We start from the raw sequence: 142,458 nt of genomic DNA, 5'->3' as shown, positions 1-142,458 counted from the left end.
GGGAAGAAGGAGGCTCTGCAATGACATAGTAGTGTCCCCCATGGACTAATAATGGGAAAACATCAAAAGATTAAGATGCCTGATACTGATCTCACACCAACTTGCTTCCAATGACTTCCATGGAATTACTCATGATTTTCACCAGTGTAATTGAGAGAAGGATCAAACTCTTGGAGTTCAAGTCTAGTTTCCCTACACACCCAAATATTCAGATGCTTTACAGAAGCTCATGCAAACAACTTAAACCTGCAGAATTTGGCCACAAATCTGGTAAGAACAGATTTTCAGTCAAAGATACCAACTGCTGCTGTTATTCAACTATGCTGAGGTAAGGAATGTTTGAAAGTGCTCTGGCCCTGTCTCCTAAAGAAAGTCTCCGAATCAGCTACAGGAAGGTTCACAGTGAATAGGCCAGTATTTGGTTTTAAAGACTACTTTAAGCACTCACTAAAAGATGCGAACATTGCAATTGACATTTGGAAAAGGCTGGCAGCTAACTGAACCAACTAGACTCAGTACTGTAGTCAGGAAAGGAATAATCGTCTTCAGGGAGTTCAAAGCAGACCTAAGAACTTCACACTGAACAAGTTTCAGAGTAACAGCCGTGTTAGTCTGTATTCGCAAAAAGAAAAGGAATACTTGTGGCACCTTAGAGACTAACCAATTTATTTGAGCATAAGCTTTCGTGAGCTACAGCTCACTTCATCGGATGAACTGAACAAGGCTCATTATGACTCTGGACCAGCTAGGATCCTTTCCCCCTTTCCCTGGCTCAGTGCCTTGCTGGAATATCTATAAAAATAAGTGAGCTATTGGTTCCTAGTCCCCAGGATCCCTAACTCTCTAAAAAAGAAACGGAGTACTTGTGGCACCTTAGAGACTAACACATATTTGACCATAAGCTTTCATGAGCTACAGCTCACTTTATCAGATGCATTCAGTGGAAAATACAGTAGGGGGATTTTATATACACAGAGAACATGAAACAATGCGTGTTATCATACACACTGTAACAAGAGTGATCAGGTAAGGTGAGCTACTACCAGCAGGAGAGGGAAAAAAAAACCTTTTGTAGTGATAATCAAGGTGGGCCATTTCCAGCAGTTGACAAGAACGTGTGAGGAATAGTAAGGGGGAAAAGAAACATGGGGAAATAGTTTTACTTTGTGTAATGACACATCCACTCCCAGTCTTTATTCAAGCCTAATTTAATGGTGTCCAGTTTGCAAATTAATTCCAATTCAGCAGTCTCTCATTGGAGTCTGTTTTTGAAGTTTTTTTGTTGTAATATTGCCACTTTTAAGTCTGTAATTGAGTGACCAGAGAGATTGAAGAATTCTCCAACTGGTTTTTGAATGTTATAATTCTTGACGTCTAATTTGTGTCCATTTAAAAGTCCTAGTTTCTCTATCACTTACTCCCATTGCCAAGAGCTGTTGCATATAGAAAGTTAGCAACACTCAGGACTTTGTGAAAAATCTTCTATCTCATAGTTTTCTATAGCATACTTCACAGTATTATCTGAAATCTTCCCAGGTGAATTAGATCTGCATAACAAGAACCCTAGAAGACTTTATAGAGTCTTCTACTCTACTCCTGTTGCTGACTGCTGCAGCACTTAAATGCAAACATGACAGCAAATTACACTCCACATAATACAGTAGGATTTTTTTTAAAATATACATTAACTGAGCTTAAACACTTGAAATGTATTGTATGTTTTTAATGACTTTGTGTATTAAAGGCACAAGGACTAATGACAGAACGGGGAGATCAAAAGAGAGAGGGAGTTATTTCCTGGCACTCCAGATCTGAAGGACTCAAGTGTGAATAAGGACATTACGTAAGACAGATTTTCAGATGTCACTAAAATGCTTTACAATTAAGAATGAATATTAATAAATGACTTAAACTGAAAACCTCCAGCTATTAAAAGGATTAAGGCTTTGCACTGCTGTAGGGAATGTGCACAATGTCAGAGCCATCTGCAAGGCTGTGATCAAAGGCAAACGAGGTGCTGGGAAGTGATATCTTTGGCGGGGCAGAGGGGGAGAAATCTCAAGCATCAATGCAAAAACCCATGTAGAGGTCATGAGACAGAGCAACAAAAAAGAGGAGAAACTGGGAGAGGAGAAAAGGAGTACTTGTGGCACCTTAGAGACTAACCAATTTATTTGAGCATGAGCTTTCGTGAGCTACAGCTCACTTCATTGGATGCATACCGTGGAGACTGCAGAAGACATAAATGGACACAAATCAGATGTCAAGAATTATAACATTCATAAACCAGTCGGAGAACACTTCAATCTCTCTGGTCACGCAATCACAGACATGAAGGTCGCTATCTTAAAACAAAAAAACTTCAAATCCAGACTCCAGCGAGAAACTGCTGAATTGGAATTCATTTGCAAATTGGATACTATTAATTTAGGCTTAAATAGAGACTGGGAGTGGCTAAGTCATTATGCAAGGTAGCCTATTTCCTCTTGTTTTTTCCTCCCCCCCCCCCGATGTTCTGGTTTAACTTGGATTCAAACTTGGAGAGTGGTCAGTTTGGACGAGCTATTACCAGCAGGAGAGTGAGTCTGTGTGTGTATGGGGGTGGGTTTTTGGAGGGGGGTGAGGGAGTGAGAGAACCTGGATTTGTGCAGGAAATGGCCTAACTTGATTATCATGCACATTGTGTAAAGAGTTGTCACTTTGGATGGGCTATCACCAGCAGGAGAGTGAATTTGTGTGGGGGGGTGGAGGGTGAGAAAACCTGGATTTGTGCTGGAAATGGCCTAACCTGACGATTACTTTAGATAAGCTATTACCAGCAGGACAGTGGGGTGGGAGGAGGTATTGTTTCATATTCTCTGTGTATATATAAAGTCTGCTGCAGTTTCCACGGTATGTATCTGATGAAGTGAGCTGTAGCTCACGAAAGCTCATGCTCAAATAAATTGGTTAGTCTCTAAGGTGCCACAAGTACTCCTTTTCTTTTTGCGAATACAGACTAACATGGCTGTTACTCTGAAACCTGTCTATATACACACAGAGACCATGAAACAATACCTCCTCCCACCCCACTCTCCTGCTGGTAATAGCTTATCTAAAGTGATTATCAAGTTGGGCCATTTCCAGCACAAATCCAGGTTTTCTCACCCTCCGCTCCCCCCCCCCCCCAAACTCAATCTCCTGCTGGCAATAGCCCATCCAAAGTGACCACTCTCTTCACAATGTGTATGATAATCAAGGTGGGCCATTTCCTGCACAAATCCAGGTTCTCTCACTCCCTCACCCCCCTCCAAAAACCACACACACAAACTCACTCTCCTGCTGGTAATAGCTTATCCAAAGTGACCACTCTCCCTACAATGTGCATGATAATCAAGGTGGGCCATTTCCAGCACAAATCCAGGTTTTCTCACCCCCTCCACCCCCATACACACACAAACTCACTCTCCTGCTGGTAATAGCTTATCTAAAGTGATCATCAAGGTGGGCCATTTCCAGCACAAATCCAGGTTTTCTCACCCTCCGCCCCCCACAAACTCACTCTCCTGCTGGTAATAGCCCATCCAAAGTGACCACTCTCTTCACAATGTGTATGATAATCAAGGTGGGCCAGCAGGAGAGTGAGTTTGTGTGTGTGGTTTTTGGAGGGGGGTGAGGGAGTGAGAGAACCTGGATTTGTGCAGGAAATGGCCCACCTTGATTATCATACACATTGTGAAGAGAGTGGTCACTTTGGATGGGCTATTGCCAGCAGGAGAGTGAGTTTGTGGGGGGGGGGGGGTGGAGGGTGAGAAAACCTGGATTTGTGCTGGAAATGGCCCAACTTGATAATCACTTTAGATAAGCTATTACCAGCAGGACAGTGGGGTGGGAGGAGGTATTGTTTCATGGTCTCTGTGTGTATATAATGTCTTCTGCAGTTTCCACGGTATGCATCCGATGAAGTGAGCTGTAGCTCACGAAAGCTCATGCTCAAATAAATTGGTTAGTCTCTAAGGTGCCACAAGTACTCCTTTTCTTTTTGCGAATACAGACTAACACGGCTGTTACTCTGAAACCTGGGAGAGGAGAGGAGAGACTAGGACATCTTCCTTCTCTTAGGCATGTGCAGTCTGTGGTCATTTTATTTACTCTCTCTCTCTCTCTATATATATATATATAAAAAGAAAGAAAGAAAAAATCTTCCACAGAGTGTTCGAATGAGCAGACAATCATCTCCCCTAGAAACCAGGTCATCTCTCCTGCCACTGTCCAGGAAACAGCACCTCTGATGGCCTCAGCTTGTTGTTATTACCAGAGAAATGCCACTCTGTATCACGTTATAATTGGGCAAATAGTACTGATTTCATTTTGAAAATGTATTTTACTTACCCAACAGATGCCTTATAGAATCATAGAATATTAGGGTTGGAAGGGACCTCAGGAGGTCATCTAGTCCAACCCCCGGCTCAAAGCCGGACCAATCCCCAACTAAATCATCCCAACCAGGGCTTTGTCAAGCCTGACCTTAAAAACCTCTAAGGAAGGAGATTCCACCACCTCCTTAGGTAACCCATTCCAGTGCTTCATCACCTTCCTAGTGAAAGAGGTTTTTCTTAATATCCAACTTAAACCTCCCCACTGAACTTGAGACCATTACTCCTTGTTGTGTCATCTGGTACCACTGAGAACAGTCTAGATCCATCCTCTTTGGAACCCCCTTTCAGGTAGTTGAAACCAGTTATCAAATCCCCCCTCATTCTTCTCTTCTGCAGACTAAATAATCCCAGTTCCCTCAGCTTCTCCTCATAAGTCATGTGCTCCAGCCCCCTAATCATTTTTGTTGCCCTCTGCTGGGCTCTTTCCAATTTTTCCACATTCTTCTTGTAATGTGGGGCCCAAAACTGGACACAGTACTCCAGATGAGGCCTCACCAATGCTGAATAGAGGGGAATGATCACGTCCCTCGATCTGATGGCAATGCTCCTACTTATTCAGCCCAAAATGCCGTTAGCCTTCTTGGCAACAAGGGCACACTGTTGACTCATATCCATCTTCTCGTCCACTGAAACCCCTAGGTCCTTTTCTGCAGAACTACCGCCTAGCCTCTCGGTCACTAGTCTGTAGCAGTGCTTGGGATTCTTCTGTCCTAAGTGAAGGACTCTGCACTTGTCCTTGTTGAACCTCATCAGATTTCTTTTGGCCCAATCCTCTAATTTGTCTAGGTCCCTCTGTATTCTATCCCTACCCTCCAGCGTATCTACCATTCCTCCCAGTTTAGTGTCACCTTCTGGGAGACACTGGGACTGGAGGAGCTCTGAGCTTCTCCATAGCCTTTGTGGCTATACAATTCCTTAGAGAGCTTCCCACTGGGAAAGTCTGGGCCTGGAACAAGTTCTCTCACAGGCAGTGCCCCTTCATCGTTCCCTATAGTGACTTTTGTTGATGGGAGAACCTGGGACTGGAATAAATAACAATGCTTTCCCCTTCTATAGTCCCATGCATCTGAGGATCTCAAAACACTTTAGAAGCATGGATTAATTTTCACAACCACTGCTCCTGCTGTGAGACAGACATCATGATCCCTATTTTACAGTAAGAGAAACTTAGGCACAGGAGAGGACATGACCTGCCCACGGTCACATAGTGAGTCAATGGCAGAAATAGGAATAGAACTCAGCTAAGGTGATGCCATGTACCAGGCTGTAATTGCTAGTCTCATAACCAGTGCTACTTCCCTGTTCCCTGCAAAGAGTCCTGTTATGAGAGGCAAGGGCTGTGGAAGATGCACATGTCCACCCAGCCAACCACCACTCCAGTGCCATTCCTGGAGCACATCCTGATGGTTGTTTTATTTTTGTAGAAATTTGTACTAGAAATACTGGTGTGGAGTAGAGGAAAGGGACACTGATTTGCCCCTGAAATGGCAGCTCTTCTATGGGCACTGCTGTGATCTAAGAGCCAGAAAGACAACATGAGAGGGATCATCAGTAAGAAGATCCTAAATGAAGAAATGAACTGCATTTCCCTTGGAGAGGGGGCTTATTGGAATGTAACAAAAACAAGCCCCAGCCCTCCTCCCCTGCATACACACACACCCTAGAGGCTTTTGTAAAGCCACAGTAACAGAAATAATTTAGTTTGAATCCATCAAGCATTAAAATCCTTTCGCTGAGGGATTGAAGTGAAAAATGAGCCGTAGACGGGAATTAGAAGCTCTCCGCCCAGGCTGTCAAAAGGGATTTTCCCCAGATAGAAAACAAGCAATTGGAATTGCAGGAAGGTAAATCCTTCCTGAGCCTCTGACATGCGCACAATCTTGATCTCCCCTCCATGGCCCTGACAACTCTGGGATCATGGAGACTGACCAGGGGCAGCTCACACTTGGCACTTAGATCATGGCCTCTTGGGCTTGGAGGGGGTAGTTGTCAACTGCTGAGCTTTCCTGAAGAGTGTCATCAACCCTAAGTCAAAGAGAAGATGGTGAGATATGCAGGGAGTACTTGGTCTGAAACAGGTGAGGTAAGTGCCAGCTCATGTCCAGGGCAGAGAAGGGGAAATGGGCAAGACAGCTGCTGGAAAGGATAATCCTGCGACCATGGGCCAAGGACAGCTCCGGGTACCATCTCATGGCCTATGCAAGATGAGTCGAGAAATGAAATAGCTAATAGTGTTGACATTTAATTTATCATCACTAGTCATCTGAGTTAACACCTCACTGAAATGAATGGTGCAGTTCCCATCTATCAGAGATATTGTCCCAACCTCTCTGCAGGCTCATGTAAACACTTCTGCATCAGTTACTTATTTCACATTTTTTAGTTTCTCTCTGCAACCATCACAGACAGACACTGAGGCTTGGTCTACACTAGCAATTTATCTTGATATAACTACACCCCTGAGCAATGCTGTTATACCAACCTAACTCCTGGTGCAGATAGCACTTAGGCTAGGATTACACTACAGCCTATGTTGGCAAAATTTATGTCGCTCAGGGGTGTGATTATTCCACATAAGCAACATAAGTTACACCAACATAAGCGTTCATGTGCACAGCTCTATGTTGGCGAGAGACAAAGCTTTTGTTGCTTGCAGAGGTAGGTTTTTATGCTGAAGGGAGAGCTCTGTCCTGTTGGCAAAGAACATCTTCACTGAAGTGCTACAGTGGTGCAGCTCTGCTGCTGCAGCATTTTAAGTGTAGACAAAGCCCTGATTTTTTTAAAAAGTGAAAGCTGAGATTTGGAAGAAGATAGCAGCTTGAGAGATAGAATCATAGAATATCAGGGTTGGAAGGGACCTCAGGAGGTCATCTAGTCCAACCCCCTGCTCAAAGCAGGACTAATCCCCCATAGTTGCCCCAGATCCCTAAATGGCCCCCTCAAAGATTGAACTCACAACCCTGGGTTTAGCAGGCCAATGCTCAAACCACTGAGCTATCCCTCCCTGCCCCATATCTGCCAACAGTTCAGAGATTTCTGATGTATAAAGAAAAACTACAGCCACAGGACAATGGTAGGCCACTGTAGCATACCTGTTTGAATGAGCCACTCTGCCAGTAGATTTACAGTTTGTGCCACTGCAGTATAATTCTCTGACAGCAGTTGGATAACATTCTCTGGAGAGCCACCTGCCTGGAAATACCTTTTCAGATGTGCTGATCTGCCACACCACTGCTCATCAGCCCAATGCAAGCCCTGGTCAGCCACTGAAGAATACAAAGTCTTTTTACATTTACTGGTCTCCACCAGAAACTTCATAGTTGGACACTGGGAAAGGAATGATTTCTGCAGCATCACTGTTTGGCTATTTTATAAGCGTGTGCTATTCATATAGTTAACTGATAGGAAAACAGGGACAAGTCAGTTATTTATTTTATGGCTTCAGGGCCAAGACTATTAATGAAATGACACTACTAATAGAACCAATAAGCCCAGAAGATTGAGGGTGCAATGATTTAAGGCAGCCAGGTAAGGGAGCAGCAGTGAAGGGAGTTGGGCAGCTGGGGGAACTCTGAAGAGCAGATGGCCTGCTGGTATAGATTTAGCAGCTGTGGATGTGCCAGATGGCCTATGGAGGCACTGGCACTGTATAATGGCTATACACAATGAAGGAGCAGTGGTCTTGTTGGTGGGAATGGACATGAGAAACAAAGAGGTGAGAATGGGAAAAGAGAGGAGGCCCATGGTGAAGTGATTCTGCAGAGCCAGCTGAAAAGTGCAGAATCTGTGGGAAGGGGTTCCAGAATGATGCGAGCCATGCAGCTCTTTGATCTCTGCGTTGTTCCCAATATGTACGCTGGTTTAAGAGTATGGTAAGGGACACACTCAATATCAAGGCAAAAGGAGCTCATTGGGTTGTTGCAGACTTGACTTCAAAAGCATCTTAGAGAACAGACAAATCAAAACCATTTATTTTAACAAAAATTCAGAATCCTGAAACATGCTCAGAATCTCCATGATGCATGCCACAGAAGTATTTAGATCTAGACAGGTAGATGCTTATAGAAAATATTCCTCTTGAACGTGCTGTCCCCTGCTATTATGTGATGTGATTTCTTATTAGTCTGTGGCCCTTTCTCTGGTAAAACAACAACATGGGGGTGCTTTTCATCCATAGATCTCAATATGCTAAGCAAAGATGGGTATCATTGTCCCCATTTAACATATGGAGAAATTGAGTCTGTGGCAGGGTCAGGAAAATAACTCAGGAATCCCATAAATTACAGCATTAGCTCTTATACAAGGGACACTCTAGGGTTGCCAACAGTCCTTTATTACAAGGGACATCCCTTATTTTTTCATCTCTGTACAACAAGATTTGGAGTTGCTGAGTGCTGCAAAAAGCAGCAAGAAATACTTATGGTGAATGTAGGAGAGTGTTATGCTACACAAAACACACGGGATCTTTTATAAAAGAAAGAAGGCAAATACACCATATTTATTGAAAATACAACAGTTAGCATATGCTTTTCAGTCACACACACACACACACACACACATCATGCACACAGTCCTGCCAGTTGATGTTTTTATAGTTACTAGTCTGTTGTAGCTCAAGTCAATCTAATGGCCAGTTAGACTGAACAAGAGTGAGGAGCTGGGTTCCATCAGTCGGGATACAATGCTCTGAGGTTTTGCAGGACTGAACCCAGAGTTCCATGGCAAAACACCCTATCTTTATAGTTGTAAATTCCCATTTGAGTCCATGCATTTTGCAATGCCATCCTGTAATCGTTAGTCCTTAAGTGGTGTTAAGCTTGGGGGTTTCTGCTGTTATCATTTGATGGTTATTGTCAGGCTTCCCATCGTTATCTCCTATTTGTTGTCTTGCCTTCGGGGGTGCCTGCCTCACCTCAAAGCTGCTAACATGTTTATTCTCGGATACAATGGATATTTCTGATTGTCTCCTGGTGTTTCCAAGTCTCTCACTTTTTCCTTGACCATCTGGACACTTGTGATGGCTTTCACACCTTATCTTTTCCTGATGCATGCATTCCTCATTTACACAAAACAGTCTCTCACAGCAATCCTCTAAAGGTATGCAGAATACATTGCAAATTAAAGGAGTACTTGTGGCACCTTAGAGAGACTAACCAATTTATTTGAGCATAAGCTTTCGTGATGCATCCGATGAAGTGAGCTGTAGCTCACGAAAGCTTATGCTCAAATAAATTGGTTAGTCTCTCTAAGGTGCCACAAGTACTCCTTTAATTTTTGCGAATACAGACTAACATGGCCGTTACTCTAAAACATTGCAAATTAAGTCTTGCTAAATCTTTTCACTAAAACAATTCACATTGGGGCTTCAGGCCCTCAACATTTCTCTAATTTATTTATCATAGACATAATACAAAATCCTGTCTTATACTCACTAAACCTTAAAACAAAGAAATGTATATTTAACTAGAGTGCCTAATTTGTAATACATATAGGAAACCATAGTAGACATTATACTTATCCTAAAACAAAAGGGTGACTATAAATCAGTCATAAAAGGATTGTTCTGGTCTGTCCCTGCCTTAACATCAGTATAGACACTGGCAGTCTTTCAGATGAATTCCTACCAGTGTCCCAGAGGGTCATTCTTAAAATGAAATCAAGACATACATTAGTACCTCTATTCTTATAGTACAATTATAAAACCCTGCTCCTACAAGAACTGCTTATTATTAATTATTTTTAATAATAAATAATATCGGGATGAGGGGTGGGGCGAGTATGCGGAGAAAACAGTTCCTCTTTTTTTAAATACAATGTTGGCAACCCTACCTCAGAGGGTTTTAGATGGGGTTTCCTGTTGGTATGATGATTGTTTGAGACCATCCAGGGAAGAAACTTGCTTCAATGACAAGACAGAGTGAGGTGAGTTTGCTAGGATCACTGACAGGCAGAATGGGTGACAGCTAGACTAATGCCAAGAGTCTGTGTTTTGTGCACATGGGTTATGGGCAGAGCCCAAGGTGGGACAAAAACACATGCAGAGAGCTGGGCAAAGGGACTGGGATAGAGGAGTGGCTGAGGTCAGCTGCTCGCTGGGTGCCTCTGGAGGCACTGTAGTGTTTATATTTGTAACTGAAAAATCCCCCCCCCCCCCCCTTCCCTGTGTTGAAGATGCTGCTGCACTGAACCTGAAAGGGCTGGTTATAAATAGCTTCTCCCTGCAGCTCCTGAATGAGCCATTGAGGCAGAATGAGTCATCCCTGCCTGCTCTGTGGCTCCCACCAAACCAACTGTGTCAGGTTGAGTGTGGCTGCCAGGAGCAAAGAACACACTGTTCTCTCTCAAAGGGCAGTAGCCTGGGGACAGGGAGGCTAAACAAACAAGTCCCTACCCCTTACCCACATGCACCCAAAAAAGTCCATCTCTGTGTGAGCTAGAATAATGCATATTTCACAGAAACTCTCAAGAGGATGGAGAAACGGAGACACTGGTGCCCGGAGACACTGGTGCCCTGAGCCTCTTTTGTGCATACCATTTTCCTTGCCTGCTTGGCTTTCGATGTGAGCTTGTGGCCCATTAGTTGATGTGTGATGGAGATGACAGTGTCCCCTTATAGGGGCAAGTCCTTCAGTCTCCCTGCAGGAAATTTCTGCTATCCAAGCCCTGATAATGGGCAGGTCAGGAACCAGGAGACCTGCCATGTACCTTTTTTCCAAGCACTACCTCAACTTCCCGAGAGGAGAGACTGGAGACAGAAGCAGGGAATGACAATAGGAGACAAAGCCACCCTTGTGCTTTGCAGGTGCCAAACTGCTAGAATGGGGAAATCTGGCCATGAGTTGCCTCCTCTTTTGCTGAGGGGAAAAGATGGGGTTGACAGTGAGCTGACACCCCTTTCTCTGGTCCTGCTGCTGGAGAGGAAGATAAGGGATATCTCAGTTGAGTTCCAGAACTCTCATGGGATGTGGGGCCTTGTCATAAATATAAAGGGAAGGGTAACCACCTTTCTGTATACAGTGCTATAAAATCCCTCCTGGCTAGAGGCAAAACCCTTTCACCTGTAAAGGGTTAAGAAGCTAAGGTAACCTAGCTGGCACCTGACCCAAAATGACCAATGAGAGGACAAGATTCTTTCAAATCTGGAGGGTGGAGAAACAAAGGTTCAGTCTGTCTGTGTGATGCTTTTGCCGGGAACAGATCAGGAATGCAGACTTACAACTCCTGTTAAATTAGTAAGAAATTTAGCTAGAAATGCGTTAAATTTCCTTTTGTTTTTCCTCTCTGATAGCTGTTCTCAGCCTACAGAAAAATCCTTTTGTTATGCCTGCTGCTCTGTCCCCCAGGCAGAGAGACAGAATCTACAGCTGCAATCACCTTTTAAAATCCTGCTGTGCTTCTGGTTCAAAATGATCCCACCACTCTGCCACCATGTCAAGGTTTCTTCCCCACTCTGAACTCTAGGGTACAGATATGGGAACCTGCATGAAAGACCCCCTAAGCTTATTCTTACCAGCTTAGGTTAAAAACTTCCCCAAAATACAAACTTTGCCTTGTCCTTGAACCCTATGCTGCCACCACCAAGCGTTTTAAACAAAGAACAGGGAAGAGCCCACTTGGAGACGTATTTCCCCAAAATATCCCCCCCAAGTCCTACACCCCCTTTTCTGGGGAAGGTTTGATAAGAATCCTCACCAATTGGTACAGGTGAACACAGACGCAAACCCTTGGGTCTTAAGAACAATGAAAAAGCAATCAGGTTCATAACCAGAAGAATTTTAATTAAAGAAAAGGTAAAAGAATCACCTCTGTAAAATCAGGATGGTAAATACCTTACAGGGTAAACAGATTCAAAACATAGAGAATCCCTCTAGGAAAAACCTTAAGTTACAAAGAGACACAAAAACAGGAATATACATTCCCTCCAGCACAGGTTATTGTACCAGCAATTAAACAAAAGGAAATCTAACGCATTTCTAGCTCGCTTACTTACTAAGTCTGCATTCCTGATCTATTCCCGGCAAAAGCATCACACAGACAGACTTACCCTTTATTTCCCCCCCACCACCACTCCAGATTTGAAAGAATCTTGTCCTCTCATTGGTCATTTTGGGTCAGGTGCCAGCTAGGTTACCTTAGCTTCTTAACCCTTTACAGGTGAAAGGGTTTTGCCTCTGGCCAGGATGGATTTTATAGCACTGTATACAGAAAGGTGGTTACCCTTCCCTTTATATTTATGACAGGCCTCCAAAAGAGAGGTTCCAGAAGCAACTTGCTTTGCTTGTGTGGGCCTTGTTAGTGGACAAACGGACCCTCACTAAGGAAGGGCCTGCCCCAAACACAAGATAACAGGGGATAAGACCCTCTGAATTGCAGGAAAACAAGCATGTGAGAGCCTGAGAGCCCTTGCTTAGAGAAATGGGGCTGTGTGAATGGGGCAGCCGCAGCGTCTGCCCGAGACGTGATGAGCAATGGGGGAATTTCACAGCAGGGCCAGGAGTCAGGGGAAGAGTCAGGATTAAAGAGAAGAAAAGAACAACAGGGAGGGAGGAAGTAGGAATCTGATGCTGTAGGAGAGAGACAGGCAAGGTCTGGGAAGCAGGTCTCCGAAGCCGGTCTCCTTGGTGTGCAAGGAGCAGGACTATGGGGAAGAAAATGAGGGTATCATTTGATGCTGGACTCCTGAAATGGAGCGTTTAAAGAAACATGAACTACGGAAACTTGTTCTTTTGTTTCTCACAAATTACCCTGGATGACAGTGACAGATCTCATGAGTGACATCTGGGAAAGCGAGCTCTGTGTAACAGTGAGTGAGGCCAATGGGACAACCTGGCAGTTCCCTTCAGTAATATCTGGTGAGAGAACTGAAGCCATGACTTTGCTGGTGGTTCACAAGGGGAGCTGTACCTGTGAATAAAAGAGGGAAAACACTTGGGTGGCAATGGTTTGAAAAGAAAAGAAATAAAAGCCAGCAGGAATGATGAGATTCATGATGGAATCAGAATAGTCAAGAACTCAGTCACTCAATACTTTGGCTAAAATACAGCAGAGATCACCCACTCACTGCAAGTAGCTCCCTGATGCTATACAGTGCTATAGCAGAGGTGATGCAGTCATGTCTTGGTGATGAAGGCTCCTGGGTACTGTGCTGTGATACAGAAGAGGTGGTGGATGTTTTTCTAACAGAAAAAGTGATGTAGTCATGTCTCAGTGATGGAGAGTCCTGAGTAATGCAGTCATGACAGGGTGATACAATAATCCTGTTGGAATGTTTCCCACTCAGTTTTATATCAACTGCCTTTGCATTTATTCCTCCAGTTTTTAATTTACCACCAGAACAAGAAAGCGTCCTCTGTGAAATGTTAATGTCTTTGTTCTCATATAGTTTAAAACTTGACCTACTTCTGAGTTTTCCAAGTTCATCACGAGCAGCCTCATCATTCAACTGTTCTAAATTCATGTTGCCTAGTAGCATTTTGTCTTTGAAGAGATTTTTTTTCTCTAAACAGAAGAGAGGCTTTCCATAGAAGAAGCACCTTGAAAAGTCCCCTACCCTCGCTCTTTAGTGCCTTGAAAAGTTACCCCAGCTCTCCACCCATGTGCTTTGGAAAGCCAACTCTCCTTCCCATTCCCACTTCTGACTTCTCCTTCTCATTATCACTTCTTCTCCCCTCCCTTCCCAAGAATTGCAGTGGAGAGACTGCAGTCTCTCTTGCCTTGCTTCTATGTCAATGCCTGAAAACTAAAGACCCCATTCCCTCCCTTCCACAACCCCAACACCTACACAAGACAGATTCACTATCCCTTCCCTCCTCTATCAACCCAGCACTTGAAAAGGATCTATCTGCATTACCATGGTCCTTTATATTCCTTACAGAATTTATGGGATATCCAACCTGTGACAGGTTGGATCACAGAAACCCCCTGGGAGCTGCCACCTGATGTGCCAAGACTACTTCTGCCCCTGCTTTCCTGTCCTGGCAGCTTAGGACTTCAGTGCCCTGCCTGGTTTGAGCCAGGCCCATTAGCTTGCTGCAAACCCAGACCCAGGTCTGAACCAGGTCCCCTAACAGCTGTAGGCTTAACTGAAAGCAGCTTACAGAAATGTTCCTGTCCTTGACACTCAGGTGCCCAACTCCCAATGGGGTCCAAACCCTGAATAAATCCGTTTTATCCTGTATAAAGCTTATACAGGGTAAACTCATACATTGTTTGCCCTCTATAACACCGATAGAGAGATATGCACAGCTGTTTGCTGCCCCCCAAGTATTAATACATACTCTGAGTTAACTAATAAGTAAAAAGTGATTGTATTAAATATAGAAAGTAGGATTTAAGTGGTTCCAAGTAGTAACAGACAGAACAGTGAATTACCAAGCAAAATCAAATAAAACACGCAAGTCTATGTCTAATCAAACTGAATAGAGATAAAATCCTCACCAGTTCCAATAAGCTCTCTTTTACAGACTAGTCTATTTCTAGTCTGGGTCCAACAATCACTCATCCCCCCTGTAGTTACTGTCCTTTGTTCCAGTTTCTTTCAGGTATCCTTACCGGTGGAAAGACTACCCCCTTAGCTAGCTGAAGACAAAATGGAGGGGTCTCCCACAGGCTTAAATAGACTTTCTCTTGTGGGTGGAGACCCCCTCCTCTCTCCTATGCAAAGTCCAGCTCCAAGATGGAGTTCTGGAGTCACCTGGGCCAGTCACATGTCCACACACGACTCACAGTTTTTATAGGCAGAAGCCATTGCCCACGTGGTATCTGGACTGTCTCCGGGAAGACTTCTTATGTGGATTGGAGCCTTCCAAGATGCATTGTTCCTTAAGTGCTTCTTGATTGGGCACTTAACTTTGAGAATTCCTTTCTCCAGGAACTGACCAAATGCTCTACTAAGGTTATTTAGAAATCAAGCCAGTACAGGGCCAATATTCATAACTTTGAATACAAAAATGATACATGCATTCAAATAGGATTAATAGATTCAGTAGATTATCACCTTTACATAGATATGTTACATGGCATATGTAGCATAGAACAAATTCCAGTTATGTCATATATATTCATAAGCATATTTCCATAAAGCCTTATGGGGGGCACCGTCACACAACCCATTCCATTTTATTTCCTTTTTTCACTGACAAAAACCTTGGCTAATGCAGAGTTAAGGTTTTCCAGTGGTATTTTGTGGCCTTCCAGAATGTTGAATTTAGCAAAACTCAAACTTGTGAAAACTAGGAAATTAAGGTATTTCTAACTCACTTCTGAAATCCAGGAAAACCAGAGTTAACAACCTTAACTCTGCTCCGCTGAAGCTGTCAGTAACCAGTGGGAATTATCTGTATGCACTCCAGCTGCATTCACTGTGTTAAGTGTAGCGCAGAAGAGCTGTGATTGTGCTAGGAGGTGATTTGAGGGGCTGTGCCCCTCTGGGGTGTATGTGAGCCCCTCTCCCTGATCCCTGGCTGTGTGATCAAAGGAAAGAGATACAGGTGTGAGAGATCTAGTATGCCTCATTTCAGTGCTGCATTATGTAAGCTGTGTCAGCAGCAGGGAACAGGGGATTGACAGCAGTTAGGTAAAATTCAGCAGATGTGTTCTTTCAGTGGTGTAGGTTAAGTGCTGAATGTAAAACAGGTGTAAGTAGCTCCTATTCAGTACAGCACAAAGGCAGGGTGTGAGTATGTGTTATGGGTGAATTGGGGAATTGCTCAAAGTGGGCAGAGTCTGCTATAATAAAGGTTGTGTTGCAACTGGTTAGGTGCATCCCAGGAGTGTATTTCCTATGGCTGTTTGCAAGTCCCAATCCCTACTGAAATGCGGTATGATGGCTGAGCAAATGAATTTTGTGGGTCAATTCCACAGCACCTGTTCCAAGACCAGGCCTCTATTTAATAGTGGGAGAAGGGCAGATTAGGCAAATCCCTGGTACCTGATGAATTCCTTAGCAACATTTTCTCACATTTCTAATTAAGGGAATTTTATTTAAAATCTTGAAAAATATTCCCTCTCCTGCTTTATTTATAAAATGACAAATTTAGCACTTTGCTCCTTTGTTCTATTTGGAGGCTGGTGCAATTTATTTTAGATGTAGCTCAGCTGTAATCCTGTTACTTGCCGTTCAGACTGAGAGGCATGCTGCAAAAAAGGGAAAAATAAAGAGACATCGCCGAAGGGAGGGAATCGATGCAGTCCCGCTCGTAGTCTTTGTGAGGTCACTAAAGGACACAAGACTCACCACCGGGATCTCCAAAAGCTCCCTGACCTAAGTCAAACATGGGTCCTGTGAAGGCTCACAGCCCAACTTTCCAACCCCTTGGCTGGCTGCCCTTGCCACTTTGTGGTCTCTACTGCTTCATCTTCCATCATTTTTTCTTGTGACAGAGGTGACCTTAGCCAAAGAGTCTGGGACTGATTCTCAGCTCATGTAAATCAGTGTAGCTCCACTGATTTCAGTGAGGAGATACAGATTTACATCAGCTCACAATCTTGCTCTCTGTCTCCATGCAAATATTCTTTGCCATAAAGAGTGACTACAACAAAATGGAGAAAATACAGGGCACATAAAAATAAAACTCTGCACATCTCTAGTACCTGACGTACAGGGCTCTCAGAATGCTGAATTTAAGCATCACAACATCCTATGGGAAAGAAAACTATTATCCCCATTTTACAGATGGGGAAACTGAGATACAAAAAGGGGAAGTTTCAGAATAGCAGCCGTGTTAGTCTGTATCCGCAAAAAGAAAAGGAGTACTTGTGACACCTTAGAGACTAACAAATTTATTTGAGCATAAGCTTTCATGAGCTACGAAAGCTTATGCTCAAATAAATTTGTTAGTCTCTAAGATGCCACAAGTACTCCTTTTTTTAAAAAGGGGAAGTGACTTTCCATGTGGTCAGACAGCGAGTCAGAAGAGCTGGGGAAAAGCTAGGAGTCCTGATTGCCAATTCCCTGCAGTAGATAAACAGTAGATAAACCATCCCTCTAAAGGAGCTGGATACCCCAGCCTCTCACCTAATCTCTTCTACCCTATTCTCAGCTAATTCAACACTTACTGCAGTGCCACTGACCTGCCCCAATCAAGAAGAATGGGCTGGGTACAAGTAGAACCCTAAGTACTCACAGGTCTCTGAACATCACTGTGGCAGCACCACATGCTTTTCCGATAATGCAGCTGCCCGTTTTAATACAGCTGCCAGTTTGCAAAGAACTCCAGGGAAGTACAGCCCACAAAGGTGGCATGCTCTTAACTTCACACCGGGCAGCATGACAGAACACAAAGGACTGAATTCTTCTCTTGTTTACGATGGTGCAATTTCCCATGATTAGGGTGACCAGACAGCAAATGTGAAAAATCGGGACAGGGGGTAGGGTGTAATAGGAGCCTATGTAACAAAAAGACCCAAAAATCAGGACTGTCCCTATAAAATCGGGACATCTGGTCACCCTACCCATGATGCCAATAGGGTTGGGCCAACCTAAGGAAGAGGAGCATTTGGCATGAGAGGAGGAAGTGCTCAGGACAGAGTCCTCACTCTGACCACTGGGCAGCAGGCAGAGGCAGCTGGCAGTCAACAGTGGTGGGTGGGGCAGGAGGCACAGTAATCTCTCTTTTTAATTATCAAGATGGGCTGGCGGCAGGATCCTGATGGGCTATCAGGGAGGCACAAGACTCAGCATGGGGAGCTCTATGTTAGGGGAAAGGTGTAGATCGAAAAAAACGGTGCCTTAAACACATGTAAAGACCAGCTCTGAACAGACTGGTCTTTTGCAGTTTGGGCCTCTCTGACCACTGACAACTCAATCTCAAACCCCCAAGAGGCATGCTCATCTCTGTCCCGAGACTGCAAGGTTCCTACATCCTCCTGATACGCAGAACAACCTCAGAGATTAAAGACACTGGGTGAGCAAAATAGTCATTGCCAAGAGAGGAAATGTAGCCCTCAAGGAGCAGCTGGAGCAATGGGGCTGCTGCCATCAGAAAGGCCTGAGCTGTCAGGTCTCCAGGTGAGAAATCAGCAATGGAAGAGACCTATTGGCAGGACTGTTCTTTATGGGACTGACACTTGTGGGTCCCCTTCTAGCTCCCTCCCCACCTGTGGCAAGGCACTTCTCTCCCACCCCTTCCAGATATCCATGCCGTCTCCTCCTTGTGATGAACACTCAGGACATGGTGACCCCTCCCTTATCTACCCATAGGTCACCACAGTCTCTGGTGACTTCCCCTATGGCCAGAAAACCAAGAAGTGGAGGAATGAAATTAAAGAATTAATTCTCCAGGGTCAGAGTGGACTACAGTTGGACAATGGCACGCTGGCTTGCAGATCGGGGGTGGGGGGGCAGAGATGGCCTACTGTAGTCCCTGGAAGACCATGGCTCTACAAGGGCACAAAAACTGCCTGCCTTTAGACTACTTCGTCCATACACTGGGAGCCAGTGCAGCATTGTGTCCTTACACCAGATTTCTAGTGCTGTATACAACATTGTTTCAAATGCCCCAGTGTGGATTCCTGTAGAGGGCACGTCCACCCTTTCAGATCACATTTCTCACATTTCTCAGTTCTGCCTCAATGTGACTAAACCTGCTGTGATCTTTCCATGCACATGGTCTAGGAGTAGAAAGATAGCCAGACTTCCTTGGCAGGCTCTGTCATAGAATCATAGAAGATTAGGATTGGAAGAGACCTCAGGAGGTCATCTAGTCCAACCCCCCCTGCTCAAAGCAGGACCAACCCCAACTAAATCATCCCAGGCAGCGCTTTGTCAAGCCGGGCCTTAAAAACCTTTAAGGATGGAGATTCCACCACCTCCCTAGGTAACCCACTCCAGCGCTTCACCACCCTCCTAGTGAAATAGTGTTTCCTAATATCAAACCTAGACCTCCCCCACTGCAACTTGAGACCATCTGTCATCTGCCACCACTGAGAACAACTGAGCTCCATCCTCTTTGGAACCCCCCTTCAGGTAGTTGAAGGCTGCTATCAAATCCCCCCTTACTCTTCTCTTCTGCAGACTAAACAAGCCCAGTTCCCTCAGCCTCTCCTTGTAAGTCATGTGCCCCAGCCCCCTGATCATTTTTGTTGCCCTCCGCTGGACTCTCTCCAATTTGTCCACATCCCTTCTGTAGTGGGGGGACCAAAACGGGATGCAATACTCCAGATGTTGCCTCACCAATGCCTAATAGAGGGGAATAATCACTTCCCTCGATCTGCTGGCAATGCTCCTACTAATGCAGCCCAATATGCCGGCAACAAGGGCACACTGCTGACTCATATCCAGCTTCTCATCCATCCAGGTCCTTTTCTGAAGAACTGCTGCTTAGCTAGTTGGTCCCCAGCCTGTAGCAGTGCATAGGATTTTTCCGTCCTAAGTGCAGGAATCTGCACTTGTCCTTGTTGAACCTCATCAGATTTCTTTTGGCCCAATCCTCCAATTTGTCTAGGTCACTCTGGACCCTAATCCCTACCCTCCAGCGTATCTACCTCTCCCCCCAGTTCAGTGTCATCCGCAAACTTGCTGAGGGTGCAATCTATCCCATCATCCAGATCATTAATAAAGATGTTGAACAAAACTGGCCCCAGGACCGACCCCTGGGGCACGCCGCTCGATACTGGCTGCAAATTAGACATAGAGCTGTTGATCACTACCCACTGAGCCCAACAATCTAGACAGCTTTCTATCTATGTTATAGTCCATTCATCCAATCCATACTTTTTTAATTTGCTGGCAAGAATACTGTGGGGCACCGTATCAAAAGCTTTGCTAAAGTCAAGATATATCGCGACCACTGCTTTCCTCATATCCACAGAGCCAGTTATCTCATCACAGAAGGCAATCAGGTTGGTCAGGCATGACTTGCCCTTGGTGAACTCATGTTAACTGTTCCTGATCAACTTCCTCTCCTCTAAGTGCTTCAGAATGGTTTCCTTGAGGACCATTTTTTCCAGGGACTGAGGTGAGGCTGACTGGTCTGTAGTTCCAGTTGTGTTTGGCCTTCCTGATTACACCCCTGCATGTTTTTATACTCTTTTCTAGTCATCTGACCAAGTTTCCACTTCTTATAAGCTTCCTTTTTGTGTTTAAGCTCACTGTTAAGCCAAGCTGGTTGCCTGCCATATTTGCTATTCTTTCTGCACATCAGGATGGTTTGTTCCTGTGCCCTCAGTAAGACTTCTTTAAAATAGAGCCAGCTTTCCTGGACTCCTTTCCCCCTCATATTAGCCTCCCAGGGGATCCTGCCCGTCAGTTCCCTAAGGGAGTCAAAGTCTGCTTTTCTGAAGTCCAAGGTCTGTCTTTTGCTACTCTCCTTTCTTCCTTTTGTGAGGATCCTGAACTCAACCATCTCATGGTCACTTTGCAGCAGATACAGTCTCATCTCATAGAATGGTCATGAGAGGGGTTTTGGAACAAAATGATAAATTAAACTGTAATAAGTCACCATGACCAGTTGCTATTCCCCCAAGAGTTCTGAAGGAACTCAAATGTGAAACTGAAGAACTACTAAGTGTGGTATAAAGAAAAGGAGTACTTGTGGCACCTTAGAGACTAACCAATTTATTTGAGCATGAGCTTTCGTGAGCTACAGCTCACTTCATCGGATGCATACCGTGGAAACTGCAGCAGACTTTATATATACACAGAGAATATGAAACAATACCTGGTGGGAGGAGGTATTGTTTCATATTCTCTGTGTATATATAAAGTCTGCTGCAGTTTCCACGGTATGCATCTGATGAAGTGAGCTGTAGCTCACGAAAGCTCATGCTCAAATAAATTGGTTAGTCTCTAAGGTGCCACAAGTACTCCTTTTCTTTTTGCGAATACAGACTAACACGGCTGTTACTCTGATAAGTGTGGTATGTAACCTATCATTTAAATCAGCTTCTGTACCAGATGACTGAAGGATAGCTAATGTGACATCAATTTTTTTAAAAGGCTCCAGAGGCAATCCTGGTGGTTACAGGCTGATAAGCCTAACTTCAGTACCCAGAAAACTGGTTGACATTATAATAAAGAATAGAATTACTGGACACGTAAATGAACACGATTTGCTGGGGAAGAGTCAACATGGTTTTTGTAAAGGGAAATCATGCCTCACCTGTCTACTAGAATTCTTTGAGAGGGTCAATAAACATGTAGACAAGGGTGATCCAGTGGATATAGTGTACTTATATTTTCAGAAAGCCTTTGACAAGGTCCCTCACCAAAGGCTCTTAAGCAAAGTAAGCTGTCATGGGATAAGAGTCCTCTCATAAATCAGTAATTGGTTAAAAGGAAACATAGGATAGGAATAAATGGTCAGTTTTCAGAATGGAGAGAGGTAAATAATGGGGTCCCTCAGGGGTTTGTACCAGGACCCAATGCTGTTCAACATATTCATAAATGATCTGGAAAAAGGGGTAAACAGTGAGGTGGCAAAATTTGCAGATGATACAAGATTACTCAGGATAGTTAAGTCCAAAGCAGACTGTGAAGAGTTACAAAGTGATCTCAGAAAACTGAGTGACTGGGCAACAAAATGGCAGATTAAATTCAATGGTGATAAATGCAAAGTCATGCACATTGGAAAACATAATCCCAACTATACGTATAAAATGATGGGGTCTGTTACCACTCAAGAAAGAGATCTTGGAGTCATTGTGGATAGTTCTCTGAAAACATTCACTCAATGTGCAGTGGCAGTCAAAAAAGCAAACAGAATGTTGGGAATCATTAAGAAAAGAATAGATAATAATACAGAAAATATCATATTGTCTCTATATAAATCCATGGTACACCCACATCTTGAATACTGCGTGCAGATGTGATCGCCCCATCTCAAAAAAGATATATTGGAATTGGAAAAGGTTCAGAAAAGGGCAACAAAAATTATTAGGGGTATGGAAGAGCTTCCACATTGAGGAGAGATTAATAAGACTGGGACTTTTCAGCTTGGAAAAGAGACGACTAAGGAGGTATAAGATAGAGGTCTATAAAATCATGACTGGTGTGGAGAAAGTGAATAAGGAAGTGTTATTTACTCCTCATAATACAAGAACTAGGGGGTCACCAAATGAAATTAATAGGCAGTAGGTTTAAAACACACAAAAGGAAGTATTTCTTCACACAATGCACAGTCAACCTGGGGAACTCTTTGCCAGAGGATGTTGTGAAGGCCAAGCCTATAACAGGGTTCAAAAAAGAACTAGATAAATTCATGGAGGATAGGTCCATCAATCGCTATTAGCCAGTTCCTATATCAGCACCTGAAATGGTCACTTTAAAATGATGCTATACAGCTGATTATATTATAGGGTCTGTGAGGAAATGATTTGACTGTAAATTCTGTGGGGAGGGGGACCTGTATGGAAAGAACCAAGCCTAGCCATAACATTATGGAAATAACACAAAAATGGAGTTTGCTGGGCTCAGATGGTAAGCATGTAGGACTTACATTGCTTAGCTCACTCTCTCATTCGCTCCTCTTCCTGCATCCTTCACTCCCTTCCACACCTCCTCTTTCTAATCCCTGCTCTGTTCCCTCACCTCTCCCAGCTGCCCATTCTACTGTACAGAGCACTGATGCACAGATTGTGCAATGACATTTTTAAAAATCGCCCTGTGGTTTGTTTGGATCATATGCAAAGCAAGTACATTTGAACAAAAGATAAACCCTCCAGATGGAGCCAAGAAGTCAAATCCAGGTGGCCAGCAGCTGGTGCCCCAATGGCATTTCCAGTGGCTTGGACATGCTGTACAGGAGTAGCAATTACTGGGGAACAGGCATTCAGAGGGAGAGAGTGCAGTGGTGCTCTGTGCTCCCCACCTAATTCTGGGCTGATTTACAACAAACATAGGGGCCCAAACACTGGTACCTGCTGCTGTTGGTGCCTGACAGAAAAATTTTATTCCCTATATGCTGTCCAATGCCATTTTAACTTGTTTTAGGGCCTAGATCTATTTAGGAAGATTTGTGAGGAACTAGTTTTTCCCCTCTGCATGGTGAATCCCCGGGGCAGGGAACAGTGTGTGCAGTTGCTTAGTATTTTCATCCTCCTATTGCAGTCTCATACCAGTCAGTCACCATGATCAGCTCCAGTGGAGTAGAGATGTCTCAAATAAGCTGCAAAAAGGTAAAGCCATCTCAACTACACCTTGGACAGCACTGACCTGCTGCTCATCAGGCTCAGCCACCAAACTTAAGGTGATCACCTGCTCAACCAGTCCCTCCCTCCCTCTCTGTTGTAGAACCTCTGCACCCTTCTGATGTTGAAGAAAAGGAAAGCAGCCACCACAACAGTGAGAGAGCCAGCTCTCCTGAAGTTTGACTGCTCTGCAGGGTTCTTTTAACAGATCCTCTCAATTTCTGTTTTAATACTGCTCTGCCTTTCACTGATTTTTCTGCACGGCATGACAAATATATCTGGCCCTGCTGTTGAAGCTAGTCCACTTCAGCCAGGCCCCAGGGAGCCACTGAACCATGGACTGGAGTGAACAGCCACTGTGCCCCAGGAAGGAAGGGGTACTCAAACAGTATCTGGAAAAAAAATCCTTTCCTTTTTTTCCTTGGAAATCTCCTGCTTGTTTCTTTCTCTCAGTTGGGCATTTTCTTTCTGGGCAGTAGGGTGCTGTGGGATAGGGTGCTATTTTATATAAATCTAATGCTTTAAGTTGAAATCCGGCCCACAGCTGCATCTCCAAATCCTGAAGCCCTGGAAGAAAGCGAGCAGGAGATGAGAGCGTCCCTGAGGGAGCAAGATTTCCCCAGAGGAGTTGCTGCAGCAGCAAAGCTATTAATAAATGTTTGCAATCATTTAATCGCTCTGCTAAATTGCCATCATGCTCCTGCAACCTCATAGTGTCAGTGCAGCTGCCTCCCGCCACCCAACCTCCCCGTGTTCATGCATGTGAGTGAGGGGGCACATCAGGAAGATGCTAATCTCTGAGGGCTGCTGCAGAGTTAGAGGGAAACCAATTCTGCCAAGTGACTTTTAAAATCTCTCCTATTCAGAAATAATCAGCCTATTAGTTACATCCATTAACCATACTTTCTCCTGGCTCTCATTTACCAGTAGGTACTGCTTCTTCAAACCCAGTCACATTGCCTCTTCCAGGAGAAATATCTTCAAGACTCTCACATCTGATCTAAGTTACAATTTTGGAGCTGGATACCTGAGCAATAGCAGTGTAGCTGCAATCAGATGGAACACTCCAACTGGCAGTCACCCCAATTTAAATGTGGAAACATGAGGGAGTTCTCAACACTGGAACAATTTCCCCTGCTTTATCCAACAGAGTCCTGATTTGATGGCCTTCAGGCACATCATGAGGCCTATGTATTTTCTCAGGCTTCTTCTAATGGGGTGAGCTAATTGAGGTATAAATGGGCTAGAGAGGTATAAGTGGGTAATGTTATTTATGATGGTCAACATTGCTCCATCAGAACAAACAGAATTAATAATTTAATTATCTACTTCCCTCCTTACACATCAGGCTGCATCCCTGACAGGTATCACATACAGAGCAACCCACTCACATCATGGTGGGGTTCCACTTAAAGCTTCATCCACTCCCTTCCTCAGCCCAACGCTTCATCTTTTTCCTAATTATAAGAGCATTTGATATGATCATGCTTTTAAAAAAAGATGCTACCACTTACATAATGTTCTTATTGCTTATTAATGATTTCAACAAGGAGAGCGAGTTGCCTTGCATTGTGGGAATTATGCAAACTAAGGATGAGCCATAGATTGCTGGGCTCCACTGATTCCTTACATGGAAGCCTGATGCGTGAGGATTACCATGTAATAACAGATGTAAAGGCTTTTAGTGAATGACAGGTCTGCCTCACCTACTTGAGCAAGAAGACATGACAGGCATCACATTTTGTGGTGATTAGCCTCGGGCGCTTCTCACAGGCAGAGGACTTGAGGTGGAGCGACTTTAAACACCCAGCAAGAGTGATAATCCCCAGAACAGCACCGCCTGAAGAGTCTGATTGCTGTTAGGAAAGGAAGCTTATGAATAATAATAAAGGAAACATCAGGCTGGATATTAGAGACATGGTATCAAGCACTGACAGCCAGAAAGTGATCCCCATTTACATCCAGAGCCTTAACTCCATTGTTTAATCCAAAGTTACCTGTGCCCTAGCCTCTGAACACATTCACCTGTAGAAGAGCAGATTATGACAAGACAATCACTAAAAAATTGATTTTGAACTTTAAAATATCCTTTGACTGCAGGATATTTTACACATAGGACACTGTGGTACCTGTGTGGAAAGGTATAATATTCACTATCTGGAGAGTAATGTGATATTCAGTGTTGCCAGCTCTTATGATTTTATTGCTAGTCATGCAAAATTGGTTTTTCTTTTCCTTGAAGCCCCAGGTCCCGGCATAATGTGATTTCATGAGTTTCTTGACTTTCATTTAAAAGAAAAAGTAAGCCTTTAACCCTTATGTTTGTGGAGAAATGCTTGAAGTTGTGCCCTATATGCACCCTAAAGGTTCAGAAACCAGAAGACAAAGAGAACCCCAAATTTTAAAAATCTCATGATTTTTAAGCCAATCACATTCATTTTTATTCCCTAATTCATGAATTTTTAATGATTGGGGCTGGCAATACTGAGTATCTTTATATAATAAAGTATAGGTGCTCACCCAGGGATCAGGGTTTTATACAGAGTAATGTGATAGGTTTTTTCAAACAAGTTAAGGGAGTGTTGAGCTTGACAGTGTTTCAGTGGAGGCCAGCTAATGCTCAAAACCATCATATTATACTTTCCTACCAAAAATCCTACACTTTAAAAAAACATTAAAAATGGCACCCTAGTGTAGCTACTCCAACTTCTGCCATGAGCAACACACAATTGAGGGAGTTTTGTGTTGGGATGGGGAGTGAGTTGGAGGGAACAATCAATCTGCATCTGGAGGTAAGTCTCTAGTGTAGAAAAACTCAATGTCAGCATGTCTGGAAATAATCAGTTATTTGAGCCAACTAATTCCTCACTCCCATATAAATCTTCAACATTCATTACCACCCTGCCAAAATAGGGTTACCCCTATGTGTTCTAGAAGAGGTTGGCATTTGGTACTGGGAAGCTGAGGTATTAGAAACCACATAAGTAGACAGAATGAGATGGACAAGTCTTTTGCTAGCCCTGTTATTGCACCAGCAAGTGCCTAATGTATAATTCACCCTGCCAAATTCTCAAGAGACTGAGATAACAGTGTAAGAGGAGCCACACTGTGTGTAATGCCAGCTCCTGTGGCAGTGCTGGGTGGAAACTTTGCCACCTATGTGATTCACAGACAGAGAAAAACCTTCATTGGCTCTGGGTTAGATTCTTGACCCACCTGCGTATACTGGGTTTGAAATGAATCTGATCCACAAAATAGACTCTTGATTTGGATTTCCCATCTTAACTGTAGAGTCTGGGTTGTACTGTGAGCATGGAGTCCTTTGCAGAGGATGGTTCTCTTTGGTTGCTTGAATTTAGACACAGGCAGCCACTAGTGCTGATGTGCAAAAAACACATGCTGAAGTGTGGAAAAGTGAGCTCTTCCAGGACAGTTGGAAAGTAAAACCAGATGGCCCCTGTGGTATAAGAGAGAAGAAACTGGATCTGAGCTGTAAGATGACTTGATGGAAACTGGTTATGTCTGGAGATATTAGGGGCAAATTCATCTCTGGTGAAGGCATTGGATTTATATCAAGGCTGAATATGGCCCTTCAAGCAACACAAGTGTGGGGACAGGGTTGGAACTCCTCAGTCACATAGCACCAACTGTTGGGTTTCACAAGGTACTCCGGAGGCTCCAGCTTAGGTGGCATGGGATAGATGACTTGGATCTATCACCCCCAAATTACTTCTCTGTGGGAGAGGGCATCTAGCTCTCCAAGGAGGCTGCTGTGTCCATCACTGGAGACCCTGGTGTAGGACCAGCCAGCAGCAGCAGGAGTCATCCCAAGTGCCATTCAAACTTCATCCCCTTGGGGTGGTTGGTTGAGTCAGTCAAGCAAAGACAACAAGACTTTTTTTAGTTTGTTCCTATCCTTGTGAAGTGCAAAGCTAGAAAAGTGACAGCTATTTCCAACCCCTTTGACTCAAGTGTAAACACATCTTGAAAAAACTGATAATATTAAACACACAAAAAACCCAAAAGCCCTCAAAAATGGGTCAGATGTCTCTGGAGCTCTCTGTCTCCAAGCTAATTACAGAAGATGCCCTGAGAAAATTGTTTCCTCTGTGCTGGTCCCAATTGGGTTCTGGCATGGGTCCATGAGCTACCCAATCAGCTCAGCAGTAAGGAAAAATGTGTGCTGATGTCCTCTCTTGAAGCTTCATTCACATACTGCACCTCACTCTCCTTCCCAGCGGCTCTCATTTGTTGCGGTCAGTGGGATGTTGCAACCAGAATTTGATCAAAGCTGAAACAGACAGATGGGCAGATCTCTGTCGGAGAGGGTCAGCATGAAATTCAGATCTGTGCATCCCAACTAGTCAGTGAATGGCATACTCTTGGCACCAACCTGACACCAGCACAAGCTGAGACCCTCCAGCTGCCAATCAGAGTCCCATCCCTACACAGCCAATCCACTGCAGCTCCCCTCCTCCTTGTCAAAGGTTGTTGCTGCTGCTGCTGCCCTGCCAAATCCCATGTAGCAAGCACAGATTATATAAAGTCATCCCTGGATGCTTGTCCTTGTGCCATCACCCCCTGAGCTGCCTGAATGACGGATGCACAGGCAAATGGTTTTCATTGCCTTCCTCATTAGGGAAAGAAGCACTGTTGTGTGGAAGATATCACTGACTCTGGGTTGCAGAGGCTTGACAAAGAGCTGCTAAGAGAGGATTGCCCAGCTTTCAGTGATACCAGCGGAACCATTCTGCAATACGTTAGGACCCCTCACTAATACCCATATGGGAGTTTGTGGAGGGAAAGCAGGGGGCAAGAATCTGCTTCAGAAGACTGAGCTCCTTATCTCCAACCCAAACATGATGGGGAAGGGACAGGGCAATCTATCTATATATGTTAGGTACTTAATTATATGGGCCACATTAGCACAATACCCAAGCATCTCACAATCTGAGTATTTTTTATTTACCCTCACAACACCCTGTGAGGTATGGAAGTGCTATTATCCCCATTTTACATATGGGGAACTGAGGCAGAGACACTAAGGGCAACACCTAACTTCTAGGTACCCTGCCACCCAGTGGAATTCACAGACCTGAGTTAGGCAGCCAGGCTCCCCGTGCTTTGTATGGGAAGAGGTAGGAGCCTAAGAAAGGCAGTCTCAGAAGCCAACAAGCTGAGCAGGGAGCTACCTAAGCTAGCCTGGAGTGAAATGCAGAGGAAAGGGGTAGGACATAGAGCCCAGATCCACAAAGTATTTAGACACCTAACTCACCTTGGTCTGGGCCTTTGGTGCCTGACAGGCTGGAGGGAGCTGTCTATCTCCATTTGGAATTCTCTCCCACAAATCCTCTCCTGAAGCAGTGGTTCTCTGAATGTCAGTGCCATCGAAATATTGGATTTAGTTGCCTAAAGAGGCAGTTAGGCACCGAAGACCCTTTTTGAATCTAGCCTTAAGTGATTTGCCCAGGGTCACACATGAAGTCTGTGGTAGAGCAGGGAACTGAACCCCAGGATCCCAGGCTAGCACCCAACCAGCATCCTTCCTCTCTAGGTTGGGGTGCTCAGCCCTCCCGAAAATAATCGGTAACTTAAAATTTGCCCTTGATTCAAGCATCTCAACCTGTTACCATGGCTGATATCTTTGTTTTCTGTCCTGAACCAATGGATGATACATTGATACCAAGGAGTTCTACATCAGGGGACCTCGTACAAAAGCTGTCTTCCTGGACAGCCAGCCAGAGCGTCTTTGGAATTTATCCCCATGAGTTGTCCTTTGAAGTAAAGCCTGGAGGCTCCTTTGTTGGACACTTAATCAACTTTAGCAATTGCATCTGGACTGCCCTGGTATCCACTTGGCACTGACCAAGGTCTCAGGGTCCTGTCCCACCAGCAGGCATTGAGCCCAGTGCTATCTGAGGAGCTTGTTCTAGAAGGGAATTTCTAAGGACATTACAACATATTGGGTCTGTGGGAGTTCTCCCCGTAGCATCACTGAAGTGCTCTACTCCAGCCTTACAGATGGCAAAAGGTTAAAGGGCTGCCCATTGCTGATGGGGGCTGTGTGAAGAGGAACAATTTTGGAATTCCACATAATTAATTAATAACTTGCATTTAGCTTCAGAGCCATGAACAAAGATCAACTAACTAGCCCTTCTAACACCCCTCTGAGGCAGGTACTAAATATGTATTTTATACAGTGTATGTACATAGACTAAATTTAGACCAGATAAGTTGCAAAGTTCCCATACTGGGAACCGTGAACAATCTTACACTATGGCAACTAGTATCCTAGCCTTCTCCCTAAGTGAATTAACTAGTTTGGAATCAGCTATGCAGAAAAGCAGCTTGAGGGCTTCTAATGAGAAGTGTGCTGCCCCTCCATTCCTGCTTAAACCTTTCACTCTGAAACAACTTTTCTATGTTTAATAGAAGTTAAGGCTATCCAAGAGGGTGCTTTATACGGTTACCCCTTCAATATATACCAGTGAGTAAAGTATTACTATTATTCCTATTTTACACATGGACAAACATGGGGCTCAATAGTTTAGGCTCAAATCATCAAGGTGGTCTCTAATTTTAGATGTCTCAATTATTGAAAGCCTAGCTTTAAACACCTTGAAACTGATGTTCAGACATGCTGAACACACCTACCTCCCATTCACTTGAACTGGCATTTAGGATGCTCAGCCCTGTTAAAACATTTTTGCCAAAGTGACGAGCCCAAGACCACGTTTTCAGTCAGCAAAACAGAACCTAGGAGTCCTGACTCCCAGCCCCCTGCTCTAACCACTAGACCATGGCCTCTCAAACAAACCTTCCACATGGTAGGATAAAAGGGAAAGGCTTTGAAGATGCTCTGAGCAACATCTCTGGTAGTTCCAGCAGATAAGCCAACAAGTATAGGCCCTCAGCAGCCTAGGCAGATTCTCTCTCAGCTCTGCCACTATATAACAGAAAGGGGGCAAAGGAAAATGGGTGTTGTGCTCGTTTTAAAAAAAAATCATAAGACATCACATCCTCTTTCACCTGAAGAAGCTTCCTGTTAATTAGTGACTAGCTTGAAAGGCTAATGAGCAGCAGTGACATGTGAGCTGCTAAGCAGGATCTGCTTTTATTCCGAAGTGTAAAGGTCAGGACAGACTTGTTATTGATCTGACGGCCCTGAGCTCAAGGGGAAAGGGTGGGAGGGGAGAGATGGGGAATGAGGAATGAAAGAAAGGGACCAGAAGCTGAGAGTGGATTTCCGAGCCCTTAAAATGAAAGTCTGTGCAGAAGCCAATGTGCCTGAAGAATGTGCTCTTCTGTCTCAGTGACCTTGCAAAATGAGACACAGAACAAAAAGCTTCAGGCAACAGCAGACGGAGGCTTTAAAAGGCAGTTTTAATTTTAGATGGATTGTTTTGTATGTTCAATCATGGGGTTATTTTGGGATAAAATGTACTTACACTGGAACAAGATTAAGGAGTTATTTTTCAGCCCCCTAATATACCTGGGACTTAAAATAATAACAGGGCCTCTAAATCCAAACCAATTCTTCCCACCCTGGAAGCACACCCTCAGCCCACCGAGGTGACTATGGCATAAGAAAAAAATTCCATTCTCCACCTTCTGCTCTCTCAGTGTTAACACTACTAGTGCACTGCACTCAGAGCACACCCTTGATTCAAGGATCTCAAAGCCCTTGACAATCTTTAATTAAGTCTCACAACACCCCTATGAGGCGGACAAGTATTCTTAGCTCTGCATGGAAAATGGAGACACAAAGCTGTGTGTACCAGAAAGACAGTGGTAGAGTGAGGAGCAGAACTTAGATCGCCAGTTCCTAGTCCTGTGCTGTAACCACTACACTTGCTAGCAGTTTCCTTTTCAGCCCTAACCTGCAGTTATGAGGAAGACATTTGCATTATGTCATATCACACTGCAGTCCTTCTGGGATTCCTCTCGAGCTGCCAGCCCATCAGATCCTGATGAGTTCTCCCCCTGATCTTTTTGGGCTGGTCTGCTCAAAAGGATCCAGATATCAGCTGCCAAGGATACCACCCAGTTGTGGAATCTGGTATCTGATCCCCAAGCTGATCTTCCCACACACACACACAATGATCAGAAGTAATTGACAGGAGATAGAGAGGGATGGATGCACAGCAGGATGGGCAAACTGATTGGAAGGACAGATGGATTGGAAACACCAATCTAAAAATCCCAGACAGAGCCTTGTTGCTATTTTCAACAGCTGTCCTGGGCCAGTCGGTTACCTGACACTGGTCTGGTCTACACTATAGAGCAGGGATCAGCAACCTTTGGCATGTTTCAAAGTAGCAGCCGTGTTAGTCTGTATTCACAAAAAGAAAAGGAGTACCTTTGGCATGTGGCCCATCAGGGTAAGCCCCTGGCGGGCTGGGCCGGTTTGTTACTTGCCATGTCCGCAAGTTCAGCCAATCGTGGCTCCCACTGGCCGTGGTTCACCGTCGCAGGCCAATGGGGGCTGCGGGAAGGGCAGCCAGCACATCCCTCAGCCTGCGCTGCTTCCCACAGCCTCCATTGGCCTGGGACAGCAAACCACGGCCAGTAGGAGCCGCAATCAGCCGAATCTGTGGATGCGGCAGGTAAATAAATTGGCCCGGCCCGTCAGGGGCTTACCCTCATGGACCATGTGCCAAAGGTTGCCGATACCTGCTCTAGAGTCAGGCCTACACTAAAATGTCGCTCCCACTGATGTAACGTGCCCACTACACCCACTGAATAACTCCACCTCCACAAGAGGGGTATAGTCAATGTCGATATAGTTAGGTCAACACAGTGTCAGTAGGCACTGTGTTCCTTACATCGACTGTTGCTGCCTTTCAGAAGCCATCCCATAATGCCTCACACTGACAGTTAAATCTGTGTTCCTGGTGAGGACATGCACTGCCGACACAAGGAGTGTAGTGTGGACATGCAAAAGTGATTTAATTACTGCAGTGGCTGTATGTCGACGTAACTTAGGTCAACATAATTTTTACTGTAGGCATACCCTTACACTTTGTCTACACTAGAACTTCCTTCGGTATAACTTACATCGCTCAAGGGTATGAATAATCCAGAGAAGCTCTCCCACCAACATAGCTACCACCTCTTGTGGGAGGTGGAGTAATTAAGCCGATGGGAGATCTCTCTCCCGTCAGCTTGGAGCATATTCACCAGAAGTACTACAGAAACACAGCAGCGCTTCTGGTGTAGATGTAGCCTTAATCTAGAGCCAAACTGGCTATATCAGGAGATGATGTTTTAACATCATTAGATCTTACATTATGACCAAATAGTGTTATATGCATGTTATAGACTCATATTAAAAAACAAAGCTCTAATATGGCTTGGTGACATGGTTATTATCTGGTTTAATTGTAGCTATACAGGAAAGTTCAAACTGCATTATAACAAGGATAGAGCACTATTATATTACAACCTAACTCTTAAACCCATTACTTTAGCTGCATAGATGGGGGCCAGGAGGTATTATGAGGGATGCACAGAACAGATATTCCCATCATAAAGTTGCTCCAGTTCTGCCTTCTTCCTCTCACTAGGTCCCTATGCTATATTCCCAGCTCTGTCACTAACTCACTGAGAGCAACTCACTTAACCTCTTTGTGCCTTTGACTCTTTCTGGGACTTGAACAAGTCACTTAGTGTTTATGTACCTCAGTCTCTCCTTCTGTAAATGAGGATAAGAATAATAGAGATAAGCCAATAGTGAGGAAAACATTCACAAATATTCTTTCAAACTTGAAAGTTAATTTTGATTTAATCATATTCACATCCCTTTACATTCACTGCCCATGAATACTTAACTGCCACAAATCCTCATGAAAAATTAATTTTTAATAGTATATTCGCTTGTAAATATCACATTTTGCACTGGTTTGATTAGTTACATAAGTCATCCAGTCAGGGAACAGAAACAATACCACACGACTTACAGAAACAGACCACATAGCATAAATTGCAAATTTTGAATGGAAAGTATTTCACAATTCACAAACTACCCTCAGACCAGGAATTTTTCCAATGAAAACATTTGTCAGTAATTTCAAATAGCTAATACATTTGCTAATTCTGAGATATTGCAGATAGAGAACAAGTATAAATTCATTACGTAAATTGTTCATTGCAGTTTATTCACCCAGCTCTTCCTGATACAAATCCAATCCAACCCCTTACCTCCTAAACAAGGATGGCCTGAGGAGTAATTAGGTACTATCTATAAAGCCTCTTGAAGATGAAAAGTGATTTATATACCAGGGATCAGGTTCTAGGTCTTGAAGTCAGCTATGAAAGGTTAGACCATGAATGCAACTGGTAACACCACTCAGAACCAGTTGGGCTGTTTGGAGATGAGCTTTCCTTGAGACCCCCCCTGGAATGAAGTTGGTGAGATAAGAGAGACTTCAGCTTCCCCTATTCACTTTTCCAACATCCAGGCTAATGTCATAAAGACTCATTTTTAATCTCCTTAAATGCAGGCAGATATGGAATTGAGTCAGAGGAAGGTCAGAGCCAGTTTGCGTCGACCCATCCTCCTGAGGCCCTGAGCAGACACAGTGGAATGTGAAGCACATTATGTCAGCTCCTGCAGGCCTGGCTGAGGGCTTAGGCTGCTGAGCACCAGTGTTCTGGCCGGCTGTCTCTGAAGTGGAACTGCTTAAAGGTCAAGGATGACAGAGGATGCTAGAGCTCCACCTCACAAGCAGACTCCTACTCTGCCTGCTTCCATCCCCACTTTGCATTTTAGGAAGTTTCAGAATAAGGTATGTCTACAGTATGAAATTATTTCAAAATTATTCTATTCGAAATTTTGGAAGCTATTTTATGCATTCGGTCTTCTGTGTCCCCACTAAAGTGCGTGAATTCGGTGGAGCGCGTCCACAGTACCAAATCTAGCATCGAATGTCGGAGCTATCCCACAGTTCCCGCAGTCCCTGCCGCCCACTGGAATTCTGGGTTAAGCTCCGAGCACATGATGGGGCAAAAACATTCTCTCGGGTGTTTCTGGGTGCGTGTCATCAGTAGCTCCTCCCTTCATGAAAGCTACAGCGGACAATCGTTTCGCATCTTTTTGGCGTGCAGACGCCATTCTGCTTTCAGCAGACAGTGCATCGCTACTCTCCTGCTAGTATGAATCCACCTCTCATTTCCTCTCATCTTCCTATGTAATCTCTACTATCTACTCTTTCTCTTCCTCATCGAACGCTTCGGCTGCCAATTCTGCTCAGCCATCATAAACCGAGCAGCACAGCTTGACCATTGCATCCTGCCTGTTTTCATCGCGCACGTCCCTCCTCTCTTCGTATTCATGTAATGCTTTATGCGACTCCGCAATTGTTTGCCACCATGCATTCAACTGGGCCCTATCAGTGTGGGAGGTCTGCATGAGCTCGGCAAACATGTTGTCCCGAGTTTGTTTTTTCCGCCTTCTAACCTGGACCAGCCTCTGGGATGGAGTAGATAGGGGCCACGTTGAAACATTTGCACCGGCTGCGGGAGGAGAAAAAGGGAGGGTAGTATTTTAAAAGATACATTTTAGAGAACAAAGGGGACACTCTTTCTCAGTGAAACAGGCAATTCATAGTACACAGCACAGGTTCTTTCTGTACAAGGTCTCATTTTGCCTCTTATACCGAAGTGCCTGCCACTTTGGTGTGAGTAAGCCATCACATGCGGCCAGGCAACAGAATTCACCTTGCAGGCAGCCATGGTAAGCCCTAGGGGCACGTGGGGTCCTGCTTCTTTCGCATTCATTTCAGTGCTTTCAAACTGCCGGGCCCCCTTTCCCATAGCAAGCAATGCCTGGTGGGTTTGCCATATAAAAGGAGGGCCTGCGGGCTCTCTGGGATGATCGCTTCACACAACACCCCGCCCCCCCCCCCCCACACAAATACATACACCGTGTGGCTCCGATGATGCTCTGAGCAGGGATGAGTCCTTTAACCTAAACGCGAACAGCCCAGTGTGGCTGGGTTTCCCCCCACCCCCCGGATCCAATCAAGCTCTCACTCACCAGAAGTGCCCTCTCCAGGGTCATGGTCCAGGAGCATGCCTTGGGAGTGGGGGAAAGCTATTGGCTCCAGCGTTAAGAATTGTTCCTGGCTAGGGGGGAAAACAGATTCCGCACTTGCCGCCTGGGCGCTGTCCTCCTCCTCCTCCTCTTTGTCCTCTAAAAGCTCATCCTCCTCGGTCCGTGCTTCTCCCACCTTGCAGGTGTCCATGGACAGTGGTGGGGTAGTGATGGTGTCACCCCCCATAATTGCATGCAGCTCACGGTAGAAGCGGCATGAATGGGCTGTGACCCAGAGCGCCCGTTCACCTCCCTTGCTTTTTGGTACGCTGGCCTGAGCTCCTTGATTTTTATACGACACTGCTCTGTGTCCCTGGAGTAGCCTCTTTCCGTCATGGCCCTGGAGACTTTAGCGTACGTATTTGCGTTTCTTGTTTTGGAACGTAGTTCTGCCATAACAGATTCATCTCCACAACGGTACCTCCCGTTCGGACCATGCTGGAGCTCGTCTGCGAATCTGGGACTGCGTGGTCTCTTGTGATGGTGGACTCTGCATGGTCGCCTGTGATGGTGGACTGTGTTGATGGTCACCTGTGCTGATGGTGACCAAACAGGAAATTCAAAAGTTCCCGGGGCTTTTACTGCCTACCTGGCTAGTGCATCGGAGTTCAGAGTGTTGTCCAGAGCAGTCACAAGGGAGCATTCTGGGATAGCTCCTGGTGGCCAATATCGTCGAATTGCGTCCACAGTACCTGTAACCCGGAACTGCGATCACGATTTTAGAGTTACTCCACTTGCCGAGCCCTTTAAATCGAAAAAACTGGTTTGGTCATGTGGACAGAATCAGTTTTATTTCGAAGTAACTCGGCTAATTCCAAAATAACCGCATATTGTAGACCAGGCCTAAGAAAGGGAAGGCCAATGGGGTCAAGGATATGCTGAGATGTTTCCAACAGACTTAGACATTTTGGGGGAAGATCATTGGGTGTCAGCTAGAATATATCTAGCTGCAGTCCTGGTAGAAGCCCTGACACTCACTTATGGGTAACAGCTCTGGGACCTGCTATGGCAACTCTGAAACACAGTTTCTTCAACTCCCCAGAGCATGTGGATTTATATCAGTCACTTCTTGCACACTCTGTATTATTGATGAGATGGAATCAATATACAGATTACAACTGAAGACATGCAGCCTGGTGACCTTTCCCAATTAACCAGTTTATTCTCTAACAGTCCAAGATAAAGATTTATGTTTATAGACTGTCTTTAATCCAAAGTTCTCAGTGTTTTACAAACTATTTACAATGTGCTTAATACGCAGTACAGAGAGGGGACACTGTCACCCCCCACCCTCCTTAACACTGGGTGACTCCATTTTGAGGAGACACCCGAATCTAGAACAGCTTGTCTCCTATAGCATCTGTTAAGCTCTCCCGCAGTAAGGCAACCCCTATCCACTGACACAGCAACTCTCTCAATTTAGTCTTTATCCTGAATTGCTCTCCTGCTGAACTTCTCTATCTTTAACACACACACCCCCGCCCTTTCTCAGTAGACACCTCTCTCTCCTCATGGCTGTTTAGCCCATCCTTCATCTGTGTCCACACTAGTGCATGAATTCAGGCTTTAACAGTTAGTGAAGTGTGTTTGTTGAACTCAGCTTTGAAAAGCAAACAGTGGTGACCGACACTATCTTCAGGGTCAACATGCCCAGTTATACTGGGTCCTGGATCTGGAAGCCATACAGAAAACATAGCAATTGTAAATGTTCCTGAAAAGAAAGGGAGCAGATGTTGTCATAGCATAGACATACCAGGTCCAGGAGGATCCATCTTAGTCCTGTCAGCAGGTTCAGTGGAGGTTTGCAGCTCAGCAGAGATCAGATGCTTTGGGCATCTTCACACACACAGAGGAATCATCACATCAAGGCCTACAAGGAGCATTCTCTCATGGTTAGAAGTGAACTGGAAGTTAGGACTTCTTTCTTCTATTTCTGGCTATCTCACAGACTTGTATGCAAGTTATTTAGTTTTTCTCTGACTCAGTTTCTCTCCCTGCAAAATGGAGATCATACCTACCTCACAAAGATGTTAAGAGGCTTCCTAATTCATTACTTCTTGTAAAGTGCTTTGAGAGTCTCACATAAATGGCACTATAGGAGGACATTTCATTACCAGAAAAAGTTTGATACTCAAAGAATTTTTCTACTCAAAGCTGTAGGGTGAAAGAGTGTAAATTGGATTAATAAAGGAAGCCTGGTTGCAACCTAAACTATGAAGAGATTATCAGTCCCTCCATAATCATTACAAGGTGATGAAGAAATCACCAGAACAGAGCCCAGTGCAGCTAGGCCAGGGTTGTCCTGCCAGTTACTTTTTCTTGGATCATCGATGCTGTCACAATGTTATGTTGATGAGGGTACTGTGCAGTGAATATACTGAGTTCCTCTTTTCCAAGCAAGATAAGTGCCCTGTCGAGCCTGGCCAGAGTCAGGAAGCATGTTCTAACATGGGCATTAATTGCAGATGGAACAGGGATGGCTCAGGGCTGCTCTGTGCATCTCTACCACATCAGCAACAGTGAAGCACAAGTGACATTCTGCAGGAAATGAAGCAGGACAGGACTCTCTCTAAACACTGTTTCCCCTTTGCTTTCTGTGTCTCTCCTAATCAGACTCCTGGACTGAAAACAGAAGCCTCCACTGTGCACAGGGCCAAGCCCTGAGCATGCACAGTGCACATGTCCTATTGGATTACAGGGCAGAGCACACTCACGTGGCCCAGTTTGTCAGAGACTCAGCTGTGTCTCTGCAGAAAGTAAAAGGAATGAGGGGGGTATATGTGAAAGCAACCTGCGTCTGCACATTACAGTCAGAAGGCTGGAAACAGGATTCCACCTGGGGCTGTATAAGCAAGCAGATGTAAATTGAGACTTTCTGCATGGAGGAGGGGCACCTCAGGGTGATAACTCAGGACCCCAGCCTATAGGCAGGAAACTTGGTGTATCTAAAGCAGGAGACCTAAAAGTGGAGAGGACAGATCAATATTACCTGCAGGCTCACTGCATCTATAAGTGGGATGAGTTGCAGACATTGTGAATTTCCCTGAGAGCCCAGGGGATGGGAAGACGAGGTGAAATCATCTGGATACTGAAACACAAGGTAATGCAGTAGAGACCTGCTCAACACATTCCATCACATGGATGATTTAGTTGGTGTTGGTCCTACTTTGAGAGGGAATTGGACTAGATAACCTCCTAAGGTCTCTTCCAATCCTAATATTCTATGATTCTATTATTCATGAGGGAAGCAGGCTTGATCCATGATATTGTCAGGGCAAGATGATACCCTCTCATCATCAGTCCCATCACCTGTAGAGGGCAAAGGTGAAGGGCTCTCAACAAACCCATTTTGGACTCCATGCTCCCATCAAAGCTATTCACATCACAATCTGTAACTGCCATAAAAGCTTGGCAGAAAAACATGTGATCCCAGGTGGAGGGGAGAGGAGTGAAGAACGAAAAACCAGATCAAGAGAGTTGGCATCCATGTCAGAGGGCAGGAGTTTATCATCCAGGACAGTACTTCCATTGGGTTTATTGCTCTTCTCTCTGCCTAGAATTCAGGTCATGAGATGTTTCCACACGGAATTAACAATGAGCTCCCACTTTCCGCTAAATCCTTTCCTTATAGCATGCCAATAGTCCCACATGATTTCGTTCCAAGGACCACTCTGTGAGAGGGAGTCCATCCCATGAATCACATGCCAGACCAATCAGCTCCTCCCCCCCCGACAATGCTCTGCCCCCCCAATCTCTCATACCTAAATACTCTACCTGGTCTCCTATTTTACTCCTTCTCCTTCAGCCTCCCCAAAGGTGACCAGATGTTCCGATTTTACAGGGACAATCCCAATTTTTGGGTCTTTTTCTTCTATAGGCTCCTATTACCCCCCACCCCCGTCCCGATTTTTCACATTTGCTGTCTGGTCACCCTAGCCTCTCCACACCTCTCCCAATACCAAGGCTTCACAATCTCCCAAGCATAATTTTCTGCTTTCTGAGGTGGTTTATCAGGACCAGAGTCAGACTGAGAACCACTACATTAGTGCAGCAGGAAGGAGGAGCTCTGCCACTTGGATTTCTGCGGCTGTTTTTACCTGGTGGGACAAAGAGAGATACAAACCAGGATCCACAGTCCCAAAATTCACAGGCTTCTATGCCTTCTCTAAGGAGAATCTCCAATAGCTACTAGTAATATGTTTTTTATCCTGTGGGCTATCAGAGGAACCCACAGTCTAACATTCCAACCAGCAGGGGCAGTGCTGAGCACACACACCAGACAGTACAAGACTACAGGCAGGTTCTACAAGGCGTGTTGGAGACAACATTGATATTCTGTGTCACTGGCTCTGGGTCTCCCCACATCACAGCCAGCACTGGGCTGGAAGTGGAAAGATCCAACCATGGATGTAGTGGCAGGAAATCCCCTTCTAGTCATAACAAAATATTCTCCACAGCATCTGGCCCTGTGGAGGACTTTGTCAGGCAACGGTCTGTGACCGACAGAGGCAGGCCCTGTGAGAAAGTGTGACGTTACTGACATAACCTGTAACCACATAGATTGTTGTTGCAACCTCTGTTATATATTTGCAGAAAATATTTTATAAAGGTTGTCGTGTAAGGTGTCTGTGGAAAGGTTATGATTTGCTGATTATGATTATGCTACCTGTATATGTGTATCATTTTTGTAGTTGAAGTTATGAATATTGGCTATGTACTTGTATATCAATGTGTTTTGATTCTAAGCAGCCTCAGTGAAGCATTTGGTCAGCTTCTTGAGAAGGGACTATTCTCAGTAAGTGCCCAATCAAGAAACACTTAGCTGACAATCAATTTTGGGAAACGCCAATCCACATCTGAGCTTTTCTGGGAACGTTCAAACTAACATGTAAACAATGGCATTGGCCTGTAAAGTACTGAGTCATGCATGGACATGTGGCTTGCCCATGTAACTCCAGGCTCCATCTTGCTGCTGTGATTGTCCACAGGGCAGAGGATATAAAAGGCTGCTGCATCTCCTCCATTTTGTCTTCAATACTGCTTCTCGCTTCTGGAGGAATGTTGCTACAAACTGAAGCTCTGAACAAAGGACTGAATGACCCATCCCAGCTGTGCATGTACTCCAGAGACTTAATTTGAATCTGTACTTTATTGCATCACTGCTACAAGCCTGAACCAAGAACTTTGCCATTACTGTATGTAATTGATTTCAGAGTAACAGCCGTGTTAGTCTGTAAGCTCATGCTCAAATAAATTGGTTAGTCTCTAAGGTGCCACAAGTACTCCTTTTCTTTGTATGTAATTGATTCTATTTAACCAATTCTAGCTCTCATCTATATCTTTTCCATTTTATGAATAAATCTTTAGATTTTAGATTCTAAAGGATTGGTAACAGCGTGATTTGTGGGTAAGATCTAACTTATATATTGATCTGTGTCTGGGGCTTGGTCCTTTGGGATCAAGAGAACCTTTTTTCTTTTACTGGGGTATTGGTTTTCATAACCATTCGTCCCCATAATGAGTGGCACTGGTTGTGATACTGGGAAACTGGAGTGTCTAAGGAAATTGCTTGTGTGATTTATGGTTAGCCAGTGGAGTAAAACTGAAGTTTTCTCTGTTTGGCTGGTTTGGTTTGCCTTGGTATGCAAAGGAACTCCAGCCTTGGGCTGTAACTGCCGTGCTTTAAGCAATTTGTCCTGGATTGGTACTCTGAGCTGGGTCCCACCAAAGCCAGCATTGTTACAGAAGGCCAAAGTACATCAGCCCTACCAGAGTCTCCATGTGCGAGATGGATGACAACCTGGTAAGCAAAAGATGCTGATTATTGTTTTTATGATTGGTCTTCTCTTAAATTCTTTTGTTCTGAATAAATAGTACTTTCCTTCACGAGAGCTGGTTGGTCACTGAATAAACCCTGTTATTGTCCCTGAAAGAGCAAAACTGCAGGTGCTGAGCTGAAGTCAGATTGGCTGAGGTGATCACTGTGAATTACAGGAGTTTGAAGCCTAAGTCCCTGGTCTGGAGGAAGATGATTGCAGAATCCCACTTGGAGAAAGGTGACAGCTGGAGGCCTGAGACCTAAGTTCTGTGCCCTCAAGAAGGTCATGATGGGGTCAGAGGCAGAGTTAACATAAGAATTATGACACACTCCCATTAGCTTTAATAGGTGACAGGATAAAGCTTGCAGGATCCATCATTCACTGCCTTCAGTACCTGCTCAAACTAGTTATGTTTGTATTAATCATTAAGAGAGGAGTGTTTGATGGTAGCAGCAAAAGGACAGAGACCCAAAGGCTGCATACAGGGGAGGGCAAGACGAGGGCAATGGATACGGGTGACTCATGTGCAATGTCCTGTGGAGCCATCTCACTCCTCGGTCTTTTATGAAACTTCCAGGCTTTGTGCAGCCCAATCTGTACTTAGTGAAGATGGGGTGAATGGCAGAGAAGCATCTTTTTGTGTCTGCAGATCAGTAGCACAAGCACAGACAAGCAGATTTTGAAGTGTAAATGAGGTTCCCCACAGGCTCAGGCAGACAGGGAAATAGAAGCCACAGGACACTGCCTTCCTCCCACTCTACTTGCTCAGCCAATTGTCTCTCTCAGAAGGAAGCAGTAAACTTCTCTTGTATGAACCCAACAGGATGCACAGCAGGCAGCCTAGGGAGCAGAGGAAACAGGAGAGAAATGGGAATTATTTTGCTGTATTACCAGATGTGCTGCCACTGCTGCCATTGACTGTCAAACTGAAGACTGAAATCTAGGACTGAAAAGTCTTGTGTATCTGAGTTCCAAAGACTAGTCACAGAGTTTAAGGGGAGAAGGGACCACCAAATCATCAAGGCCAGTGGTTCTCAACCCAGCGTACGTGTACCCCTGGGGATATGCAGAGTTCTCCCAGGGGGTACATCAACTGCAGTTTCCACGGTATGCATCCGATGACGTGAGCTGTAGCTCACGAAAGCTCATGCTCAAATAAATTGGTTAGTCTCTAAGGTGCCACAAGTACTCCTTTTCTTCTATCAACTCATCTAGATATTTGCCTAGTTTTAATACAGGCTACATAAAAAGCTCTAGCAAAGTCAGTACAAACTAAAATTTCATATTGACAATTACTTGTTTATACTGCTCTATATACTATACACTGAAGTGTAAGTACAATATTTATATTTCAATTGATTTATTTTATAATTATATGGTAAAAATGAGAAAGCAAGAAATTAGTCAGTATAGTGTGCTGTGACTTTTGTATTTTTATGTCTGATTTTGTAAGCAAGTAGTTTTTAAGTCAGGTGAAACTTGGGGGTGCGGAAGACATATCAGATTCCTAAAAGGGGTACAGTAATCAGGAAAGGTTGAAAGCCACTGATCTAGGCCAACTGCCTGTATATACCACAGGCTACAAACACCACCCAGCCACACCCACACCAAGCCCAACAACCAGAATTAGACCAAAGTATTACAGCTCTCAGAAGACAAACTATTATGTGCCACAGGCAGAGAACACAAGGGACTAAGGTGTTGTCAGCAGTTGGAAATGGAATTGGTTGGAGATGGAACCTGAAAATGGAGTGGGGCTGGATGCAGTTTATGAATAAAGGACCCTATTGCTCACTGTGCTAACTTGAGAGCCTTGTTGTTACTGTATGTTCTTGTTCCCATTCCGTTAAATTCAAAGGGCAATTGGATTGTGGGAAGCGTAACAGGTAGGATCTTGAGTTAAAGCTTGGCAGCTCTACAGGCACAAACCAGTATAAGTTGAGGAGCTGGCTGGGATCCCTTCAAAGCCAAACCCTCCCCATCACCCCATCAGGAATTGCAACCAGATGGCACATCTCTGTTCAGTTCTTTATCAGTATAACCTCCAATGACAATGTCTCCTCCTCTGCACTAGCAAATTGGTGACAGTGCCAGAGCAATGCCTGGCTCCTAAAGTAAAAGCATGGTACCCCTCAATCTCCTTTGAATAATGAATCCTTTAGTGGGTTTAATACAAAACAGTGCAAAACAAAGGAAAGCCACAGAGAAGCCAAGCACACTTCACCCATCAATGGAACCATGGAATTCCCTGTCCAATACCATCCACATCTACCTACTGCTCAATGCCATGGATTATGCCATGCCTCAGTGATTACCACTTAGGACTGTAGAACACCCAACTCAGTGCCATTCACACTGCACCTTTCCTGGAGCCACAGGGCAACCTGTCCAATGCAATCCATGCCCAGTGCCCATCACTCAGGGTCACAGAGCTCCCTGCCCAACACCATTTATACCCAGTGCCTATTGCTTGGGGCCACTGACCTCCTTACCCTATACCACCCATACATGCCTGTGACTTGGAACTACCAAGCTCCCTGCCCAGTACCACCCATACTGCACTGGTTGCCCCAGTGCTCACTGCCTGGCCCCATCCACTTCACACATCACAGTGGAGCTGACACTTAGGCTCTTTCCCTGACAGTGGGTTCAGTTTCAATGCCTTGGACATGTCTTCATTTGAGACCCCTTTGGCTTTTCACTATCTTCATTCCAAACTGGTATCAGCACTATGGCTGAACGGGGGATGAGGTTCCCATCGTACAGCGACACAGCAGAAGCTTCTTCACCTCCTCAAATCCAAACTGCTCTACATCCCAGGCTTCTGGACAGGCTTCTACTCTTTCAGAAATCCTTTCACTAACCACCCACCACGCATTTGGAACTTTACTTACATAATGGACAAACTGGGATTAGGGAAACTTGATTTACATAAATCCCTGTAGTTTCCAAGAGTGAGGGCACAAAAGTCCTAAAGTTCCAAGGACCAATTCTTACTGGGAGACCATGTGTTTGTGACCCCCACTGGCTGCCCGAACTCCATTACCAAGAAAAGAGCTGAGGGCTGCCTTAACTTTCACCTTTATCAGAAAATAAGTGGATAGGGTGAGAAATCCATGCCAATCCAAGGGTGGGATCAGATCTAAGGACAGTGGGGGCCAAGCCTTCCCCATCCAAAACCAGAAACATTTTCAGCTTTTATTTTTTGCACTAGAACCAGACAAGCCACCATGAAATCACTTATCGAAAATGAAACTAACTTCTCTAGAGGAAAGAACTTACTTGCTAAGGGCTTGCTTATTCTTCCCTTCCTGCTTCTCAATTTTCCCTTCATTTATCCTGATGCTTTTCTTCGAGCTTTTCCAAGCCAAGTGTTTCCTCTACACTCACGCTTCTCTCCATTTTCATTTCTTTTTCTTCAGAGCATTTTTCCTTCCTGATTTGTCCTCTCTCCCTACCTTTTTCCCCCTTCAGTCTTCCCTTCTCCCCTCTCTGCCCCAGCCCCCCATCACCATCGTTCACACCCCTGTGCTCTTACTCCCCTTTGCTCCTCTCTACTTCATTTTTCAACCAAGGTCCTCTCGCCCCACCGGGCTGGGCGGGGGAGCGGGTGCACTCACCCCCTCACACACATGGGAATGGCAAGAGTCTTTCGGAAGGTGAATGGGTCACAGTGGCTGGGTAGGGTTCCATGGGCCAGCGGAGAGCGCTATATCCTTGGAGGGGACCTAGGGCAGATCTAAGCCTCTCACCGTGGAGGAGGGCCTGTGACGGGGGGGTGGGGCGGCAGAGCTCGGAGGACCCCGCACCGGCAAGGCAGGGGTCATTGCTTGGCAAAGCGCCTCCAGAAAGAAGATGGAAGAGAAACAGGGCCAGGGGCTGGGGGGCAGCTGAGGACAGAGGGGCCAAGGGCGGGGCCAGGGGTCTGACGGAACCTTAGTCAAGCCAGCCAGCCCGCCTTGCCCCGGCTCGCACTGGCCGGAGGAGGCGGGGCAGACGCGGGGACCCGGGAGGCGAGGGGCGCTGTGCGATGCTCTGCTGCCACCGCGTGGGGCTAACGCTGGGGCTGGGTCCTTGGGCGGGAGCGGGAAAGCAGGGGATGCGCCGCGAGGCGCTGCCCGGGCTGCCGCAGGGACCCCGCGGTGAAGGGGGGAGGGGCGGTTCTCCGCTGGCTAGTGCCCCTGAGCTACCAGCCAGCCGCCTGCCGACAGCGGGAAGCGCGCAACCGCCAGCGGTCTGGGGCCGCGCGCGCCGCTCAAAGCCTTGCGCACGAGGACGTAATGCGCGCGCGCGGGCGACGCTCCCTCGCGGTGTTTCCTGCCCCTCCGGCTCCGCCCCTGCTGAATGTCGATTGGCTGCAGCGCTTACAGACGACACTCCCATTGGCTGAGCTGAGTGTCTGTCTGGTTCGGCCTGTCGGAGAGGCTGGCGCGCGGCCGGAGGACAAGGAGATGGTGCGGTTCAAGCACAGGTGAGGCTGGGGTCTCTGCTCCGCTCGGCGCGGTCACTCTCCCCCCCGCCCCTAACGCGGTGCCTTGCGCTGTAGGTACCTGCTGTGTGAGATCGTCTCCGAAGACCCCCGCTGCCGGCAGTGCATCGACGAGCGGGCGGTGAGCGTTGCGGCGAAGGATGCGGTGGCCCGGACCCACGGGGACTACGGGCTGGCCTGCTGCTCCATCTCCTTCACAGGTCTCCGGCTGCCCCTGCTCGCGGACCCCCTTTCTCGGGGGACTGCGCGCACCCCAGAGACGGGGTCGGGGGTTGCCCATCGATCACTGGACGTAGAGCGCGGGGTGTTTGTTTCGGTGTCACAAGGGGTGGGTGAGTCTTGAAAAATCACCAACAAATGTGTGTCATTCCTGCGCTAAGCGGGGTCTCCGACGGATCCGGAATGGGCCTTTCGCCCCCACTTCCCAAAGCCCTGCCCGGGGCTGAAAGGAGATTGAAGTGCAGTCCCTTGGCGCGTGGCAATTTTTCTGTCTTAGCAGCCTTGATGAAAGTGCAGTGCGTTGTCGTACCCATCCTCCTGACTGGAGGCGAGAGGCTGCCAGGTAGTGAGGCTGGGGAAGAATCAGCATAGGCCCTTGCTGTGTCTAGTCTCCTACCGCCTTTTATGCTGTGGCTGCACAGCCAGCAAATATGTAGAGTTAGTTCTGGAAAACATTTAAGGCTTTGCGTCAGTATAAGCTACTTGGAACCTCAGGTTCTGTAAATAAACCAGAATTTCTGAAATAGGATATAATGTTCAAGTGAGCAATGAAAGATCAATTGTTCTAATCAGCTGTTTTGTGTGCCCAGTGAAATATCTCAATGCCTATACAGGCATAGTTCTCTTACGTTGCCGAAAGGACTTCTACAGGCTCCTGTGGTCAGCTCTTCCCTTTGTCACTTACTTAGAGAACAGGAACCAGCGTTATTCCTGTTTCTTCAACACACTACATGTTGGAGGTAAGATTTTCAATAAGATTTCTTTGGTGGCCTGTCTTACTTACTTACAGGAGAGTGGGTTTGTGTGTGGGGGGGGGTGTGTGTGAGAAAACCTGGATTTGTGCTGGAAATGGCCCAACTTGATTATCATACACATTGTAAGGAGAGTGATCACTTTAGATAAGCTATTACCAGCAGGAGAGTGGGGTGGGGGTAGGTATTTTTTCATGTTTTGTGTGTATAAAAAGATCTTCTACACTTTCCGCAGTATGCATCCGATGAAGTGAGCTGTAGCTCACGAAAGCTTATGCTCAAATAAATTGGTTAGGCTCTAAGGTGCCACAAGTACTCCTTTTCTTTTTGCGAATACAGACTAACACGGCTGTTACTCTGAAACCTCTAATTCTTCCTAGTGCAGCAAGATCTCAGAACTTTGAGATCTTGAGTTTCTTATTACTCTTGCAATGATTAGGAGGGAAAGAGCCCTCAGTTATTTAATGTTTTTCCAGTTATATGACAGATGAAGCCCATGTAATGCCTCACTGAGGCTAGCATAAACTCACTTTTAATAGGTCATCCAACAGCAAAGACATTCTTCATTCTGCTATGGACTCTAGAAGCTCTGCTGGTTTTTTCATTATGCTGAGTTATTCACTCATCTGTCCTCCATTATTCTGTTACTGCTTTAAAACAAAGGCCCTCCTACTTTGCAGATGTGACTTTATTCTCTCAACTTCACTACTTACAGCAAAGAGCTAGCCACCCTGATCACATTTTGGTAATCTGCCATCAGAGAGCTGTTTTGATCAAATCTCAAGTGGAGGAAAGTGGTAACTGAGTCCCTGTCAAGAAGTTTCAAACAGGGAAGGAAGGCTGGAGGGATAGTAAGAGTTCTTTCATTGTTTAGCACGATTTCTGTAGCTGATTAATATTATAGCCTGTGTTCTTGCTGTTTGATCCACTACAGTACTACTACCAGCATGAGCAGGGAGACTACATTCTAGCAGCGTTTAAATGGACTCTTGTGCTACTTTGTTGCATTTAATTTGCTTCAGCCCTCTGCTAACATACAGAACTTGTTCCCGTGTTTCTCCAACAGGGACAATAAGAACATGTCAGAAGTTCCTCATTCAGTACAATAGGAAACAGCTGCTGCTACTATTGCACAACTGCACCAGTGAAGGTAAGCAGCTGCTCCATTCATACATTCTAAAAGGGGCCTTGTTACACATGGACTTTATGTTGTATGATGCATTTGTTATTTTTCTCCTGTCAGTCTGGTTATTTGGTAGAGCTGGGCTCCTCAGCTGGTCATTGTAGCTATGTGAACTTCTTGTACTTCCCTCTTTGTGAAGGCATGTTGAATAGTGACACTTTTCATTGTGTACCTCACCCTCATTGTTGCAGAGGAAAGACAGTCCATCCAGAAGTCAGTGTTAAGCTGTTGCCTTAAGGAAGTGGAGGAGGAGCAGTCTCAAAGTGGGGATGAAGATGACTGTGCAGAGACAGACTGAACATAAACCTAAAACTAGTGCAGTGCCTTCTGTGAGACAATCGGATAACTTCCAGTTAAAAGATGTCCTGGGCTTTCTGCCCTATGCTGAGCAGATAAGGATTAAGACATCTCTTGCCCAACTTTTTTAAACATTTGATTTTTTGGAAATAAAGCAAAGGGTAAAATATGTTGCTTTCTTGTGAAATCACTGTGCAGCAGCCTTAAAACTCAACTACAGCACTCTTTAGGTTAAGCTATTTAAGCAAGAGTTTGAATCTCTTCAAGCCAAGAGGGGGAAATGGAGTGGTGGCTTTCACCAGGTTGTATAGCAGACGAAGGGTGGTAGGTTGGCTGTTTTTTTTAATGGCATGGGAGAATAAGCAAGCTATTCATTGGAATTATTTGAAGAATGGAGCAGTGTTTTGTTTTGTTTTTTAAAAAGTCCAAGGACTTCTAAGTTAACCAACTACACACATCTCTGGGAATCATCTTAGTACTGGATCAGGCTTGCTTTTTATAGTAGAGATTAAACTGACTTAGTATCCTATAGAGGATATTTCTTTGAGTATGGTTAAATATATTGCCTGCTTTTGTAGTCCATGGTTAACCTGTTTCTAACTGTCAAAGAACAAGTTTGAGCAACTGCTCTACTACCTTAAATAACACACTAAGAGCTACCTGGGGTTTTTGACTGAAGTGTGCTTATAGTGCATTAATTCACACTGCCGAGGATAGGTGAACCATTGCTACTAGGAGAATGTAAGGCCCCCCCCAAAAAATTTTTTCCAGTATCTATGGAATCTTAACCTTAGTAAGGTTTAGACTGCAAAACGCCTACTGTAGAGGGCATCACAAATCAAGGTTAAGATATTCATAGCACTCAGGGAAGAACAGGAGTTGGTGTAAAAGGAAAGTTCCCATCACTGAACTAATTCAGCTCACATAGAGGAGCTAGTACAGACAAGGCTTCAGTGAGCTGCCAGCACCTTCTCTAGACCAAAACTATTCCACGCAACTTGGCTGTTGAAGTTTCTCTTAAGTACAAGAGCAAGTAGTGGCATGTTTTCTGTGGAGTCCTAGTGTAAACAAAGCAGTTTACTGTAGCAGATGGAGAGACACCGAGTTAGTGTTAAATAAAATGGTTTGTAAAGGAATGGGTATATGTTGGACATTGGCTGAAAGGTTCTTAATAAGTTTACTTTTAGCCCCATCTCAAAAAACATTGGAATGGGTTCAGAAAAGGACAACAACAATTAGTAGGGGGGATGGAGCAGCTTCTATATGAGGAGAGATTAACATGGGGATTTTTCAGTTTAGGAAAGACAACTAAGGCAAGATATGACAGGCCTATAAAATGACTGTTGTGGAGAAAGTAATAAGTGTTATTTATGCTCTCTAGCTCAAGAGCTATGGGGCCACTAAATGAAAATAGGCAGCAGGTTAAAAAAAAACACAGCAAGTATTGCTGCACACAACACCTAGTCAACCTGTGGAACTCTGACAGAGAATGTTGTGAAGGCCAAGCCTATAAGAGGGTTTAAAAAAAAATTCAGGGAGGATGTCTATCAATGGCTGTTAGCAAGGATGGGCAGGGATGATAGCCCTAGCTTGTTCACCAGAAACTGGGAATGGGCAACAGGGGATGGATCACTTGATTACCTGTTCTGTTTGTTCCCTCTGAGGGCATGTGGCATTGGCTACTGTCAGAAGACAGAACAGTGGGCTAAATGGGCTTTTGCTCTGACCCTGTATGGCCATTCTTATGTTATTAGAAAAACAAGTCTAGCAGAGGGATAGTTGTGATACCAAGGAAGAACTAAAGGGGGACAAGGTGTAGTTCTTATTCAGACTGTTTGATAAAGGTGCCAGAACTTCTCTCTAGCATATTAAGAATCTAACATTTTCTCCTTTTCTTAAGGTGAGAAAGCTCACTGTATAGTAAGTCTGTCAACATATCCAAATGAAAGAAGGTAAGATGACTTGACATGTTATAGTTAAGGAACTTAAAGCTGCTGTTTTAGAAGCAAGGCCTGCAAGCTAAAGGGCACAACCACATTCTTCCCCTTTACCAACTGGTGGTGAAGGAAATCTTTCAGGTAGTGGCTGCTCAGCCTAACTTTATTTCCAACTCAAGTCTCAACAAAAGGGGTATAGTACTACAGAGGAAGGCCTCCTGCCCCCTGCAGCACTATAATTCTAAGTGTGCATATGATTTATTGCAACGGTTTGTCTTTGCTGGTACATTACACCTACTGTTCCTTTTATTTAATGAAAATCCACACCATTTAATGCATTAGCTTCAAATTAAACCACAGGCAGTGCAGAATGAGATTGCTCCAAGGGGAAAAAAAAAAGTGTGGGAAGAGAGAGGAAGGGAGAAAAAGGTTTATAGTAAGATGAGCCTAGTACAATCCAACTTACATCCCTGCACAAAGCACAATAAGGCCCCTGCCCCCACCCAGGACAAATAGCCTGGCTGCCTGCTGTAGGGTTAATAATTCTGCAGATTTTAGATATCACATTCCTCTGATTCAAATGCAGCTGATCTCAAAAAAAACCCCACCCAGCCTAGTTATCAAGAGACTCTAGGGTGGAATGTTTGCTCAAGATCATGGAGACAAAGAATTTCTTTGCAACCTGTCTTATCACATCCATGTTAACACACTAACATGCAACACTAAGTCATTCCCTGACATTCATTCTGAAACGCAGAGAGTCCAGTATGTATTGTAACTTGAACTTGGTAACAAGGATCTACTTTATTCCCACCCTAGATCTAATCCTTAGGCACCAGAAGGAGTTAGTAACTGCTATTCCTGTCATTTTAGAGACTAAGAACCCTCCTTCCTACTGTGATCTAGAAACAGGAACCTCTTCAATATTGCCCATTTCCAGTGGAAGGCAAACTGCACTTGCTAAGAAAAAGGATTCTGCTTTACAGCAAACTACACTTACTGCCAGATCTTGTGTACGGTTTCCTCTCTATACACACACCAATAGGGAGAGTAGAGGTTTTCTGCCTTTTGAGTGACACCATATTGCAACAAACTGGCAGTGCCACAGACAGCAGTAAAACACATTCAAACTGCTGATGGGCCAAAAGAGCTGACTTGGCACAGACTGGAAACCTTGGCTAAACGTTGCCAGGTTCAGTTTCTCTTAATACTTCGATTTTGTATAAACCAATTGAAAGTGCTAGAATAAAAAGTGGATATCTATGGTCCTCTCCTCTCTCCCCCTGCACCCAAGGCCTAGAAACATGGATTTAGTCTGTTCAAGCTTAAATACTTAAACTATAGCAGCAAAACAAAAAGCAAATGAAAACCAGGAGACAGAACTTTCTTGGACAGCAGCATCACTTTGTGTGGACAACTGAGGTGCTAAATAGCAGCTTCTGCTTCTGTTTCTTTCTTTTCTTGCCTCCCTTTTCCTCTGTAAAAGAAAAAGAAAGATTTATATTTTTTTGGCTTAGACGAAGCCATATTTCTTCCCAGCTACAGTGATCTTCCCATTTCATGGTTGATAGGTTGGGGAGGAGGGTTAGTTTCAATGTAGGTACCTAGGACCTTGTTGGCTATTGCTGTGGAATTTTTGCCACACAATGCTACAGCATTTTAGGACTGGTTTTAAAACTACATTACCAGCCCTTATGGTGGCTAGAGGAAGCTGTCCAAAGGTGAAACATGAAATCTGATGGGTTGTTTTCTGAGTCTCTAGAATATGAAATAGTCAAGCAGTATGAACTGTTCTTATTGCTGTCATTTTAGTAGCTCTGAACTAGCATGCTTATCCATCACACAGCTGGATGCAGGCAAATATTGAGTAGCAAGTGAGTAGCTCACCTCCAAAAAGGAGGTCATTTCAATCCCATTCATAAAGGTTAGAAATAAAAAAATGCATCTGCTTCCCACTGACAGAAACAGTTCTACCAAGTTATGGATCATAAATATTGAGCCTGCAATACACTGCAACTTTCATGGCAGCATGAAAGTGAGCAGAAGAACAAGGACTAGTGTATCAATTGATGCCCGATTCATTTAAGAGTCTAGATATGAATTAGTTTGAAACTTCTATATGGCTGCAGAATTCATCACTGGAGTGCCAGAGGCACAAAAAACTTTGGGGTGAGCTAGGCCCACCTTACCACAGAAAGCCAATCCTTGCACATAGGGAGAAGCCAGCAGAAGCTGGCACATGATGAATACCCAGGATACGTTTGTGTGCTGTGCTTCGGACGTCCTACTCAGGTGCAGTCCAGGGAGAGAGGTGGCAAAGGTGGTTATAAGCCATCTCTGTGCCGATACGATTCTGGGCTTGTTGCAGGCTGGTGCAACTCCTACTGTAACTTAGAGCAGCTCCCTCTTAAGGCTGCCTCTGAGCAGCTCCACAACCTGGAACTGTTTAGAATGGTTCTAGTATTGTACGTTACAGTTCCATCCCCAACATACCACCACTGCTACATCAGGACTTGGGCAGGACCCCATAAGCAGTGGTGAGCTGGAGCTGGTTCACATGAACTGGTGGTTAAATTTTGAAGCAGTTTTACAACCGGTTGTTAACCCGCTTCCCTGCAGGGGGCAGAGGCTTTGATGGGCTCTGGCCAAGTGATGCAATTCCTCCTCTGGCCACTGGGGGGCTGCGCTGCAGGAGCCATGTGGGCTGCCACATGGCCCTGGGCACAAGCCCTGGTGCTGCTGCTGCTGCTCCCCTGACCCTGGGGCTCCCACTGCTGCCTGGTGGGTCCCCGGCTGCTCTGCTGGGCCTGGGCTGCGTCCTACTGCTTGGGCTGCTCCGAACCGCTCTCCCTGTGAGTACCCACCACCCTGCCCGCAGCCAGCCCGTCTCCAGCCACCACCACACCCCCCAGCCACAGCCAGCCCCTGCTGCACGCACCCCCTGCCCTGCCTCCAGCCAGCCCCGCCGCCAGCCCCGCACGCACCCCCTGCCCTGCCTCCAGCCAGCGCTGCCACCAGCCCTGCACGCACCCCCTGCCCTGCCTCCAGCCAGCGCTGCCCCACGCCCTTGTCTGTAGCTGGCGCCCTGCAGTTCCCAGGGCAGTAACCCTAACACCTGCTTCAATGAGGGGGACAAGGAGCAGCTGGGACCCACACATGTGCACACCCTAGGGTGACCAGACAGCAAGTGTGAAAAATCAGGATGGGGTGGGGAGTAATAGAAGCCTATATAAGAAAAACGAACAACCCCAAAATCAGGACATCTGGTCACCCTAGCACACCCCCAGGGAGTGGTGGGGACCCACACATGTGAAATGGAGCTCATTTCTAGTTCAGGCCCATCTTTTTTAAAAAAAAAAAAAAAAACTTTAGGTAGGGTTAACGTACATCTGTATTTTCCCAGACAGGTCATACTTTTTGGTACTTAAAATCGCTGTCTGGGAGGAATTTTTAAAATTCCTCCTGGGAAAATATGGAGGAATGGTAACCCTACTGGTACAAAAAATACATTCTGTGGCACATCCCTTAAACCAGAACTTTTTATAGGGAACCAGTTAAGATTTTGGCATCTCATCACTGCCCATAAGCCTTATGCAGTGCCAGCACTGGGGGAAATTTGCCCAGCCAGCCAGTGATAGGGCTTTTATGGCCCCTGTACACTGGGAGGGAGGACTTCCAGTGTCAGGGAGCTGGGCATGTTAAACTGCTTTGTTCTTACCAGAGACGGGGTCAGATGTGGACGGCTTATCCAACTTCAGGAAGGCTGCCTCAATAGCTTGGCTAAAGGAATTCTGGAAGCTGGGCACAGGCATACGGTCAGAGTTGTCACTCTCTCCATCACTATCCACTGGAACAGGAGGTGCCAGGGTATTCTGATCTGGAAGAAAGGAGATTTCTAGAAAGGCCACAGATGATGGAAGAGTTGTGTTGCTGAGCTTGTACAAGAGTGCTTTTATTCAGTAGCCATTACACCTGTAATTATGCAAGATAATCACTGGAGGTAGGGTTTCCTTACCTCTTGTGTTTGAGGCAGCTTTGGGCCACATTTCTGGCTTTGCTTTTCCAACTCTCAACATCTACCAAGGGAGGGGGAAAAAAGTGTGCATAAGAAAGTAGACCAAGGCCTATCTGTCAGCATCCCTGCCCACGCCCCCGGGAAGTTTGTACAATACAACTTTCAAGCCAGAAAACAGGACTTTGCCTAGTATGGGTCTTTTGCCAAACATTAGCACTGATCAACTGAAGAGTGGAGGGACCATCCCATTTTAGCATCCACTAGGACTGTGCTTGGAGGTCTTAAAATTCAGACCAGTGAGGAAACAGCGAGGATAGTCAGCTGGGTGTTCTGTTGCATATGCAACTTTAAGGGAAGAGGATTTACCTGGGCAAAGGAGGGTAAGGGAGACTCTTCTTCCAGGCTCCCAATACAGAGTGATGGGCTAGCCAGGCTGGCAGCAGTTGACAATGGAGTTGAGACAGACTCTGCAGAGACAAGATTCAGTCAAACAGGAAAGCTAATTACATTAGCAAAATCCCACATTTGTGTAACGGAGGAGAAAGAAGCTGGTGCCAGCCAAGTCAAACAATGCATTATAGCCCAAAATTTCCAGCTTTCATCTCAAAGCATCTTGTCGATGTTTCAGTTTCCCCCCCTCTGCTATTTAGCCTCTTATACAGATTGTCTCAACATGTTTTTAATACAGGGACACTTACTAGAGAGCAAGTGACCAAGAACCATCTCAGAATGCTGGAAAGGAGACCCAAGGTGAGAGACACCTAAGGTGGTGGAGTCATTGAACTTGATCCTTCTCAGGACTAACCCAGGAAAACATATCCTATATTCAGTGCTAAGGGTAGCATGTGTCAGGTTACAATACACAAGAAAAATAAATGGTGGTTCACCCAAGGCAGAAATTGTAGAGAGTTACTTACAAACCTTCCCAGCTCCCCTTGGGAGTGGGGGTCCATTTCTTGGAAGTAGCTATTCCTTTTCCTACAACATGAGGCTTCTTGTAAGTGGTGGCTGCAGTGCAATGCTCAGATCCAGGATACAGACAAGACATAGTGGAAGGTAGGCAACACTTATGGAGATATACTTTAGTCCTCTATTTCTGGGTGCTGAACTTTTGGATTTCACCACCAATACAAAAGGGTTCTGTGGTCAGCAGTGAAAGTCTAGCTTGGTGTTCAGAGTCAGAAAGCCTGGGGGAGGGACTGCATCAATCCATCTGTGCATTCTTCCAGCTGCTCACCTGTGAGAGGCACAGAGCTTCTGCCAAGAAGGGACAAAGAGGAGCTCTGGTCATCACTGCTGATGAGTTCTCCTGAACAGGCGCTGAAGGCAGGAAACTGCTGCAGGTTCTCTAAAGCAATGTGGACCTCGGGATCTAGAGAAAGCCAGAAAAAAGTTTTTAATCAGAACATGGCTTAATACGGGGTAATGGGTCACTGGTGTGCAAGTGTCAAGTTGTTTCTGGGAGTGGTCTCTTCCTTGAAGGGAAAGTAGCAATACTGCTACTGTCTCCTTGAGAAAAAACCCAAATAGAAGATGTTTGTTCCTCCTTCACCTTTCCAGTTGAAGGGATTAATTTGGATTTAGAGACAGAATCCTGGGAGTTACATGAATGCAGTATATCCTTTCCGTGGCAGCCCCCCCACCGTGTTCTCCAGCTTCAGTGTGTTGGGCATGGTAAAGTAGTATGTTAGTTGTGCAGTTTCTGTTAAATGCTTCTTTGATCCAGGTAGCGCAACTCATGATCTCACCGTCTAAGGAAAGGGTGCTAGAGTTCTACAGCAAGCCCAATTTATGGCAAGTTTAATACGTATTCACTTGTGATCATGGCAGGCCCCCAACCTTATCCCCAATGTATTAACCCCTAATCCTCAAACCTTCCCAGCATTTGAAGAGAAGCAGAAACCCACCAGTTGTGGTTAAGTGAGACTTACACTTGCCCTGCTTCTTATTCTCCTCCATCTCAATTCTGCGTTCCCGACGCCGCTCATCACGAGCTTTCTTCTGCCGCAGGCGTTTCCTCTTTTCAATGTCATCTAAGTGTCACACAAATCATAGGAGGCCAGGTAAAAGCTAATACTTGGTAAAAAACTTTTCAGTTTTGGAGACACTATCACTAGTTGATCATTAATTTATGCATAAGCAAGTTAGTGCAGTGTCTATGTTCTACTGTAGATTGATCCTTCCCACCCTTGTCCATATTCTTCTCTCAAACATTTGTCTAATCTACACAAATAAAACACTCACCTGTTGCAGACAAATCAGAGGAGTTCCTTAACCTGAACAAGGCAATCCTTAATTCTAGCTAGGATCATCATGAACTAGTGTGACTGAGGAGCAAGCCAGCCTTTTACATTCCTGTTATCCATTTGTCCTCCCAGCCACAGAAACAGACATCCCTTCTTCCAAACTCTTTATGGTTACAGGGCATCATCCCTCCTGGGAAAAGGAACGAAAGCACTAACCAGAAAATGTCTCTAGGGTCTCCTTTGATATGACAGGTGGCTTCAGAGCCAGTTCACAGATGCTGAACTCGCAGGTGAGAGGCAAGTGACATAGGTAACGATGGCGCTGTCGCATATCCTGAAAGGAGAAAAGATCAGGTATCTCGTTGCATTAGAACCCATAGGCCTCCAAGTCTCTCCCTTCGCAACCATGTGTATCACCGGCTTTTTAGTGGGCGAGAGTAATGTCACCCCCAAACACCTGAAATTCTAGGAACCTGTCTTGGAAACAGTTATGCCAAGTACTCCCCATTAATCTATTCTCAGGAAGAGGAAACAGAAGGAACACCAACAAAGCCAGTCACTTCATGAGAATTTATTATAGGCATTGCTGCTTCCAAAGATGCCTTAAGCAGATCCCAACCCTACCCCCAGCCTGGAAAAAAGTGCTTCAGCGAGTATTGGAAAATGCTTGACAACCACTGTAAGTTAGCATTTCCTAGTAGTATCTTACCCACCATCAGCTCTCAACTGCCCTCCTTAAGAAAAAGGCCATGATTGGTAACACAAGAAAAAGCTACAGCAATTACCTCAGTCATAGAGTAGCCAGTTATCTCCACCACAGCTGCAGTGAGCTTCTCTGGACTGTTCTCCAGGCTGCCATACTCACGAACAAGACAGCGAACATTCACAGGGTGAAGGTACATACACTGTCCATCCTCCGCTACAAGGGAAGAAATTCACTTGTCACTTCTGTACTTCCCACCTCATCCTTAACTCCCCTGGAACTACTGATTTGTCAAAGCCATACCCCCTTCTCCCCTGGAGCGTCAAACATTAATGGCAAGAAATGTTAGACTTTCTTCTCTGAAGTTCTGTTTCATAGGGGTTAATTAACAAGCTCATGAATCCACTGAAGCTACAAATGTTTCCCCTGGGGCACTTTTTGGTGAGCATTTACCTCTCCCTCCACAAACAGACCCCATTCCACTAACCTTGATAGAAATAGTAAAAAGGAGAGTTGTTGCGCAAACGTTCATTGTTGGCTGTAACTTTAGATTCCTGGTAGTTACTTTCTGATGGACTAGTTTCTTTTGTAGCATTCACAGCTGGTACCTCCTCAGTGTCCACCTCAAGTACCTCCTCCTCTTCTGCTTCCAGGGGAAGAGGAAAGGAGCTTCCAGAATCAGAGTGGGCTTCCACCATCTCTTCATCAAATGCAGAAATATATTCCAGAACACACTGCTACAGAAAAAAAAATCAAAAAACAAAAACACAACTCACAAACACACAGTGTAGAGTCAGTATCCAACTCACATCATCCCATTCAGAAGAACTATAATCTCTGGTACACAAATGCTCTGAGAAGGGTAGATATCCTCAGTGCCTGCTCACCTTCCACTATAGTGAGGAGGTGGAGTTAGATCCTAACTGTGCTTGTCCTGGGGAAGAAAGGGAGACAAAAAACCCACCTTTTTCTCCTGGGAAGCTGCAGGCACCCTGGCCATAGAGGGCGCCATCAGGGCCAATTCTTCTACAGCTACTGTGGCTCCTGTGACATCGATGTCGCTACTCTGGTCCAATGAAGCTAGAGCCTTCTCTCGATACTACAGGCCACCCCAAAGAGAACACATTTCAGTTTCTTATTTATTCCAGGAGACTGACTCTATAAACGTCAGTATTCCCTCCCCTCGTGTCTCACACTGTCACAGATCAAGATTCTCCCTCACCCAGTGGCCACTTCTGTAATAGAGGGAGACACCAGCTTACTTAGAAATGACCTCTGCAGGCCATCTGCCACATACTGGCTTTGAAACAAGCAATAACCTACAGGTTTGGTTAAAGAGGTTTTATAGACAAAAGAATAGTTATCCCAAGAATTAGCTATTCCTAACACAAGGAGAGCCTGGCTTCACCAACAGCAAGCTTCCACAACTACCTCTGCAGTTAAGACACTATTCAGAGGCTGATGGCATTCCAGGTGGCAGAGTTCTGTCAGTGATAGGGGCGCATGTAGTTCTTATTCCCTTTCAGTGTTTATATTGCTGCTTTTGATCAGCAGGTGTCACCAAAAGCAAGCTACCTTGCCAGTATTCTGTGCCCCAAATGGAAGAATATTTGAGATTTTAACTATTTTCTTTTGTTACTACTGCAGATACTGAATCACACATTTCCAAAAATAATCTCTATATTGAGAGACTTATCTGGCCCCCCCAACCCCAAACCAAACCTGCTGTGGATACTTGGCCTCCATTAAAAACACAGTAAGCATCAAATACCATTAACTTCCACCACAACTGGGGATCCTCACCTTCAGTTCCTGGATAGCTGCCTCAATAAAGCAAGCCTCAGGGGTGTGCTTTTCCTCCTCGTACTGTCGTAGCAATGCTGTTTTCTCTTCCAAGATCACCCACTGCAACACCTGCTTCCTGGATGCCAGCAACAGCTTAGAGAATTGGCTGTGCTGCTCATCTGGAAAGAATATCAGTAAGATATCCAATGTGCAGCAAGGTCCAAATTCAACTTGGCCATTCCTATTAAAATCTCATCTACTCTCTGTGTGGGGAAGTCTACTAGGAAGACTAAATCTGTGCATAAGCAATGTTGTTGGCAAGAAGTTACTAAGATAGGAGATCAGTTTATTGTAAATCCCAATAGCAAGCTATTAAGTTACATCTCCATAAACATTCAGCAAGAATTTCTGCACTAGATATTTGTTTTAGTGACTTGGTCACATCAAACATTTGTAGGGTGGGATTCTGCACATTTAGAGAACCCATAAAGGCCTTCTTTTTTTCTTTTTTTAAAAAGGGATGGGCTTTGGTCTCTATGAAATTAGTGCCTGGAAGGTATTTCCTGCCTTAACCCCCCTAACAGCATCAGGAATGGCAAGTCTGGTCTTTCCTCATTTTGATGGAGGGCCTCAGAGGATGCTGGCTCTCACTCTGAGGGTGGGGAACTTGATCTCAATTTGGTATTAAACCCAAAGTTTAAACAGTGACAAAAATATTTTTTGCTCTCTGCCCGCAAATTAATAAAAGCAAATTTCAGCATTTGAAATCCCAGATTAGAAACAAATTTTTAAAAGGACATTAGATATCTTCATTCCTCCAAATCCAACCCTCAACCCAATTTCATAGTGTCACTACAGGACAAAAATTGAGAGGGGAGGAGGTTGAGAGAATCTTGTCTGTGCATTTTGCATCTCTTACCATATTTGGATTTCTTTTAAGTGCAAGCTTAATGCTGAAATTTTCTGGATTTGCAGTTATATGGACGCCAAGTCTTACAATATCCCTGTAGTGCTGTATGTTTTGTTTCTTAACCAAAGTTACTGATGTATACTCAATCTTAACTTTTAAATATCCAAGGCAAACCTCTGAAATTAGTTCTATGCTCCGGGATCCTATATTGGGAGACTGACCTTTAGAGCTAAGTTTAAACTATGTCCTCCCTCATAGGATTGGTTGAAAGACCACAGGTGAAAATAACCCATAAAGCAGCAGTGATAAAATGAAAAGGAGTACTTGTGGCACCTTAGAGACTAACCAATTTATTTGAGCATAAGCTTTCGTGAGCTATAGCTCACTTCATCGGATGCATCCGATGAAGTGAGCTGTAGCTCACGAAAGCTTATGCTCAAATAAATTGGTTAGTCTCTAAGGTGCCACAAGTACTCCTTTTCATTTTGCGAATACAGACTAACACGGCTGTTACTCTGAAACCAGTGATAAAATGAAGAATGTTGACATTATCTTATCCATTAGTGCTTTAAACATATGACACTGTATAAATAACTCTATGAAGCTCATGATCAAGCCCCAGATAGGTAATAGGTTCCCAAGAACCTGAAAGTTTTCCCATATTCCCCATTAGGAGATTCCACTGGTAGAATCATGCATATGCTGCTGCTACACACAGCATCTCTGAAATAATCTAGCATAAATTACAGAATAAGTCAAATCTAAAATAATTCACTCTGCGGCTGAGCCATGGTGGGGGGGGGGGGAGGAGAAAGAGGGGGGAACCCACATATGGGGAACAAAGAGAGACCAACAAAAGGAAGTGAGCTCTGCAGTGATGCATTAACAGTTATGAAATACTGAATGTTGGCTTGTTGTGTAAATTATTCTGGGATGGCAGGGCCTTGCAGCACAGAAACTAGAAAAGAATACAATGTATGATGCAAGCGTATGGAAGGGAGTTATGGGGTAGGAGACTGCAGGTCTGTCATTGAAGAGGTGGTAGTTAACTTGATCAGTATTTAAAAACAAAGTTTTGTAATCTGCCATATATAAATCCACGTAGAGTGAGAGAAGTGAGGTTTCCTGATAGCAACCAGCTTCCACATCCAAGTTTTAGTCATACATGCAGCCAACGTTCCAGGAGAGTATTCACAAGTACTCACCTCCAAGGTGAATGGGCTGCTCTACAGTCATCCACTTGGATTTGGGCAATGCTACCAAAACACTTTTCTCCCTTCTCATTAGCTGCATTGTAATGGTGTCACCAATTGCATACTGGCGTGTTTCCATAGCAACAACACTGCAATACAGGAACAGACTAAGTAACAAGAATTAACTGTACAGAAAGATGAAGGGATTTGAATTCCCTGCAAGTCTTACCTCTTGAGATCCTTCTTGTGAATAGACCCATAACAGATGGGACATTTGCTCCAGGTTTTCTCACTCAGGGAGAGATAGTGCAGAATGCATGCCCAGCAGAAGATATGCCCACAACGGGTGATCTTGGCTGCAGTAGGTGGATACAGGCATATTGGGCAGGAGGGCACTTCATGGCTACAAATTCGCTGGATGGCCATAAGAGAAGCATAATATAAAGAAATTATTAAAGCTAGAGATTATAAATTGAGATATCTGTTTGGGAATTTGTTGCAAAGTTGTCACATTCTCTAGAGGGTGGAAATATTTGGCCAAGACAGACCGAAACCTTTCCAAGAAAGCAGGGAGAGAATATTCCTTCAGTCACCAAGAAATTGATCATATGGTTTAGCAGGAACAATGTTTTTAAAATGCACATAGGGTAGTCTGTAGAGCCATCTACAGGGTATTGTTGTCAGACTCTTCAAATGTACAAGGAGGCTTGGTGTCCTAGTCAGATTAGTTTCCCTTTTCATGTGTTCACTGACCCCCATCTCCAGGATTACTAGATTAGTCATCTGAAAGCAACTAATCTTGCAGACAGCAGTGGACTTCTTGGTGTCACCTTGACTTCACAACATAATTACACAACGAAACTTCTCTGCATCTCCCTGATTAGAAATTTAGAACCCATTGATTTCTTTAAACATACATATTAGAAGATTAGACAGATGCTTCTTAAATAACGTATAAGTAATCTGTTTAAGACTACTGGGGGAAGTGTGCACATGCATGAGTTCCCAAAGAAGCATCAAGCTCAGGGTAACAGCAAACACACTCCATTTCAAATGCATGCTCTGCATCATAGATTAAGTATTGAGAGAGAGAGACACACAGACAGATGCTATTTTCTAGATCTGGTTGGAATCCTGGGGTGCTTCAAAGTAGCTACAGATTTTTGTTGTGAGGCAAAAGACGTTTGCCCATGCACAGAATAAGAGTCTGTAAAAGCATTCTACACAGCACACTTCCTTAAACTCCATCCCTGTGACCTTGTCAGAAGGCTGACAACACTTCTCCATAATACTATGGGGAAAAAAGTGCATCAGAAACACACTTAATATCCCTATAAAACTTCCATCTATAAAGCAAGGAGGAAGAGATCTTCTTCCTCAGAAGAGTGTTTGGCAGTCTTAAGCTCCTATCATGTACGGAGTCTTTCAAAAGTAATTCCCTATCAGATTCTCCTCTGTCATTCATGCAATACTAGGAGGAAAGAAACTTGATGGCAACTAAAGACACATTATGTCAAAAGCAACTAGAGCAACAGGTAGGCACTTTTTAAAAAAAATATTAGATAGGTAGAAGGAGAGAAATAAGTTTTAAACACCCATCCCATCACTACTGACCACTTGCTCCACAAAGTCCCAGTTGACCAAGGTATCTGGGTCAGCAAAGTTCACTGTGTAGTCCTGCTCCTCAGACACCACAAACTGGCAGCTGGACGGAAGACACAAAGGCATCATAGTTGATCAGTCACCTATTTCAGCTGTGTCCAGGTAACAGCAGAAGCGGCCTTTGGATTAAGATCCTCAAGAGACCAAGTCAGTCCTGTCCTTAAAGACAGTACCCAAGAATGCCTAGCACAGCCATATGCTGGGTACATGAAAAGACTTGGCATCTAGGCGGACCATGGCCAGCAGTTACCATCAGTGAACCTAACAGGGCTAAGTTCAGAGCCAGCACATCTTTGGACACGGTTCTTCTCCCTGCACTTTGGCTATCCTGCCTGAGTTCTTGTCTGAGTACAGACTAAACAAAAGGGAACTTATGCAGTGGAAACAGGTTTCCATAAAGGAAACTACTGAACTAGGTAGAAAACAAGGCAGGAAATCACATACTATTCAGACAAGTGCTATAGGAAGTCTCTATAGCAATAAAGTATATTCACATTTTACCGTAGTATACAAAAACGTAAATGACCACAATTTTAGCAGTACTTTTCATGGTCTTAAAAGTGGTGATCAGATACAGAAAATGTTCAACTTGCCCCATATTAGAGAGAAAGCCATTAGTATATTAGCTTAAAAAAAAAGAGTTCATCTGCTAAACTAACTACCTTGATTGATGCATTCAGTACATATTTCTAAGCATAAGTTAAAATTATTCAAGTCATCTTTAAAGATAAAGATGAGTAACTATTACAATATATCTGTTTAAAAACAAAGACCTCTGCACATGAGGACTTAAAAATTGAGACTTGCTTTGATCCCAAAAGAAGCACCTTTTAACATCTCATTGTACTAAAATGGATTGAGGTTTTTTGTTTACACCACATTACTTGAGTTAGAAAGGAAATGTGAACTACTTAAGTGGGAAAGAGACCACAGGCCTTCCTGGACCCAACAGGGTATATTAAATTTTACAGGTGGTACTTGAGTATTTGGGCAGAAGGGTGTTACCCTTTCCATCCTTCACACTCAGTCCCTTTAACTGCATTTCCTTTGTTTTCTCTCAGATACCAATATCTCCTTTTATAATCAGGAAAAGAACATATTTCACCCTTCTGCGTACACACAAGGTAACCCTTGCACCAATACTGTGGAGGAAGAACCAGTGGAGCAGAACTTCAGTAACCAATACAAAAAACAAAACAAAACAACAAACACCACACCACTCACTACAAACATTCAGTATAATTAAATACTGAATTCCCTGACTCAATCACCTACAGAGTGAATACATATTCCCTTAGAGCTCATTCATATGAATGTCTAGGAGCCCTGCTGATCTTCCACTCACTTGGCCTGTAGGAAGAGCTCTTTGTTGAAGGGTTTGTGTCCCCATTTGTTCCTTTTCCCCCAGTTGCCGTGGGCATTCCCATCAAAGTGACCTGCTTGGCCCCGGGGTTCAAAGGTGAAGTTCAATAAGTGGTTCAGACTAATCTTCTTTGGACCAGAGAACTGGGCAGGGCTGAACTCTGCCCGTTGAACCTCTGCTACCTAAGAAACAAAACAAAAAAAGATACAGTTCTGGTTAGAATTTACTGGAAGCTGGTACACTGCAACTTATCAACACAAGCACAGATCCATTCCCTTCAATGGTATACAGGGAAATGCACTACCCCTACCTACTCACCTTCTCCCACTCCAGGTCTGAAGATCAAATACTGCGGCATTAGAAATGCAAACGAACTTGAAAGTTAAGATTGGGTAATCTTTTTCTGTTGTATAAATGGAAGTGTAAAGCAACCTTTGTAGTGAAAAGTGAAAGCTTTTTTAATTTTTAAAACTAGTTTAGGATTAGAGACATGGGTAACAAAAGCTATTTTTAAAATGACAATATCCCTTTAAAAGAGCCAGTATTGCAAGCTTTAGGATCATTCCAGGGATCTCATGATTTTAGATTAGTTTCCATATAGTTGAAATGGACAGAATTAGGACTCAGAAAATATAGTAAGTGAATACGTGATACTTGTAAACTAAATTGCTAGTTTAAAAAAATGGGTGTAACATGGTTATATGCCAAGTGGGGGGAGGCAGACCACTGATAGTATACATCAGCATGAAAGGATTCCTGGTCTGCCTTTATTCCTCACTAGATCACATCAGGACTAGTCAGATTACTTCACTAAATATTCCATAATGTGGGATTCAGAATACACAAGTGGTTGGACATAAATGTGTCACAGATTTAGGAACTGAAAGCTGTATTACTAAGATCATTTTCATGAAGAACCTGTGTTTCACAATATGCATGTGGCCTGTCTATACACCCATTCCTCAGACTGTACTTCCGTTAGTTTCACTGGTCTTGTTATTGAAGAAATCTCAGACCAAAGAGCATCCTCTTCTCAGATGTTGCAAAGTTGTTCTGATCTCACTCAATCTGGCATCTCAGCGATGTTACCACCTCAGGGTTCTTGCCCTTCCTAGCCCAGGAAGGGTACATAGGAGACCTAACTAGCAGGTCAGAGTGATCCTCTCGTCCCACAAAAAGACGCCTTGCAGACATAGCATTACAATTCTCACCTCATCTCGTCTTCCACCATTACAAGAGCTAAAAAGTTTGCCACTGCCCCCAGTGCCCCCTCTCTGAGGGGGCATCTTGTTAAAAGCTTTGCTTTTCTGTGAATTGGAGCGACGGGACTGGCTGGAAAAGTTCTCATTTTTTGAATATGAAGTTTCTCTTTTACGATTGTAACGTTGTTTGGATCCACTTGCATTCTTACCATCTGGGGGGGAAAAAAAAAAAATCATCAGCCTCGAGCTCAGCAAGGTACTTCCACTGCTTTTCTAGTGGCAGTCAAGTAATTTATGCCTTTAAGACAGGACTGCATTTGGCTTGGATCATTTTTATACCTGTCTACAGCAAGACAATACTGACTCTTATCGAGAGCTCCAAGACTTCTCTAACTACACCACCAAACCCACAGCAAAGTACTTTTCAGGCACATTAGTATCCAGGAACCTATGCATCCAAAGACAGATGTCTTGCTGCCTTGAAATAAGATGCATCTAAGTTAGCTTCTATTGTCCAGGTTCTTCATACCATGGATAGTTTCTATGCAGAATCAGCTCCATAATCAGCATTTACTGAAACATACACCAAAATCCACCACTACTTAGAGCTTATACCAAGCAAAGGACTGGAGACATAAGGCAGATGTTTAGCTGAACTGAGGACAGTATTACACTACACTTGATTCATTTACAGAACTAGTTTCAGGCTAGAACCAGGAACAGCCACTAGCAGGGTATGTTTAATTAGAACAATTTGACACCAAATAATCAAGATTGAATTTTCTAGCTTCTGGTGTTTTTCCAAAACACTCAATAGCCATCAGTTAGTTTTTTATTCTGGGAACACATAGGCTTGGTCTATGCTACAGAGTTAGGTCAATGCAAGGCAGCTTACATCGACCTAAACATGTAAGTGTCTACAGTAAAATTTTGCTCCTGCCAATGTGACTGCTCCGCTATTCTGACTTAACTCCACCTTCATGAGAGGCATAGAGTCAATGTAATTAGATCGACGCAGCATCAGCTTAGACACTGATGCTTACATCAACTGTTACTGACTTTCAGAAGCCGTCTAACAATGCCCTGCACTGACAGTACAGTTAGTACAAGGGTTCCTGGTGAGGACTTGCACTGCCAACACAAGAAGCATAGTGTGGACACACAAAGCGATTTAATTACTGCAGCAGCTGTATGCTGACATAACTTCAGTTGACAATTTTGTATTGTAGACATGCCCTTAGTTGATTACATGAGTTTTCAGGTCTAGAATGTGTAAAGGTACCATCCTGCCTGCATTTGTCTGTTTCTAGATCTCCCACATTTCTCTATTATGTGGGCTTCTCTTTTTAATCACTATTCTGTTTACTTTTTTTCTTCTTTGTGCCTTCTTTCATCCTAGGCCCTATGCTTAAGGTAGTACAATGCATCAGGCTCTCTTCTTAAAAACCACACTTCTTCCACAATGCCCACAAAATGTCAGTCTGCCTCAACACACCACTACCACCTTTGGTCTCCCAGTGCAGTTATCTAATCTGTGTTTTAATGAGTAAATCCCCAAATCCTGGATGCAGGGATTGTTTGCCTGGTGAGAGTGCTGAGCACACTGCTGGTATTTTAACACAGAAAGCACTAGCAGCAAGCACAAAGTGGTGGCTTTAATTCGAAGGCTCACAAGAATGGAAGAGCAATCAGACATTAGTTGGGTATTCTAAATGCGTACAAGAGTTGCTAATGCTTCCTAGACTACTGCAGAGGATCTTTCAGTAAGATTAGAAAGCACTTCCCCCTAAAGTTCCAATAAGTTCTTAAACGTAAAGTCAGGTTGAGTCCAAACATGGTAATCCATTTCCCTGTGTATCTAGTGGCATTACCAGGTTAATACATTTGTTTCCTGAAACAGGAGAATAAAATTAGAGCTTAATTTTCAATGTCATCAGCCCACAGATATGCCAATACACCATTCCCTCCCAGAAATGTTAATTAACATTGCATCAGGTCCATTGTGACGTATCAAATCTAATGCCTCACAACAGCAGCACTAGAATATCAGTTGCATCTAGACCCACATATTGGGAAGTAGCAGGCTTCTGCCCCCTTTTCATTACCCAGGATTCTGCACAAGTCTTTTGCAGCTAACAGCTTCCCTCCTTCCCTATTTTAAGATCATATTAATTACTGTTCCACTAACCTTGGTAACTATCTTCCACTATTACTCCTGAGCTACAGGCATCAGTAGCAACCCAGCTGCACATTTATAGCAACCAAATGATCTCATTCATGTCTATTCTCCACACTTTTCACTGCAAAAGTTTAATTTCTCCCTCCTGACCCCCCCCCCCCACAAGTGTGTTTAGGGAGCAGTAAGGGCTGTGCATACCTCTACATGACTAAGCATCCAGATGCTTTTAAAATACAAACATTAAAAAAAGCAAATGTATCTTAAGACCAATTAAATCTTTCACCTCTTAGTAGAAAGGAAATGCACAGGGATGGAAAGATGTGGCCACCACACTTTAGAATTGTGGGAGAACACTAGTTTAAGAGGCCTACTGCACCAGTTTTCACAGTTCAGCTTCCAGTGACTCCACACAATTCTTAAAGCCCACGCAATTCAGAATTTTACTTGTCAGATGTGCCTGTGATTTCCAAAGAGTGATAATTTTGAAGATCTTCTACTGCAAGATTAAGACGAAAGCCAAACACCTTTCAGATTACATAGAGAAATACAAGGGCAGTAATTTATTAATCATTAGTTAAGAAGTGACAGGGAAGTTTTCAAGAGGCATTATGCAACCACTCTGCCACTATTTACTGACAAAACTAGTGAGGTACTTGGCCTAATGGCAGAGCCAAATTCAGAATTGAGAACTCAAACAGTTCCTGCTATTGTATCACAGCATGTGTCTTTGAGTTGTGCAGCAGTTACAGTGCACATGGGAGAGACTGCAAGTCAGCCTGACACCTTAGGTGCAGAATGTTATCTGGAGAAGCACACCAGTTGCAGCTAAATATTCAGGGTGTAACCAGGCCTGGACTATGGTGATTTGGACAGACTTTTCTGACTGTAGAGAAGAAGCTGTAATTTACACCACTGAGAGTCGGATATTGTCTCTGGTATAATTAAAATTCATTCCAAAAACAAGGAATGGCTATTGGATTAGGATTAGCTATTTTCATAAATTAACTTTAAGAATGTCTATATGGAATGCCAATTGAGCTGAAGTTCATCATTGAACAGCCTTCTTACATCTATAGTCACAGTGCATATTCTAGACAGGCCACAGCAACTTTGAACTTTTTCAATCCATGAGCAGAAGGGGACAGAAAAATGTATCTGCAAATAAGGGGTCAAGGTAACTTTATAGCCTCAGTCTCTTTAAATTGGGTCAGATTACTTCTTGTCAGGTGTAGCAGTCATCTTCCCCTGCAATTGACAGCAAGGAAATTTCCCACCTTAGTATAGCTAACACAAAATTACAGCCATTATGAACATTAAATTGTCAGTCAGCTCTTACCAGAGCATTCCTATCATATTACATCCCTTCAACCTGACTCCATGGCTTTTAGGAGTTTCCCTTTCATCATTATGACGACTTTACTACATCACACTTTATGGTCAAGGAATCCCTAGTCTGTGCCTTTTGATCAAGAATCCAGAGTGGTATAGACTCCAGACACCTTTTCTTCACAACTTTACTGGTTGAAGGCAGTTCCCCTCTTCAGGATGGTCTGCATGAAAATTCTCAAGAATTTTAAGAACCACCAGGGTTGTAGTAAAACAAGATTTAAATGAGAGAAGAGTCAGATGTAAAGCCAGAGAAACCATATGAATGTCTAGTCTTGCTGCAAAAGCTCATCTTAGATAGGATTGCCTATTTCCCTACAACTACAGGAAAAGGGCTTTTCTTCCTTTTGATTGTTTTGGCAGGCAGCATGTCAGAAAAAAGCTTCTACTATCCACTGTCATCTTTCTTCCCTGATATGCCTCAGTTATGGATTTCAGGTTACTATGAACTGCCTCCGGTGACCTCTCCTACCAAAGATACTTATCCAGCGGTCTTCTGTATTTAGCCCAAAATTAATTCAGAATTTTATTCCTTGGCCTAGGAAAAGCTTTCCGTTCCTGTCCCTACCTCCACTTCCCAAAAAATAATTTTAATGGACTTTGTATGTACATGCTTTTAAAAAACTATCATTTCCAAATAGACTTTCGCTACTGGTTGCCAAAACAAACAAACATTCTCACTTCGGCGGCCCTGCAGCTTGTTCCAATCTAATGATGAATACTTTTGAAAGCACTAATCATCTCTAGAAGTGTTAATCCAGAAACAACTCATTTTAATGAAGCAGGGCTCATTTCTAATAGTTATCTCATTTCAAATATATGAACCCTAGGTAGAACACATATTTCTTATCTTTAATTGTGAGAGGAGGGGGCCCCTCAGACATGGGAGCATTGTGTTTAAATTTTTAAAGTTTGAATTCACATTTAGAACATTGTAGTTCTATAAACTGTTTCAAGGCACACCCTGAAAGGAGAGCAAGGTGCCTTATCCACAAGTCAGAAGCTGTGATAAAGTACTCTATTTCACCAGTCTATTCCAGTTTCTCAACTGTTCACAGCAAGTGACATTCAGAAGTGCCTAGATGACTTAAGAGCTTAATTTCCACTGAAAGTCAATGGGATCTAAGCTTCTAAATCACTTCATTTTCAAATGCACCTACTCGGCATCCCTTCTTTTTCAGGGGGAACCTCAGAGCTATTTGCTGACTTATAACTATATACAAAATCGAGCAAGTTGATCATTACTCTATTGTATCAATACCTTCGAGGCACTAGAATAGTACCTGAGTGGATATATATTCAGAAGTTAGTATTTATTCATTCAAAATGTTAAGTCTTAAGTCAGGCATTAACACAATTTTTAAAACAATCCAATTAAAACAGCTCAGTTTATAGCTTTTTGCTATATAATTGACATTAGCTCTCCAATCTGAGTATTCCAGTCTACACCTGAATTACAAAAATAAAAAAGAAAGTTAATTTTAAGGAAGAATCTTTTCAGGCGATCTTTATACCTCAAAAAAAGTATTAAAAACCCCCAATTTTTCCACTATGCAGTTATTTAGGAAACAGCTTAGAAAGCTAAGTGTGAAACATAAAAACAGCCCTTGGTATATTCTCTTTGTATTAGTATAGGGCCTATATTTCATACTTTGATATGAAGTAGGAATCTTTGAGGCTCTGTTGCCTCCTTACTGCTTCTTGTAAAAGCTAGGCCTCTGACTTGTAATTCTTCACTCAGTCCTCTCCAGAGTCAAGATTTAACATATTATCTGCATTTCAGTTACATTAGTCTCCCTCTTCTGCAGCACTGCCAAGTTGGTGGATGTTCTGCTGGGGGATGGGAGGAACTTTCACTTCAGCTTCCCTGACCACTGCACCTTTCTCTAGGGTAAAGGGTATCAGAAAACCATGAGTTCCCACCCATGGCTGTTTATATTTCTCTGGATTGACATTGAGCAAAGCACCATATCCCTACCATAGGAAGCAGGCAAGCATCACCACTGTGCCCCATTTTACAAATAGAAAGGGTTTTTACAAGAGCATTTTTGGCAGAACTAGAATGGAATCTAGTTCTTCAATGACAGACCCACATTTAATCCATTCAGCCACAGTGCCTTTCAGAATAAATGTACCGAAATGTATGTACTGTACTTGGCTATTCTGTGTAATAAACCACCCTGTTCCCCTTCCATGGCTAGAATCCCAGAACTGTTCAGTATCCTCCTCTTCCTCCCTTCTAGTAGCTGGCCCACTGAGGATAACATTTATTCCTTTATCTCAAGTGGTAGAGATCTGTGTGGGGAGTCTAAAGGGCCCAGCTTCAAACCCAGCTATTGAGTCATGAAGGGGATCTTTGTAGAACTTAGTTTTTCAGTTTTTTTTTTGTTGTTTTTTGTTTTTATTAAAGAACCCACGTATTTGACTCACAATGACAAAACATCTTTAAAAACAGGTTTTAAGTTAAAATTAATATCAGTTATGGTGCATCCTAAAAAGATATTGGTGTTCCACATTCAAGTAATCTGGCACACACTCCAGTTGCTTAAAGATAAAGTATGTCATGTATGCCCTTCAATTTGACACATGCAGTGAAGTCTTAGGGAGAAGTTAACACCTTAAGAATTAGAGCCACATATTTCATTATTTCAACTGTCTATAGCTACTCTTTGAAACTTGCAAAAAGAAAAGGAGTACTTGTGGCACCTTAGAGACTAACCAATTTATTTGAGCATGAGCTTTCGTGAGTTACAGCTCACTTCATCGGATGCATACCGTGGAAACTGCAGCAGACTTTATATATACACAGAGAATATGAAACAGTACCTCCTCCCACCCCACTGTCCTGCTGGTAATAGCTTATCTAAAGTGATCATCAGGTTAGGCCATTTCCAGCACAAATCCAGGTTTTCTCACCCTCCACCCCCCCACACAAATTCACTCTCCTGCTGGTGATAGCCCATCCAAAGTGACAACTCTTTACACAATGTGCATGATAATCAAGTTAGGCCATTTCCTGCACAAATCCAGGTTCTCTCACTCCCTCACCCCCCTCCAAAAACCCATCCCCACACACACGAACTCATTCTCCTGCTGGTAATAGCTCATCCAAACTGACCACTCTCCAAGTTTAAATCCAAGTTAAACCAGAACATCTGGGGGGGAGGGGGGGTAGGAAAAAACAAGAGGAAATAGGCTACCTTGCATAATGACTTAGCCACTCCCAGTCTCTATTTAAGCCTAAATTAATAGTATCCAATTTGCAAATGAATTCCAATTCAGCAGTTTCTCGCTGGAGTCTGGATTTGAAGTTTTTTTGTTTTAAGATAGCGACCTTCATGTCTGTGATTGTGTGACCAGAGAGATTGAAGTGTTCTGAAGTGTTCTGAACACTTCAATCTCTCTGGTCACACAATCACAGACATGAAGGTCGCTATCTTAAAACAAAAAAACTTCAAATCCAGACTCCAGCGAGAAACTGCTGAATTGGAATTCATTTGCAAATTGGATACTATTAATTTAGGCTTAAATAGAGACTGGGAGTGGCTAAGTCATTATGCAAGGTAGCCTATTTCCTCTTGTTTTTTCCTACCCCCCCCTCCCCCCCAGATGTTCTGGTTTAACTTGGATTTAAACTTGGAGAGTGGTCAGTTTGGATGAGCTATTACCAGCAGGAGAATGAGTTCGTGTGTGTGGGGATGGGTTTTTGGAGGGGGGTGAGGGAGTGAGAGAACCTGGATTTGTGCAGGAAATGGCCTAACTTGATTATCATGCACATTGTGTAAAGAGTTGTCACTTTGGATGGGCTATCACCAGCAGGAGAGTGAATTTGTGTGGGGGGGTGGAGGGTGAGAAAACCTGGATTTGTGCTGGAAATGGCCTAACCTGATGATCACTTTAGATAAGCTATTACCAGCAGGACAGTGGGGTGGGAGGAGGTACTGTTTCATATTCTCTGTGTATATATAAAGTCTGCTGCAGTTTCCACGGTATGCATCCGATGAAGTGAGCTGTAACTCACGAAAGCTCATGCTCAAATAAATTGGTTAGTCTCTAAGGTGCCACAAGTACTCCTTTTCTTTTTGCGAATACAGACTAACACGGCTGTTACTCTGAAATCTTTGAAACTTATTTCATTTCACTGATAGACTCGCCAAGGTATACATTGTCATTATGCCAACACTTTTTTATAATACAATTGAGACATCAAAACACTCAAGAGGAAGGAAATGGAGTACAAGCCATCCCAGCACCATTCCAATTAGACTGTATTGTGAATAGTTGTGTCAAAGGGTCCAGCAATATCAAGTATTATTGCAAATTTCAATACTTAGAAACAGTTAGGATCAAACTGTCAAAAGTGTCAAGCTCCAAGAACTCCAACTGCCTCAGGATGGAACGGCTACTGCTCAGCACTTCTGACAATCAGACTCTTAGCTTAAAATAATGTAGTGCAACTGTACAAGTGATACACAAGATGGTTATAAACCATCAGAGAGAGGAGCTATGTGCAATAATAATCTAAACTGAAATGTTATATTTAACTACTATAGGTTCATACAAGATCCCTTTAATACTAGAGTGCAAGGGTGTCAAACATACAGCCTGCAAGATGGATCCAGCCTCTCTGATGTACCTTTATGGCCTGCATGACAAATTATGCAGAAAATATTCATGTTAAGAGTTTTTAGTACTCACAGTTGCAAAGCAAGCCTTCAAAATGTGATCCAAGTGTAAAACTAATATGGGTGGTCTTCCCAAAGTCTGCAGGCAGCCTGAAACAACAGCTCTAGAAGTATGGATGTTCCACCTCCTATCTCAAAGACAGTTAACTCTAAAGCTCAGTTACAAGGTTACTTCACTTGCTAAAAAGGTGAGCAGTAAAATGGGAAAAGGAGTGGAAATGTTCCCCTTGGAAGAGAGAACTAGGCATTGCTGCAGTTAAGGGAACCTGAGGGAAAGACAGAACACAAACAGGGATGAGGGAGGGAAAAAAGAATAATGGAGGAAAAACAAAAGGCTAGAAATAATGGTCCTAATGATAAGCATGTTCTTCCACTAAGTGGTACTGAATCAATAATAGTGATAACCAGATGTTCAATTGCCACTTCTAATTTTGATCCTAGTATAAGCCTCCTACCAAAAGTAAGTAGTCTGGTGTGGACTGAGTGATGTGTGTAAATCTAGATTTATAACCCGTCCTATTGAATATAGAGTGAAATTCAGCCCTCTCCACCAAGCAAGTTTAACACCACTTATCTTGTAATTAGACCAAGGGATGAGGATTTATTATTCCTGGATTTTGGAAGAGCTAGGAACAAAGCTTTCTAATATTTAACTTTGTGTAAGTCCCAGCCTTTCCATCTGTAGTTAAGATATTGGCCCTGCCTCAAGGCGGGTCAAGCTGTAATTTGTAAGTTGCTTAGACATCCTAGGCAGGAAGCCACCATTCAAAAGACAGAGTACTACTTCAGGTCACATCATCTTGGCATACACCACACTTCTATTAACACTAGAAAGGAACCTTACTCAGGAGGTAATATTGCTGCTGAAAGCTTAAGCTGGCCAGGATATAGGAAGGCCAGAAACCGATAGCATGTTTGTTTGTTTAACAACATCAGTAGTGATCTTAGTGCTTACAAGCAGCTCAAGTGACAGCATGGGCAAAGTGACTGACCATTCATGTACTGCACAAATGGACGTGAGCAAGAAAGTTTCTTTACACATCTTCCCCTCTCCCTCAAGTGTGTCTCAGCGCTGACCTAAAGAACACCTACAAGGGAGAGATGGTCAAGTTTCCAAGCTCCATTAAGTGATAATACGGTGGCAATGCATGCCAGGCATACAATTCTTGGCCTCTCCAAAACTACCAGACACGCCCAGTATGTTAAGGGCTGGAAACTTGCAAGTTCACCAACTCATTTCACAGAATCCCTGTATCCTGTCAGGGACTAACAACAGTGGATCAATACCACCTGGGCTGCGGACCAACCCGTTGGACCCTTAGTACCACTGCCCCATGCCCACCTCCTGGGGACGGATGTGGACATTTCCCAGAAGCATGGAGCCCTCCGACTGTTACACAGCCTGGCGGCCCATCCCACCCCTGCCCCGTCCCTGTTAGTGCAACACACCTGCCAGCACCTTGGCTGGAGGCTACGCTCCTACCCCAGCGCCCCTTACCCCGGGCCTGTCTCTTACCGCCTTTGGGCTTAGATTCCCCCGCGGCCGGCCCGGCCGAGGCGGAGCGGGTCTGCTGCCCTTTGCTGCCGGCCGAGGAGCCGGGGATCCCAGAGCCGCAGGGGCTGCTCTTGTCCATGTCGGAAGCTGAGGCGGGGGCCGCGCTGGGCGAGCTCTGCAGCATCAACGGGCGCCCCGACGGCGCTGGGGAGTGGAGAGCAGCGGCTCTGAGCTGGGGGGCAGGACGGGCACTGGGGGAGGCGACGGGGGCCCAGGCTCATGGCCCGCGAAGGGGACCGACAGGGGCGGCGCAGCGCTGACTCGGCCTCCTTCATGGCGACATCTTCTCGCTGCTCCGCTTAAACAGGGAGAGAGCCGGGAGGAGGCCGGGCCGGGCCTGCGGGGCTCCGGGGGGTGGCAACAGGACGGGGAGCCCCGCGGGGCCCGGCACTGGCTGCGGTGGGGGGGGGTCGGCGCCGCCCAGGCAGCGCGGGCTCCTTGGCGCCGCTCCTACAGCTACCGCGTACCGTAGCTGTTCCCCTGTAATGGCGACGAGTCGCCAACAGCAAGACAAGAACCCGGATGGAACTCACTATATAGGAGCCGGCTGTCCCAATGTATGCTGGGAGTTGTAGTTCTCTGATGAGTCTGGGTGGACTTGGTTTGCATTCGCTATCGTAAGGCATTAGGGGAGGTATAGTTCTTAGTGTTTCATGCTATTAGTTCTCTGCGTTGTTTTGTATTATCCGGAGCAGAGCATTGTGGGAGTTATCATTCTTTTCACATCTGAGTTAGTTTTGAGACTACTTCATAGAATCACCTAAATCTGCAACCCCAGAATATTGTAAAGCAATTTTATTGTCTTTCACGTATAGATGAACCAACCTGTGTTACGTGCATGTTACAGAATCATAACATCACAGAAAACTACTAGAGAGACAAGGTGGATGACTAAGGTAATATCTTTTATTGGACCAACTTTTGTTGGTGAAGGAGACAGGCTTTTCAGCTACACAGAGCTCTTATACCTTTTATTAGACTAACTTCTATTGTGAAGCAAGACAAGCTTTTGAGCTTACATAGAGCTCTTCCTCAGGTGGCCTGAGCTCTGTGTAAAAGCTTGTTTTCCTCACCAACAAAAGCTTGTTTTCCTCACCAACAGAAGTTAGTCTTTTATGATACCTTTATCCAGGCTTCTTGCTTTCTCTCAAAAGTAAACTATACCAATCTTTTCAATCTCTTGTCATAAAAGAGTTTTTCCATCCCCCAATCATACTCATAGCCTGTTTCTACACTCCCTCTAATTCTACAATATCTTTTTTGAGATGGAGTGAATATTGAGTACTGTGACCAGTACTGAACATTGTATTCCAGGTGTGGGTGAAACACTAGTTTATACAATGACATTATAATACTTTCTGTATCATTCTCCATCCCATTCCTTGTACATTCTAACATTTTGTTTGCATTTTTTACCACAGCTGTACATTGACCAGAGATCTTTGTTGAACTTCCCACACCAATACCCAGGTCCATTTCCTGATCTGATCCATTTAATTTAAACCCTTTTAAGGTGTATGGGTAGTTTCAATTTTTCCCTCCAACGTACATTATTTTATATTTATCAACATGAATTTCATCTGTCATCATGTTGCTCTTTCACTGAGCTCGTTTAGGTCTTTCTACCATTCCTCATAGTCCTCATTGGACACCATACAATAATTTTGTGTCATCTACAAATTTTGCCACCTCACTGTTCACCCTCTTTTCCAATGTATGTGCCTGTACTAGTATTTTAAAACTGGGTGGAAAATCAAGGTATAAAGCAAAATATCAATACAGGCTGTAGTTGTTTCCATCTTGCTAATGGGTTACATATGCAGAAGGATTGCAGGTCATGACAGAGACTCAATAAAATGCTGCCTCCCTTGAAGGATCCAATATCTCATAAATGTGAGGCAACATGCCCCATAATAACCCTGAGGGTTAGAGAACGTCAGCTACTGTCCCACATTTCTTGGAATCTATTAGAACTTCTGCTTCATTTTAGCATTTTCTGCCAAAAAGAAAGTATGAAAATGAGAATTTGTATGAGTCAACAAATTATCTAGATAGTCTGCTGACCAAGAGGTGGAAACCTAAATACTAAGGTGATGAATCCATCAAAAATGTACCACTAGCTATCTAGATGCTTAGAAAGATAAAACAAGCTTAGTACATTACCCTTATTTAGTATATTAATGTGTCTGGTCAAGGTAAAGGAGGTCCAGAGGAAGAAGTACCTTTGTACTTTAGTATCTCCTTATCTTCATATTTATGAAGATACCAGTTTTAACCTTCATATCTATTTATCTGCTTCTCCCTCAAGTCTCTTCACTTTCTTCCTCTTTCTTCATGTCCTATATACATGGAATGCCCTCCCCACGCTTGTCCAGTCCATCTAATCCAGTATCCTGTCTTTCAACAGTGGCCAATGCCAGCTGCCCCAGAGGGAATGAACAGAACAGGTAATCATCAACCATCAACCACAGGTTGACTGTGCGTTGTGTGAAAAAATACTTCCTTTTGTTTTAAACCTGCTGCCTATTAATTTCATGTGGTGGCCCCTAGTTCTTATGTTATGAGAAGACCCATTACTTCTGCAAAGCCATGTAAACTTAGCTAAATCATCAAGTTATTTATTTCATGAGTGAACTACTCATTTAAGAGAAGGGGTTGATAAGGAGTAAACTAATCAGTTGTGAACATGGCTCACTAGGGCCCTGAGCCTACAATTTTCTGCATGGGCAGAGGCACTTGCTCTCATGGAGCCCCAGTGAAGTTAAAGGGGCTCCAAAATCAAAAAGTCAAAGGGGAAGGGCTACGCAAAATTAATTGCAGGATTGGCGCTTAGTCTTATAAGCTGTATCCCTTTGTCTGTCTTTTTCAGTTGTGATCCTGCAAGTTGTTCTACATGAGTGGATCCCTGAGTCAAACAGTGTCTTTTTCTGGTTTGCGGAAGTGTGTAACACATTATTTTGGGTGCTACCACAATCTAAATAATAATGTACAAAGCTTTGGGTATTTGATATGTTCTGTTCTAAACTACACAAACTTAAGTACCTACAAAAAAGTCAATAAACAGATCAGACCACAATGGAATTATAACACACACAATCATGTACCTGACATTTGTAATAGCATATTTAAATTTTAAATGCAGGTATGTTTCTGCTTAGCCAGGGCGTTCAGTCACGTTCAAACATGTATTAAAAGCAGGTGTGGTTAAACTGGTTTATAAAGTTGTTTGACTTACATGTGAACATGACTATGGGCCAGATCCTCAAATGTATTTAGGTGCATAACTTCCATTGAAATCAATAGGAGTTAGGTTCCTAAATGCATTCATGGATCTGGGCCTTTATAACCATGCATATTATGGGTCTATACATTGATACAAATGCCCATATTTGAGAAAAAATCAGTCCTAAATGAGGACAACAAAACTTAACTAAAACTTGTAACCTGCTAGAGGTTCTTAGCTGAAGAGTGCTATGTGAGCTATTGGAAAGTAGTTCCCTAAATGCTGCTTTGCCTATATTTATTGTGCAGCTCTTACTCACGTGCTTGGTTCACTGATGTGGCAACTGAATGAGGGTTGTGGGCTTAGATGTTACATTAGAAACGAGCGCCTGAGAGAATGGCATTGATTTCAGTATTTCCTCAGAGCACAGGACCAGAGGTGTCGGGGTTGGAGGTCGCAGTGCAGGGTCCAGGTGAAGGGCGGTGGGATGGGGGTCATGGTGCATGCAGGGCCACTAGGGTGACCAGCTGTCCCAATTTTATAGGGACAGTCCCGATATTAAGGGCTTTCTCTTATATAAGGGCTTATTACCCCCCACCCCGTCCTGATTTTTCACACTTGCTACTGTGTGGTGACCCTAGGGGCCGCAGGGAGAGACACGAAGGCAGTGGGGGTTGGGGGTCGCGGGGCGGGATCCCGGGGCAGACGCGAGGGGCGGGCGGTCCGCGGTCGAGTTGCGGAGGGGGCGGGCGGGAGAGACGCGAGAGGCGGCGGCGGTGGTGGGGTCCCGGGGCAGACGCGAGGGGCCGTAGATCCGGGGTTGCGGTGCTGAGCCGAGGGGAGAGACACGAAAGGCAGTGAGAGTTGGGGGTCGCGGTGCGGGGTCCCGGGGCAGGCGCGAGGGGCGGTAGATCCGGGGTTGTGGCGCGGAGCTGTGGGGGGAATAGAGACGCGAGAGGCGGTGGGGGGGGGGGGGTCGCGGGGCGGGGTCCCGGGGCAGACGCTAGGGGTGGAAGATCCGGGGTTGTGGCGCGGAGCTGTGGGGGGAATAGAGACGCGAGAGGCGGTGGGGGGGGGGGTCGCGGGGCGGGGTCCCGGGGCAGACGCGAGGGGTGGAAGATCCGGGGTTGTGGCGCGGAGCTGTGGGGGGAATAGAGACGCGAGAGGCGGTGGGGGGGGGTCGCGGGGCGGGGTCCCGGGGCAGGCGCGAGGGCGGTCGGTCCGGGGTCGCGGTACAAAGCCCATTTCTTTGGGTGGGAGGCGAACGTTCCCCAGCACCAGAGATCCCAAGCCCCTGTTTCCTCGGGAACCGCTCGCCCCTCCCCTCAGCAGCACGTTCCGTGGGCCCAGCTTCGGGTTGGCTGTTACCTAGTAAAACCCGCCCTCCCTGCGGTATGGCCAGTGAGAATCACGCGCTTTATTTACTCCTCTCCAGGCGGGCTTTCAATTGGCTGGGACGGAAGTGTCACATGACTCGGAGCCCCGTTATGCGAGTGCAAAGTTCACGCTGCTACCAAAGATGGCGGCCTCTATTGGAGTGGTGGCCTGTCGGGCTATGCACAGCCGCTGCCATGGGAAGTTGCTGTCTGTAGGTCGGGGGCTCTTCAGTGGGGCGCGGTGCTTTGTCGCGGAGGGGGAGACGAATTTCGGATTCCAGACTGTGTCGGAGGCGGAGAAAGGGGAGAAAGGTGAGGGGAGCAAGGCGGGGCGACTGGGACGGGGATCTAGCGGGCGAAGTGGGAGACTCTGCGGAGGGAGGAGGACGAGATGGGAAGAGATTGCTGGGCCGTCCAATGCCCCAGTGACTGGTGTACTGTACGAGGCAGTGCGGTCCAGTTATTGTGAAACAAAATGGACCGAGGAGACCTGGGTTCTGTTTCTAGTTGTGTCGCTGATCCCCTGGTGAGGCCCCCCAGGCAAGTCACTTGCTCTCTCCATATATTCTTTCTTCTCCCTGTGTCTGGTCATTTTATAATGAGAGCTCTTTGTGCTAAGGAGTGTTTTTTGCTTTGTATCTGAACAGTGCCTTGCACAACAGATCTCTGATGTTGGTTGGAACTTGTTAGAGCTACCCTAATACGAATATTTAAACCTTTTCAACAGGTGCGTTGTGTACCTCAACGATTAGCTGTCTGAGGGATGAGAATGTCCTAGCAAGTTGATGGTTATTTGAATGCTTTCACTTAATCCAAATATAAATAACTTTTCAAACAAATTGCACTTTGTTCACATGGTGTTTTCTAGATTGGGACCGTGGTGAAATATAGGAATGTGTTGAAAGTAAATGCATGTAACAAAATATAAACTTTGTGAAGTATGATAATCTAACTAATGAGATTAAAAAAATAGGATTCTTGCCTGAGACTTTATGGGGTCATGTGTTAGTATAGACCTAGGAAGAGGACAGTGAATACATAGAAGTGAATTTAAGTGACATGCTTCGCCCTGCTACCTCAAAGTGATATATATTGCATTATAATGTAATTTTATTTCAGTTTACCGTGTATTTGAAAGTGTGGCCAAGAAGTATGATATAATGAATGATTCAATGAGTCTGGGGATTCATCGGCTCTGGAAGGATATCCTGCTGCATCAAATGAACCCTTACCCGGGAACTCAGCTGTTAGATGTTGCTGGAGGGACAGGTACATTCCATTTTATTTCTAGTACTTTTATTAAGGAATACTATTTGCTGGAGTAATGATTCCTTAATGGAGAGCAGAAATTAATCTACCTATATATGAAAATGGAAAATAAGTACAGTATAGACAATAGAAATCATAGTTGCACTTATTACAACATTTACATGACTTTATAGAGAACACTGTATAGTGCAGTAGTCCTCAAACTGTGGGGCCTGCCCCCTAGGGAGGCGTGGAGGAACATTCGGGGGGCCCTCAGGGAGGGAGTGCCACCCAGCCCTGCTCTGGCCCCAGTCCCAGCCTTGGCTTCAGTCCCTGGGCTCCCAAGGGCGTGACCAGATTACATTCCGGGTAAGTGGGGACACAACATAAAAAGTTTGGAGACAACTGGTCTGGTGGCTAAATGATGGGCCTGAAGTCAGGAATACTGGGTTGTATTATTTGCTCTGCTGCACACACACTATGACCTTAAGCAAGTAATTTACTGCTCTGTCCCTCAGTTTCTCTCTCTGGAGAATGAGGATAACTTCTGCCCTTCAGGGGGAAGGGTTGAGTCTTAGGCCTTGTCTACACTGCCACTTTACAGCGCTGAAACGTTTTTTGCTCAGGGGTGTGAAAAAACACCCCCCTGAGCAATGCAAGTTTCAGTGCTGTAAAGTGGTGGTGGTGACAGTACGCTAGCGCTGGGAGCAACTCCCCTCATGGGGGTGGTTTTTTTACAGCGCTGGGAGAGTTGTACCGACCTGTATCAAAGTTACCTGAAGTATTTGGGAGAAGCGCTCATTAATGCTAAGTGTCCCAGCATCTGCAAGAGCTTCCAGCCAAGAACTAAAAAGGAGCAGGACATAAGTGCTCCTCATGGGGTCGGCCCTCATGCCAGTCTCCGAGCCGCCGAGATCAGACTCTGCAGCGAGCGCAGCAGCATGGGTGCAATGTGTGCCACTGCAACTGGTCTCCCGGCTCCGGTCCCAATCCCCGGTACCTGCTAAGAAGCAGGGGAAGCACACCGGGAGAGGGCATTCCCCAACATCCTGGATGGGAAAGGGAAAGTCCAGAGAGGAGCAGGGCAGCAAGACTCCAGAGCCCGGCCAGGCACCTGCGTCGCCAGCTAAGCTATCTAGTCCTTCTAGGGATCCACCAGCCACCCCTTACACTCATAGAAACTCTGTTTCAACTAACAATAATGGGAGAAACAGACTTGTTAATGTTTCATCTAAAAAAATATAGCTACGGAGCATGTTATGTCCAGTTTACCTAAATATTAAAAGTCCTAACTTCCTGATGAATATTTAATTTTTATAATATCAGAAAATATTCCACATTTTGCATCTTCCTTTCAAAACTAATACAGGTGACATCGCCTTTCGGTTTATCAATTATGTTCGTTCCCAGTGGGAGCACCAGATCAGACAGAAACTGAAATCCCATCAGAATTTATCATGGCAGGAAATCTCTAAGAGTTACGAGGAAGAGGAACTTAAATTGCCAGGAGGGTCCCAAGTGGTGGTCTGTGACATTAACAAGGAAATGCTAAAAGTTGGAAAGCAGAAAGCACAACATCTTGGCTACTCTGAAGGTAAGTCCTGCATTATATCACTTCTGTAGTAGGTCTCTGAGTGATAGAAATTTAGATTTAAAAAATCCTTATGTAACAATAGTCCAAAATTCTACGTGCTTATTTGCCTGGAGCAGTAACTTTTCTGATGGGCAAATATCAGGTGCAGGATTTTTATCATCAACAGTATGGAAAGAGAGGGTAAGTAAGATGATGTACAAGAGCTGGCCAATTGTCATGATAATTCAGCAACTAGGAGTTATGCTCTCTATGGAAAAGGAGTACTGGTGGCACCTTAGAGACTAACCAATTTATTTGAGCATAAGCTTTCGTGAGCTATAGCTCACGTCTCTAAGGTGCTACAAGTACTCCTTTTCCTTTTGCGAATACAGACTAACACGGCTGTTACTCTGAAAGCTCTCTATGGAGGCACCGTGAGTCTCTTTAATACTTGTATCCCTTTGAAAATACAAGTCTGAGGATTAATCGGAAGCCCAGTGTTTGATTCTCCTTCAGAATCAGCCAATGAGCAAAACGCTGCTCTGTTACACCAGTGCAATTCCCCTGAATTTAGTCAAGCTGAGTAGGTATGAAACAGGATAGTTTGGCCCTAAGAATCTGACTACACCACAGATTTCAGAAGCTATACTTTAAAAATAAAGGCAGCAAATTAAAAATGTCATGAGTCCAAAAAAAAACCCACCAAGAAACAAGCCTATATAGAGATGATAATACCTGCCACAGAGAATGGGTTATAGTGCTTTTGGAATCTGAATTGTATTAAATATTTAGTTTGCAGGTCAATGGGGTAATCCATGTTGGTCCTTTCAATCAGGATTAATTTAAGAAGTAAGTAATAAATTGTGCTTAATACACAGTATTTGTAGAATAGTTGTTTGTCCTCTCCCACTTTAATTAGAGAAACATTTCTTAAATAAGATTTACTATATGTATTTAAATGTGGTATATTTTATGTAAGACTTTCAGTTTTAAATTGGTTTTTAAAACACTGTTTTTAATACCAGCCCTTGTTTCAAATTAAACTAAAGATTTATCAACAGTAACTGGAAGATACAGTCAATCTCAACGTTTGAAGTACCCCTGAAACGTTTAAAACTTGACTGAAAACATAAACAGAATTTCAACTCCCTCATTTCCTCTTGATGAACTTTTTGGGGAGCAGGTAATATTTTTAGTGTTACATACCCCCAAACCAATTACTACACCCTGCTCTCTCTGCATTCCTGATTATGTCATTGGTGCAAGTAGTGCATAGAGAAATAACTGTTGAGGAAACAGATCAATGTTTCCCAATCAGAGAGAAAATTAGTAAGGTAAAAATCTTTTTTTTCCCCCCAGGCTTAATCAAAAGAATTGCAAATATTGGTGAGCATCTAAAGATAATTAATTGTTTCTCCTTTTTTAAGGTGGAGAAGAAAATGTGCTATATGTAGGCCACATGACATAAAGGAATCCTGTAGAGGGCTCATTTTGTATTGTGGTGATGCAACACTGAATGACTTTAATAATGTCTGTGATTTTCTGCCCTCATCCCCGTCTTAGTAGTTGCTTAAGTAAGCTGATGATTTCTTGTAGAAGTAACTTGGTCATCTAGGCTGATGTGTGCAATAGAAATACTTGGAAACTAGATAAGATCATTTTGCTTTCAAATGCCTGTTCTCTCATATCAGTTCCAACTCCTTGATTTCTTCTCTGTTACCCCCTGACTTCATGCCTTCTTCCAGAAGGGGGAGCTCAAAGGTCAAACACTGGGTTGTCTGGCCTCTTGAATTGTAGCCCATCTCTGTTACTACAATAATCTTTTGTTGCTCTCCAGTGCTGATAAATAGAGAGACAATAACCAGTGTGTTCAAACAAAGAAATATTGTTTTGGGGCAACTTTTTATGAAATGTCTGCATTTCATAAAATCCATATAAAGCTCAGGAACTCCAATCTGTGGATGGAACAGGACATTTGTTCCTACCAGTATTCGTCTATTTTTAAAAAATGTATATGACTCCAAAATTATTTAATTTCACCCTATGATTCTTCCTTCTGTAGGTGTATAGGATTCATGACCACAGTTTACCTTCTGTCATGAAGGTCATTCTGACATCAGTACAGATGGGTACATTTTCACTGTTTTGTGGGCTTTGTACAACTCATTGCAAAAACTATCTCCAAGAGTGACTGTAATAGTGAGAACGTTGCAGAAGCGAATCCTTACATTAAAACACAAGGGCAGCCAAATAGCTGTTGCTCTCTTCTGCCATGCAAAAGATGTAGGTTCAGTCTTATTCCCCCAATCTGGAGTACAGTGGGTACAGCATACCTAGCTTCAGTGGGGAGGAGGAGGTCTTTGATTGATTTAGGAACAAGTTTGTTGGACTTCTTCCTTGTCTGATGAGGAATTGCCATGATGCAGGACCTTGAAGGGTAGCAGGTATAAACTTGAGGTGTCCTCCCCCACTAAAAAGAAGAATCACAGTATGATTTAAAAATTATATATTAGGGCTGCTGATTAATCGCAGTTAACTCATGTGATTAACTCAATATTAATCGCAGTTTTAATCGCACTGTTAAACAATAGAATACCAATTGAAATTAATTATATATTTTGGATGTTTTTCTGCATTTTCAAATATAGTGATTTCAGTTACAATGCAGAATACAAAGTATGCAGTGCTCACTTTATATTATTTTTATTACAAATACTTGCACTGTAAAAATGATAAAAGAAATAGTATTTTTCAATTCACCTTATACAAGTACCATAGTGCAATCTCTTTATCCTGAAAGTGCAACTTACAAATGTAGATTTCGTTTGTTTGTTACGTAATTGCACTCAAAACCAAAACAGTGTAAAACTTTAGAACCTAAGTTCACTAGGTTCTTCTACTTGTTCAGCCAATCGCTAAGAGAAACCAGTTGGTTTATGTTTACGGGAGATAATGCTGCCCGCTTCTTATTTACAGTGTCACCTGAAAGTGAGAACAGATATTCGCGTGGCACTTTTGTAGCTGGCATTGCAAGGAGCTAAACATTCGTATGTCCTTTCATGCTTTGGCCACCATTCCAGAGGACATGCTTCCATCCTGATGGTGCTCATTAAAAAAAATGTGTTAATTAAATTTGTGACTGAACTCCTTGGGGGAGAATTGTATGTCTCCTGCTCTGTTTTTACCTGCATTCTGCCGTATATTTTGTGTTATAGCAGTCTTGGATGATGACCCAGCATGTTGTTCGTTTTAAGAACACTTTCACTGCAGATTTGACAAAACGCATAAAAGGTACCAATGTGAGATTACTAAAGATAGCAACAGCACTCGACCCAAGATTTAAGAATCTGAAGTGCCTTCCACAATCTGATCCGGATGGGGTGTGGAGCATGCTTTCAGAAGTCTTAAAAGAGGAACACTCCAAAGCGGAAACTACAGAACCCAAACCACCAAAAACGAAAATCAACCTTCTGCTGGTGGCATCTGACTCATGATGATGAAAATGAACATGCATTGGTCTGCACTGCTATGGATCTTTATCAGGTAGAACCCATCATCAGCATGTCCCCTGGAATGGTGGTTGAAGCATGAAGGGACATATGAATCTTTAGCATGTCTGGCACATAAATATCTTGCAATGCTGGTTACAACAGTGCAGTGCAAACGCCTATTCTCACAGGTGACATTGAAACACAGCGGGGAGCATTATCTCCTGCAAATGTAAACAAACTTGTTTGTCTGAGCAATTGGCTGATCAAGAGGTAGGACTGAGTGGACTTGTTGGCGCTAAAGTTTTACATTATTTTTGAATGCAGTTTTTTTTTGTACATCACTCTACATTTTTAAGTTCAGCTTTCCTGATAGAAAGATTGCACTACAGTACTTGCATTAGGTGAACTGAAAAATGCTATTTTTTATTTTTTTTACAGTGCAAATACTAGTAATAAAAAATAAATATAAAGTGAGCAATCCACACTTTGTATTCTGTGTTGTAATTGAAATCAATATATTTGAAAATGTGGAAAAATCCAAAAATATTCATTTAAAATAGTATTCTATTAATGTTTAACAGTGCAATCAATTGCAATTAATTGTTTTAATCACTTGACAGCCCTATTATATATGTATTACCTTTGCCAAAACAGAGTGAAGAGCTAGTCTTTCTGCAAGTTTTCTGGGATGAGCAACACCTAGTATCTGTGTGTGTGTGTTTGTTTTTGGTTTTTTTTAAGGCTTGTCCTGGGTGGTTGGGAATGCTGAAGAGCTGCCCTTCAATGACAACAAGTTTGATGTTTACACAATTGCCTTTGGAATACGGAATGTAACTCATATTGACCAGGTAAGCAGGGGCAACATGTCCTGGGATATACAGTTCTCCTGGGTTTTCTGGGCGCCAAGAAAAGAAACACTCTTGTATGAGGAAACCTCTGTTTCAACTTCGCACATGTAAAAGAAAGTGGGATGTAGCTCTACAGTTTGCTTGAATGAAAAGAAATTGAGGTTAATAAATATCCTGCCCTCCTAGGAGCATCATAGGGTTCAGATTTTTATCATGGAGATAAGCATGGTATAAATACTTGCATACATTTTTCTGGAAAGCTCTGAGTAGTCCTTTCTTAAAAATTAGAAAATATTTGTAAACACTCTAGCAAGTAATGTCACCTGTTCTAATTGGGACCTGGTATTTTGAGATTGATTGGTTATAACTGTTCTGCCTGAAAGGATATTTTTGATCGCTTTTTTTTTTAGGGGGGAATCTCTTCACAAACTGGTAATCGCATGTAATGTTCCATGCTCTGAGATGTGCTTTGACTCCTTAAAATGTCATTACTTGTTTACACAACTGATGAAAGTCTTTCTGCATGTCAGCTTCTTTTTGCTTCTGGTTTTGTAGCGTTATCTCCCCATCTTCAGGAAGAAGATGGATGTAGCTTGAAATCTTATTATGAATCTTTGGATACTTGCTAATAGGCTGCAATACCTAATGTTTAATACCATCCTAAAGCAGGCCAATCACTTCCCGAAAGCAGATATAATTTAAAAATATAATAATGTGCAGCCCTATTGAACCTCTCCTGAGTGGGTTGAGTTTAGCCTGACAGAAAGAGACTTATGTGAAAATGTTACCTAATTTAAAGCATACTTACCATTTTAGGCCCACAATGGATAGGTGGGTGGTATTTATTGTCCAAGTCTAAATATTTTAAGTTCCCAGGACACTTGGGTGACTTTAACCAGAACAATCTTTCTTCTGCTTGGACTGTGCCCAACCAAAGAAGGTGGAGCATCCATGTTTCACATCCTCATGAGATGTTAATAGGGAGGGTGCTTTCCTACAGTGTGTTCATCCACTTTTGATCTCTCTCAGGCCCTTCAGGAGGCGTATCGTGTGCTGAAACCAGGAGGGAGATTTCTGTGTCTGGAATTTAGTCAAGTCAACAACCCCATTGTTTCCAGGTTGGAATATGACTGTTTTTTTCTTTTCTCTTTATTTTTATCCCACACATGAGGGTTTTTCTTGAGCTGGGACAAAAACACATGAAAGAGTCCTAATCCCTTGAAACACGATCACATACTTAAATCCAAACTCTGTAGAAGTCTACAGCAAAGGTGATATACAGAGACTAATTCCTCTTTAGGAAAAAGTTAGTCCTAGTAGGTTTTATTTTGGTGTCTGCATGTTAATTTGCACTTATCTCTTTGGGCAGGCTCTATGACTTGTACAGTTTCCAAGTTATCCCTGTTCTGGGTGAGATTATTGCTGGAGACTGGAAGTCCTACCAGTACCTTGTGGAAAGCATCCGACGCTTTCCAGCCCAGGTAACAAGGTTCTCTGCTTTGAATATTTAGTGTACAGATTGTCACCATGGGGGCAGCTGGGTTATGAGTAAGGAGACTAGGCCTTTAAGAAGGCATATGCTAGTTTACTTCTGCTAATTGCACAATTACCTCTCTCCACCCACGAGATGACTAAAGAGGATATGAGAAAGGTCTACAAAATCATGAATAGCGTAGAGAAAGTAAATGAAGTGTTTGCCCCTTCACATAACACAAGAACCAGAGGTCACTCAACAAAATTAATAAGCAGCAGGCTTAAAACAAATGTAAGAAAATACTTCACACAACACAGTCAACCTTTGGAACTCATTGCCATGGATGTTAAGACAAAAATTATAAGTGGGTTCAAAAAATAACTAAGTTTATGGAGGATATGTCCAGCAATGACTATTAGCTATGCTGTCAGTGTCCCTGCCAGAAGCTGGGACTGGATGTTCTATTCATTCCTTCCAAAGCACTTGGCCCAAGCCCCTGTCAGAGGACAAGATACTGAGCTAGATGGAGCATTGGTCTGACCTAGTATGGCTATTATGTTCTTTATTACTATATTTCAGGAGGTGTTCAAGGCAATGATTGAAGATGCAGGTTTTCTGAAGGTGGAATATCGGAATCTAACAGCAGGCATTGTAGCCATTCACTCAGGTTTCAAACTGTGACCCTCCTACTTTGCAAAGCTCTTGAAGAATAAAGGGTATTTCCCCTGAAGAAGCTAAAAAGCTATGCAACTCAAAAAACTTCACTGCCATGATAGTCTGAGGGGATGGGAAGATTTGGTCCCTCTGCAGAAACTAAAGCTTCAGATTTTGGGTTTCTGAAAAGTTGAAATTATATTCTTACAACCCTGTCAGGACAAAGAATCCCTCTAGCACTTAAGCATTTATGTAAGTATGGGCCAGGTGCTTCATAGCATGTGCTCACTCAACTGATTACCAGTTTCCTAAAACCTCACAGACTTTTATTGGACAATTTGTTTGGTACATATAATTCTCTTCTGAAGTACAGTGTGGATATTGCAAAAGGTTTCAGAGTAACAGCCATGTTACTCTGTATTCACAAAAAGAAAAGGAGTACTTGAGGCACCTGAGAGACTAACCAATTTATTTGAGCGTGAGCTACAGCTCACTTCAGCAGATGCATACTGTGGAAAGTTTAGAAGATATTATATACACACAAAGCATGAAAAAATACCTTCTCCCACCCCACTCTCCTGCTGGTAATAGCTTATCTAAAGTGATCACTTTCCTTACAATGTGTATGATAATCAAGGTGGACCATTTCCAGCACAAATCCAGGCTTTAACAAGAACGTCTGGGGGGGGTGGGTAGGAAAAAACAAGGGGAAATAGGCTACCTTGCATAATGACTAAGCCACTCCCAGTCTCTATTCAAGCTTAAGTTAATTGTATCCAATTTGCAAATGAATTCTAATTCAACATTTTCTCACTGGAGTCTGGATTTGAAGTTTTTTTGTTGTAAAATAGCAACTTTCATGTCTGTAAGCACGTGGCCAGAGAGATTGAAGTGTTCTCCGACTGGTTTATGAATGTTATAATTCTTGACATCTGATTTGTGTCTATTTACTCTTTCACATAGAGACTGTCCAGTGTGACCAATGTACATGGCAGAGGGGCATGGCTGGCACATGATGGCAGATATCACATTGGTAGATGTGCAAGTGAATGAGCCTCTGATAGTGTGGCTGATGTTATTAGGCCCTGTGATGGTGTCCACTGAATAGATATGTGGGCACAGTTGGCAACAGGCTTTGTTGCAAGGATAGGTTCCTGGGTTAGTGGTTCTGTTGTGGTATGTGGTTGGTGGTGAGTATTCGCTTCAGGTTGGGGGGCTGTCTGTAGGCAAGGACTGGCCTGTCTCCCAAGATTGTGAGAGTGTTGGGTCATCCTTCAGGAGAGGTTGTAGATCCTTAATAATGCGTTGGAGGGGTTTTAGTTGGGGGCTGAAGGTGACGGCTAGTGGCGTTCTGTTATTTTCTTTATTTCCCCAATAATGTCACGGCTAACCTGGTGGCTAAACTTTGACTTTGTCCTTACCCATAACTTTACATTTGGGGACAACGTATACCTTCAGATCAGCAGCACTGCTATGGGTACCCGCATGGCCCCACAGTATGCCAACATTTTTATAGCTAACTTAGAACAACGCTTCCTGAGCTCTCGTCCCCCAACGCCCCTGCTCTACTTGTGCTATATTGATGACATCATCATCTGGACCCATGGAAAAGAAGCCCTTGAGGAATTCCACCATGATTTCAACAATTTCCATCCCAGCATCAACCTCAGCCTGGTCCAGTCCACACAAGAGATCCACTTCCTGGACACTACAGTGCTAATAAACGATGGACACAAACACCACCCTATACCGGAAACCTACTGACCGCTATTCGTACCTACATGCCTCCAGCTTTCACCCTGACCACACCACACAATCCATCGTCTACAGCCAAGCTCTGCGATACAACTGCATTTGCTCCAACCCCTCAGACAGAGACAGACACCTACAAGATCTCTCTCAAGCATTCTTACTACAATACCCACCTGCGGAAGTGAAGTAACAGATTGATAGAGCCAGAAGAGTTCCCAGAAGTCACCTACTACAGGACAGGCCTAACCAAGAAAACAGAACACCACTAGCCGTCACCTTCAGCCCCCAACTAAAACCCCTCCAACGCATTAAGGATCTACAACCTATCCTGAAGGATGACCCAACACTCTCACAAATCTTGGGAGACAGGCCAGTCCTTGCCTACAGACAGCCCCCCAACCTGAAGCAAATACTCACCAGCAACCACATATCACACAAGAGAACCACTAACCCAGGAACCTATCCTTGCAACAAAGCCTGTTGCCAACTGTGCCCACATATCTATTCAGGGGACACCATCACAGGGCCTAATAACATCAGCCACACTATCAGAGGCTCGTTCACCTGCACATCCACCCATGTGATATGTCATCATGTGCTAGCAATGCCCCTCTGCCATGTACATTGGTCAAACTGGACAGTCTCTATGTAAGGGTAAATGGACACAAATCAGATGTCAAGAATTATAACACATTCATAAACCAGTTGGAGAACACTTCAATCTCTCTGGTCACATGATTAGACATGAAAGTCGCTATTTTACAACAAAAAAACTTCAAATCCAGACTCCAGCAAGAAACTACTGAATTGGAATTCATTTGCAAATTGGATACAATTAACTTAGGCTACCTTGCATAATGACTAAACCACTCCCAGTCCCTATTCAAGCCTATTTCCCCTTGTTTCTCTCTCCCCCCGTTCTTGTTAAACCCTGGATTTGTGCTGGAAATGGCCCAACTTGATTATCACACACATTGTAAGGAGAGTGATCACTTTAGATAAGCTATTACCAGCAGGAGAGTGGGGTGGGAGGAGATATTTTTTTCATGCTTTGTGTGTATATAATAACATCTTCTACACTTTCCACAGTATGCATCCGCTGAAGTGAGCTGTAGCTCACGAAAGCTTATGCTCAAATAAATTGGTTAGTCTCTAAGGTGCCACAAGTACTCCTTTTCTTTTTGATATTGCAAAAGTTACTTAGTCTTATCTAAGTAGGATAAGATGTACTCAAAACACCTGTAATAACAGAACTGGTTGAAGGTAGACATTGACCCACTAGCCTTCAAACAAGAGATCTCCCTATACTGTATTGAAGTAATGACTCAAGTTCAGTGTGGGTATGGGAATATAGGTAATACCTAAAATTACAAGTGTGACATGTAGTATTTGTGTATTTATTTTAAAGATATTAAATTTCATGTATCAGTTTCACTTTTGTGGTAAATGTCACTGATGTCTGACAACTTGTCAGCAGAAGTAGTAAGTTACTGTTAATGTATTTCCTCAGTGATGGGGATAAAGTTCTGAAAGCATCCTCATTTTAACTATATTGTGGTGAAACAATGCTATAATGGTGGCTCTGCATCAAAAAAGGTGAAATACCCTACCCATCACCTTATACCACATCTTTGAAGAAATCTTCCACTAGTTTACTTCTGTATCCCTTTAAGGATGACAAATTACTGCAGAAGTTTCCTTGGATCTGGGTAAGGAATGTGGAAAAATTAGAGATCATTAAAATCTTATCTTCTGTCTCTACTTACCCCTTATTTGAGCTGCATTGTGGTAGTATGTTTACTAAAGTTTAGAGTGGGTAGTTTAATTCAGTTCTTATCACTAAACCTCCAGATGGCTAGTCTGTAATTTGTGCTTCTATACCAGAATGAGAATGCAGGACTGAAGTGTGATAAGTACCTTAATAAGTTATTATAACCTGCTGATAGCTTGCTAAAACAGTATATAATCACTATAGTAGTATAAAATATCTATTAAAGGAGCTTGGCTGCACTGACTTCATATGCCCTTAGATAGATCACATTAATCAGCTCTTAGTGCATCATCTATTCTAGGACTACCACAATTCACTAGTTTAAGTGGTTCATGCTACAGCAGGATATTTAATCTAACCATTTGACAGACAATGTCCAGAGAAACTACCTCAACTGGACTCTAGATCAGAGCCACACATAACAAGTAGAGAGATATTTTACTCTTCCACCTCCAAAAAAGGTAAAGGCAAGGTTTTCAAACAAGTATTAAGTGATTCATTATTCTACAGTTATGAATATTGCTGAAGTGTTAAACAAGAAAGCATAAGGTAATTGAACATTGCTTCTATACTAATTCAGAACAGCATCAAAAAGCCACAGTTGTGCTACTATCCTCCACAGTACAGTTGTTGCAGTGCTACCTCAAATGGGGAGGTAGCAACTCCCTGCTGTATCAAGGCTTTTAAACCAAATCAGAGTTATTTGCTGCTGAAAGCACTACCTTGTCTCCCCTTTAGTTACTAAGGCAGGAAAAGGTAAGGTAATGAGGTTGGCATACCTTTTCCAAAAGCTGCTGTAACTTTCAAGTGTAGTAAGGAGTGTAGAGCAGCAGAGACATGATGTCTGAGGAGTCTTTGTACTGAAGCTGGTGAATGTCTAAGTTTTGCAAGCTGGGGTTTTACACTAGGCATTTGAAGGATATAGTTCCCAGCTCAGTTATTGCTAGCCATCATTAAACATCAAGAAACTACTTGTCCTCCTCACTAACATCTGTAGAACTGGTCCTACTTACTGGGACTATAGCAGCCTCTGCCAGCACAACCCTCAAGAATCTATGTAGTATCTAGCATAATGGAAGCTCTATCATAGTAACTTTTTGTACATGAAATAGAAATGGATTAATATGTTCTATGAAATAGAGAAGGAAAGTGTACAGCCACTCTCATCCTTGGACCAGAACTACATGGTGATATTATCTGTTTACAAAGGCTTTAGGTGAGAATAAGAAAAGCAACATACATCAGATGGATAAAAGTGTAGGCTAAACTCACAGGAATTACAGCTCCAACCTAACTTTAGTAATGGCAGTTGTACCTGTCTATGCCAGCAGTGAACTTTTCTACACTAACAGCTTTAGATAAAGTTTTGGGTTAGAGAAAATATGCTCACTTTCCATGGAAACAAGTGAGAAGGATTTCGTAAAGACCACAGTACAAGAATCAATATAGGGATAAGTGGGCTAGATGGCTATAAAACTATTAGAATAAACTCTTAAAGGTTGAGTATATCCAACAGTTTTATTAAAATGGAAAGCAGGTTTTTGGAAAGAAAATAAATACAAGAATGAATTTTTTGCTATTTTTTATAGCCACAATGAAAACAAACTAGTACAGAGGAGTCCCTGTCCATTACCACCACAACAAAAGGCTTGAAGAGCAAGGTGTGTTCCCTGGGGAAGGCTTAAGATTTCAGTCTCTATTTAGAGTTAGTGTGCAGTCCTGGAACTGGATGCAAGTTTGGATAGCACAGACTGTGCTCTAACCAGATTTGAAGAGGAGAATAGCAACTTGGCCTAGGTAGAAATAGATGAAGTGCTTAGTCTCATGAGTCACATAGCTGCCAAAGTTCCTTCCCACAATGCAGTGCCAAGTGGGGTTGTACTTCTTGTCAAACTCCTGGAAGAAAAAAACAAAATGCACATTACTACTACAGCAGAACTGCCTTTCTTAGATAAAAAAGTTGCAGATTTTTTTTAACTGCCATATTCTCACCTACATCTTTATATTAAGTGTAGAAACACTGGGAGGGGGGTGTGGTGGGGTAAGAACAGCATATCCTTTGCTCTGCATTAAGACCACAGCTTTGATAATAAGGGAGAGGTGGAATTGCTGACTTACCTTTATTGCCCAGTTGCTGGTTATTACATCATGAGACACCAGAAGTCATTTTCTTACTAAGTAGCTGCAGGAGTACAGGTAGGATTTTACTGCTGTGATAGTCTATATCTTTATATTCACCCCTTTCACAAGGCTGTTAAATTTTGTACAAAGCATACTATGTAAGGTATCATTTGAAAACTCATGATTTCCTGATGATTATTGTCCTGGTCAAAGGTGTGGCAAGACTGTAAAAGAAAACTCCACCATATGATATTGCCAAGGACATGTTCCAGCATGTTCTGGAACACAGTCACAAACAAGTTCCCCAGAGATAATAGGCTAGCCAATGCCTCAGCCAGGTGTCACCTAGCTCAAATGGACCACCCACCTGATTAAGTGGACACTCTTCAGGGAATGGGGGGAAAAACCTACATTTTGACAAAGTAGTAGTATAAGGTTTCTGGCCACATATCAGCTGGACATGAGAAAGGGCTGTAAGAAGACAGACATCCCAAATCCTGTCTCTTACTCGCTACCCACAGCATCAAGCCCTGAAGAACAAAGGAAGCAGCACTGGACTGGGGGCTTGAAATCCTGACAAAGCGGTTCAGCCAGGAAGACTGCTAGTACTTGTGGTGAGAGAGACCTTTGCTTTGTATTCACTTAGCTTGTTAAGTTCGGTGTAGTTGTGTTTTACCTTTTATTTCCTTATAAGTCAGGATTGGTTACACTTGTAGTCACTTAATCTATTTTTCTATAGTTAATAGATTTGTTGTTTTATCTAAACCAGTGTGTTTGGACTGAAGTATTTGGGAAACTCCATTTGGGATAACAAGACTTGTGCATATCATTTTCTATTAATAAATGACAGACTTGATACGAGTTTGTATTGTCCAGGAGGGTGCTGGGCAGTACAATGCACATTTCTGGGGGAAAGTCTCGGTCTGGGAGTTTGCTGGTGTTGTCCTGCAGTGTAATTCATGAGTGGCTGCCTATAGCACTCATATAGTATGGCTGGGAGTGATTTATATGCTGGAGGCTGAGAGCAAGCAGATCAGGAGTGGTTGCTCTCACAGCGAAACAGAGTTTATAAAAGACACCCCCAGGTTAGGGAATTGAGGGGACAGCTGTTCATCAGTCCAGATTGTACTCTGGTTAATGTCAACTGCCCACCTGCCAACTCTTGCATGACTCAAGCCAGTTTACTAGGTGTACGTATTCTCCCCTTCCATCCAAGAATCTAGCACATCCTCCTAGTAGATCCTTAGCACAATAGCTTTCAAGCTATGGATCTCAACCAGCAATAGGGCAACGCCCTTGCTAGTGATCTGCAAAAGAATTTTGGAAGTCAAGCAGTAGAGGAATTGGGTATGGAAGAGGGGTGACATAGGATCTCAAACAAGCGCACACAATGAAAGTGCAGAGTACTTAAGAGGCATTCCAGTGAGTCCATTATGCTAGTCTGTATTATCCTAGTTCATAAGAACATAAGTGAAAACAGTGAGTTGATCCACAGAGGGAAAGAGCATAACAAGCCCTAATACTCTATTCTTAAAAAAAGAAAAGTCCTCACTTCATTTAATAGACCAAATTTATTCACAAATTAGTACTGTTTTACAGTTAGACACTTTGGCTAGCAAAACTTGAGTCAGACTAATGTGACGACCAGAAAGTCAGACTGGTTAAGAAGTGCTTTATACAAATATCCATGCCCAACAGTCCTGAAATTTAGAGCTTTGGGCCAAGAAAGGTATACAGCTGTTTTGTATTTGATTATATTAAGCCTCTTGGCTAATTTCTATTTCCAATATTTCTGTCATCACATCCCCTCCCTGTCCACTGCCATTGGGAAGTTATACTGAAGTTTGACAAAGATATAGAATTGTTTTGTAGTAAATTAAACTGATGTTTCTGCTTCAGTTATTTTTAAGTGGTACATTCACCATAGGGAAGAAAATCTATACTTGTTTCTACATCTCAAGCAGGAGTGGGATTTTTTTAAATAAAAGTTTGCTATTCTCATTGGAAATTGCTAGCAATAAGTTGAACCAACTTAGAAGACAGTTTAAGGAGAGCACTTGACTGACATTAGGTTTTATATGTTGTCAATGATTGCTGCTTATATGTCTGTTCCACTCAGCATAGTCTCAATTCAATTCAACCTTCCCACTCTTATGGCAGGCCAGCATCTTCCATTAGCGCTGCCAATTCAGCAAACTGCAGAAGTATGAAAAATGGTAAACTATAGTTTCCTCTCCCAACTTTGCTCAGTGGGCAACATCTATGTGCAGCTTCTCCCAATAGCTCCCCTGCTGTCAGAACAAGCATATGGCTAAGATAAGAAAAAAAAATAACCAAAGGAAAGAAAAAACAGTTACCAAACCCAAGAACAGTTATATATGACACAGATCTTCACAAGAGTTGTATAACATAAGATTACTTTGCAAATGAAAGCCTTTGTATACAAATTCAGATGAGCTGAGCACCTAGTAAGGCTTCACCTTTTCCTCTAGAGTTCCCTTCTGGCAGCACTCCCCTCAGACTAGATCAGGGGTCTCAAACTCACAACCCACAGGCCATTTGCGGCCTGCGAGCCTCCTCAATGTGGCCCGCAGGGCTCCAGCAGTTTTGGGGCCAGGTCTCTCCCTTGGCCCCACCTGCTGCCCCCAGGCACTGCCCCCCACAGGGGCCCCGGCAGCACAGCAAAGCTGAGCAACATCTGCCTGCTCACTCCAGTGGCTGCTGGCCCCTCCCTGTGGCCACAGGGCAGGGCTGTGCCTCCACACGCTGCCCCTGCCCCAAACGCCCCTGCCGCCAATAAGAAGCTGCGGGGGCAGTGCCTGGGGGAGTAGCAGCATGCAGAGCCGCCCCCCCCACCTTGGAGCCCCAGGTAAGCACCACACCCCCATCTCAGAGCCTGCACCCCACCCCTTTCCCAAACACTCCCTCCTGCCCACAAACTCCCTCCCAGAGCCTGCACCCACACAAACCCCAGCCCCAAGCCTGCACCTAGCACCCAAACTCCAGCCCAGACCCTGCATCCCAGACCCTCTTCCCCACCCAAACTCCCCTCCAGAGCCTAACCTCTCATCCCTTCTGCACCCAAACTCCTTCTCAGAGCCTTAGGCAGGTGGGAGGCAGAGGTCTTTTGAGGGGGTGGGTTCTGGGCAGCATTAGTGACATCATTGGCCTGCTGGGAGGATTTGAGGACTGGCACTGGCCCTAAGGTAAATTGCATTTGAGACCCCTGTTCTAGATTCTAAAACATGCATATCCATCAATAGAGGGAAAAGGCTATTACAACAGGCATTTACCTTCTTTATATGAGCTGCAATATCCTTCTCAATGTTATACTTCTCCAGGGCCTGAGTGGCACACTCCACTGAATCCTGCTGCATCTCTTCAGACATATCCGCATTCTTGATCACAGCCTTTCGATCACACATGGTTACCTAGGGAGCACGCACACACAAAATAATCTGACAGCAGTAGGAGCATCCACCATCCAAAACTCCCACAGACAATCTGTTTAATAGGCTTGGTCTTGTACAATGCATGATTTATGGTCACTGTCTTCTAGCTTAAGAACATTGGCCCAGTCTTAATACAAAACACATCTCCTCAAAGCATGAGTAAGTCAGCTCTACAGCCAGTGACAGAAGTTATACAGACAGTGAAGTAAACGGAATGTAGTTTTTCAACTGTAGTATTTTCAGACCAGTTACTTCAGCTGAAACAGAGAGAGGGGAAAGCATAGCTGGGAGCATTTTCAGTTTCTCTAATCATGATCTCTTTCCCAAGAGAGAATCTGTAGAATTGCTTTTTGGCTTTTCAGCTAACCTAAAGCTTATCAGTCTGTATAGCCCAATGGTTCTCAAACTTTTATACTGGTGACCCCTTTCACATCGCACTCAGAGGTTTGCAACTACCCTTATAAATTAAAAGCACTTATATATTTAACACCATTTTAAATGCTGGAAGCAAAGCAGGGTTTGTGGTGGAGGCTGACAACTCGTGACCCCCCCACGTAATAACCTCACGACCCCCTGAGGGGTGCCGACCCCGTTTGAGAACCCCTGGTATAGCCAGTACCATGAAGGGATGGACTCTACCTAGTAGCCCTTCATCATAATTTGAGTGCAAATAGAGACCCTGAGTAGTTTAAAATACTATACATTTTCAGGACATGAAATTCAAAGCCGGAATATTTTTAGTGAAGATAGAGATGCTAGAAAATTCTGTGTAATTTCCCTGGCACAGATAAGCTACGGAGTAGCGGTCCCAGATATCCTGGCTCTTTGGGAGCGTCCACTGACAGTCCTGCCATGCGTCCTCAGTCTCATTTTGCCAGACAAATCTTCATGTTTGGGGTTTTTTTAGAAGCACCGAAAAAACCAAAATACTTCCATCGGCACCCTCCCCCCCTTGCCCAATGGGTGGTCTTCCCCTTCCCCACCCCGCCCAATCGGTGGCCTCCTCCCGCCCCGTCACCTTCCCCGCCCAATCGGTGGTTCCCCACCCCCCACCACCACCCCGGGGACCCTCGCCCAATCGGTGCTTCTACCCCTCACCCCCTTCTACCCACAGAATCACAGCACCCTCCCCCACGCCCAATGGCTCCCCACCCCCCCACGGCTCACAAGAGCCCACCCCGGGGCGCCCTCCTCTACTCCGCGCCTTCCCCCTCCACCGGCGGGATGACGAGAGGCCTCTGCCTTCTCCCTCCGTGCGGCCCCACCTCTCCCAGCGCCTTCGGCCAGGCTCTCGGGTCCTGCCCCGCTCGGGAACTCACCGTGTGCTGGGCGGCTCCGAGCGCGGAGGGAAGGGATGGGGCGGGCGGGCAGGCGGCTTCTCAACCAGCGCTCGTTCGGCCAGCTCTCCGATGTGACTGAAACCGCGCGGCGCCACCCCCGTAGACCTAATACTAGCAGCCACGCCCCCTCCGCCTAAGACACGCCCCGCGTGCACCAATCATTGGCCTCTGCAACAATCTCTGGCGCACGTCATTGGCCGACATCTACCTCTTACCGCAGCTTCTTACTGTTGCGTTTTGTTTCAGCCCGGCATGCATCGCGCTGGCGTCTGTTCCCATAGCGACAGGATGCATGCTGCTGGGGCCCAGCTCGAGGCCTGCGCCCGGGAGTGAGGAGCCTGCGGAGCTACGGGGGTTCAAGGATCCCTCCCGTAGCGTCTCATCCCATAACAGGAATGGGGGGATCCTACTGACGGGGCTTTGGAGACCGTGGCTGAGAACAGGATTTCCCCATCCCTCCCCGTTCTGAGAGGCATGGAGAGGGCTATGCTCAAATCCCCGCAGGGATACAAGGGCCCAGGAATACAGAGGCCTCCTGGAGACTGGCATATGGCGCTCCATCTCCCCAGGAACAGGCGTCCAGGGTTGTGGCCCCTTTCTTGGAAAAAAAGGTGCCCCTGATTATGCATGGTATTTATATTTAGGAGCACCTAGAGACCCTCTCTGAAATTGTGCACGTGCACAGAGAGAAAGAGTCCCTGGCCCAAAGAGCTTAGAATCTAAGTAGACAAGATAAACAAAGAGTGGGAATGGAAACAGATGCTGCAGGGACTCTGTGCCTTGGATCATCATCTGGTGCAACTGTGGTGGGAATCAGAGCTGTCTCTTTTGGACAGATCCAACAGTGTAACAGTGTTCAGGGACCAGTTCCCTTCCTTCAGACATCACGAGGGAATGAGAACTGAATTTGCAGCAGGGATAAAGCTCAATAGGTAGTAGACAGGAATAGACCATAGAATGCTTTTAAGCTTTACCTCATTCTCTGATCTGAAGGTGGTTAATGTCATCTGCTGAAATTGCTATGGGAGCTTAAAGAAGAAGATACCCAGAACCAAATGTGAGGAATTTCTGTAATATTGTTATGAAAAAAATATGTGACTCGTGTCTCAACACACTTTGTATTGTTACCCACTGGATATGAGGCGATTAATTTATTTCTTGGAACAGGAATCTTGGTAAGATTAATGTACAGTTGGCATGTCTGGGTTGGTATGAATTAATTAGCATACCACATATGTATTGAGTTGCCTTGGCGATACAATGGAAGACCAAGGACCAGATATTAATTTCTAATAACTGTCAGACAAGGTGACTCAGAACATATGAAAACAGCGTGACTACAGCTTGAAACAAATACAGGAGATAAGAACAGAAAGAGGCATTATGATAATTTAGTCTGACCTTGTCTCAGGCATAATATAGGCCAAAGAAACTCATCCAGTAAACTCTGCATGAAGACCATAACATCTGTTGAACTATAGCATATCTTTTTAGAAAGATATCCAGTCCTGATGTAAAGACTTCAAGCTATGGAGAATCCACCATATCCCTTGGTAAGTTGTTCCAGTGGTTAATTACCCCCCAGTGCTATCTATTTGCACCTTATTTCTAGTCTCAATTTTCAGTTTCCAACCATTGCATCTCATGCTTTTTTGTGATGAAGAGCCATCTACTATCAGAAATATTTTCCCCAAGTAGGTATTTGTAGCCTGTGACCAAGGCCTGGTCTACACTGTGGGGGGGTGCGGAATCGATCTAACATACGCAACTTCAGCTACGAGCATAGAGTAGCTGAAGTCAACATATCTTAGATCGACTTAGAATCACTTACTTTGCGTCCTCGCGGGGCGGGATTGACGGGTGCTGCTCCCCCGTCGACTCCGCTTCCGCCTCTCACCATGGTGGAGTTCCAGAGTCAACAGCAGAGCGATTGGGGATTGATTTATTGCATCTACACTAGACACAATAAATCGATCCCCAGTAGATTGATCACTACCCGCTGATCCGGCAGGTAGTGTAGACGTGGCCCAAGTCACCTCTCAACCTTCTCTTTGGTAAACAAAATAGATCAAGCTTAAGTCTATCACTATAAAGCATGTTTTCCAGACCTCAAATAATTGCAGCTCTTTTCTCTACCCTTCCAATTTTTCAACACATTTTTTTACATGTGGGCACCAGACTTGGACTCAGTATTCCAGTAATGGTCTCACTAAAGCTGTTGTACAAATATAATACTACTTTCCTAATCCTACTTGATCTTTTCTTGATTATACATCCAAAGGTACCATTCGCCCTCTGAGCCACAACGTCACACTGGGAGCTCATGTTCAATTGGTTATCTACCATGACTCCTAAATCCTTTCCATTGTCAGTGTATTCTAGGATACAGTTCTCCATTTTGCATTTATGACCTACATTTTTTGTTCCTAGATGTATGACCTTGTATTAGATTTTATTAAAATGCATGTTGTTCAAATGAACTCACCTTACCAAGAAATTTAAATCAACCTATATAAGTGACCTGTCTCTATCATTATTTGCCACTCCACCAATTTGTGTGTCATCCTCAAATTTCACCAGGAATGATTTTATGTATTCTTGTAGATTATTGATCAAGACATTGAATATCTTTGGGCAGAGAACAAATTACTGCAGGACCCCACTAGAAATACTCACACTGGATTACAATTCTTCATTTACAATTGCTTTTTGGCAATCTTCATATTAACCAATTTTAACCCTTTTAATATGGGCTACCTTGATTTTGTATAGTGCTATTTTTTTATTAGAATGTCATACAGGACTAAGTCAAAGGCCTTTCAGAAGTCTATTATGTGAACAGTTCTTTTTATCAACCAAATGTGTAATCTAAATTAAAATTATAACAAGTTGGTTTGACAAAGGACTATTTTTGATAAAAATGCTATGTCTTTTAATTCTTTACTGATTGGGTCCCAAATCATCCTTTCCATGATTTTGTCAGGCTAACCAGCCTATTACCTTGGTCAATGTGTTAGCCCCTTTTAAATACTGAGATTACTTTAGCTTTTTTTTCTAGTCCTCTGGAACTTCAGTGTCTCAAGATTTGTTAAAAATCAGAAACAGTGTTTCAGAATGCTCCTCAGTCAATTCTTTCAATACTCTTGAGTGCAAGTTATCTGGTCAAGCAGACAAAACAATATTTAACTGTAATAGTTGGTGTTTAACATCCTCCCTAGTTACTGATGGAATAGAAAGTATTTCATTATCATTGGAAATATTAATACATCATCTTGCTTTTTTCTAAATACAGAACAGAAATATTTATTGAATACTCATGTCTTTTCTACATCACAATTGACACTTTTACCATGCTTATCTAATATTGAATATATGCCGTTATTAGGATTTAATTTGTTCCTGATATATTTAAATAATTTCTTCTTATTGTCCTTAATCCTAGTGGCCATTGGGTTTTCATTTACACCTTTAGTCTGCCTTATTAATTGTCCACATTTCCTAACTGTTAATTTGTTGTCCTTACCATCAGCTTTCACATTTTTCCATTTTTTATATCTTGATTTTTTTAAATTATTGCTGCTTGTGACAATCAGGCTCCAGACACTCCCAGCAGAGAACAGTGGGTCTGAATCCCAAAGAATAAGCAATTGAATCAACTGGTTGTACACAATGTTATTGAGTAGAAATAGATGCCAAGTAAAGTCTTTTATGAAAGCTTGAATTGTTCTGAACTTGATGGTCATTAGGAGGAGATATGTATAGAGGTTATGGTTATGAATGGATGCATGCATATAAGTGTAGAACATTGTAATTGTAACTAGGATGCAACCGTGGCATCACCTCACAACAGGCTGTGAAATAATCAGTCAGGGAAGGTCACCTCCCAAGAGAATTGTTTATATAAAACTAACTGCAAGCTCCAGACATTGTACAACATAGGGAAAGACAATGGTGGACCATTAAATTTTACGGCATTGAAACTGAAAAGAAAACCAAGAAAAGAAAACTTAAAATGCTACAGTGGCACAGCTGCGCTGCTGCAATGTAGACACTACCCTACACTGACGGGAGGGGTTCTCCCATCGGCATAGGTAATCCACCTCTCCAAGAAGAGATAGCTAGGTCAACAGAATCTGCCAACCTAGTGCTGACTACACTGGGGATTAGGCTGGTTTAACTATGTTGCTCAGGGGGTGTGGATTTTTCACACCCTGGAGTCAAGTAATTAAGATGACTTAATTTTCTACTGTGGCCAGGCCCCAATCTTGGAAAACTAAGGCTTGATCTACGCTAGAACATTGTCAGCTTAACTGCATCACTCAGGGGTATGAAAAATCATACCCCCCAAGAGGCATAGTTAAGACGGCCTAACTCCTCAGTGTAGACAACACTAGGTTGATCGAAGAAGTCTTTCATTGACCTCACAATCCCCCTCTCAGGGAGGTGAATTAACTACAGCGACAGGAGAACCCCTCCCATCAGCACAGGTAATGTCTACACTGAAACACTATAGCAGCACAGAAGTGGGAGAAGGGGTTAATTTTTCAAAGTGCTTTTTATTCAGGTCATCCATTCAGCTGGTCAGCTGCAGATTAGAACATGGTTAATTCACACTAATGGCAAAGAAATTCACTGAAAATTACTGAATGTTGTGAATTTAGCAGGTAAGTACATAAACAAAATAAAGGATGATATATCACAAAATGTGCTTAGTTCATTTATTTTGACAATGGCAGTTTGGTTTTAATTATGTACATCATAATGCTCTAGTAAATGTTCTGTTGTGTTGTTTGTAAAATGAAATAAATCTTAGTAATGTGACAGCTCATGACATCCTCTGCATTTAAATCTTTCCTGAGAGGTGGAGAGATGGACAGTTTTTTTGGCAATTCAGCGAAGTGCAGATTAGTGAGATTCAACCATTGTTACATTTGTTATCTTTTGAATTGCCTGATACATGTGCATTTGGGAAAGAGCTACTGAACTGAACACAGGCAATGATTGTTGGTTGGAATGTTGTCAGTTTACAACAGACACATCACAAGATTTGACAATGTCTTTCCTCCTGGAATCAGAAGTGCTGGGAGTCAATGAGTTTTCCAGGCCATATTTGCAGTCTCAATGGTCCTGATTTGCCATTCACACTATTTGTAGCCTTCTACACACACTTTGCGCACATTGCGCCAGATCCACACCTGGAGTAGTATGGAGCTACAATACGTTTGGATTTGTCCTAGTGAGTGCAAAGTGGATATTAAAATGTTATCACTGGGATGAGTGGAGAATTCTGATTTGGTAGCATTTTACCCCTCTTTGCACACATGTAAATGACAATACGAGGTCCAAGGTAGTGTATAGTTAGGCACAAAAGGTTCATGTAGTCAATATAGAATATAGTTCCAGATAAGCCTCTGCACATTTGGAAACTTATCTGACACAGGCCTGAAGTTCACCTATTCATAATGGGAGTTCATGCAAAGCTGTATAGGGGCTTCTCCTTCCTGTCTGATCTCTTGGCACATGTCTAGTTCAATCTTTGCTGTTGCAACATGAAGGAAGTATCTCTGCCAGGCCCAAGACTTTCTGCTTTACCTTGTTCCACTCTCCCTGGGGCACTCTCTGCTTAAGCGCCCAACAACAGCTAGAGTTGCTGGTGAGAGTCCCATGGTTAGGAATCAATGTGTTCCCAGATCTGAGCCCTGCCCTACCCTGGGTCCCCTGGGTCTGACCAAAAATAGCAAATAGCATAGGGGGCAGCATGTGAGAGAGCTCTTTGAAAAATTGTTTGATGGGAAGTTCTCTGCAGAAATGAAAAGCTACATAAAGAGTTTCAAGAGTATTCATCCACCTCATTCTGAAATACAAATATTTTTTCATGCTAATAAAATCCAGATATAGGCTCAGTGTCACCCATAAGCAACACAACTGCTTACAACTCCATACTCTTGTGAAGGGTGAAGGTAACCTCGGCAAAGCATGGCTATTCTTATGACAGAAAAAGGAAAATTATTGCAGAGATTACTTTAGAGTCTCTCAAAAGCAACTTACAGCTTGATCTCCCTTCACTTCCACTAGCAGTTTGGGGCTCTGCAAATCATAAGGTCAACTAAGGAATCCTGCCTAACAAACAGTGTGATGTAATGCAACAGTTAAAGGGTCAAGAAAGACCTTGTGTTGCTTGTAACTTGAAAAAGCAAAATATGCTTCCCTGCCCCACAACAAAACCATTGAAACAGGAACTGGTTCTCTCTCTCTTCACTATTGCCCCATCCAGGAAGATAGTGCAACAGGGGAGGGTGGTATAGTCGATGAGGAATCTTGCCTGGGTCCTGTCTGCTCTGGATCAGTTTTGAACCATGGCATGAATTCCTCAATGTATCATCACAATTCTTGGGCTGCTGGAGATTGCTTTGGCTCCCAATGCCAGTTAGGGCAGCTCTGAGGTGCCATGACCCTATGGATATTGAAGCAGCGGGGAATTGCAAAGGCATAGGGGATGCCTGGCCACATCCTCTAGCTCTGGGCTCTCATGGCGAGCAGGGGTTCTGTACGTACCAGGAAGAACCTCCATTTGCTACGGATAGTCTTGAGGTGAGCACTGGATAGGTGTGGCATCTGCAGTGCAATCAGTGCCTCTTCCAACAGTAGACACAGTGCTGGAATTGTAGAAATAAACCATTCAGAATCCTGCAGTTTGATCAGCACATACTGCAATCTTTAGAAATGCCCATAAATAAGAGTTGACAGGGAGAGGTTGAGCTTGCTGGCTACAGCAAATTTCTAAGCATTCCTTAAACAATGGTGAGCTGGAAAAAAGGCTTTGATGATGACTGCAGGAAACACCAATGTATATGAGATACAATGGCTTTAAACAAAAACATGAAAGCATTGCTTGTTAATCAACAACATAAATATACACCTCACCCTCAGCAGAGAGCTGCAGGGAAAGGGAAAGGTGATAGCTAGAGTAAGGTAGATATCATAAAAGAAAATTGTGTAGTGAGATGTCAAGGGATTCAAACCATAAATGGAATTTATTTAGATTGTAAGAACTTTGGGACAAAGGCTGATTTTTGCTATATGTATGTACTGTGCCACGCACAATGGGTCCTCATCTGTGCTGGGTCCTTGAGGTGCTACTATTCATAGATTATAAGGCCAGAAGGGACCATGGTGATCTACTCCAGTGGTTCTCAACCTTTTTGGCCTCAGGGTCCATTTATAAATGTTTATGGCCTGTTGCAACCCATAAATAGTCTGTGGGTGGAGGCCCTGGACTAGTTTCAGTCAGATCCTGCCCCACTGGGGGATTGGGTCATGTCTGGCACTCACCCCACAGTAATGGCTCCTGCAGCTTCTATGCTGTGGGCCTGGCTGGGCTTGGCTCTGCACTCTGGGTGTTGCAGCCTCCCGGGTTGCATTGCCACCTGCCCCCGTGACTGGACCAAATTTGCATGAGTGGAGTTGTGACCTGGCTCATGGGGTTGCAGTGCCACTCACTCAAATTTGGCCTACCTTGGACTCCCATCATCATGACAGCTGGGCCAAACCTGAGTGGTTCTGGGACCCCAGAGTTTACAGTGCCTGAAGCAGGAAGGCAAGCCTAGCCAGCCCCATGGGACAGGAGCCTCAGGAGCTGCCAACAGCCACACAACCCTTTGAATCATTCTGGCAATCCAATTTTGGGTCCTGACTCCTGACCCATGTGTTGAGAAACCCTGATTTCGTCTGACCTCCTGTTTATCAAAGGCCATAGAACTTCTGCAGAGTAATTAATAGAACATATCTTTTAAAAAATCCAATTTTGACTTAAAAATTGTCAATGAGGGAGAATCCACCCCAAGCCTTAGTAAATTGTTCCAGTGATTAATTACTCTCACCATTAAAAATGTATGCCTTATTTCCAGTCTGAATTTGTCTAGCTTCAGATTCCAGCCATTGAATTGTCTTATATCATTCTCTGCTAGATTGAAGAGCGCATGGTTAAATAATTGTTTCCTATGTAGTTACTTATAGATTGTAATCAAGTCACCCGTTAGCTTTCTCTTTGTTCAACTAAATAAATTGAGCTCCTTGAGTCTGTCACTATAAGGCATGTTTTCTAATCATTTAATCATTCTCATGGCTCTTTTCTGAACCCTCTCCAATTTATCAATATGCTTCTTGAATTATTGACACCAGAACTAGACACAGTATTCCAGCAGTTATTAATATAATGTATTGTTACAATATACTAATGATTAATACTAATAGTAAAGAATTATTACATAGAATTTAATGATCCCTTTTGAGAATTTGTAGGAAATCCAGGACATACACATTACAACTTCTAGTAAAATTTTGTGAGCCTACAACTTTTCTGCACAATTTGGGGAGATTCTCTGCTTGTTTAAATCAGCATAGTTCCACTGACTTCTGTATAACTATGTCAATATATATCAGCTGAGAATATGACCCATAATCTTTAACTAACACGCCAACAAGCATATTTTGCTTTTTTGTTTTGAGTGCTCACTACTGAAGAAAAGACCTTGCTTACTGTAACCATGTTTTTCTTCTGCTTAGTCATTCCACCAGCAAACACTGTGTTTGCTCTGATGAGCTTAACAAGAGTAAAAAAGTAGTAAAAAAACATTTTTGTCACTAAAGTAAGTAGATATGACTCTGAACATACACAAGGTTGAGATCTGTGGAGAAAGACGGTACCATTTTACATAGTTTTTTTACAGAGTAGAACTTATCCATCTGTCTAAGTTTTTATACTGTGCTTATCACTAGTATCTGAACACTTTAAGAGTCAAGGAGGACTTGTGGCACCTTAGAGACTCACAAATTTATTTGAGCATAAGCTTTCGTGAGTGACAGCTCACTTCATCGGATGCACGAAAGCTGATGCTCCAAATAAATTTGTTAATCTCTAAGGTGCCACAAGTCCTCCTTTTCTTTTTGTGGATACAGACTAACATGGCTGCTACTCTAAAACCTGACTTTAAGAGTCAGATATTCAAGAGATTAGCCCCAACATTTCCCATTTAGACTTCTAGATGAAGTATCAAAATTTTAACAGGAGCTGCTGTGTGCTCCTGAGCACTTTTGAAAATGTTGCCACTTCAAACATGGGAACTGAGCTTTTATTAAGCTCTGGTCCCAGTTGTGGCTTCTGAGTATTTTTCCAAATCTGTTCTGGAGAATGAGAAGGTACCCTACCTCTACTACTCTTTTTGAACCAACCAGTTAGCCAAAAATTCAGGGTCTTGTGGGTTCTTCCAGTTAGGAGGAAAAATTGGTCATGGAGTCAGGTGTTCCTTTGAGGCAGGTATTTATTTATAAGGAATGTATGAAGTCCCTAAACACAGCAGGAATCAAGCAAGAGACAGCGTCTGCTCACAGTTCCAACCCCTTTTCCAGTCAGCAGTTAGTCTAAAAGCTCTCTTTCTTGGCTTTTCTCAGGGCTATGATCCCAGTCTTGGTCTGACTATGTGTACTTGGCTTTTTTGCCCCTGCTCTCTGGTGTTTTCTCCTGCTTCTCTCAAAAACACAGAAACACACAGCTCCATCAATCAGTGCCCAAGCTCCTCCTGTGTTTGCTATATCATTCTCTGAATCCCCAGAAAACCCTTCAGCCTACATGGCACAGATTCTGCTCAGCCGTGCCATGGAGGTCTGGGGCGGGGTGTTCTCTTTTTATTAAGATAATGTTGAAATAAAAAGAAAACGGTACAGAGTTCAAGCATAGAAGCTTCTGGTTATCAGGGAACAAGGTACGGATTATCATGGGGTGCGAAATTCGGTTTAGGAGCTGGTGGTGTAAGGAATACATAATCTTCAATCTCCCGGATTGGGGGTAAAAGTTTAACCGGTCAAAGTACAGACATTGAGATATGGGGATATGTTGTCCATATAACGGCTAAGTTCAGGTGTGGAGTATAATGAGCGGATACGATGATGGGGATGGATCTACCCTCATTGGGTGGGATTTAATGTTCAGTGAGTTTATGGTTCCAGTTCATATGGTCCAGCGGAAAAAGCCTCTCAGTCCCTTTCCCATAGTGGATGCATGATGTCGTACCGGCTAACACCTCCTGGTACTGTCGGTGGTCAGTGATGTGTTCGATGTAGATGTCCCTGGACCATCGGTTGGTGTCCGAGACCATGAGATGCCGCATGAGCCATGTGTTGCTTCGACCGATCCCGCAGGTCCGAAGCACACGCTCGTTGCAGGGGTCCCAAGCGCTCAGGGCTCCGACGATCAGGGCGTCCAGCTGCACCGCGTAGCCCTTCGCTCTCAGGGTGTCGGCCAGAGGGGCGTATTTTTCCAGCTTACAAGCCCGGGCTTCTCGGAAGGCCGGGGTCCTGTTCTCAAAGGAGACCTTGATGTCGACGAGGATGATCTTTTTCTGGGCCTTGTTTGTGACTACCACGTCAGGTCGCAACTGGCTGTCAGTACCGGGGATGGCAACATTCACGGCGAACTCCCCCAGGCGCGGTGCGATGGCTTTCACTAGGTGGTTCTGGATGGCATTGTGGCGCAGCTGCCAGGCTCTGGAGTGGGGCCTGCAGCTGCACAGGATGTGGGGCAGGGTCTCGCTGGAGTAGCCGCACTTCCTGCAACGCTTGTCTCAGTTCCCGTGGCGGACGGCTCTGTTGAGCGGGACGCAGTTGAGCCGGGCGCGGTGGATGAACCGCCAGTCGGCAAAGCGGGTGAAGCCGCCCCCGGCGAGGAAGTGGTTGCTGGCGTCCCAGTTGCTGGTCAGTTCGAAGGCTTTACCCTGGTCCGGTTTATGCTTCAGGGCTTCCATGTACAGTGAGTGGATGGCTGCCTTCAGGGTCCTCTCCAGCATTCCCCTGGCACTCGGGGTGACGATGGTGTTGCCCTCAGACCTGATCTGCGGCACCAGGACTCCCAGCTCCTGGTGCTCCTCGCACCACTCCCAGTGGCAGCCGATGCGCTTCCCCAGGCGACGCGAGGCATTGCGAGCGTGGGACCACAGTGAAGCGATGTCGCTCCCGTCCCATCTGAATTCGCCATCCAGGGAACCGCTCAGGAAGCTGGCGGTGTCTTGGTTGGAGGGGGCTCTGCCGATCCGCTTCTTTGTTGCATCATGGAGGGCATTTGCTGCGATGTTCCTTACCATGGTGTCGGGACACGTCAGCAGGCGGAAGGCGTGGGTGATCACCGCGATGTCACACAGGTCACCCATGGGGGGGACATTGGGACCGCCATGCCTGTGGGCAGTATAGACCAGCTCGTTGTTGGCTCTCTGGGGAAGGAACAGCCACTTCTTCACCAGCTGCCGGGTGATCTTGTCTGCCTTGTTGAGGGGTTCTTTTGCCACGGCAGATCCCCTTAGGACAAACGAGATGTGGGGGATCAGGAAGGTGTTCAGGGCGTTTATCTTCTGCCACGGTGCTAGCAAGGAGGTGTCAATCTTGGCGGCATCCTGCAAGATCTCCTGGATGGTGTCCTCTGGTATCTGCCGGACACGGAAACCCGTCAGTGTGCTGCAGTGCCGGTAGGCCTGCCCCTCTGCCAGGGGGATGACGGGCTCGCCCTGGATCTGGAATTCCGTCGCCTGCACCGTGTCCCTTTTGCTGCCATCTATGTGGAAGGATGCGCACTTCTTTGCATTGAAGCGGAGTCCCATCCAATCGGCAGCTCGACTGGTGGCATCTAGCATACGTTGGAGGTTCTCTGGGTCGTCCGCGGTCAGGGCCAGGTCATCCGCGTAAGCCAGGATGCTCACCCTCTCACCATGGAGATTGAAGCCATCTGCGCCATTGGAGATCGCTCGCAGCAACGGCTCCATGGTGAAGTTAAAGATGATGGGGCTGAGGGGACAGCCCTGCTTAACTCCGTTCCGGGTCCGGATCTCGGCGGTCTCCCCTTCGACCGAGCGAATGGTAGTGCTGCATCCCTCGTACACCTCTCGGATCACATGGAGGAAGTTCTCTGGCATCCCAAACTCCTGGAGCGTGGCAAAGATGTGGTGGTGGGACATGGACCCAAAGGCGTTAGCCAGGTCGAGCCATGCTACCGTGCACTGCCTCCGCGCCCTTCTGGCCATTTCGATGATGGTTTGGAGGACAAAGTTGTGTTCATAGCAGCCCTCGCAGGACATGAAGCCTTTCTGGGTGGAGCTGATAGCTCCACTGCTCACCGACCACTCTGTGATCCTCGACGGCAGGCAGCTGGCATAGAGCTTGTACATCGTGGAGCAGAGGGAGATGGGCCTCCAGTTGCTGGGGTCATCCCACTTACCCTTCTTGTACACCAGTACCGTCATGGCCTTCTTCCAGGAGCTGGGAGTCCGGCAGAATCACTTGCACCAGTTGAAGAGTGTGGCGAGGACCAGGCAGCCGGGATCTCGCTTTTTTTCACGAGGCTGTAGCGGATGCCGTCTTTCCCAGGAGCTGTGTTTTTTGTTTTTGAGAGTCTAGCCAACACTTCCTTGGGCGTAAAGTTAGTTTCCAGGACACCTGCTTCGTCGACATGGGGCAGGGAGCGGAGGCACTCTGGGTGCTGCGTGTCATTCTGGGCTGAGCGGTCGAGTACATCCTTGAAGCAGCTGTAGAGACGCTCAGATGGGATCGTGCAGTAGGGCGAGGGCCCGTCGAGGATCTCCCTCATGGCTTTGGAGCGGTTTGCCCGGTACAGCTTTTGGATCCTTGAAGCCGCTGCTGGATTGTAGTGGCAGCTGGCGTCTCTACTTCTGGGTCCCCTGGTGGTGGTTTTGAGGTTTGGAGCAGGCGTTCTGTGGGCAGGTGGGGCGTTCTCCTGGTTGGAACTTCTCCTGGGAGCGGTTTCCACAGACAGTTCTTGGGTGAGCCTGTCTACGAGGAGGTCGAAGTTGTCAAAGGAAGCTGTCGCTTGTAGCTCCTCGGTCCAGGCAGCCTGCTACGGAGTGGCAGCCCTCACCATTGGCTGCTGGCCCTCATGGTCCTTGGCCTCGTCTGGTGCAGGCTCAAAGCCTGCATGGTTGGCCTGCCGTCTATCTTGTGGGTCAGGATTCCCTTCGGTTGGGTGTTGGGGCGGGATCTCTGGCGGGATGCTGGAGTTGCTCGTGGTCGGAGAGACGCAGTCCGGCTTGGGGGTTGCTGGGACACCGCTGGTCCTTCTAGGAATGGCTGCTGCAACTGCTCCCTCATTTAGTCTGATAGGCGGGGCAGATTATGCTCACCAGTTTCAATGGGGGTTTAACCCAATCTATAACAATACAATGAAGTTGAGTAAATAGAGTGAAGATGGTATTGTATAGAAAGATGTATTTAGATCACAGAGCATATCATACAGTTAAAGTGGGAACTGTGGCTAAGCCAGGGCACTAGCTAGGGAATAAAGGAAACTTGGTTTCTGTTCCCAGCTCTGTCACTAACCGGCAGTGTGATGATGGGCAAGCTACTTCATCTGTCTGTTCCTTACTATAAAATGGAGGTAATTTTACCCTCCTTTGTAAAGTACTTTGAGACCTCTGGATAAAGAGATTTATATAAGTACTATGTATCATTACAAGGAGATGAGGTAACTAGAGTAGAAATTATGTCATGTAGAAGGGTAATATGGAGAGAGATTGAAAAGACTGGGACTGTTAGGGAGACAACTAAGAAGGGATATGACAGAGGTATACAAAATAATGAATAGTATAATGAAAGCAAATTGGATTCTCCTTTCTGCTCATGATCATAATATTAAAAACTAGTAAACTTCTTCATAATTCCTCCCTGTCAATCTGCCGCAACCGTGCCCTGGAGGGACTGCACATATGTGAGAGGTGAACTTGTAATGGTGATGTTGTAGAGAGCTGAAAGTTACAAGACAGTGATCTGAGAATTAATCCATTGCAGGGAAGCAGCCTGAGGAATTAGTTAATTAGGTATTGGGTGAAGGTAAACAAGAAAAAGAGGTTGTTTGTATATGTGGTTTCCTATAACAGGAAGGAAAACTGCAAATGATGAGCCCTGTAACAAAGACCTGTTAAGCTTTATTTCTCTAACTTGCAGTCTCTCTTTGTGTAATTCAGTCTCAGGCTATATCTACACTACCACTTATGTGGGTATAACATATGTAACTCAGGGGTGTGAATAAGCCACTCCCCTGAGCGACATAAGTCACACCGACTGAAGCACCATGTGGACAGTGCTGTCAGCTGGAGAGCTTCTCCTGCCGACATAGCTGCTGCTGCTCATTGAGAAGGGAACAGGCGGGCTCTCTCCTGTCAGGTTAGAGCAGCTCCATTAGAGAGCTTACAGCGGAGCAGCTGCATCAGTGTAGCTGCGCCACTGTAAGCTCTCTAGTGTAGCCGTAGCCTCAATGTCCAGTCAGTGCCAGGCCTCATCTGATACTGCAAACAACCCTATAGGATACTGTAGCTTTTTATTAGAAGGGAAATGGCCAACTGTAATAATGTTTTTTGTGTTGCTGCCATCTCTGAACTGTATAGTGGGCTGAAATCACCACCTTATTTAACATAAGGTCACTGACTAGCTGTCATGGGGCATGACATTAAGGCCATGTCTACACTACAAACTTATGTTGACTCAAGTTCCGTTGGCATACAGCCGCTGCAGTTAGTACATCGCTTGTGTTTATGCATACTTGGCTCCTTGTGTTGGCAGTGTATATACTCAGCAGGAGTGCTTGTATTGATGCAGAGTGCACCATGGTGAAGTAGCCCACTATGCAGCTCACCACCATCCAGAAAACTGTCTTTTGAAAGTTTTGGCAATGCATGGTAGTGCCAGAATGAGTTGCGCAGGAGTGACTGGGAGCATGGGGTCAATTTTCCAGTTTGCAACTGTCTTCATCCCATAATGACAGGTTTCAGAGTAACAGCCGTGTTAGTCTGTATTCGCAAAAAGAAAAGGAGGACTTGTGGCACCTTAGAGACTAACCAATTTATTTGAGCATGAGCTTTCGTGAGCTCACGAAAGCTCATGCTCAAATAAATTGGTTAGTCTCTAAGGTGCCACAAGTACTCCTTTTCTTTTCATCCCATAATGTTATCTGTAGCCCATAATTTTCATTCCTTTAAAAAACATCTCATAAACCCATGTGGCCTTCCTTGCTGTCCTCCCTCTCTGACAGAAGAGAGCCTGCACAGCTTAGCACTATTTTCATGAGCATTGGAAGCACAGGGCGCACAATCTTGAAGTATTTGCAGAGCCGCAAGAAGAACCAAATGAGTGGGGAACCATATGATGCCTTGGAGGACACATTATTGTGGGACATAGCAAAACCAATTCAAGGTTGTTGGTGGCGTTCACGGAACAGTTGCGGATGGTGGAATACTGCTTCTGGGCCCAAGAAATAAGCCTTGACTGGTGAGATTGCATCATAATGCAGGTTTGGGATGATGAGCAGTGGTTGCAGAACTTTCAGATGTACAAAGACACATTCTTCAATCTGTGCGGTGAGCTTACCCCAGCTGTCCAGTGCAGGGACACCAAAATGAGAGCTGCACTGACAGTAAAGAAGCGAGTGGCGATCACACTGTGGAAACTTGCAAAGCCAAATTGCTACCTGTCAGTCAGGAATCAATTTGGAGTCAGGAAACCCACTGTGGGGGCCATTAATTGCCTCGTGCTGCACAGGACTGTGACGCTCAGTAATGTGCAGGACATAGTGGATAGATTTGCAGCAATGGGATTTCCTGAACAGTGGTGGAGCAACAGATGACATGCATATCCCTATTTTGGCACCAGACCACGTTGCCACCGGGTACGCCAACAGAAAGGGCTACTTTTCTATGGTTATGCAAGCACTAGTGGATCACCGGGGATACCTCAACATCAGTGTGGGCTGGTCAGGGAAGGTGGATGACACATCTTTAAGAACACAGGACTGTTCAGAAAGCTAAAAGCAGGGACTTTCTTTCTCAACTGGTGGATTACCATTGGGAATGTTGAAATGCTAGTAGTGATCCTGGGGGACCAAGCCTACCCCTTCTTCCCCGGCTTATGAAGCTGTACATTGGCCACCTCAACAGCACCAAAGTATGATTCAACTCTTGTCTCAGCAGGTGCAGAATGATAGTTGAATATGCTTTTGGTAATTTGAAGGGGCGCTGGTGTTGTTTGCTCACAACATTGGACTTCCATGAGAAAAATATCCCAATGGTTATAGCTGCCTGCTGTGTCCTACATAATCTATGTGAAGCAAAGAGGAAAAGTTTCTGCCAGGTTGGAGGGAAGAGGTGGAGTGGCTGACTGCTAAATTTAGAGCTATTAGAAGAGTTCAGTGTGGAGCTAAATGGCTCAGGGAGGCTTTGAAAGACCATTTCTACAGTGAATCAGAGTAGTGTTTGTTGTTATATTGTGCTGTAGCTGGCCCTGCTCTTTTGTGGTCTGGTAAGTATTGTGCAGTGACACAGTTATACTGACCTAACTCCCAGTATAGACAGTGCTATGCTGATTGGAGGGCTTCTCCTGTCGACATAGCTACTGTCTTTCAGGGAGGTGAATTACCTATGCTGACTGAAGAAGCCCTCCCATGAGCATAAGTAGTGTCTTCACTCTGCTGCAGCCTTTCAAGTGTAGATAAACCCTGAGTATGCAGTAGAGCTGGGAGTTGGAATAGAATTCAGGAGCACAAACTAGACCAAGTTGCTTCTCACACTATGAATTATAATTTTTGCAAAACTAATAGTTTTAAAATAACTTTTCTGTCTGATATTTGTTAAAACTGAAAGGTAACATATTTTAAGCTGAAAAAGGGAAATATTTGTTTTTACATAATGCAGAAGACCTCAACATGAATAAAAAAAGAAAAAAGATAGGACATTTATATAGATAATGAGAATATCCAAAGTCACAATCATAGGATTTTATTCAAAAAATTTGGAATGGATGTAAACCCTAATTTTTTAGGACAAAAACCAGCCTCTATGTGATGGTATTAGGAAGAAACTTTCCTTGTGCAAAGGTTATTTAATAACTAACTATACTAAGGTTTCTTGCACCTTATGTCTCTAAAGCATATGGAACTGGCCACTGCTGGAGACAGGGTACTAGTCTAGATGGACCAATGATCTGATCCGCTATGGCACTTTCTGTGTTTGTAAGTAACACCAAGTATCAGTAAGGCCACAATCTCAATAGGATTTACATACACACAGTAGAACCTTAGAGTTACGAACACCTTGGGAATGGAGGTTGTTCATACCGCTGAAATATTCGTAACTCTGAACAGAACATTATGGTTGTTATTTCAAAAGTTTACAACTGAACATTGACTTAATACAGTTTTGAAACTTTACTATGCAGAAGAAAAATACTGCTTTCCCTTTATGTTTTTAGTAGTTTACATTTAACACAATACTATACTGTATTTGCTTTTTGCTCGCTCTCTCTCTCTCTGTGCTGCTGCCTGATTGCGTACTTCTGGTTCCAAATGAGGTGTGTGGTTGACTGGTTAGTTCATAACTCTGGTGATTCTGAGGTTCTACTGTAAAATGTTATAAGCACATAAATGCAGGATCAGGGCCTGGGGTTATGGGAAAAGTGTATTTCTGTTTTTGTTTGTCTGCTTCCTTCATTTGTTTGTCAGTATTTTGTGTTCAGTCAATTTCCCTGTAGTCTTTCCCTTTTGTGTCTTTCATAGAACAGCAGGGGAGAGAAAGTATTTTTACATGGTATTGGAAAAATCACAAACATTTAAATTGTTTCTGTCACTTTAAGCAAAAAGGGAAATGAAAGGAGAAGGTTGCATATGTGCACGAGGAACGCCTATAACAATCACAGCCCAGGGTGACCGAAACTTGCGTCTGCATCCCCAGGGCAAGTGGCTCTGCCCGCCAAGACTGGAAGCTTGCGCAATCGCAGTAAGATAGGCGTAAGAGCTACGCGCCGGGGCGAGCTGCGAGCATGCGCAATAGTGGGGCGCAGAGCACAACGCATGCGTAACGAAAGTTGTGTGCGGTTGCCGGTGCCTCCTCCCCTTTAAGCGGGTTGTTTAGTGTCCTCCGTCAGGAGGTGGCGACGCGGTTTTTGGGGCTGGGTGTGTGGCTCGGCTCGCTCCTACCGGGTGTGTGCGCGCGCGGCGTGGCGCGGCGCGGCGAGGATGTCTGGCTGGGAGCGGGAGATGGGCTTCGGGCCCGGGGGCTCGGGTCGGGGCGGTGCGGGGGACGGGCGGATCTACGTGGGGAACCTGCCGGCGGACGTGCGGGAGAAGGACCTGGAGGAGCTTTTCTACAAGTACGGCCGCATCCGAGACATCGAGCTCAAGAGCAAGCGCGGCCTGGTGCCCTTCGCCTTCGTGCGCTTCGAGGACCCGCGGTGAGCGGGACGGGGGAGAGGGCCCCCGGGAGAGCCAGCTCGGCCTGAGGCGGGGGGAATCCCTCCCCCGGGTCCCGGAGCCTGGAGACGTCCCGCCCGGGCAGTTACATCCGCTTCCCGCCCCAGCCCCTCGACAGGAAACTCCTCGGCACCAGAGCCCGGGCGCGCACCCCCGATCCCCCGGCCTGGCCGGACGCCCCTCCCCCGGAGAAGGAGCCTACCGGCCTGCTGTCTCCTAGCGGGCAAAGCCCTCCTCCCCCAAGTCCTCCGGCACCCTTCCTGCCCCATGCGTGGCTCCGGGCCGCTGTGCGCGCCCCACTCCCGGACATTCTCCATCTGTATCCAGGCAATCGCCCACTTCCCCCGCCCAGCAGTCTTCCCTAGGAATACATGACAGTGAGGCGCACAGCAAATCTGTGACTGGGGACCTGCTCTCCCCCCTCCGAGCTGACGGAACTCTGCCTGAGTGACACCGTTACATCATCTCTTAAAAGAACACCCAGAAACGGCCCTATAAGTCGTTTAGTTTCCCCTTTGTATTAATTAAAATTTGTAGATTTTCCACTTCTAATCCAAGATGCTACGGTCCAGTGTGTAATGTCACAATTTTATCTGCATGGAAGCAATTGTAATATTACAGACACCCAGGTTTGAGCTTGCGGGAGAAGTGAATTGATTCACTTTGGCCATGTAAATTATTGTGTGTGTGTGTGAGAGAGAGAGCACAGATGGATTGGGTTTGAAAACTTTAAACCCAGTATGGCTGTAGTCCTCAGCCAGGAATACTGCTTTGCACAACACAGTTAATAAGTAAATAATGGACAAGTGTGAGGGAGGAATACATACTCGTTATTGTCCTCTTTAATGAGTTAAGTTGATTGCAGCTGTCTAGATAAGGAGAATTCAGAGAACAGTTATCTTAACTTTTTCAGGTAGCATCAAAGGGGCTTTGGCAAGCCTGGGGAATGTTTTCACTGGGTTCCAGTACTAGCAGTTACAAACAATTTGTAATGTACCACCCAGTCCCAGACTCAGAATTTCTGTTCATCTGACTATACACATAAAGGTCTTATCATCTTCTTCGTCTCTTCCCTTTTAAAAAAAGAAGTCATTCTAGTTGATACTTAAGCACAACTCCGAAACTCAAACAGATGCTTTCCTGCAGCAATTATAACTATTCACCTCCACCACTATTTACCATGCAGGTATATGATTTTGTCTCTAATATGTGTATACTGTGGCTAAGCACAGTTATTACTGGTGAAATGCATCTGAATTTCCTAATACTGTGTTTAAAATATCACCATGACAGTGAATAACATGTCTGCATTCATTATTTTTGAATCAGGTTTTATGGATATATTGTAGATGCCTCCTCAGACATTAGAGACACTTATCTCTTGTAACCATTTTTGGCTTAGCAGAGACACTACCTCACAGATTGCCAGTGACAGGGAAAGCAACATCCCTTTGGCAGTTACACCACTTATTTTCAGGGAAAAGAAAACATTTAACTGAGAAAACAATGTGGTTTTTTTGGCTCTTTTTTAATGTAGATTAACAGTTTGGCGGGGAGGTGCATAAGAGTCGGAACTATGTGACCAGCCATTTCTCCATGGACCATGAGCCACTGTGTTATGGACCACTGGTGGATCAGACCCAGTTTGGGAACCACGCTTCTAAAATAAGCCCATGTAACACTCAGGCAATCTAAGAGGAAGGGGTGTTCTTTAACTAGGTTATTGGGTAGATTGTTTTGTTTATAGATATTTTGTTGATGGTTCACAGGAGTTTAAATCTGTAGTCCCTCCTGCCTTTTTTTTTTTTTTTTTAAACATATAAAAATAACCCTCTCTCCCATCCCCTGTGACAGTCTAAAGAGAAAGCCACACCTTGATAAGGGTGACCACAATGAGGTCCTGTTCCATGACTAGAGCTCATAGGCGCTATGGTAATACAAATAGCAACTAATAACAATAGATGCTAAACGTCTCAGGATTGGGATGCTCTGCTAATGCACTCTCTGTTCTCACTATCTTCCAGTGTTATTTTGACCTTACGCAGTACTTTTTGAAATTCATTTTAGAGAGGGTTTGCACACGTGTAAAGTTCAGCTTGCAGGGTCTGAATTTTGAAAAGATTTGTGTTTAAACAAACAGTTATTTTGTGATTGTATATAACTTTGCAACTAGTTTCAAGGTTTAGTTTTCAGTTCATGCCCTTCTGCACGCATTAGTGTAGACTTGCTGGGATGGAAAGTGAGATTAGGTCTAGTCTTTAATACAACATCAGAACTCTCTCAGGAGAACAAATATCCCTTGTATATAATTATGCAAGCCAAACCACCATAATGAGGCAGTTTCTAATAAGAGGCTTATTAGTGAAGGTAAAGTATTTGCCCTCACTGCCTGCCAGATTATGAAAGAGCTTTGTTCCATGTGGATCAGAGTTCAATCAGAATGCAGGCTTTCTGAGAAATTAAGTGGAAAATGGCCCCTGCTTCTAAGCATAGTGGATAGGCTGAACCTGTTGGTAGATGCAAGATAGATAATGTGACTCTCCTGTGTTCTTTCCAGTGAACATGGCTGTAACCTGAAATACATGGTGCACAGGAACATAAGAGCTTGGAAAAAGCTTTTAACAGTTTACAGATATAATAGTGGAGCCAGCCACTGTTGGCTGATGAACCCATTTGAAACTCCTTCAAAAAAATCATCAAATATTTTTGCAGCTACTTTAAAACTGCAATATTTCCTAACCCGCTTGATGGCCCACTGAGATGTTGGGAACCACTGACTGAGCATCATTAATCACTGATTCATGTTATTTGTTTGCAGAGATGCAGAAGATGCAGTTTATGGGAGAAATGGTTATGATTATGGTCAATGCCGACTGCGTGTTGAGTTCCCCAGATCCTCCCGAGGTCGGGGTGGAGGTTTTGGTGGGGGGCTGCGTGGTAGGAATGGCCCTCCGTCACGACGTTCTGAATTTCGAGTCCTTGTTTCAGGTATGTTACCTTCCACACTTCAATCTGGCTAGGACTCATCCTAATGCTGTGCCTCATTGTATTGTGTCCTTGTCTCGGGAAAAAGGAGCTTCTCATATCACTGGAATAGTTTAAGGTTTCTCCTGTATCATGAAACCTCTTCCTGTAAAGGAGTATCCCGGTGTAGTTCCCTTTCTGGTTTGACTTGAGCAGGAGTCTTGTTGCTTTTTGGAGCGCATCTTGGTGAATGGTGAGCAGAAATTTCTTCATAAGGGGCCAGATGTGAACTCAGTCTTGGATTCTGAAATGTACCAGCGTTGTGTGAGTGGACAGGTGGGTAGAAGGAGGGAGAACTTGGGCACCATTCTTGCATGATGAAAACAGTTGGTCTCTAGGTGGAATGGTACCTAACATTTCATCATAATTAGAAAGGATTTGTTAGAGATATCCTGTGATGTAATACGCTCTGATAGGTGTTGACATTTTGTTCATTAAAAAAATAAATAAAGTGTGGTCTGTACCTCAGCACCTCCACATGATCTACTCACTATGGGAAAGAATGACTAAGGCACTGTGGAAGGGAGCCCCCTCAATCAACCAAAGGATTCCTAAGGGACTTCATACAAAAAAACAAAGAAACAAACTGAAAAGGCCATTCAAGTAGTGAGTTGACATTAGGAAATGGGAGTGGAGGGGGCCCTTTGTGGGAGAGAAATGAAAGTATGTTTGGAAGTTCTGCAATGCATATGAAATCCCAGGAGGAAATTCAGTACTCCCTGACAGCGGATGCTTGGAATAGTCCATAAAAACCCATACCTATATGTCTCTCCCGAAAACATGCTTATCTCCATGCATCACCTTAAAATACCCACATCTCCATTTCTCTGCATGCTCCTGTGACTTTATGGCTAAAAAAATAAAATGTTCCCTGTAAGGAAGCCACTCTACTGTAGCAATAAAATATCTTCAGCATTGCAGCAGGATCTGAACGCTATCCATTGAAACCAGGAGTACATCTCCTCTTCAGGAGCCTGGGAGGGCTGGGGGAGAATAACTGAAAATCGTCCGATTTTTTGACATGAGAACGAAAACCTGCATTGGTAAAGGGTATTGTGAAGCCTTCTTGAAAATTGCCAGGACCAGCAGTACATTAGAGTCTCCGGCATGCTGCGGGGCAGGGAAACTCAACCCTTTGCCTTCCTTTAGGTAAATGTGCTGATAATTACAAGCTAAACGCATGTGGTTTTGCTCACTACCAGAGGATGGAACTGCTGGAATCTCAAATTAATACAACTGATATGAATGGGACAAGCCAATCTTGGATGGGGAGCTGAGCTTGAGGAACCTTAAGGAAAAAAAAAAAAAAAAAGTCCTACTTTGAGAGCAAAATCTTCATTACAGACGTACAGGGTTTGAGGGGTGGTTCTGGATTACTTTACAACAGCACAAATAGCAGATTCCTCTGAAATCTCAGCACTATGAATTCCAGAGAGACCCAGGGACTATCTTACTGACAGGAGGCCCAAATTTTGTACCTTCCACGGAGGGCTCCGCTGCTGGTTTTCTGGAATGGAACTTAGTGCTATTTTTTGGATCTCTCCGTTCTTATTGCAGTTCTGATTCTATGGAAAAGTCACAAAGCACATGGAAGTGATGGAGCCCTTGGCATGGCAGGGTCAGCATCCCTGGGACAGCCTGAGTAGATGGCCTTTTTGTTTATATGGTGTCTTATGTTTTGTGTTCTCCATGCTCAGGGCTTCCTCCGTCAGGCAGCTGGCAGGACCTGAAGGATCATATGCGTGAAGCTGGTGATGTTTGTTATGCAGATGTACAGAAAGATGGAATGGGTGTAGTTGAGTTTCTCCGCAAGGAAGATATGGAATATGCACTGCGTAAACTGGATGACACCAAATTCCGCTCTCATGAGGTGGGTTCGTGCCTTCAGGGGAAGAGCATATGTGTGTACAGTCATGGAGGAACATACACTTTTTTTTCCTTGTCATGCTGCTCTCAGGAGGCATAAGAACAGAACCTAGTGATAACATTGGAGTTGGTGGTTAATAGTGACCTGTTATAATATAAAGGGTCTTTCCTACCTTTTGTGGCACATACCCCACTGTGGCTTGGCATGTTAGGGTCTTGGCTCAGTGAGTGAAGTAACTAATATTGGATTTTTTAAAAATATAACATTTGGAAGGGGCAGGGCTCAGACAAGCCCGTTTATCATAGCTGAGAGCTATACTGTTGGCTGCACCCTTCATTACCTGGAAGCCAAGAATTTGGACTTCTTGCCTCTGACTTCTACAGGGCAAGCTAGCTTGCTGTGGCATTCTCCCTTTGGCCACAGTGGCTCACAGCCTTCTCCTTTCAACTAAGCCAACTCATGTTGCCTCTGCCAGCTGGGGGCTTTGTCAGCAAACTACAGCACTCCCCCAAAGAACAAGCTGAGTGAGCAGCTGTGTTGGTTGCTATAGCTGTTTTTCCCATGCCCCAGCATGGAGCCTCTTCTTCTGGTGGTCTCCTGGTGTCTGAGCCAGTAAACTACAGCTTTTTCATTCTTGGAGCTGTGCTACTTCATTGCAGCCACCTTCCCATGGCTGAGCTGTTCTGCTCCAACCATCCCCTCAGCTGAAGGCTGAGTATGCTTGCTGTGGAGATTTCCTTACAGAACTTGAGGTGCTGATACATGATCGTGACCTGAGAGTTCGGCCTCTCCTTCCTGTGCTGAAGGACCGTACTAGTATCTCTAGCTATTTCCCTCCAGCAGTTAAGGATGGAGTCAGACCATTGGGACCTTCACCCTCTGGTTGTACTGGTTGCCACAGCCTCTTCCTGTGTGGTGGATGTAGGAGGCATTTGTCCATGGTCCTCTTCTGGCTGCTGAGCCTCTGCCCTTGCAGATGATGATGATGGCTAGCAAGGTATTTCTCACTAGTACATGTACAATGTTGTTTTGTAACGTACCTCGTCAAGGCATCAAGTGCCAGCGCAGAGTTTGACCCAAGCAGCAGCAGATGGATTTATACTGCCCTCTTTGTGGAAACTCCAGTCTTTGGTTATTTATGCTTTGGTCTTAAGCTCCATTTGGTGTTGTTCATACTAGTGGAGGACTGTTAATCAGGATGCAATGTAAATGTTTGGGTTTTCTTCTTTGTTTAAATTTCAGGGTGAAACTTCCTATATCAGAGTCTGTCCCGAAAGAAGTACCAGCTATGGCTACTCGCGGTCCCGTTCTGGTTCAAGGGGTCGCGATTCTCCATACCAAAGCAGGGGATCACCACGCTACTCATCCCCCTTCAGGCCATACTGATTCCATCCAACAGGGACTTTTTAAAAATGTGAATTGAGCCTCTTTTTTGCTCGGAATTTACATTCCAAAACTGATGGATATAGTCTTTCGTAGGAGCTCTTTGTTTTTCCTTTTTATTCAATAAAAATCTTTTTTTTAATGACTTACAGTTTTTACTAGGGAAATGTTGGTAATGAAATATTTTGAACCTCTGGAGTTCAGTTTTGTTTTTGGTTTGGAAAATGTCAAGTGTACTTTTCCCCCTCCTAACTGAGGAAAAATAAGCTTGAGAATTAGTGCAGTAACTATTGGTGGCTTGTCTGCAGGATGGTGATAAAAAGCAATGGAGTGACTGTATGACTCAGCCTGTTGTGTAGAAATATATTTAAATGTTTTAGTAACTCACAAGCGGTGGTTGTCTTTTGTACAATTAGAGGAAGATCATTGTATTAAGAGGAGGTGGGAACAGGTGCAAGCCACTCTGAGGTTGTGGGCTGCTAGCTGCCTAAATATGTACTGAGAGAGTGATTCTCTCTTGCAGCATCAGAACAGTGCACTCTAGAATGGCAGGTGGAGGAGGGCTGAACTGCCTGAGGGCATTTTCACACAGGGGATGGTATTAATCTTAATGAGCTGGCTTTCTCCCCTTTACAATAACTTAGTGAGGGGAAAAAAAAGGAAAAATAAAATTGTGCTATAGCATCTTTTTCAGTTAGAAATCTCAAAGTGCTTTATGCATTTATCAAGCATCTCTACGCTTATGCAAAAGTACTACTTGTTTTAGGAGTAAAATGCCTAAAATTACAATGCAGCTAGAGTGATTTATATGAAGTTACGGAGTCAACGATAGGACAAATAATAAAGTCCAGGAGCCACGGCTCTTCTACTAAAATTTCTCTAAATAATAATAGAGCACTTTTCATCCATAGATCTGAAAGTGCTTTACATAGGAGGCTGGTATCATTATCACCATTTTACAGATAGCATATGTGAGGCACAGAGGTGAAGTGACTTGCCAAGGGTCATCCAGGAGGGTAGTAGTAGAGCGGGCAATAGAACCCAGATCTAATGAATGCCGGTCCATGGCTCTAACCATTAGCACAGTGCTTCTAGCCGAGGCTTCTCTTGGAGCTCGTGGCTCACAGTGTCTACCTAGACTACAGAAGCTTGATAGACTGCTTAATTTTCTAAAATCTGCTCTGATGTGTGATCAAAAACATTATTGTGCATCTTTATTTCACACCTGACTGCACATGTCTAGCTTCCATGTAGTGGAGTTATTAAAAATAAATGACAGTTCTGCTGCCTCAGCTAGAGAATTTCAGCAGTGCAAGCAATTGCAATGCTTAACACCTTCTGTATCCCATAGAAGTGCTTTTAGTGGTGGACAGACACTGGCAGTGTTACTGCAATTACAGTCGCTCTGAGCAAAACCCACAATGGTTGCATCATGCACCAGCTCACCACGCTATCAACGTGGACAGAAAGCAGTGGGACTTCATTTGTACCAGGGCAACTAGTCTTCGGAATACACTTTCATAATGGCCCTAGAATTTTTCCAGTTATCTGTCTGAGCAAGGATCTCCCCCCTAAAGCCATTATTTCACTTAGGAAACAAGCATGTTTCCTATATAACCTAAAAACAAATTTAGGTACCTAATTTACAAGCACCAAACTGGACGAAGCACTGGTTAGAGTGCAGTGTATATAGATGTGGAACAAGATAGCGTTGACATGGAGGTGCTTGGTAGAAGCAAAAAAGTTCTTCAAGATTGCAGCAGCTAATAAATAAAGTGCTTTCTTAGTCTGTAGAGAAAAGTGAGTTCTTGCCCTTACTATACCTAGTAGGGGCAAAAAGCAGTTTTATGTAGCATTCTCCGATGTGGGACTTTGAGTAAGTATCAGATCACTAAGTGACAAGATGGGAGAAGCTCCAAATGAATCTAAGTACTGCAACATTCTACTCACTCTGCTTATGTAATTTGACAGGAAAGTAAAATACCACCAGTTTCCCTCCCCCAATCAGCAGGGTTGATGTAGGCAGCTATTGGTTCTAGAGTGCTAACTGTGCATGATATTTTCAAGGTTGACATTCGGTAAGCTTCACCAAATACAGACTAATCAGAGGCACTGAGGCCAAACTTCTAGACTTGTAAATGGCCCATAGCCTTCCACCTTTGTGTATACTGGAAAAAGACACCAAACCTTTAATTTCAAAGTAATCTTACAGAAGAAAGGAAGGAAGAAAAATCAAATAATTATCTGAGGGTGTTGTTCTTGGGATTAGACATTTGCATCAAGATACTCCATAGCCATGGTTGCATATATGCCAATTCTCACAGATGACTTAAAAGCTGAAGCGGCATTCCAGACCTTGACTTTCACTCGGAGACTTGCAGAAAAGTGTCTCGCTCCTCTAGCTTTGGTAAAGGGATGTTACCTAATAGCAAACAAAACAAACAATGATAGCAGGAAACAAACTGCTCCTTATTTAGTCATTCGTACTACTCAACATACACTTGCCCATGCGGCTCACTTTAAAAGCTTACAACTGACTAGCTTTTCCCCTGCAAACAAACTCCACTTTAATTTACGGACAGTTAGAAAAAGTCAAATGTGTTCAGTAACATTAGGGTAGGATAAAACAGTTTACTTACTACACAACTACTGGCCAAGTAATAAAAAGCTAAACACCAGTGTTTCTCCATGGGTGGCCAAAGCTATCATTGCTGTATTTCAGTATCTTTCTGCTACAGGCCAGTGCATTCAACTGTGGCAGGTGACATCTCTCAAGCCATCTACCTGGGCTTTATCAAGTGAAATGAGTTATATATAAAAAGGTGGTACCTGGTGGGGCTATGAAATATTCCTCAACTGTTTCTCTGGCATTTCGCAGAAGCTCCTCAGTGCAAGTGCCTTCTGTGATGTTATCTTCTCTGAGATACAGACATCTGAGGAGCATAGGAGACTACTAGCAATTTCTGAGACTACCTTCTTTGCCAACTAAGTACAGGAGCATCTGGTACTGGATATAAAGTCATGCCCCTAGAGCCAGGGGGAGATTGCCTGGCTCTGAAACAATTAACATTTATCTTCTAACCTTGTTCCAGTTCAAAATGCTATTAGCATATCTTATAGTTCTTGTTTGGAGCCACTGGCAGGTAGGTGAGCAACCTCAACTTCCCTCCTGCCTGTCAGGCTCCACATACAACCATACAAATGATCTACTGTAAACTACAGTGAAACCTTGGGAAATTTCTCAATGTCCTCAAATCAGCAGGACCTTCAGCACTGAGCTGTACATGGACACAAGCACAGAAGTGCTGCATTGGACTTACTGCTCAAGATTGTTGGCACTACTTTGTAAAAAGCTGAGTGAGACAAACCCTATATGAAAGTGTACAGTCAAGATGACTTCTTGACCAACTAAAGCTGCAGCAGATGTGACAGCAATACACAGGCTGCCTACTTTATAACAAGAGCAGCAGGGATAAGCACATTCTGAAGTGACTGAGGATCTTTTTCCAGGGCATTTGGGGAACAGCATGTTGTGACATGAAGAATCCGTGCAAGATACATTAAGGAATTGAAGTACATCTTTGTCATGCTTCTGTGCCCAGTTCAGGGATGCTACACAGATGCTTTTCCTACATAGAACCACATTGACATAGAACACTAGATAAAGCTTTTTGTGGAAAAGGAACCAGTTTCATAGCTGGGATGATTAGTGAAAACAGTGTTTCTGTTGAGACTATGGATATAAACGTCTTGGTAAGTTAACAGATAAGCAGGTCACTAGCCATGATTTATTACCTATCCTCTAGTACTGAATCCATTGGTTCTACCCCTTCTGTGTTGACAGCATGAAGTTGATCAGCAAATTGGATTGCTTTCTCCAGCCGTTGTACACCCTCCCAGTCGCGGAAGTCAACTAGTGCCAGACGCTCCAGGTGATCAAGCACTTCCAAAGTTACTTTTTTCTGCAGAAAGAAGGAAACAAAGTCACAGATCTAGGTCCTAGAAGGAGGCTGCCACATACTGATGAGTTGGTGTGGGCAGAGATGAGTAAGTTATAAATATTGCTGCTAAAATTCTTTAGTGTAAAAGCATTTCTTGTTCAAGAAATATTATATTTAAGCATCTTGATTTCTTTTGCTGTATTTTATATTTCCTCATATTTTTAGTGAAACCAGATTGGAAGCTCCTGAAAAGCACACTGCCAAATGGATACAGCAATGTAGCATGAGTGCCCAGCTTTTTGTATGAACCAGCATTCCCGCTATCTTTCCCCTCCTCATTTGGTGTCTAGCAAAGGTAAGTCAAAAGAGCTGTTACTCTTATAACCAATACACAGAACTCCACAAGGTAGCTGGCTAGAGCCGTGGCTCTCAACCTTGCCAAACTACTGTACCCTTTCAGGAGTCTGATTTGTCTTGAGTACCCCCAAGATTCACCTCACTTTAAAAACTACTTGCCTACAAAATCAGACGTAAAAATACAAGTGTCACACCACACTATTAATGAAAAATTGCTTACTTTCTCATTTTTACCTTGATCATTATAAAATAAATCCATTGGAATATAAATATTATACTTACATTTTAGTGTATAGTATATAGAGCAGCATAAACAGGTCATTGTGTGAAATTTTAGTTTGTACTGACATTGGCAGTGCTTTTTACGTAGCCTGTTGTAAAACTAGGCAAATATCTAGATGAGTTGATGTACCCCCTGGAAGACCTCTACGTGCCCCTGGTTGAGAACCACTGAGCTAGAGGAGCCATTGATCTTCTCTCCATAGACCTAGCAATGTGGGGCAGATTCTCAACTTGGGTAAACTATCATTGTTCTGTTGACTTCAGTGGAGCCTGACAATTTATAGCAGCTGAGATCTGTCTAAGTTTGAGTGATCTGTGAACTATCATGCTATCACAAGAACACTTGATTTAAACAAATGCTGCCCCAGAACACCATCAGGTTAGTTTAATTATTTAGGTTGTCATTAATTTTCAAAGTAAACTGATTTTGTGTAGCTCTGTCTTCCAAGTTCCAATCTGCACTAACATGGCAGAACTGTTGGGTATAGAGTTTAGAGCAGGGGTCTCAAACTCAATTTACCTTAGGGCCAGTGCCAGTCCTCAAATCCTCCCAGCAGGCCAATAACATCACTGAAGATGGTGTTCAGAAAAGAAAACGTTTATATTGTATTTTTTATTTCAAATTTCTTAGAAATAATAAAATTGTCATAAAATTTTATACAATTCTTCGCCTGCTGGGGAGTTTAGTGTTTGTCAGACACCTGGTAACGCTTCAGTTCTGTCAGTTTGTTGATGTTTGGCCTCCGTGACTGAGCAGTTGAAAACTTCAGGATTGCAGCAAGGTGTGCATCAGATAGTTGTGTTCGCTATTTTGACTTGTTTATATTCATTGTGGGGGAAAAAAGTGACACTGCCTCCATGGCTGACTCTGCCTGGCAACTAATGATGCTGCCTCCATGGCTGACTCGGCCCGGCAACTAGTGATGGTATCTCTGTCCCTCTCCCCTAGCCATTGGGAGCTGTGGGGGACAGTGCCTGCAGCAGATGTTGCCAGCAGTATGTCCGCATGTGTCTCTCCTCCACGGGCCGTAGTGGGGAGGTTCTCGGGCTGCAGATGGCCCGCGGGCCGGGACTTTGAGACCCCTGGTTTAGAGAAACTGTCTTGAGTTTTGATTTGATTAATTTTACCATTATTTCCTCTCAAATTTGCAATTACTAGCTAACAGAAGAAAGTTACATTGGCCAGGTCTATGTTTAAATGTTTTGCTGAATTCACCATACCTGAGGGAGTGGTCTCTGTTCCACATGCTGCCATGTTGGGTTCTGGTAGACCTAAAGTGGAAGAGGTAGGCAGTGATAAATATGCAACAGTTGTTTAAATATTTAGTGTGAATAATCTCAGATTATAGACACATTGTCTTAAATACTTGTAAATGAATTCTGTTTTGTAGGGGAAATCAGGTCTAGAGAGAATGAAACTAAACCAAGAAATAAAGTTGAAAGATTAGCTGTAGTGATGAATCAGAAGATGCAAACCAAAATATAGTTTGCACTTTTGCAGCTCAGGGCATCTCAAAATGCTTTAAGGACAGGGAAGCCAACTGAAATTGTGACTTGCCAAAGGAACAAATAAGGTTGTGGTTCAGAACCCAGGAGTCTAACTCCCAGTCGTATGCTTTAAACATTAAACAATATTTGCTGTCTGAAACTTGCTAGCTGGTATAATACTCATGCTTATTAATTTGACGTAAAAAGTGGATTATATTTTGTAATCTATTGTTTTGCAGCTTTTAATTTGACTAATAAAAGTTTTGAAAATTAATTGCGTTAGAAATTCTGTCTTCTAGCTACAGTCTCCTTGCTGTATTTGTATGTGACAGTACCCTAAGTGTAGCCCCTTGAATAGATCCTGATCCCTCTACGCAGCTTTGGGATTTGCTCCGGTCCATAGAGTGGAGACTGACCTATCCAGTGTTATGTATTCTGCTGCCATAATGCTAGGCTCCCGCTTATAACGGTCACCCTTTCACCACCACTCCTACAAGGCGTCTCTATGCTACTGCCACCGCTTGTATGGAGGTTGGATGGGGGCAGTCGATTAAACATCCCCGCTTCTCCTTCCCTCCTGGGGCGGGCGGCTGATGTCCCCACATGTCTTGCTATAAGGCCCGCAATGTATGAAGACCACTCGGATATCATGGGCGCGGACCTAACCCCTCCTCTGTAGCTCCGGGGTCTCACCAGGCCTCTCTGCCGTGGGTCCCCCGCCGCTTCCTGCCGGCTGTCGCTCCGTCCCGAAGCAGCCTGCGTGAAGCGGCTTCCTAAGGAAAGGCCGGCCCAGTGCGAGCCTCCTGCTAGGGGAGCGCCCCTGATGTAGCGGCTGAACCGCACAGCCCACATTCCCCCCACCCCTCCGGACTTCCGCATCCGGGATCCATTCTTAGGCAGCTGAGCGGATGTGTGTCATCGCGCTGCGCTCACTAGCGTCCTAGGTGAACAGGAACTACGTCACTTGGGAACGCCGCACTTCTTAGCAGCAGGGGCGGCGGGAAGGGCGGCGTAAGGCCGTGTCGCTTCCCTGGGCCTGCGGCTCCGTCATGAACAGCGTGGGGGAGGCGTGCACGGAGCTGAAGCGCGAGTATGACCAGTGCTTCAACCGCTGGTTCGCCGAGAAGTTCCTCAAGGGGGAGAACGCGGGGGACCCCTGCGTGCAGCTCTTCAAGCGCTACCAGCTCTGCGTGCAGGTGGGGGAAGTGGGCCCGGCGCGGGGGAAGGGGAGCGAGTCGCCATTGGGCGGGGCGAGTGACCGTGGGGAAGGACCCTCGAAGGGAAGAGGGAGGGTGGGGGTGTCCCCTGGCTTCCTCTTCCGTCACGGGGGGAGGCCTCCCCCGCACAAACCCTGCCTAGCCAAGCGCTGCGTTGGGCAAGTTGGCGTCTCAGCTGGCGGCGCTCCGGCCCCGCCTGCCCTTGAGCAGGGCTGCGAAGGCGTGGTTACGTTTGGGTTCATTGGGGCAGAGTGACTGGGGAGTACCATAGATGGAAGAGGAAGGCTTGCTGTGTTACCCTGGTGAAATCACTTAGCAAAACCAGGGCTCAGAAAAGCCATCTGTGAAATGTTTCGGGGATAGCTGTGTTAGTCTGTATCAGCAAAAACAACGGGGAGTCCTTGTGGCTGATCATCTGATGAAGTGCGTTCTAGCCCACGAAAGTTTAAGCCTAAATAAATGTGTTAGTCTCTAAGGTGCTGCAAGGACTCCTTGTTGTGGGTTTTTGGGGTTTTTTTTTTTTAACTGTGAAGTGGGGATAAACTTATCCACTTCAGAAGGGTGGTGGTGTGAAGATTAAATTCCTTTGTATTTTGAGACCTGGGTATTACAGTAGGTCTCACTATTGTTAAGTATCATTTTGAAGATGAAGAAATCACTTGTGATGAGACATTTAAAATCGTATTAAAATGTTCATAGTTTGCAAGACTTCTTGGGACAGGAATCAGTCAGATTTGACTCATTTTCTTCAAACTTCTCTTCGTTTGAGACCCACATTAATCTGAGAGACTTGATGTTATAGAGACTATTCATGATTTCCATGGTGTGTGTAACCTGTTTTGTTACTGTCAGTACTGATAGAATATTTCACTCACTCATACATCATTAAATTCTCAAACATTAGTGATGACCTCTCTTTCCCCTCTCTTTAATTGCCTCTTATGCAGGGGGAATTTAACTTTCAGTCATAAGAACGGCCATACTGGGTCAGACCAAAGGTCCATCTAGCCCAGTATCCTGTCTTCTGACAATGGCCAATGCCAGGTGCAACAGAGGGAATGAACAGAACGGGTAATCATCAAGTGGTCTATCCTTTGTTGCCCATTCCCAGTTTCTGGCAAACAGAGGGTAGGGATGCTATCCTTGTCCATCCTGGCTAATAGCCATTGATGGATCTGTCCTCCATGAATTTATCTAGTTCTTTTTTTGAACCCTGTTACAGTCTTGGCCTTCACAACACCCTCTGGCAAGGAGTTGCACAGGTTGTGCGTTGTGTGAGGAAATACTTCCTTTTGTTTGTTTTTAAATCTGCTGCCTATTAATTTCATTTGGTGACCCCTACTACTTGTGTTATGAGAAGGAGTAAATAACACTTCCTTATTCACTTTCTCCACACCGTCCTGATTTTATAGACCTCTATCAAATCCCCCCTTAGTCATATTTTTTCCAAGCTGAAAAGTCGTCTTATTAATCGCTCCTCCTACAACAGCCGTTCCATACCCATAATAATTTTTGTGGCCCTTTTCTGAACCTTTTCCAATTCCAATGTATCTTTTTTGAGATGGGGCGACCACAACTGCATGCAGTATGCAAGACGTGGGCATACCATGGATTTATATAGAGGCAATATGATATTTTCTGTCTTATTAGCTATCCCTTTCTTAATGATTCCCAGCATTGTTTGCTTTTTTGACTGCTGCTGCACATTGAGTGGATGTTTTCAGAGAACTATCCTCGATGACTCCAAGATCTCTTTCTTGAGTGGTAACAGCTAATTTAGACCCCTCATTGTATATGTATAGTTGGGATTGTTTTCCAATGTGCATTACTTTGCATTTATCAACATTGAATTTCATCTGCCATTTTGTTGCCCAGTCACCCAGTTTTGAGAGATCCTTTTGTAGCTCTTCGCAGTCTGCCTAGGATTGAACTATTTTGAGTAGTTTTGTATCCTCCGCAAATTTTGTCACCTCACTGTTTACCCCTTTTTTTCCAGATCATTTATGAATATGTTGAATAGGAGTGGACCCAGTACAGACCCCTAGGGGATACCACTATTTACCTCTCCATTCTGAAAACTGACCATTTATTCCTATCCTTTATTTCCTATTTTTTTAACCAGTTACCAATCCATGAGAGGACCCTTCCCTCTTATCCCATGACCGCTTACTTTGCTTAATAGCCTTTGGTGAGGGACCTTGTCAAAGGCTTTCTGAAAATCTAAATACACTCTATCCTCTGGATCCCCCTTGTCCACATGCTTGTTGACCCCCGCAAAAAATTCTAGTAGATTGGTGAGGCATGGTTTCCCTTTACAAAAACCATGTTGACTCCTCTCCAACAAAATTGTGTTTACCTATGTTTAAGAATTTTGTTCTTTACTATAGTTTCAACCAGTTTGCCCGGTACTGAAGTCTGGCTTACCGGCCTGTAATTGCCAGGGTCACTTCTGGAGCCTTTTTAGAGGTCCCTTAGTATACCATATTCTGTAGTCTCTGCATCATTGATTTGTCTTTCTCTGTATGTTCTCCAGTGTTTTGTTTTTCATTAACAAGAAGAGGAAACATCCTCATTATATTGAGCTTTCTATAAAGAACAGCTCAGTGAAATGAAGATATCTTTATTGGAAGTGCAGTGATAGTGAAAAGCTGATACAATTTATGGGTGCCCTATGTAACTCAGTATAGTAGGTTATTTTGAGTGCTAGGTATGTCTAGGATTGTGGGGGGTTTTGAATGGCTGAAATTTCATAAAACAATGGACTTAGAACGGCTGTCCAAAGAGGCATTATTACTTTATTTTTTTTTACATTGCTAATCTCACTATTGGCTCATGTAAGGGCCCAGGTCCTACATGCTGCTGCAAGTGGGTGAATCCCTGTGTTATGAGCCTCATTAACTTCATTGGGACTCCATACAGGCATAGAGATCTGACCACATGATCAGGGCCTGATTTGTTGCCCCCTAGATCTTCTGCATTCTTGAAATTGAAGTCTAATTGGTTGATATATTTCTGGGTCTCCTTTGTTTAAAAATTGTGACAATATTTGGCTTTTTTGTTCAATTGCAAATTATTCCATCTGTATTCCAAATAATCAAAAATTACAACTGGTGGTACTTCCTTCTGTTCATTAAAAATCTTTGGATGCCCTCTTCAGGCCTTTTGTTTTGAGACATTTACTATTACCAAACCTATTGATTCCAGTTGAGATTTTGTTTTGCTGTCCTCCTCTTACATTTGCTCATAATATGCATTCTCTTCTTCCTTATGGTTAAACACTTTATTGGTTGCTTTATATTTAATATTCCTATTTTTCATCCTAACTCTTAATCATTCTTCAGATGTATGTGGACAAGTATCTTATGTTCTTCTACTCTCCTGGTTAGCATGATCTTATGCTCTTTTTTTGTTTAAAGTTATCTTCTTAAGGGGTGTACCTTAATTTGACTCATTCCTTTATTTTCTTTTCTAAACTCATTTAATTTGTGGTCCCTTGCCTTTGCTTTTACATCTGTTAGCCTTTGACTGTGTATTGAGAGGAAAGGATATCTCACCTTGTTGCATTCACAATGTTCTGAAATAAATGATCCTGAACAAAGTTGGCGGGGGGGGGGAACTCTTCTATTCTAAAATTGATTGTGTGTGTGTCACTAATAGGTATAGCACTTGAGTAGCTAAAATTGCTGACTGGCTACTTTCTTGATGCTCTTCTCATTAAGAAATGCTTTTTGTACTTTTATTGACTTACAGTATATATATTACACATACATGTGTTCTGAAGTCTAAAAAAAATGGGAGGCAGGCCACTTGAGAATCTGAGTAAAGAAAAAAGGTGTTTTTAAAAAAATGACATGGTAAGGGTCTACTGTAGACCTCCAAATCAGGAAGAGAAGGTGGATAAGATATTTATAAATGAAGCAGACATCTCCATATCCAAAAGACCTGGTAGTATCATGGGACTTTAACTACTTGGACATCTGTTGGAAAAGTAATATGGCAAAATACAAAACTTCCAATTAGTTACTGGAAAGTATTGGAGACAACTCTTTCCCCCCCCCCCCCCCAGAAAGTAGAGGAAGTAACTAGGAGGACTACCCTTTTAGATTTGATTTTGATTTAACAGTGAGGAATTGATAGTGCATCTGAAAGTGAAATGCAATTTGGATGAAAGTGATCATGAAATGATAGATTTCATGATTCTAAGGCAAGGAAGGAGTGAGAGCAGCAGAGTAAGGAAAAAGGACTTTAAAAAAGCAGACTTTTTAACAAAACTCAAAGAACCGGTAGGTAAGGTCCCATGGGAAGAAAATCTAAAGTGGTGGGGATGGGGGGAGTAGTTCAGGAGTGCTGGCAGTTTCTCCAGGAGACAAACTATCCCCATGTGATGGAAAGATAAGAACAGTAGGAGGCCAATATGGCTCTATCAGGAGCTCATTAATGACCTGAAAATCAAAAAGGAATCCTGCAAAAAGTGGAAACCTGGACAAATTGCTAAGGAAGAGTACAGAAGAAATGCACAAGCATGTAGGAACAGAATCAGAAAGGTTAAAGCAAAAAATGAGTTACACCTAGCAAGGGACATAGAAGGCAATAAGAAGTCCTTTTAAATACATTAGGAACTAGAGAAAGATGAAGGCAAGTATAGGACCTCTAGTTAGCAGGGGAAGAGAGCAAATAACTAGTGACCTCAAGAAAGCTCAGGTTTCTGACACTTATTTGGCTTCAGTCTTCACTAAAAAAGGTTAATGGTGACCAAATACTCAACACAATATTAACAACAAGGGGGAAGAAATGCAAGCCAACATAGGGAAAGATCAGGTCAAAGACTATCTAGATAAGTTAGGTGTATTCAAGTCAGCAGGGCCTGATGAAATTCATCCTAGAATACTTAAGGGACTAGCTGCAGCAAACACTGAACCGTTAGGTTTCAGAGTAACAGCCGTGTTAGTCTGTATTCGCAAAAAGAAAAGGAGTACTTGTGGTTAGTCTCTAAGGTGCCACAAGTACTCCTTTTCTTTTTACTGAACCGTTAGTAATTGTCTGAGAACTTCTGGAGGATGGGTGAGATCCCAGAAGACTGGAGAAGGGCCAACAATAGATATGGCCCTAGTGAAAAGCAGAACAAAGAGGACCCAGGGAATTATAGACCAGTCAGCCTTTTGATGCATTGAAAGATACTGGCACAAATGTTTAAAAATCAATTTATAAGCACATAGAGGTTAATAGAGCCATAAGGAATAGCCAGCATGGATTTGTCAAGAACAAATCTTGCCAAACCAACCTCATTTTCTTCTTTGACAGGGTTACTGGCCTAGTGGATAGGGGTAAAGCAGTAGATATGATATATCTTGATTTTCTGGGTTTTTGACGCATATGACATTCTCATAAGAAAACTATGGAAATATGGTCTAAATTAAATGACAGTAAGTTGAGTGCACAACTGGTTGAAAGAATGTACTCTTTATCAATGCTTCACTGTTAAACTGGGGGGGCATCTCAAGTGGGGTCCCGCAGGGATCAGTCCTGAGTCCCCTACTAGTAAATGTTCTCATTTATGACTTGGCTAATGGAGTGGAGAGTGCTTATAAAATGTGCAGATGACACCAGGCTGGGACGGGTTGCAAGCACTCTGGAGGACAAGATTAGAATTGAAAAGGACTGTGACAAATTAGAGAATTGATCTGAATTAAACAAGATGAAGTACTTTGCACTTCTTTATTGAATTTCATTTAGGAAGGCAAAAATGCACAACTACAAAATAGTGTATAACTGACTAGGAGGTAGTACTGCTGAGAAGGATCTGGGGCTTATAATAGATCACAAATTTAATACATGTCAACAATGTGATTTAAATTCATAATTGCAAAAACAGCTAATATCATTCTGGGGTGTATTAACAGGAGTGTCGTATATAAAGACATGGGAGGTAATTGTCCTACTCTTCTTGGCACTGGTGGGACCTCAGCTGGAGTACTGTGTCCAGTTGTGGGTGCCACACTTCAGGAAAGATGTGGACAAACTGGAGAAAGTCCAGAGGAGTGTAACAAAAATGATAAAATATTGAGAAAATCTGACCTATGAAGAAACTTTTTTTTTTTTAAACCTAAGTGTTACCTTGAGAGAAGGCTGAGGGGGGAGGGGTGGCCTGATAAAACTTTCAGATATGTTAAGGGCTCTTATAAAAAGGATGGTGATGAATTGTTCTCTGTGTCCACTGAAGATAGGGCACAGTGTGGACTTCATGACATCTCAAAGTTCCTTCCAGTCCTACATTTCTATGATATAAAACTTAAATTTGTACCTTCCTTAATCTCTCCTATAAAGCTTAATTGCAGTCACCTTTACTTATGTTTTTACTCGCTATATACACATTTTTAACATGTATTAGTTCTTTCCTCCCTTTCTTCTATGACCCTCCTACACAAAGCTTTACAGACTATTATTGACATTCCAGTTGAAAGAAGGGGCAGTCAGTGCTTTTGTAACAGTCATCCTGTCAATTTCTTTCATGATACATTACTCCATGAAGATTTCATCTGTTGCCTTGGTTCTTCTGCTCACAGCACTGAGACCTCATCTTCAGGTCCCTCTAGCTTCTTTCACTCACCGCACCAGGTGTAATTCCTCTCAACATATGGATGAGAAGTGTTGGTCTAGGGCTTGGATAAATTTATCTGATGGAGTCTTGGCTACAATTCATACTATATTCACGGTAGCTCTTTGAGCGTGTCTGATGGTATGGTTTGATGGAAACCTTAATAGCAACCTTGATTGGTCTTAAATTATACCAGGCAGGGAACATGTCTTTATGTAGAACCACAAAACATTATTAAAACAAATTTGCTTTTTTCCCCCCCTTCCTAGAAAGCTATTAAGGAGAAAGACATACCCATCGAAGGGCTGGAATTCATGGGTCCCAGGAAAGGAAAAGCTGAAAACTCCTCCTGATCTTGTTTGGACATCTTGTGCCATTACAATGACCTTTTTGGACTTGGAAAAAGAACGTCACAAAGACTAGATGATTGCCTTGGATTAGCTGTTATTTCTGCCTGGCTTTTTAAGAAGCAAGAAGTCTTTTCTGCAGTTCCTTTCAGCTAGGTTGTGTGGCAATTACTGTTTCATCCTAAATGAATGTTGTTGGTGGTCTGGCATCATGCGGTGTGTGAATAGCCTTTTTATCAATTTATAATCATAAGTGAATGTACTCTGAACAGGGGAATATTTATTGAAATGGGTTTAGATATTAGCTGATCTATGATCAGTTGCTTTTTTATTTATATAACATTAAGACAATTTTAAATACTGAAATTAATGTGAAAGGGGTTAATTTACGTATTGGAGTGTGCTGCTCGATTTTTATTGGGGATAGGGTTGGTTTCAGTTTCCTGAAAACTGATGTGCTACAGCTTTGCTTCATATTGTGCAACTGTAATGCTGCCATGAAAGGCCCACTGCTGGAGTTGCAATGATTTTTGTTTGAATGCACAAGGTGTTGTTTTAATATAGAATACACATCAGTCAACTAAAGTTATGCTTGACTAAATGAGACAACTGTCCGGTTAAACCTGCCTGTGCCCTTTAAGATGGGAAGGGGCCAGCCTGTCACAGAAGTGAATAGGAGCAACTGCTTTCAGAAGGTATTTTCAGCAGCCTTGGGCAGTTCATGCACAGAGCTGAAAAGGCACTGACACTACCTTGAACTTAACTCTATACTACTGAATGGCTGTTGCCCCATAAATAAAGTTTCAACAGTGATTCAATTACACTTCACTTGTTCTTCTCTAACAGGCACCCCCACCCCACATGCACAGAAACACTCCACAGATTAGCCTCAAAATCATGAAGTTAGATGTCTGCTTAAGTTAAATATTTGAATTAGACAAGGGATTCCTGCTTTATGACACTCTAAAACAGTACCCAACTGTCAGTTGGAAATTTGTCTTCCTGCTTTGTAATAAGAAATCTGAAAGGAGAGGGAGAAATGCAACTTTACGATATACCCCTGCATGAAAACTGATGTCCTAAACCAAAATGTAGCTGGCTGAAGTCTGTTTTCAAGAGTTATTTAAATTTGATTTAGTAACATCAGGAAATGTTGAGTGGTGAGCTTAGTGTAGCATGTAAAGGATTAATCAAGAACCAAGCTTGTTTTCCAAATTTCTTTAGAGACTTCTGTTTAGCTCCCTTCCTTATACCAATGCACCTTGCCCTTTAGCCTTCCTACTGAAAAAGACTTTTTCCCATAAGGAGGCTCCTAATGGTGTTTAACTCAAGTCAACCTGAAGTCTATGAAAAACAAAGCTTCCCCCTTCTGCCCCCAGCCTTTCCTCCCTAAATCCCTCTGGAGGTCTTCAAGAATGGATCCTTTTTTCTGCAGACAATGTAGCTGGAGAAAGCAAGAGGTGTAGGTGACTCAGAACAGCAGTTAGTTTCCCCCTTCTCTGAACCTAAGGTTTGCAAAAGGAGAAAATCCCTCCTGAGCCTTATGAAGGAGTTGGGGGAGGAAGTTTCCTCCCCAAGAACCCATCATGAGCACAGGGAGAAGCTGAAGGAGTGAGAGGAGGAGTCTCCTCTATTGATGTTGCTTCTCCTCTCCACCAGACAAGTTAACTGTTTCCATTCTTTTGGATCATAGGACGGTTTCAGTCCTTTGGAAATGAGTGAGTTAATAGGACAGGAGCTCTGTTCCTAGGCACCTTGTAGGATCTAAACAAGGGGACAAACCTTTATCTTAATGAGACTTTTTGTAAAAATTGGAACTTCTTTATTACAGGCCAGAGGAGAACTGCAGCTACCGTGCTCTGGCACAGAGAATGATGCGTGAGCCTTTTGACCAACAGATGAAAACAGACTTCTCCTAGACTTTTTAGTGCAGGGGTGGGCAAACTTTTTGGCCTGAGGGCTGCATCGGGATTCTGAAATTGTATGTTGGGGCTGGTTAGAGGAGGCTGTGCCTCCCCAAACAGCCAGACATGGCCTGGCTGCTGCCCCTTATCTGACCCCCCCTGGGATTCCTGCCCCATCCTACACCTTCTGCCGCTGCTGTCCCATCCAACCCCCCGTCTCCTTCCTGACTGCCCCCCCTGTGACTCCTGCCCCATCCAACCCCCCCCTTCTCCCAGACTGCCCCCAGACCTCTTGCCCCTGACTACCCCCCAGGATCCCTGCCTCATCCATCCTCCCTGGCCCCTGACTGCCCCTTCCAACCCCTCCTCTCCTTCCTGACTGCCCCCCTGGAACCCCTGTTCACACCCCCACCACCCCCTGAATTCCCCTGCCCTCTATCCAACTCCTCCCTGCCCTATTACCGCGCTGCTTGGAGCACCGGTGGCTGGCAGCACGGCTGCACCAGGACAGGCAGCCGCACAGCACAGAGCACCGGGTCAGTCCGGGCTCTGCAGTCCTGCTGCCCAGAGTATTGTGCTGTGTGGCGGCGGGGGGACACCAGGGAAGGGGTTGGGGGCTAGACTCTCAGGCCAGGAGCTCAGGGGACGGGCAGGATGGGCTATAGTTTGCCCACCTCTGTTCTAGAGGCTGCAGTGTGCCTACTATTGTAGGTTACTAGAGTTTGCAGGAATTGAGTTTGTCTCCTAGTCCTCATAACAATTTAAAAAAACTCATTAAAGAAATGTCCATAACTTCAGTAAGATGAAAATTAATATTTCAGCTGTTTAATTGCTGTAAGTACATGCTACCATTAAAAAACCTCCAGAAAATACAGTTAAGGTTGCAGTTCTCAAACAAAGTCCCTGATCTACCTTAACTGTCCCTAGTGATGCTCTGAGAATAGCAAACTCCTGTGATATTATATATTCAGAAGATTCATTAGCCCAGTGACTAGAACACTTTAGAATGTCTTAAGGGGTTGTGTGGCTGTTAGGCCATACACAGCACCCCAAAAAAATAATCATAGTGTATGGGAGCCAATCCTCCCCCCCCTCCCCCCATCTTCAGTATGGGCCTGATCCTGCCAGCTACTGAGGGCATTCAGCTTCCTACAGCAAAAACTTAGATAGAATCAGTTTGATCTTGTAAGGTGCTAGCACCTTGTTCTCCAAACAGCACTAGCTGTATTATTAAAAACAGCACTAGCTTATATTTCAGCCTCATACACTCATGAGAGCTAACATGAAAAAAAATAGTATGATAAAAGTCACCAATAAATACCAGGCATTTATGTATGAAACAAGTTATAAAGCCAGTTTTCTTTGGAGCACTCCATACAGAGAAAGGGAGATGGTAGGATGGCATCTTTGGAGCCAGAGTTAATGTTCATTGGGAATGCTGTTTGAGATATAACTTAACATTCTTTAAGGATAGTGTGCACTCTAGCCCTGTCTGCAACTTGCACTTCACCTCAATGAAGTGTTTTGGGTGGGAGGAAAGAGGCAGATATGCTAACGTTAGAGTATTATTATCCCAACTCTGGAAAAACTGTTTCATCAGCTAATACGATTAAGCCAGAAAGTGCCTTATACTGAGCTTTAACATAGGAGGAAACTTGCTTTAGCAACCACATGTATTCTGCTAAGATGCTGTGTGGGCTGTAATAATGGGGATGAAATAAATATTGTGAAATGGGGGTAAATAGTGTCTTGTAATGTTCACTTTAGAATTTTTCTTTTGGCTTATTTGTCATTCTCCCTCCAGCTAGAAGATAGGTAGAAATAGAATAGCTGAAGTTCTTTAGAGAAGGGTAGTACTGATCCCTGAACAGTATAAATTAGCTTTTCCCCTTACTGTATTGGAGGAATTTATGCTTACTTTTAACTTTATTTTTACAATAGTGTATAGCTTGCTCATGGTGAGGACAAAGCCTTCAGTCCCTGCAGCATTTAAGAGTTTCTGGCCCATATTATGTTTTATATGTAGTCATACAGTTGTTTTTCAAAGTCTGCAGCTAGAGTACTTGTGACCTGTGCTTTAGCTTTTAATGTTATAAAGGAGCAGTAGTGAAATAAGACTCTGGTAAAGTGACCGGTAAGTACAGGAACATAGTAGAAAACAAGCTGTTGCTCCATTGCATCATCTATATGGTACCACCCTTCATTTGTGAATTAAGCTTGTTTT

General features: G+C 44.0%; 7 protein-coding genes and 1 long non-coding RNA gene across 10 annotated transcripts; 5 read left to right on the top strand and 3 right to left on the bottom strand.

Annotated features, from left to right (window-relative positions):
• Positions 1 to 45,797: 45,797 nt before the first annotated feature.
• On the top strand, positions 45,798 to 48,565 carry POP5 (POP5 ribonuclease P/MRP subunit). 2 transcript variants are annotated; one of them, XM_077834664.1, is made up of 5 exons: positions 45,798 to 45,927; positions 46,003 to 46,145; positions 46,755 to 46,904; positions 47,983 to 48,066; positions 48,291 to 48,565. In XM_077834664.1, exons 1-5 carry the CDS (start codon positions 45,908 to 45,910, stop codon positions 48,395 to 48,397), a joined length of 504 nt encoding a protein of 167 aa, XP_077690790.1. In that variant the 5' UTR covers positions 45,798 to 45,907; the 3' UTR covers positions 48,398 to 48,565. The 2 variants fall into 2 exon arrangements, with proteins under 2 accessions (XP_077690790.1, XP_077690789.1); XM_077834663.1 differs by having other exon boundaries at positions 46,003 to 46,277.
• Positions 48,566 to 50,603: 2,038 nt separating this feature from the next.
• RNF10 (ring finger protein 10) lies at positions 50,604 to 75,729 on the bottom strand. 2 transcript variants are annotated; one of them, XM_077834659.1, is made up of 17 exons: positions 75,179 to 75,729; positions 65,422 to 65,624; positions 64,193 to 64,392; positions 62,800 to 62,890; positions 61,415 to 61,599; positions 61,198 to 61,334; positions 59,101 to 59,261; positions 58,262 to 58,396; positions 57,785 to 58,034; positions 57,380 to 57,513; positions 56,811 to 56,928; positions 56,280 to 56,381; positions 55,586 to 55,720; positions 54,715 to 54,815; positions 54,349 to 54,409; positions 54,052 to 54,210; positions 50,604 to 51,810 (listed from the first exon to the last, which is right to left on the bottom strand). In XM_077834659.1, exons 1-17 carry the CDS (start codon positions 75,339 to 75,341, stop codon positions 51,734 to 51,736), a joined length of 2,412 nt encoding a protein of 803 aa, XP_077690785.1. In that variant the 5' UTR covers positions 75,342 to 75,729; the 3' UTR covers positions 50,604 to 51,733. The 2 variants fall into 2 exon arrangements, with proteins under 2 accessions (XP_077690785.1, XP_077690786.1); XM_077834660.1 differs by having other exon boundaries at positions 57,785 to 58,031.
• Positions 75,730 to 75,734: 5 nt separating this feature from the next.
• Positions 75,735 to 78,178, top strand: LOC144275452 (uncharacterized). The gene is made up of 3 exons (XR_013348032.1): positions 75,735 to 76,113; positions 77,625 to 77,664; positions 78,087 to 78,178. It is a non-coding gene; the product is annotated as an uncharacterized LOC144275452 (long non-coding RNA).
• Positions 78,179 to 79,253: 1,075 nt separating this feature from the next.
• COQ5 (coenzyme Q5, methyltransferase) lies at positions 79,254 to 89,613 on the top strand. The gene is made up of 8 exons (XM_077834662.1): positions 79,254 to 79,297; positions 79,876 to 80,128; positions 80,936 to 81,085; positions 82,434 to 82,658; positions 86,870 to 86,976; positions 88,006 to 88,094; positions 88,346 to 88,457; positions 89,030 to 89,613. Exons 2-8 carry the CDS (start codon positions 79,960 to 79,962, stop codon positions 89,129 to 89,131), a joined length of 954 nt encoding a protein of 317 aa, XP_077690788.1. The 5' UTR covers positions 79,254 to 79,297; positions 79,876 to 79,959; the 3' UTR covers positions 89,132 to 89,613.
• Positions 89,614 to 94,192: 4,579 nt separating this feature from the next.
• On the bottom strand, positions 94,193 to 99,638 carry DYNLL1 (dynein light chain LC8-type 1). Its single transcript, XM_077834665.1, has 3 exons — positions 99,520 to 99,638; positions 98,042 to 98,179; positions 94,193 to 94,523 (listed from the first exon to the last, which is right to left on the bottom strand). Exons 2-3 carry the CDS (start codon positions 98,171 to 98,173, stop codon positions 94,386 to 94,388), a joined length of 270 nt encoding a protein of 89 aa, XP_077690791.1. The 5' UTR covers positions 98,174 to 98,179; positions 99,520 to 99,638; the 3' UTR covers positions 94,193 to 94,385.
• A 17,866-nt stretch (positions 99,639 to 117,504) lies between these two features.
• Positions 117,505 to 124,249, top strand: SRSF9 (serine and arginine rich splicing factor 9). Its single transcript, XM_077834951.1, has 4 exons — positions 117,505 to 117,810; positions 120,648 to 120,817; positions 122,551 to 122,723; positions 123,963 to 124,249. Exons 1-4 carry the CDS (start codon positions 117,596 to 117,598, stop codon positions 124,104 to 124,106), a joined length of 702 nt encoding a protein of 233 aa, XP_077691077.1. The 5' UTR covers positions 117,505 to 117,595; the 3' UTR covers positions 124,107 to 124,249.
• A 2,020-nt stretch (positions 124,250 to 126,269) lies between these two features.
• GATC (glutamyl-tRNA amidotransferase subunit C) lies at positions 126,270 to 131,078 on the bottom strand. The gene is made up of 5 exons (XM_077834952.1): positions 130,865 to 131,078; positions 129,905 to 129,955; positions 127,899 to 128,065; positions 126,933 to 127,036; positions 126,270 to 126,525 (listed from the first exon to the last, which is right to left on the bottom strand). Exons 1-5 carry the CDS (start codon positions 131,048 to 131,050, stop codon positions 126,467 to 126,469), a joined length of 567 nt encoding a protein of 188 aa, XP_077691078.1. The 5' UTR covers positions 131,051 to 131,078; the 3' UTR covers positions 126,270 to 126,466.
• A 48-nt stretch (positions 131,079 to 131,126) lies between these two features.
• On the top strand, positions 131,127 to 141,978 carry TRIAP1 (TP53 regulated inhibitor of apoptosis 1). The gene is made up of 2 exons (XM_077834954.1): positions 131,127 to 131,367; positions 138,253 to 141,978. The coding sequence occupies exons 1-2, from the start codon at positions 131,221 to 131,223 to the stop codon at positions 138,334 to 138,336; spliced, it is 231 nt and encodes a 76-aa protein (XP_077691080.1). The 5' UTR covers positions 131,127 to 131,220; the 3' UTR covers positions 138,337 to 141,978.
• Positions 141,979 to 142,458: the final 480 nt, after the last annotated feature.

Source organism: Eretmochelys imbricata, chromosome 15 (genome assembly GCF_965152235.1).
Source record: "Eretmochelys imbricata isolate rEreImb1 chromosome 15, rEreImb1.hap1, whole genome shotgun sequence".
NCBI lineage: Eukaryota > Metazoa > Chordata > Testudines > Cheloniidae > Eretmochelys > Eretmochelys imbricata.
Note: the sequence above shows the minus strand (reverse complement) of the source record. Positions and strands in the feature narration are given on the sequence as shown.

Coding starts and splice junctions, on each gene's coding strand:
- TRIAP1 (XM_077834954.1), top strand. CDS start 131,221: ATGAACAGCGTGGGGGAGGCGTGCACGGAGCTGAAGCGCGAGTATGAC. Junction 131,368..138,252: donor GCTACCAGCTCTGCGTGCAG/GTGGGGGAAGTG, acceptor CCCCCTTCCTAG/AAAGCTATTAAGGAGAAAGA.
- RNF10 (XM_077834659.1), bottom strand. CDS start 75,341: ATGCTGCAGAGCTCGCCCAGCGCGGCCCCCGCCTCAGCTTCCGACATG. Junction 64,393..65,421: donor ATGGTGGAAGACGAGATGAG/GTGAGAATTGTA, acceptor TTTGTTTCTTAG/GTAGCAGAGGTTCAACGGGC. Junction 58,397..59,100: donor CAGCTATCCAGGAACTGAAG/GTGAGGATCCCC, acceptor GGTGGCCTGTAG/TATCGAGAGAAGGCTCTAGC.
- SRSF9 (XM_077834951.1), top strand. CDS start 117,596: ATGTCTGGCTGGGAGCGGGAGATGGGCTTCGGGCCCGGGGGCTCGGGT. Junction 117,811..120,647: donor GTGCGCTTCGAGGACCCGCG/GTGAGCGGGACG, acceptor ATTTGTTTGCAG/AGATGCAGAAGATGCAGTTT. Junction 122,724..123,962: donor CCAAATTCCGCTCTCATGAG/GTGGGTTCGTGC, acceptor TTTAAATTTCAG/GGTGAAACTTCCTATATCAG.
- POP5 (XM_077834663.1), top strand. CDS start 45,908: ATGGTGCGGTTCAAGCACAG. Junction 45,928..46,002: donor ATGGTGCGGTTCAAGCACAG/GTGAGGCTGGGG, acceptor CTTGCGCTGTAG/GTACCTGCTGTGTGAGATCG. Junction 48,067..48,290: donor GCACAACTGCACCAGTGAAG/GTAAGCAGCTGC, acceptor TCATTGTTGCAG/AGGAAAGACAGTCCATCCAG.
- DYNLL1 (XM_077834665.1), bottom strand. CDS start 98,173: ATGTGTGATCGAAAGGCTGTGATCAAGAATGCGGATATGTCTGAAGAG. Junction 94,524..98,041: donor TTGCAGCTCATATAAAGAAG/GTAAATGCCTGT, acceptor TTTTTCTTCCAG/GAGTTTGACAAGAAGTACAA.
- COQ5 (XM_077834662.1), top strand. CDS start 79,960: ATGGCGGCCTCTATTGGAGTGGTGGCCTGTCGGGCTATGCACAGCCGC. Junction 88,095..88,345: donor AACAACCCCATTGTTTCCAG/GTTGGAATATGA, acceptor CTCTTTGGGCAG/GCTCTATGACTTGTACAGTT. Junction 88,458..89,029: donor TCCGACGCTTTCCAGCCCAG/GTAACAAGGTTC, acceptor ACTATATTTCAG/GAGGTGTTCAAGGCAATGAT.
- GATC (XM_077834952.1), bottom strand. CDS start 131,050: ATGCGGAAGTCCGGAGGGGTGGGGGGAATGTGGGCTGTGCGGTTCAGC. Junction 129,956..130,864: donor ACCCACGGCAGAGAGGCCTG/GTGAGACCCCGG, acceptor CTTCCACTTTAG/GTCTACCAGAACCCAACATG. Junction 126,526..126,932: donor ATATTTCATAGCCCCACCAG/GTACCACCTTTT, acceptor GTTTGCTATTAG/GTAACATCCCTTTACCAAAG.